Genomic DNA, 144179 nt, shown 5'->3' with positions numbered 1-144179 from the left:
ATTCTTTCCTCTGTATCCAGCACCCTCTACAGAGCTAAGAGTACTTCTCAGAGAGATGCCATGTTTATAAGCAGTTGTATTTTTTCTTAGATGCTTAGCAAGATTGAAACACTCACAAACTCTCTGCAAGCAAAAGCAAACTTCAAAGGGACAGCTGTAAAATCTTATCAGATCTTAAGCCAAACAGCCAAGCAATAAAAGCTTAGAATGTCAAAGTCAAAACATCCATCTGTAGCTTACAGAGAGTCACAAAGAAATGTTAGAAGGATAATCCATCCATTTGAAAAGGTTTTGCTTAGAATCAATCCATGTAAATAGCATTTAAAAAGTAAGATAACCACTGTCCAGAACCATTACAAAAATCAAATTCACCACTAAGTTCTTCTATTCTTTGATTTAAATTAGTTTTTAGATTTTATAGGCAGTCCGTTTTTTTAAAACAATAAGTTTTTCACCAGCTAGAAACACTTTCTCTTCCACATCGTTCCATTCCTGGATTGTATATAAAGGGACTGGGATGTCTGAAATACTCCAACTCCACTGAGTAAACAAACTACTGCTGACTTATGAAGGGTCTGGGCATGTGTGTGTGTGTGTGTGTGTGTGTGTTTCCCTTTTTTGTTTGAAGGGAAGCAGTTTTGATGGAGAAATATTAGGAATAAGAAAGAAGGAGACATTGACAGATTCCATTTTACAGTAAACGAGCACTGTGAAAATCACCAGCAATAGTATAAGTGGCCTGATTCTAGCATTTCACCATCTGTAAAAAAAAAATGGGATGATAATATTCAAATGCTAAAGCCTAACTGCTATAGATTTAGGACAGCAGTTGGTGGTCATGGAGGAGGAGATGTTGGCCAGGAATGGATAGCCAGGAATCCCTGAAAGTAATTGTATTACATTCTAAAGGAGTAGTTGAGTTGCAGGAAAAGATGACAGCACCTTTTATATCCTATATACCAGAGATGGGTTGCTGCCAGTTCGGCCCAGATCAGCTGAACTGGTGGTAGCGGTGGCAAGAGGCTCTGCCCACCTGCTCAGACACTTCTGTGCATGTGCAGGAGCGCACCCGAACCAGTAGTAAAGATATTGGCAACCCACCTCTACTATATACATTTAATATAAAGAAAGTGAAAGTCTTACATTAATGAAAAGTTTTTTATATCAGTCCTAAACTTTGAAAGAACAAGCATGCAGTCTGAAATTTTCCTGGAGTGTATATCAGCTGGGATAATACTTCTTATAGTGCTCGTGGTAGCTTGGAAGCTTGGAATGTTTTGTGGTCAGCTGTGGTTTAATGTAGAAAGTCATCCCACCACTTGGATATACGGTATATATACTTTTTCATTTTGCTTTTGATCCAAGAAATGTACTGTATAGTGAGTTAATTGCTATTATGAATATTTATTGCATGAAATGTGAGAGGGGGAGCTTTATATCAACCATCTCTTAATTCTCAAAATATATGCATCAACCAGTGAAAAAAGATTTAACTTTTGAAAGGATGAAATTCTCTACTGATCACTGAAGGACAGGGTTGGAAATATCATTGACCATGGCTCCCTTATAGAATCGAACAGAACAGAGTTTGGATCAGTGACATGCGGTGAGCTTCATGGCCAGTGAGGCAAGCGTGAAAGCCCCCCGAAGCCCTGGCGCCGCGTCTGCCATAGAGCGGAACCCTCACCGGCCATGAAGGTCACCGCACATCACTTGGCAGTTCAAACTCTGCTCTGCAGCCCAAGCTTTCTCCTCCCAGCAACTTGGCCTGTTGGACACAGTGGTGGCGGGGGAGGAATGGGCTGGGTGGGCTGGCTGGCTGGGGAGGGGGGAGCCCTTTAAAGCCCTGCTGCTGCGTCTTCCCAGCAAGACTTCCTTTCGGCTCGCGGTTTCCCTTGCATGCCTTAACCAAAGCTTGGCGCCCTGCCTTGGCTTTCACGCTCTCCCTCTCTCAGCTATGCAGCAGCGTCGGCGGCAGCTCTCGGCCTATGGCAGCAGTGTCGCGCAGGCTGTGGAAGGAGAAGGAGGAGGAGGGAACCAAGAGAGGCGTTTAATGGGCGTGCGCCCCACACCAGGACCGTCATTGCGCCTCAAGCCGCGTTACTTCCTGCAAAGCCCTTCAGGCAACCCGACAGCTCCGCCTGACGCCCAAAGGGCTTTGCAGGAAGAAACCCGAAGGGCAAGTAGGCGGGGTGGCGCTGGACACGCCCAGAATGCCTTAGTTCGACTGGAGTCATTGGAGGCATGAGTCGTGCTTGTGGTAGCTCCTCCCTGAAGGGAGTGGAGCTCCGAGTGATGCCATCTTGGACCAGCGGGCATAACAACACAGGTAGGCCGGGCCGTGGAGGCACAAGACCAAGAGAAGAGTCAGGTTGCCGGTAGGCGGCGGCTGGGTGACTGAGGCTTTGGAAACCAGGGGGAGGTAGCGGAATGGTTTGAGATGAAGTTGGGGACGATGGCCAGCAGGTGGTGTCCAGGTAGGTGAGGCCTGACTGGGGGAAGGCCTGAATGTTTGAATCCATGAACGCGAACTCGGGTTGAGAAATAGGTTGGTCAGGTAGATGGCCTGCAACGTCAGGATAGGAGAGGCCTGCGTGGGGAAAGACCTCGAACTGGGAGCCAGCGGCCGAAGGCCTGGATGATTCATTGACAGACTGGAGGGCAGTGGTGTCCTGGGCCCCTGGATCAGTGGAAGTGCTGGTATCGAGGGGAGATGCCTCCTTAACTGATCCACGTGGCACCTCCCCTCAGATCCATTGGCCAGGCCAACCCTATAAGAACAGGGACTGGTTATGGACAGAATAGAGGCGGCCACCCATTTAGCGTCCCCTGAGAAAGAGCGTGCCCAAACCAAATCCCCCCTAAAGGAGCATGGGGGAGCCCCCAGGTTGCATGGCTGCTCCCCTGAATAGAGCGGATGAAGCCTATCCAAGGGGGTTCACAAGCGCCAACCCATCAGCAGCTCCTTGGGGCTTTTGTTCATCATTGGGCAGGGGGTGGAATGTTGGCTTAGTAAGTAAGCCACCACCCTCGCCAGCCAATTGCCCCATTCCACCCGGCCAAGGGCCTCCTTGGGCGAGCGGACGGCGCGCTCCACTCAGCCATTGCAGGCCAGATGATAGGGGGCAGTGGGCGCGTGCTGGATGCCTTGCAAGGCCAGGTATTCCTGGAACAAAGCGGACGCGAATTGGGGCCCATTGTCGGACACCACGATGTCCAGTAAGCTGTGGGTCGCGAACAATCTGCACAAGGCCCTGATGGTACTCTCAGCCATGGTGGGGGCCATGAGGACCAGCTCCACCCAGTGAGAGTACGCATTCACTACGATCAGGAACACCTGGCCATGGAAAGGTCCAGCAAAGTCAACGTGTAGGCAAGACCATGGTCCTCTTGGAGCCTCCCACTCACAAGAAGGCACCGCCAGGGGCGCTGGCTAGGAAAGCTGACAAGGGGAACAGCAGCCCACCCAGGCCGCGATCTCAGCATCAGATGTAGCGGCTCACACTCTAGCCGACCCCGTCTTGTCCCAGGTATGCTCCTGGGTTCTCCAGGGCTGGCCTCTTGGGAATTGGGGCTACCAGACATAGCTGCGCGCCAACACCTTCATGCACGCTATGCCTGGGTGATCCCTATGGAGCTGAGAGAGGACCTAAGGGTGCAGAGAAGGGGGAATAACCACCCTGTTGCCCCAAATAAGGCAACCGCTATGGATGGCCAATTCCATCTGGCAGACCTTAAAGGGCCTGAAGGCATCGGACACCTTCCCAAGAGGCCAGCCCCGGAGAACCCAGGAGCATACCTGGGACAAGACGGGGTCGGCACATCTGAGGTGGTGAGAGGGAGATCCAGGGAAGTAATGGACAGGGCAGAGAGAGATGGCACTGGGGAGTGGTCGGTTTCAGGCAGGGGGCAGCGGCTAAGGGCATCAGCATGCCCCAGCTGCTTGCCAGGACGGTACCACAGCATGTAAGAATATGCTGCCAGGAACTCCATCCAACGGGTCATCCTTGGGGAAAGGATGGAGGGGTGGCGTGTCGCCAGCCAGAAGGCCAAGGAGAGGCTTGTGGTCCGTGACAAGAGTAAAATGCCGGCCATAGATGTAATCATGGAATTTCTTAATCCTGGACACTGCAGCCAGAGCCTCCTTGTTGATCTGGCTGTAGTTGCGCTCCGTTGAGGAGAGTGTACGGGAATAGAAAGCCATGGGGGCCTCCAAGCCATTCGGGAGGACATGGCTCAGGACCGCCCCCAGACCGTAGGGGGAGGCGTCACACGCCACATCAGCGGCAGCTTATCACTATCCTGGACTAAGACTGCCGCTGATGTAAGCATGTCATTGACAGCCGCGAACGCATGCGCTTCACGGCTGCCCCAGCACCAGGCCACGGATCGGTCAAGCTCTAGCGGAGGCAAACATCACCGGATCGCAGCAGCTGAGGAAAAAACTGCACTTCTCCTCAGGCGGCAGGTTGTGGTTTTTTGAGGTGATTAAGTAGCACTCAAAGCGCTCCAGGAACCCGGCCCACAACTCGCCGGAGGTTCCAAATGGAGCGAATGGAGGCAGGGCAGCCATCTCGAGTTCGTGAGGTGTGAGACGAAGTGGGAGGGAGAAGAAAAGCTTGACGGAAGCTTCGCGGACTTCACGGCCTCGCAGCTGACGATCTTCTCACTCGTCCTAGGTCACCTATCAGTGGAATTGCCATGATCCCACCTTCGTCGCCAGTTTAGAGGATCGGCGGAAGGACAAGGCAGGAGCCAGGACTGAGAACGAAGAACTCTTTATTTCACAGTCAGAACTATTTACAGGCGATTCCCCACCTTCCCTGCTTGACAGCTATTTATATGGAGCTGTCAAGCAAGGAAAGCCAATAAGCGCACCCCTAGTGGCCCACACTTAGCCAAGCCACACCGTAGCTAATCAGGGCTTGGCTTGGCTAGTTGCTAGCCGCTAGGTCATAAGTCTAGGACTTTCTGAATCCCTAACAAATGGTAAAGTAGAGTTGAGGTTCAGCTTGTTTGAAATGGACTTACAGTACCTCAGAAAGAACAAGTGTTCTGAATAGGGGTTCTCCTTGATATTCAGCTGTAACTGGATTCATAGTATTAGCTTCCTGAGCTGATCAGAATTAGCAGAATTATCTTACCTTAATTAAGGATAATTTGATTACCATATACTTTAGTTACAGCCCATCTTGATTGTTGAAAAATGCTGCAGTGAATTTACCTTTGGCTCAGTTTTTACTGGCAGAGGGTTGCAGGACGTCGACTTGGCCATGCCCACCCAGGCCACGCCCACCCTGGCCACATCCGGGAGCTCCCTGAGATCGAAGACAACCCTAATGTGGTCCTCAATGAAATCAAGTTTGACACCCGTGTCTAGAAGAATGGTGTGCTAGGAACAGCTACTGTGCAGAACCCGCCAAATCCCAGACAGAGTGCATCGTATTTGTAAAGGTTGTAAAAGTTCATTTTTGAAATATTTATAAGAACCTTTAATCCATTTCATCTAGGGATATTTTCTGATGTAATCTTTTTATTGCTTCAGAAACTCCCCTTAATGTTATAGGTCCAATGATAATGTTTCGGTTCCTCTGCAAATTTTGTTCCTTAGGTATCCAATTATTTTCTCCATGGAGAAATTACTTGCTTTATACAAGCTGGACTAATATATGTGAAATAGGTTTTTTGCATGGTCACACTATCAATTAATACAGTCAGTCAGTCAGTAAGTCAGTCTGTCTCTGTCTCTCCCTCTCTCTCGTAGTTTCTAAAATAATTTATTTCTAAAATAATTTATGTGCCAACTATTTCTCTGATTTTTACAGATTCATAGTTTTTGCTTTACCTAACTCATTTTATTTTTATTTCTATTTCTTTTATTGACACTTAACTGTCATTGTTAAAACTTAATTTTTGAGAAATCATTTTTAAAAATTCTTTTTCTCTTTATCTCAGCCATAATGGCGTCTTTTTTGTCTTGCCTCTTCTTTGTGAGTTGAATATTGAAATGCAATTATGTACAAATGATCAACATGTAATTGCTAAAATGTATAAACTCTGTTGAAATTTGAAACAGAAAAAAGTGAAAGTCAGCTGTAAATGTTGGTTATAATATGCTGATGGAACAACGGGAATATATCTGGATGAAAGGATGGAAATTTACATTATGTTATAAACTTAAAGAGAATTTTTACTTCCTATACTAGGAGACAGAAACTGCCACATGAAGTGCACGTGAGGTTTAGTAAACGATCTCTGAGAGAAGAAATTTACCAGAAGGCACGTGACCAGAACACCATATACGCGGGGGAGATGGTGACAATATTAAAACAGATACCAAGAAGAGTGAGGGAAAGGAGGCAGAAATATCAGGACCTAACAACACAACTGAGGAAATTTCAGGTGATGTATAGGTGGCTTTTCCTAGAAGGGTTGTCCTTCCTCTGGCAAGGCCAGAGGTTTCGGATTGAATCATTGCAAGATGCACAAGACTTTATGGAAAGTCAGTTGAAGAGGGGAACTCAGAATAACGATGGAGAATTGGATAACAAGAACCGAGAAGAGGAGTGAAAGAATAGTGTCCCGGGAGACGAAAAAGGGGGAAATGAGAATCAAAATAGAGATGAGAGGCCGCAGATGAGGCAGACAACAAAATCCAAAGCCTTACACAAATAAACATGGCGGATGAACTCCGCTTAATTTCTTTAAACATAAATGGTTTGAATTCACTAAGAAAGAGAAATAAAATATTGAATGCTTTACGGGAAAAGAATTGTGATCTGACATGCCTGCAAGAAGTACGTATAGTGAATCACCAGCAAAATGTGTTGTATTACCCCCGGCTGGGTATAATGCATACAAGTTTAGCAGATGAAAAGAAAAGAGGCATTGTGCTGTATGTTAAAGATCATATCGATTCTAAATTGGTGTATACTGATGGGGAGGGGAGACTTTTAATGGTTGAATTGAAATTTGGTCGATATAAAATTCTGCTGGTGGTCATATATGCACCAAACGACAATCAAAGTACCTTTTTTAGAAAGTTGCATCAAAAAATAGCAGTTAGGTTATGACCACATATGTGTGGTGGGTGATTATAACGCTGTGGCAGATAGGACAATGGACTATAACCCAGGAAACATCCAAAAGGGGGGGAAATTAAGAGAAAGGAGGAGAGCTCTCCCCAAAACTTTTGAAGACATGGGGGAGGAACATGAATTAAAGGATGTATGGCGTGAACTCCACCCACAGAAACAACAATTTACTTTCTTTTCACATAGACATCAATCCTGTTCTAGGATCGACATGGCTTGGTTGTCATCAGAAATTGGGGACGTGATTAAGGAAGCAGCAATCGAGGTTAATACCTGGGCCAATCATAATCCACTCTTATTGGTGTAGAAAGGAGTAAGGCAGGGGAGGAAGAGAAGGTGGATGATGAATACAGAGATAGTGAAAGAACAAGAATTTCAACAAATGTTTAAAAGGGAAATGAGTTTTTTTTTTTTTTTTGAAGAAAATAGGAAGGGAGTAACCCCACAAATACTTTGGGATACGGCCAAGGCTTATATGAGAGGCCTAGCTATTAAATATACAATAGGCACACAGTGGAAAAAATTAGAAGAGAGGGCAAAATGGGTAGCCAAATTGGAGGTGGTGGAAAAAGCCTTGCAACAGGACCCACTAGATGATAAGAAAAAAGAAGAAATGGCTAGAATTAAGCACGGGATATCTCTTCTAGACCAGAAGGATGTTGCTCGGAAACTTAGGGGGATTAAGCAAAACTTTTTTGAGCATGCTAACAAACCAGGTCGTTGGCTCTCTTATAAACTTTGGAAAGAAAGAGAGAGCAGACGTATAGCTCAACTGCAGAATAGTAAAGGGGAATTAGTAGAAACCAAGGGGGAGAAACAGGAAATTATTCAAGGTTTTTTTTTCAGCAACTATATAGTAGAGAAGAAACCTCTGAGGACCAAATTAAGGAATTTTTAGATAATGCAAACCTACCCAAGATCTCAAATGAAGCAAAAGGGGTACTAAACCAAAAGATAACAATAGATGAATTAGAAAAGGCAGTCAAAAAAATGGAAAACAACAAAACTCCTGGCATGGATGGTTTGCCAGTTGAAATCTATAAAACTTTTTTGGAAATCTTAGGACAAGAGATGATAGTAATATTTAATGCTGTCTTGACGAATTCTATCGCACCAAAATCGTGGGCTGAGGCCTATATAACCCTTTTGCCTAAAGCTGGAGCTGACTGTACCCAAATTAAAAACTATAGGCCCATTTCACTTTTGAATGTGGATTATAAAATCTTTGCAGCTATACTGGCGGATAGACTTAAATTCTTCCTTAGTAAATTTATACACCCTGATCAGAACGGCTTCCTGCCATCAAGGCATTTGAAAGATAATGTTAGAATTATTTTGGATGCCTTAGAATATTATGAAGCCCGGCCAGATAAACAAGTGGCCTTTATGTTTCTCGACGCACAAAAGGCTTTTGATGGGGTAAATTGGAAGTTTATGTTGTCACAATTAGAAAATATGAAGTTTGGAGAAAACTTCTTAAATGCAGTTTGGGCAATTTATTAACGACAAACTGCGACACTATTGGTAAATGGAGAAGAGGCGGGTGATATTGAGATTGGTAAAGGCACAAGACAAGGATGCCCATTATCCCCCCTACTGTTTATCTTTACATTAAATAAAATATAATACTTGAGAATTTGGCTCATGGAGAGTTGTTCCTCTATCAAAGTAGATAACTATATGAAATTACTACAACAGGTATCTAAGGACATGACTAATTGGAGTGGTAAACAACTATCTTTGATGGGCAGGATTGCGACATGTACTACCGAAATTTTTGTTTTTGTTTCAAACGGCACCAACTAAATTGGACAATTTTTTTTAAATCCTTGGAGACAATAGTGGCTAGATTTATATGGCAGGGCAAGAAAGCACAAATCAAAGCCCAAATGTTACAAAAACGTAAAGAACTGGGAGGCTTCGGAGTACCCAACTGGAAAGCATATTATAATGCAGCAATTATGACATGGGTGAAGGATTGGGTGATGTTGAGTAGTATATTGGCTATAGAGGGACACGACCTCCCCCAGGGATGGCACACCTCCCTCTGGCAAGAAAAGAGATACCCCCCATAGGTACTTCATGGGACATTATATTCAGAAGATTTTGATGGGGGTGTGGGAAAAGATGAGGAAAAAATACTATCTTAGGGTTCTGTGCTGGTTGGCACTGTTAGAGGTCTTCCCATTGAAAAGGTTTTTATTTTCCATTTTTTCATTTTCATACACTCACATATATACTGTGCATAGCCGGGGCCATACAACATTAAACAATAATCACAGCAATTCCTCTTGTCAACAATACCCAAAAAAATAGAAACCCAATATACCTCTTCTACTCTCCATACACCTCTTTCTTCCACCCCCTCCAACTTTCTATCTTCCCTCCATCATTCCCCTCTACCCTACTTCCCCTCCCCCTTTACCACTCCTCTCTCCCGATCCACTCCCTCCTGTTAGAGGTCTTAACGCATCCCAGTGTATTTAATTGGACAAGAAACGTAACATATAAAGACATTATGACAGAAGATGGCAACATGAAAACAAAGATGGAATTAGAGCAGCAGGGCAGGAATCTGGAATGGTGGGAATATTTACAGATTAGAAATAGGCTTAAAAGTGATAAGGTACGGTTTGGGATCTACCCAAACCCTCAGGGGATAGATAAGATTTTGTTTGGTGGAGATAAGAAAATGTTATCGAATATTTATCAGTTTTTGACCTGTCAAGATGCTAAAGAAGAGATGGATAAAAGCCTTCTAATAACATGGGAGAGAAGCTTTGGTTATGAGATTGAAATGGGCAAATGGTGGGATCTATGGAGTAAGACTATTAAACTTACAATATCTACAGCATTTAAAGAAAACATATACAAGATGGCTTATAGATGGCACCTCCCCCCAACGAGGTTAGCCAAAATGTTTCCTGGGTTATCTCCACTGTGTTGGAAATGTGGAAGAAGGGATGGCACATTCTACCATATTTGGTGGTCTTGTACTGAGGCCACGAAATACTGGAGAAGGATTCAAAAATGGCTAAAAGAGATTACTGGGGCAAGCATGGAATGGAAACCCGAGAACTTTTTACTAAGCATAAAACCAGAAAACATGAGTAAGTCTATATGGTATTTGAGCCTACATATAATTGTGGCTGCAAAAATAACTTATGCACAATTTTGGAAATCTACTACCATACCGCCGGAAGATGCCATAATTAAAAAGATCTATGAATGTGCAGAAATGGACAGAATGACGGGTTGGCTGAGGGACAAAGGAGAAACAGAACATTATTTTAGCTGGAACCTATGATATATGTGGGCGACAAGGAGAACAGCAGGGACTTAAAACGGGGAAAGTTAAATAGCAGTTGTTAATAATGGGAACTAAAAGTGAACATGGGTATTGTAATAGATCCCTGAACTTTGTAACGAGAAGATGCTGCTTAGAGACTAAACAATGAGGAAGGAAAAAAAAGTTGGGCTGTGAATGACTGTTACCGCGGGGGGGGGGGGGTATGTTTAAAACTGTATTCGTATTTATCCTTAAAAAATGTTTAACCAATAAAGACTATTTTTAAAAAAAGAGAGAATTTTTACAAGATGATGTACTACATATTACTAGAGATGTTATCTAGAATGTATAAAGGCTCTTCAAATACAGTTGGAAACATGAGCAACAAGAAGGTAAATTTTATGTTTGGCAGATCTGTAAAAAAAAACTAGAAAATGGTGGCTTTAAATACATACACCGATTCAGAAGATTTTAAAGACTAATGCACAATTGAGACCACCAGAGGTCTTTCTTTTGGGGCAAGCAGACAAATACTGTAGTTGTAAAAAAATACTTTTCATGGAGTTTTGTTTTTGTACGTGATAACCGCAGTGACATTTGTATATGCACAAAAATAAACCCTGCCACACACCGTAAGTCCTATACACTTCAGTACAAATAAAGTATTATTTTTTAAATAGTACCTTTAGCACTCACTAAAAGCAAAAGATGCAAAGTGCTTCTATAATTCCCACCCAACAATATACTGTGTTTTTCTAATTAGGGAAAACTTAACACTCAAAATGTTAGGGTTTAAATTATTCCATAAAAACATCAATATCAAATTCAACACTGACACACAGTGGCTCTGTCTGTTTATCCTCCCTCCCTCTCTGTCTCTCGCTGAATTACAGCACAGACATATGCCATACATGCAAGTATGCACATACATATAGTACATAACAAGCCATGAATAAATGAATTCTTTTTGTTAATCAAACTGCTGGAACTTTGTATGGATATGCCTAAGTATTTTTAAAGCATACGTACTTTGTTTAACAGACAACAATCATTATCCAAATTTATTAGAAACAAAACCCCAAGGAATAGGCTGGAATTTCTTATGTCTAGAGGACTAGTTATGTCCTCTGTTCAGCCTGAGGATATATATTTCCCAATAAGTGTGAATAAGATTGCAATCTAGTATTTATTAGACATACTGGTCTTCCTTGCTTGCTGAGAGTGAATAATATTATAACAGTAAACATCTTCATGATCTTTCAGATCAGGGATGTTAACAGGAAACAGTCATGCAAATAAACAGATAAGGTCAAGTGAAATAGTTAAATGCCTATCAAAATCATTTAATATTCTGAACTGGAACTGTGGAAGATCAGCGAGGAGTTAGTGATGTGAGCCTTTAAACCTTTGTATATACAATAAATTTCTGTTCAAAATTGATTATTTAACCAGCTGAAACAATGTCTGCATTTCTCCACATATGCATTGAAAAGAAGTTATTTGTGAGCTTTATGGATTGCATCATTGTTATTCTTAATCTTTTCCTTTCCCCTGTATTCCTTGGTAATGAGTACACCATTAATTTAACACCTGCCAATTTTTTTTAAAAAAAGAACTATTTTATATTTTTGATAGCATTTAATTTATATTGTTGTAAGCGTAGCTTGGAAGTTTGGGTACTTGATGTTTTATATCTCATTATGAAATTCCCGGAATTCTTAATATGACTTTAAAACAATTGCTTTCAGGAAGAAGTTGTAGACTTGGTTATTAGCCTAAGTCACAGCTATGTCATATGCAGCATTCTCTATTAAGAGACAGTACTGGATAGTCTAGATAGCATGCCACGCGGGCAACTAATACCCAATTTTACTCAAAGCATGCCCAATGATTTCAAGCTATTCCGTGCAAGCTAAAACTGCTAATAGAGAGACCACATTTTCAACAAAAGCCACATTTAAGGACAAGTACAAAAGCCTGGAAAACTCTTGTAGATTAAAAGGCCAGCATGTAAAAGGTATGTAAAAGCCAGTAGAAAAACAATTTATTTTCCTTTCTTTATTTTCTTGTACATAAGGAATACAACTGAATACAATTGAAAAGTCCATTCATTCACCGGTTTCTCATTGGTATTTCCAAGGATCATGAAGGAAGGTTGATTTAAGACAAGCTGATTGCAGTTAATGGTAATAAGCTTTCTAAATAAAAACAAATGGAAGATAATGCAAATGGATAACAATAAGAGGTAAACAGAGATAACTTTCAAAGAGAATTGATAATAAGGCATATGCCTGAGTATTTGTTGGATGCTTACATGGGAATAAATCACACTGACTTAAAAGAAGCTTATTTCTAAGGAGACGTACATAAGATAATATAGTAATACTGAACTTTCTCGATTCTGTCCAATGCTTATTGACATTTCAAAATACATATTAGCCATATAGAATTTAAATAAATAAAAAATCTCAAATGGTGGCCTGAACCACATCTAAGCCTACTTTGCTCATTTATTGAAGTGTCTCCAATAGATTTGTCCCTTTTTATTGCAACTCTTCTGTATCTTATCTTCCTATGTATGGTTTGGTGCTTCAGGGACACAACTTCAAATATACTCTTCAATGTGTGAATAGAATAGAATCTTGGGAAACTCGAACCATACAGCTGTCTTCCAGTTGCGTTACATACTGATGACCTTGACATAGATACAGTCTAAGGACATCCTGAACACAGAACTTTCATTTAGCAGGGTTTTCTGTTGGCACTACTACAGCTGTCATTGCGGTTGTTGAGTAATGAGTATTAGAGGCAGGGCATCAATGTTAACTATGTTAGTTAGTGCTCTTAAAACCCTATTTCTCAGGAAGTACTACTGCAACTGCTTATTTCTACCACTAATGGCTGATTATACTCTTTGTCGCTTTTCTGTGGTGCTGACAACACAAGCTGATTCTAAGAAGCTGGAAGGACTGCCAATTGGATGATCCAAGAGCAACAATATGGGGTTTTACTTCTTCTTGTGCTTCTTGGTTAATTGCCCTCTTTCAAAATGCAGGCTCACGCTGTTGTCTGTGCCATTTTCCTTTGGGCGGTTCTCCTGAGAAAACTGCTGGACTGCCTGCTGAATTGCCGTATGCACAATCAATTTGCTGGCATTCTGCAGTTTTGTTTCTTCCTGTCCTGTTCCAGATTTATCCCCTGTCAGAAAAAAACCCAAGATTACTTCAACTGGAAATTATATATAAATATATCAATATCTATTACTTGAAGTTATCAGTGAGGGCTGAGTGCCACTCTAAAGTCTTCATTGGTTGCAAACTCATAGACATAGTCATTGATTATTGGTCCAGCTGTCTGCCAAGAATAATGCTTTCCTTCTCATGCCTGCAGTTTGTGATCTTTTTATCTGGAAATGCAATTACATGTCTTGGTTATGGCTAGTACTGGATTTTCTTAGCCCATCATCACTGGCAGGCTATAGAGCTTTTATTAGAGTACCCTAGACTAGTGTTGCTCAAACAGTTGGACTAGTGGTTAAGGCACCAGACTAGAAAGCACAAGACCATAAGTTCAAGTCCCTCAGCCATGAAAGCCATCTGGGTGACCTTGGGCCAGTCAGTCTCTCTCAGCCCAACTCAGCTCATAAGATTGTTGTTGTGGATAAAATAGGAGGAGAAAAGTGTATTGGATATGTTCACAGTCTTGAGTTATTTGTTAAATAATAAGAGCAGGAAATAATAAATAAATCCTTGCTGGCTTGGAAATTCTGGAGTCCACATATTTTAGTTTTCAAGGTTGAGAAACATCCAACTTTAAAATAGATGCCCTTCACCTTCCCTTGTCTTTCAGAAGAAGTCTGTTTTCAGATTTGAGCTGCACATTCTGTCATCCTAGTTTCCTTGAACTGGAAGTGGGTCTCTATATTTTCCTCTTTTACTTTATATTGAGAGGACCAAGACAGAAAGGAACCATTGTAGTGCAATGGTGGGATGTAGTGTGGAGATTTTACAGTATCCTTCCCTGCCATGCCCACCAAGCCACGCCTGCCAACATTGTGATGTGGCTCTCGTAGTACAAGTCCTGGCCCACTGCAAGAAAACATATATTAAATATGGACTCCTATACCCTTAACAGTAATACTATAAGACTTATTATATATGCAGAAAAATAATAAATGTTACCAGAATGTGTGGGTTTTTTTCTCCCCTTGGTTCCAGAAAAGCTAAAGATTTTTTTTAAAAAACTGCTTTCTTTCTTTCGAAAGACAGATGATCAACATGTATTGATTAAAAAAAATCATTTTGCTAACTTAACTTCAATATAAATAATTAAATATTCTTTCTGGAAACATTAACAAAAAAGGTTGATTTAGTCTGTGTATTCTTACAAGTAACAGTGTATTTGCAAATATACCTAAAACAAAATACTGACATTATCAATATTCCAAGTTTTGTGGTCTTCTCAGGACATATCCATTTAAACATAGATCAATTTTATTTGCTTCGCACATCAATATCATTCTGCTGTTTCAGGAACATGATCTGCCTTTGTTGCCTCAAAGCTAATCAAAAATTCTCTTGGCTGTCTTTAAATTGGCTGTCCTGAGACAAGCATGCTCCGGGCAGTTCTAATTATACAGACTTGCCTGAGTTTCTAAAGAGTTTTGGTCTCCTTTTTCTTCATTTTTTTTTTCAGAAAAACCTAGGAAGGCTATAATCCTAGAGAAAAGTCACACACGATTGGGGAAGCATTATGGACCAATGAGACACCAAAGAAAAATGTTATACATCGTTTCTTTGGGCACTTATAAATTGAAAATGAAGTTTTCAAATGCTATAGTATAAGAACATATGAAAAAGGATCTTTGATTTGTGCCATAATTATTCAATTTTTAACACTCTTTGTGTTGTCTGGTGGTTCACAGCATGTCTTACCAGCCAGCTCACTATTCACTCTCTACACCAATCCAACTTTAAAATAGATGCCCTTCACCTTCCCTTGTCTTTCAGGAGAAGTCTGTTTTCAGATTTGAGCTGCACATTTTTTCATCCTCGTTTCCTTGAACTGGAAGTGGGCCTCTATATTTTCCTCTTTTACTTTATATTGAGAGGACCAAGACAGAAAGGAACCATTGTAGTGCAATGGTGGGATGTAGTATGGAGATTTTACAGTATCCTTCCTGCCATGCCCACCACGCCACGCCTGCCAAGCCACGCCACGCCACACCCACAGAACCAGTAGTAAAAAAAATTGAATCCCACTACTGACCTCCCCCCTCCAAAATCAGATTTTCTCAATATGGGTTATATTTAAAATATTGTTTTGGGGTAATTAGGTTTGATAAGAGAACTGCTCTGGAAAAAATGTTTGTATCAATGTCCAGTCCTAAATATCAGATCATTGAGTGCTCAAAGGCTACCATTGTTGCCAATTCATTAATCAGTTGAGCCTTCTAATCTAGATGGCTTCTAGAAACTGTCAATCGATGCTATGACATCATCAGATAGGACGGGCTGTATCCTTTAAGACCACTTTCCCCCCAAGTTTGGGGATGTAGGGGAGGAATGAAAGGCCATGAGAAACATTGCTCTCGCTTCTATCCTAAAACAACTCAGTCCTCAGAATAAGCCATAAAGACTTCCTACCAAAATTTACCATTGGTTCATTACATTTTGACAGTGAATCTGGAAGTGGGGTGAAGTTGGGCTGCTGGATCACCTAAAGGCAGTCCCCAAAGATACCCAAGGACAAAATATTCAAATGAGTCTTTGAATATTCAAATGGTTCAAATGGGAAATTGTAAAATACAATTGAAATAGGGTAATTAACAAGCAAATTCAAAATACAAAGTGCAAGTCTTTTCATAAGAATTTGATTGGCATATTTCCATGCTGACTCAGGTTCTCAATTACTTTAGTCTCTCTGAGACAATAAATAATGGAGAACAATATGAAAAAAGGTAATCAAACAGGAGTTACATGAGGTTGAAAAAATGATGCAACCCTAAAAGACTATAAGAAAGAAAGAAGCTTTTGAAGAGCCTGAAGACTCATATCTTTTCTTAAGCAGGATTTCATGGGAACAGTAGTAAGTTCAAAGAAATAGAAAGGTGGCAGTGATAAAGTTGGAAGGAAAAAAGAGTAACCATAGCTCAAGTACTTTTATTGCATAAAGCTTTTTTGAACATAAAATCCTGTCAAAAGTATATTTTTGGACAGTGATATGAAATACCCATGAAATAAGAGATGCTAAATTGTTGTGCTACTAAAACATCAGAACACGGTTACATTTTCTTAGCATTTAGTATTTAGCACTTAAACTTATACACCACTTCATAGTGCTTTACAGCCCTGTCTAAGAAGTTTATAGAGTCAGCATATTTCACCCAACCATCTGGATCCTCATTTTACTGACTTTAGAAGTATGAGAGTTTGAATCAACCTTGAGCCGATCAGGATCGAACTCTGAGCAGTGGGCAGTTAGCCTGCAATTCACACTGGACTCCAGGGGAAGGTTACTGCAAAATCGCCATTCCCTCCTGATCAGCTCGGACTCGGGAGGCAGAGAATAGATTGGGTTGAGGCCAGTCAGAGGTGGTATTTACCAGTTCTCCGAACTACTCAAAATTTCCGCTACCGGTTCTCCAGAACTGGTCAGAACCTTCTGAATACCACTTCTGGGGGAGGTATATACATTTCTCAAGTAACAGATTGATATAGACCCTTGCAAAATAAACCAAAATGTTTTTGACAGATTTACTGTATGTTTTTCTATTTTGATTCTCCATTTCTAAATGCTTAAAAAAGGAAGATTGAGGAAATGGATTTACTGTTATAGATACTGTAATTGTGTGCAAAGGCTCTGCAAAGAAAGTTATATCGAGTTTTAGTACAATTAACAACTAAGTGTACAGAAAGGGCTGTGATGATTCATTTAAATGGGATTCTTTTATTAGCAATATTGATTGCTTATGATCTGCAAAGGATTTTATACTATTTAGAGTACTCATTGAATTACATTGCTTCTACAGGTTTTATTCCTTGCTATTGTTATTCTTTGACTAAAGATAAACTTGTACAATGAATTGGACAGATGCTTCTAATAATTCACACATAGGTGTCCACTACAAATCAGAGTGATGAAAAAATAATTGATTGAAACATCATAACACAAGACCTGGCTGTTTGTTCTTACGTCCTGATATCAGATCCAAGTGTGTATGCTAAGAGGCTTGTGTTGTGATGTTATGACATGTTTCACCACATGCTTTGCCTTGCTCCTGAACAGATGCTTGTGAACTTTACTAATTGCTCTAAACATTTCTATGTCTTGATCTGTCTGTTATGAATTCCCATTAGAGCTCATACTTTTTTTTTCTGGCCAAATTGATGTATTGGTTTTTCTATCAACAACAAAAAAAACCATACAAAGTGATTTTTTAAAAAAAAGATCTAATGTATGTGTTTTTATCTTTGTGTTTTCCCCCCTTTCTGACATTATTTTAGAAGCAACAGAATGAAAAAACTAGATTTGTCTATTTGTGATAATGAAGTGAACACCCACAAGATCATTCCATTTCTTGTGTAAACTGAAATTGACATGCTTGCTAAATCATAATTGGTGCTCATAAAAGAGTTCATCCCCACACATTTTGTACGGACATTTGTATTTGATTTTGTCACCAAGTACCAAAGGGAAATGAGTACCTGTAATTCAGCTCACTAATACAGCTAATATTACAAACACAGGTAATATTGTGATTGAAAAATGTGATATAATTTTATTCATTTTATCCAGTTTTACATTCCATTAATTCAAATGAGGTTGAACATTGTTTAAATAATTCTTGTCTGTCTGTGTGATCCCCATACCAAGTTTTATGATGCTGGCTAATATTCATAGCTGATGTCTAGTTTCAGGGAGCATCATTTCTATTCATTAAGTAATTCTGAAATGATGTTGAAATAAAACAAAATGCATGTTTAAAGATCTTTCTGCTAAGACAACCTGAACAAGAATGATTACATTAAAGAAATATTTTACAATAGCTTGAGAGTATGAAAGTGAAAACCCTGCTTACTAAGGCAGTTGGAAAAAGCACATTAATTATCAAGGGGTCATTGTTTGTTCCCTTTATAGTGGTTATAATCTCTTGCTGCAGTTTTCTAATCTCATGTGTTTGCCTTAATAAGCCAGTTGTGAACAATGATGTGAACCATCTGCTCTGCTAGATAGAAGGTAAGAAAAAATGGAATTACTCAAGATTACTACAGAAAATAAACAATTCCTCTGATAAAATAAACTTTCCCATAACAATCGGGTCTACTATGTGCCACTTTGGAATTCATCACTTTAAAAACTGGATGGGGTTCAGTTGGAATTCAACTCACTTGAAAGTAAATTCTATGGACTTTTATAATATTCCATTATTCCATTATCACATTTTAGCCTGCGACTAAAAAGCTGTTTGATTATTTTCATCTAATTTCCATGTATTTTGGTGTGCTGAAAACAAATAAAATATTGAAAAAACTCCTAGACGTCTGATTTGCTACAACATGCAAAACTGTCTTCAAATTTATCAAAAAAATTTAATTTTTGGTATTTTTTTATATTATGGGTTTTTAACCAAATTTAAAGTCCAAATTACTATTAATTAATTCACATAAGTGCATTTAAGATATAAAATGCCAAAAAAACCTTAAAGGGTTTGTCTGAGTTATGTAAAAAAATATAGCATTGTAAATCTGATGGGCTGCAATATATACATAAGCTAAGCAAGTTTTAAGTCTGTGCTTCTAATGGTAGAAGGGGTTAATCTTTCCTGAAGAATCCAGTGGGAGGAAGACACAGGGTAGATAGCAGCATCTCCGGTCAGTGAAGGGGGCATGGCCAGCACTGTGACGTCTTGTGTACAGACACAGAGCTGCTCTCTCCTGCATGCTACACTTGTGCACGAATCATCATCAGGTTCTTGGTTCTAAGCCGTTCACACTTTTCATCGCAATTCATGTTAGCTCGTCATTCTTCGACCATTATGTTATGGCTCCACAAAAGTGTATTAATTTGCCAGACAGTTTCTGTTTCATCTGTGGTGAATATACAGTATTGAAGCAACAGCAGAATATTAAGACTTTGTGAAAAAAGTATACGTTGCATACTTTAGACTAAAAATTGGAGATCAAGATAAAGTTTGGGCACCTCATAAAGTGTGCAAACGGTGTGTTGAGGACCTCCGAAACTGGCTCAAGAGTAAGAAAAAATCTTTCCATTATGGGATTCCTATAGTATGGTGAGAGCAAAAGAACCATAGTGATGACTGTTACTTTAGTTCATGCAATGTGAAAGGGTTTAATTCCAAATGGAAGCATTCCATTTCATACCCCAATCTTCACTCAGCAATTCATCCCATCCCCCATGGCACAGATATACCAGTACCCAAGCCCCCTGCTACCTTGGAAGAGATACCTAGCTCCGATGAAGGTGAAGTCATACCTGAACCAGATGACGGATCAAGTTCTGACTTTGAAGACGATACAAGACCAAAATTGTTTTCTCAGGAGGAGATGAATGATTTGGTAAAAGAATTGAATCTTCCCAAAGATGCCACTGAGTTATTCGGATCAAGGCTGAAAAGCAGGAATTTATTGTTGCCAGGAGTGTCATCTTCATGGTTCAGACATCGTGAAAAGGAGTTCGTTCCTTACTTCGTCCAGGAAGACAAGTTGGGTTATTGCATCGATGTCGAAGGTCTGATGGGTCAATTTAAAATCCAATATGATTCAGAGCAATGCTGTCTTTTTATATATTCTTCAAAAAGAAGTCTCAAAGCAGTTTTACTCCACAACGATTTTTACGCTTCCATACTTGTAGGTCATTCCGTACACTTGAAGGAAACCTACGAGAACTTGGAATTGGTTCTTCGTAAACTTAAATATGAAGATCATGGTTGGCAAGTGTGTGGGGACTTGAAGGTCTTGTGCATGCTGCTCGGGCAACAAGCTGGGTATACCAAATACCCTTGTTTTCTGTGTCTATGGGACAGTCAAGATTGACAAAATCACTGGACCAAGAAGAGTTGGCAGCTGAGGGTGCTAACAGTCGGTGAAAAAAATGACCTCTGAGAAACTTTGGTACCTTCCCCTAAAGTTCTTCTATCACCTCTCCACATAAAATTGGGATTGATGAAGCAATTCGTAAAATCACTTCCAAGAGATGGAGAATGCTTCAAATACTTAGTCACCAAGTTTCCATGCCTGTCGGAGGCAAAATTAAAGGAAGGTGTGTTCATCGGACCAGACGTTAGAAGGCTTATAGTTGATCAAGAGTTTGTCAATACCATGATGGATACTCAAAAAGAAGAGTGGATTGCATTTAAAGAAGCCGTACAGAATTTTTTATAGGCAATAACAAAGATCCTCACTACAAAAAGATCATTGGAAGAATGCTGAAAGCATTTCAAGCTTTAGGTTGCTTGATGAGTTTGAAAGTGCATTTCCTCCAGTCCCACCTTGACTACTTTCCTGAAAATTTGGGAGCTGTGAGTGAGGAATAAGGTGAACGATTCCACCAAGACATTAAAGAGATGGAAAGGAGATACCAGGGAAAATGGAGCATTACAATGATGGCAGACTACTGTTGGATGCTTCAGAGAGACATTCCAGATGCTACTCACAAGCATAAATGCACCAAGAGGAGCCTCACAAGGAAGAAGAATCGAGTTTAGTGTGTGTAGGTGAGCTCATTTCAGTTCAAAAAAGGATTTTCATGAAAATATTGTAATAAAACTTTAATTTAATTTAAATTGACCTCTCAGCGGTTTTCGATACCATCGACCATGGTATCCTTCTGCGACGTCTGGAGGAGGTGGGAGTGGGAGGCACCGTTCTATGGTGGTTCTCCTCCTACCTCTCCGGTAGGTCGCAGTCGGTGTTGGTCATGGGACAGAGGTTGACCCCAATTGTGGGGTGCCGCAGAGTTCGGTCCTATCCCCCCTCCTATTTAACATCTACATGAAACCGCTGGGTGAGATCATACGACGGCATGGGATAAAGTACCATCAATACGCAGATGATACGCAATTGTATCTATCTGCCCCGTGCCAGCTCAGTGTAGTGGCGGACGTGATGTGCCGATATCTGGACGCTGTCAGGATCTGGATGGGGGTAAACAAACTCGTGCTCAATCCCGACAAGACCGAGTGGCTGTGGATGCTGCCTCCGAAGGACAGTTCAGACAGTCCATCCTTGATCCTGGGGGTGTGTGAAAATTTACACCCCTCAGAGAGGGCCCGCAATTTGGGGGGTCCTCCTGGATTCACAGCTGACACTGGAATACCACTTGTCGGCTGTGACCAGGGGGGCCTTTGCCCAGGTTCGCCTGGTGCATCAATTGCGACCCTACTTGGATAGGGGCGCACTTCAGTCACTCACGCTCTTGTCACCTCAAGTCTGGATTATTGCAATGCGCTCTACATGGGGCTACCCCTGAAAAGCGTTTGGAGACTACAGCTAGTCCAGAATGCAGCAGCGCGAGCGATATTGGGTGTACCGACATACACCCATATTACACCTATCCTCTGCGAGCTGCACTGGCTGCCAATTGGTCTCCGAACGCAATTCAAGATGTTGGTCATTACTTTTAAAGCCCTACATGGCTCAGGACCAGCATATTTGCAAGACCGCCTACTGCCACATACTCCCCAATGGCCGATAAGATCCCACAGGGTGGGCCTCCTTAGGATGCCGTCAGCCGGACAGTGTCGGCTGGTGGGGCCTCGGAGGAGAGCCTTCTCTGTGGCTGTTCTGACCCTGTGGAATCAGCTACCCCCAGAGGTCCGGACCTCACCCACCCTCATGGCCTTCAGAAAACCTGTTAAGACCAGGCTGTTCCGGCAAAAAATAGCCTGGGGCTGTTGACCTTATCATGTAGGGTCCAGCCCCAATCAGAACGTATGCGTGTTGAAGAATTTTTAAATTTTTTATTTTTATTTTTATTTTGTTTGTTTTCTTTGTTCTGTGTAAGCCACCCAGAGTCCTCTGGGCAGCCTATAAATCTAATAAATTAAATTAAATTAAATTTTATAAGTCTATTTTCATTTATTTTGAGGTATTGCCTTATTTAACATAGTTACCTAAATTGTCAGGAAACGTGATGTCCTATGACAAAATGGAGGCCATTTTCAGATTCAGCGCACTAAAAAATATAAAGATTACGTGGAATAACCAAAACAAAGCAAAGCTCTCGAAAAAATTTTTTTTGCAGACCTGTGTTATTTAATCACATCCTTATTATATAATGGTTACAGTGGTGGGTCCCGGCATCCACCACATGAACGTGTGCAGTGTGTGCGCACATGCTTGCAGTGCACACATGCATCTTTACCTCCTGTGACACTCCGCGATGCCTCCGTGACACCTCCACAATGCTCCAGCTGCTCGGTGGAGTGTCACGCAGGCGCCGTATGCTCCATGTACATGTGCGGAAGCTCCGAAGAGCTCAAATACCAGTAAGAAGCGTGGGTGGGTGGGTGGGCCCTCCGGAGCACCATACCGGAATGGTACCCAGTGCTCCTGGCTTGCACCGGTACGCCCGTACTGGGGCATACCGGTCGTAATCCACCACTGAATGGTTATCACCTAAACTACAATAGAATCTTCCCTAATTGTTTCACTATGTTTTTACTTATCATTTAAAATGTTAGTTGAGAATTCTTGCTCCAAGGGTTTAATTTTCTAACGAGAACTGACATACAGAGAACACATAAGTGGAACATAGCAATAGTTTTGTATAACTAAGTTTCAAACTGTTACAAAGAATGGACAAGATCAGTAGCAACAGAAAGCTGGCTAAATTCTGTGATAGAATGAGACATTGTTGGGAGCAAGAGGAGAAAAAAAATGGCTGAGAGTTGAAATTTATTATATCCAAACTTCCTTCCTTTTAAACAGTATTAGAATGGGTGTGTAAATGGTTCCCTAGCATTTCAGGGATAAATCATAATAGAGCATCGTGCAGTACTAATAATGAATTATCAGCATTTGGCTGGATTTTAATTGTTGATTTTTCAGTCAGAATACCACATTTCCAGCAGAATCTGATATCATGTACCACTGAAACACAAATTTATGTCTCTTTCTTGACATTAAAATAGTTAGCATGTGTACGAAGAAATATTACTTAATCAACTTTTATTGCATTTCTGGATAAAAGATCACAGACAGCATGCATGAGAAAGATATTTCATTGAAAGACTCTAGCAAGTTAAGGGACCGAATTCATAGGAGCTCTTATGCAAATATTATATTTGAGGTTTTGCACAACCATAAGCTCAGATATTCAAAATGTATTTAAAACTGCACTTCTAACAGATATTCCAAAGCAATCTTTGAATCAAACTTCTTATCTGCTGTCAAAATGCTATTGAATCTAGAAGGTATAATTTTTTTTCTCTATTTGAAGAATTAGTGGAACCATATCCATCTTCTATGAACCTGAGCCAATTCCCAATAATATTATTTATAATTATTTATATAATGCTGTTCATCAAATACTTCATAATAGCATATATGTTAATAATGTAGTAAGGAATCTGACAATCCAAGAGAAAGAAACTAAGTTTGTAAACTTTTGATAACTTATCTAGACAACAGCTTCACTAAACTCAGAAGGTATTTCTAGCAAGCCAAGTACAGAATTGTGTTGCAGGTTTATCATCATATGCAAACTTATTTGAAACATGCTGATTTAAGTCAGACTCATGGCTTGGTAAACATGTGGGAGCCGATTTTTAATTTAAAATAACCTTTTTTTTCTTATCCTATTTGGAGTTTACCTTATTGTTACTACTCCTGAGGCTAATGAGCTCACTTCAGAATTAGCAGTTCAAGGAGTCAAGAAGGAGTCTGGTAACACCTTTTCCAACGAATGACTTTTATTAAAAGGTATAAGCTGCAGCTCACAAAAGCTAATCTCTTTTAATAACATTTGTTAATTGAAAAAGGTGCTACCAGATTCTTGATTTTTTTGCAGCATAAACTAACACAGCTCTCCTCCTATAATTATTCAAAGACTAAGTATAGAAAGAGAGAACAATATAGATTTTTTGTGTTTCCATTTAAAAGTGACTATTAAATCCAATTAATTGTAGTCCTAGGGAAGAGCAGGAGCAGGATTGCAGCCTAAAATATTTGCTTAAGGATGTTGCTGTAAATAAAGGTTTATCCTCTTCTAATATGATTTAGAAAATGTTCAGACAGAAAAAGGGGCTTATGTCTAGACAGCATGACCCTTTTCTGCAGAAATATGACCTTATAACTGCACATACATTAAATGAAAATGAGGGTAATGGATACTCTGTTGCTTAGTGTATCAAACAAAATACAAGGGCAGGGAGAGAGAGAGAGACCAAATTAATTGCTGTAAATTAGTATTTCCCATTTTTCAACCTTTTCCTCATTTTACATTCCATCAATCCAGGTATTGCTCTGTATTTCATCAGAATCAAAGCAAATTCAGTTCTAGATGTAGTTTGCAGTGTTTCTTTCCCCAAAACCAAAAGCCTGCATTTTTGGTAGAATAAGATTACAGCCAGCATTTTGGTTCTTACAGAAAATGAAATATGGCCCATCTACAACAATCAGAGAGAGGGGGGAGAAAAAAGATTGAATACTTTACCTGGAGCAAACACCATGGTTCCTTCCTGCCAAGAGAACAGTGTAATAAGACACCACAAAGTCGTGTGTCAGAAGCAGGAAGTGAGCAGAAGGGCAAAGCAAACAAGCAAATTATAAGGGCGAGTTTTGCAGTGACACCCAGGAGTGGTAGCACCTTGGACAGCTACACGCGCAGAACAACGCTGCCAGCCCTGAAATGCTTCCCTGCCAGTTACCTCCAAAATGCACCGCTCTCGTAAAGGGGACGGGGGGGGGGGGAGGAAAGAGCTCACGGATCAGCACATATCCCATGTTTTCGCTCACTGCATAAACAGCTAGGCTGAATTCCGCAGCAACAGCAGGAACTGGAAAAGAGGAAAGGTAATAGCAGACGCTCTCAGCAGGAGAATTAAAGTAATTGTTCCTAATTATCTCTCGTCATCTTCTGCACCAGATGCAGCCAAGGTGAAATGAACAGGGTGGTTCTTCAAGGCTAAGTTAAAAGCTTCTTGTAAACTGGCTGTTCTGAGGCATTGCGACATCTTATTGTTCAGTGCTTCCTCATAAATTAATCTACACCCCCCCCCCAAAGCAATTAATAACCTAGAAGTTTTGCCAGGAGTTCTTGAAATTTCTGTATACTTTGATGCTGCTTTCTTCTCTAACGTTTGCAGTTTTATTACCCGGAATTACTTTAACTGCAGCTACAGGGGAGAAAAAAAAGGGGGGTATGAAAAGCGTGGCTCTGGATATCTTTTATTAACAATCTTTGTTAGTAAATTGTGAAGCCTTTCATTGATTATCAGAAATAGGTGGGGTGGAGGATTTTTTTTTAAAAAAATCTTAGGTTATTGCTTGGTTAACCAAAAATGCCAGTTTCAGTTGTTTGAAAACAGAAACCTGCCTCTTTAAAATCAAAATCATTCCTACCAATAATTATTTTAAAAAAACCATTCTTATTGTTAATAACAGCCCTTCGGTGTCATTTTAAACAGATATTTACTTTTGCAAGTCCTTTTTTACTTTGTCGAAGTGCTAAGTTGAGCAGATCATGCCGTGTGAGCATAGTTCTGTCATTAACAGAACTATGGTAACACGGCATGATCTGCTCAACTTAGCACTTTTCATTTAGTCAGGAGACTAAATGAAAAGGCTTAAAAGCGTTCTTAATTCACTCACTAAAATCAATTGGGTATATGAAGAGAAACACAGAAAATAAACAAAGTTGAGTTGCATGTTTGGTTGCTTGATATGTAAGTTATATTACAGTTTATGTCTCTTGCCATCTATTCCCCAAAATTCACTTCTTTAAAAGCCCAAATCACAAAAATATTAGGATTTAGAGCAAGGGTGTTAAACTCACCCGTTTCCGGAGGAAAGTCACGATATGTCACATGATGCTGCCCTGACAATGCAAGTTTGATACCCCTGATTTAGAGGATTAAGATATCCCACAATAGCAAATTCCCACTAATCTTAAAGCACATTAAAGGGACCTTACATTCTTAATAAAATATATACAATATTTCTAACTTTTGTTAGTGAGCATAAGTAATCTAGTCATTTCTAAATGTTTTAAATTTCAACAGCCTACCAGCTACCCCAGCTACTATCAAGAGATAGAGGAAGTTTACTTGAAACTATCTGAAGACACATTCAGCTCCTTTGGAAACTGCTTAAGTGCACAAGAAATGTGCAAATAAATTATTCTCCATATTCCTGCATATTTGGTGTGATATAGGAAAAGGATAGTTAAATAAATATGCCCATGTATTTTGCATGTATACTGTACTGAATTCTGTGCTATTTGTTTGCTATCATAAACATAGAAAAACACTGTCATTACATTTCTACTTAACCACTTTTGTAGAGAACCAAACTTATGGCATCTCAGTCTATTTTATGCAAACATTTACATAGAAATATGTGATTTTGAAATACATTTTTTTTGCTGCAAAATTATTTTTATGGATCCAGTTCTTCTTTTCAGCCCTGGTATTTCTCCAGCTTCTCATACTGCTTCTCCCTAAAGTTGCTATCACTTGGCAGCATTCTATGTCTATTACCACTGCTGTCTCTATTCCTTGTCTATTACTATTTATATTATGATTTAATGCTGTATCACATTATCACCAAAAAAAACCTTCTCGATTGGAAATTATTTCTGAATGATTAAAAATGATTAATAATGTTCATTTTAAATAAAAATTGGTGGATTTGCATATTTTCCTCTCAATCCATCTTCCTCTCAAGATAAATGCTTTTGATAATGTAAATTGGCAATTTATGATAATGCAACTGCAAATGATGGATTTTGGGAAGGGATTCATAAATATGGTTAAAACTATTTACAAAGAACAACAGGCAAGTGATGGTAAATGGTGATATGACAGAAAAAGTGGCCATTGGAAAAGGGACCAGACAAGGGTGCCCGCTATCTCCACTAATATTCAAATTGACACTAGAAGTTTTGAACAAAAAGATAAAGCAAGATAAAGATAAGGAATGAAAGTTAAAAAGGAAGAATATAAATTGCAAGCATTTGCAGATGACTTGGTATTTATTATTGAAGATCCAATAGAAACTGGTGCAAAACTACTAGAACAAATAGAAGAGTATTGAAGAGTGGTAGGATTGAAAATTGATAAAGATAAAACAAAATTTTTAGTGAAAAATATAACAGAAAAACTAAGATATTCAAATAGTAAAAAAAGTGAAATATTTGGGAATAGTTGACTTTGAGATGTGTAACTATTAAGGAAGATATTATAAACTAAGAAATCAAATTGAAATGGATATAGAGAAATGGAAAAACTTATGGCTATCACTAATGGGAAGAATAGCGGTAATGAATATATTACCAAGAATATTATTTTTATTCCAAACAATACCGATAAAACTGAAAAAAAAGTACTTTGAAAAATTTAATAAAATAATAGGAAAATGTGTTTGGCAAGGAAAGAAAATGAGAATTAATATAAGAATGCTACAAGATTCTAGGATTAGAGGTGGATTTGGTGTACCGAACTGGAAATTATACTATCAAGCAGCAGCTCTAATGTGGATAAAAGAAAGGATATTACTAAGAAATGCAAGGTTACTATCCTTGGAAGGACATGATATGCAACCGGATTGGCACCTATTTTTGTGGTATGGAAAAAATAGAATACATGGTTATTTTCAGAGACACTATGTAAGAAATGGTCTTTAAACTAGTTTTTTGCTTGCAATCAATTGTCATAGCTCATTGTGATTAGGAAAAAAACTTGTATTTAGAACAATGACTTCTGTTATGCAATATGTGGTTGTTCATGAACCAAAATAAATTATACTTGCAGATCTGACAATAGAAACACAAACTTTCCTATGTGCTGGAAAAATCCTATTAACAGTTACTTAGAAACAAGCAGAGTTAAATTTAGTGAGACTTTCTTCAAAGTAAATATGAATAGGCGATTCCCAGGATCAAAGTTTCCTGTTTTTGTGAACTAATCCTCACGTCAGTTCAAAAATTCTTCTGTGGGGAGTTCAATTCACACGAAAGGAGAACAGCGCTCTTCCTGTGTTCTTCCTTTTCCTGCAGTTGCCTTTGCTTCTTGAAAAATTTCATGGAAAGTTGAGTATGTTTCTGAAGTAACAGAAGAGATCCAGAGAGCTGCAAAACAAATTGATTGCCTCTTTCCATTTCTACAGTGCAGAGCATCTCATTACCCAGTGCTATCTGCTTGCAAAATGATCTAGCCCATTATAGATCCACCCCATTAAGTTTCAACATTTTGCTTATCTATGCAAGTTGCATACTAACATTCCAGCACAGAATGTTCTAATTCCAAAATTGGCTGTTCCAAAGCTAGAATGACCACCCAAGAACATTTTGCAGTCATAGTTATCTACTTAAAATAGTGAACCTTCAACTTGCCCACATACTTCTATTTTGCAAAATAGAATATTTGAGAAATTAGATATACTTAATTATTGTAAGAGTTATTATTATTTTTACTAATGTGCACTGTGCACATAGTTCTCATATCCCTTTAGGTCAGAACTTAAAGAGGCTAGCATTTTTTTAAAAAAAATCAAAATATTGTAAAACAAAGATTATTTGCATGTAGTAAAATTAATAGGCATTATTACAAAATACATTCAAAACAGAAAATGAAGTGATGTTCTTGGAAAATGTACAGGCACACAGTTTTTATATATTCTAAAATATTCAAGTTTTATTTACAAGATACATTTCAAACTTTTGGCATTTTAAATATAACTTTAAGTTGCCTATTCAATGAATATTTCACAATGACATTGTAACAAAGACCATAGCAATATGCAACATTATTGTTTAAAATGTTAGCTTCATATAGAAATGTAAGAGATGTTTGACTCATATTAATTTATAAATACTTATCTGACCCCTGTCAGAACATATCCGTGTTCAACTTCATTTGTATTAATACATCTAAAACAATTATGTATAAATATGTGGAGAAATGTTTTTCAAGATTTGTAAATGATCACATTTCCTTTTGCTTCATAGAAAACCCATTCTAGTTTGTTACAAATAAAACCTGTAACTGAAATAATTACTTTGATTTTATTTTAAATTAGACTAGTAAATTAATTTCAGATTGGTAGGCTAAGTGAAATTTTCTAAAAATTTCAGCTAACCATTTTCTTCTATGGAAAAGCTCCCATCATCTTCTATTAATTCCTTGGATAAATACTTCGAGATAACTTCATTCACTGAAAGATAATCAAAAACGAATATGAATCTGTCCCCAAAAGCTAGCTGTAATTTTGTGAAGATAAGCAGGATAATTGCTTATGAAGCACAGGCATTAAGCTGCAAGTTCAAGCATACTCATTAGTAAGCTGCATGGTTTAGGTCAGTAAGGCTTACTTTCATATAAGATACTTTCGAATTAAATATAAATCCCAAAACCACACAATTGATTGAATCGTCTTATGTTGAAATTCTGTAACATTATGGTGGGAGTAATTATGTTGAATTCTGTGGGACATCTGAGTAAACACATACAGGACTGAACTATGTTCACTAATGGGATACAAAGTTTTCGAGCAACAAATACAATAGAAAAAAAGTACATTCAATTGTCTAATTCTAAATTCTTCCACTCAAATGTGATAACTATATTGTTCTGTTTTTCCAAACTAAAATCCATTATTCCAATTTTTCCAAGTTTCATGGAAAAGTCACTAAAGGCCTGAGATGCCAACATTTGACACTATGCTATTTAAAGTTTATTTGGGGCTCAGGACTCCACTTCCATACCGAAAAAGATACCATACAATCAAAGCTGGAATCTTTGATTTCTCTTGGAACAATGCCCAGAATTCAAACCTACGTTTAACTTTTCTGACTCACCGAACTATCAGGAACATTAGAATTAATTCTTATCTAGTGTTCAAGAACAGCAAAAATAAGTCCTAACAATTTATTCATTAATTGGAAGCGACTGAAATGAATTTACTTTCAATTTATTTTCAGGGTCATGTTAGCTTCTTCTTTATATCTTTTTCTTACACTTACTGCCTTAACTCCATTGTGCTATCTGCACTAGAATATGAACCCTTGATAATTATGCTGCCTCAATAGTGACAATTTTAATTCTTGCTAAATATCCCCAAATCCTGGGGTATTATAATCTTATTAGCAAGGATTTGTACTTGAATTCTACATTTCTCCCAATTGTCCTTTTTGTTTATAATACAGGGGGAAAAATCTTAAGTATTATTAAAGGAAACTGCAGACAATTCAGCTAGCAATCTTTTCTTTGTCAGGGCAGAGAAAGCAAAAAGCCACTATCAGATAGATAGGTATCAAACAAGTCTTAGTAGATTTGCTAAACCTAAAAGCTGCCAAGGAAGAGTCAGAATGGTTGCAGAGTATGAATCTTAAGAGGAAATCCTTCCAATTTAGTCAAGATGTCCCAGTGGGTTGCGCCCGATGTTAAAGCAATATTCCTGAAAACTTTTGTCCATGGTTCATAACAAATATACACTTCCTCCATGCCTTCAAATAAAAAGGCATGTATGCTTGCAATGAGCAAATTCAATAAGTATAATGAAGCTTAATGTGAAATATGTGTTAATAAGACTGCAAAGTACAGTGATCAGAAAAGATAAGAAAAACATCAGGATGTTTTGTAGTCGTCGTTTAATTAGAGATGGGCAGTGGTTTAAGAGTCATTTCCTTCATAAGGAGAACTTCAAGAGGCAACCAGATGGTGCAATGACACTGGAAGAGGCATCAATTTTTATTATTTGTTGTGTTTTTTAAAAATAAAATTTATAATAAGAAGATGCCTAAATTTCATGGTGTTATTTCAGGCCTGATATCTCCTATTTCTATTTCTGTGGGAGAGGAGGAATAAAAAAATTCACGCTACTTAAAACGTTGGCCATTTTGCATCTAAAACATATCAGTTAATGAAAAGCTCCATGCAGCTTCACTGCCACCCATTTATGGGAGGAAACCCACTATAGTTTCTACTGCTCATGCACCTTTTATCAATAGTGACAGTAGATTAAACTGGAGAGAAACAACAACAAAATAAAATATGAAATCTAATTACATTTCATTACTTTTGATTAGAATATTGGAAATTAATAGTCACCTCCTACAAATTAATTCTTGTACTCAGTAAAATTCATAATTTCCCATTTTTTTAAAAAATACCTGTTATAGTAGACATAATTTATCAAACTGTTTGCTAACAGCACAATTTGTAGGCCAATAAATCAACACATTTTGAATTAATCTAATCTTGTTTTACTCACATGGTACTACTTTTTGCTGAAATCCATGAGACTCAGCTACGTAGCACTTGCAGTGCAACGAATCTCTAACAAGTATTTATTTTTGACTTGGCAACTTATCCTATAATTTCCCACCATTGCTGACAATCTCTAATTTAGGATCTTCTTAAATCATAAAACAACATATTTAGGTGCCAAGCAACTGGATTAAATGAAACAAATGTAGCTTAAATCCAAATACTTAAGACTTAATTTCACTGAGCATCGGAGTGTAACATCTTCCATTCCACATGCAGAGTTTATTCCAATGGGGCAAAGCATGCATTGAAACCCAGCACTTTAAAGAGAGGAATAAAACACAGCTAGTCTGACTTCTAAAAAATTTATATCCAACTGGACGGATACCTTGATTAAGGTCTTATCCATGCTTGATATGAGAGGTTTTTTTGCTGCAAACTGCAACTATATTTCTACTTTCTAAATCACGCTAAAATACTCAGTAGTGAATTTTTCAGTCCGAACATTTTTCAGCATTTGGCCACTCCTCTTTTTAGCTACAAGCTATAGTTTCAAGTTGCTGTTCTGCCTCAGCAGCCATGGCAGCTGCCTGTAACTGTTCAGTTTCACTTTGGAGGGCACTGGCTGTGGTTACTTGCTTCCTTTCACTGTGCATATTGTTCTCATGTCTCTTTAAATCAGATGCTTTGGCAAATGCTTTAGTACAAGAGCTGCAGACAAAAGGTTTCTCCCCTCTATGTCTTCTTTCATGATCTTTCAGGTGGGACTTATGCTTAAAAGCTTTGTCACACATGTGACATGCAAATGGTCTTTCATTACTGTGAACCCTCTCGTGCTTTTTTAGGTCTGGTGCACGAATAAAAGACTTTCCACATACTTCACAACTATATGGCTTGTAGCCTGTATGGATCTTTAGATGCTCTTTCAAGTGGGCTTGAGTAGTGAAGCCTTTAGTGCACATTTCACAAACAAAGGGCCTATCTGCAGTATGGAGTTTTTCATGTTTTCTCAATCGTGCTTCATCAGAAAATGTTTTGCCACATGCTGGACATGCGATTTGTTCCCTGTGACCATAAAGCAAATACTCAAATTTCATGTCTCCAGCTGCTGTTGTCCATGCTGGTGTCTGTTCATCTTTAACTTCACTTATGCCATCATTAAATGCTAAAGCCTGAGGAGTTTGTGATCCCAATTCTTTCGTTTCAGCAGACTCTATAGACTCTACTTCTTGACCATAGCAGTTCACTTTTCGAACCTCTTCACTCCCCAGCTCCTTCAGAATTGCTTCCTGAACTCTCAAAGTAGCAGTTGGCGATTTACCATCCTCTTGACTAGGAGGAGTTCCTTCCATTGTCATATCCGATGGGCTATCATCGTGATCGCCAATTTCTTCAACCTCATCATCTTGGTTATCATTAGACTCCCCAATCGGTCTATTAATTTTAAGACAATACTTATTCTTTGACTGTGAATTGTCTTCTGGACTTGATACGTCCCGTTTTTGAGAACAAAGTTTATCCAAAAATCTAATACCAAGAATCTGACCAGATGACATCATTAAATTGACGTCTTCTTTCTTAACTGAAATCTTGGCTGTGTACATATAATTGAGCACTTCCTCAAATATATCAGATCGAAGGAAATCTATTTCAATTACAGATGAGCTGTCAACTTCCAGTTTTTTGAAAAGTTTTTTAAAATAGGTACTACAAGCAGCTAGAACACACCTGTGTGCCCTGAATTTTACATCTTCTACAACAATAGCTATGTCACAAAATTCTCCTTCCAATCGTTGCTCATTTAATGTTTTCAGAAACACAGTTTTGTGATCGTCGTCATTATATTTAATGGTTTCAGACATACTGATGAAAAACTCCTAGAAAAAACAAATGTATTTAAGTTACTTTAATAAAAATAAGATATTGTAAAAAAAAGTTTCACATTTGAATGTATATTAAGCTGATGAATATTTTAAAGTAAATGAACAACCTTCAAATGCAAAATTGATTACTTATTATTGTATACATTTCATGAGAAAAAGTGTTATATTTTTCACTAATGAACTACAGCTCTTATAAATAATATAAATATAATAGCCTTTGACTGGAATTTTCTTTTACCTGCCGGAATATATTATTCCTTCTTTTATCTGAGCTAAAGCAAAAAAAACCAAAACAAAAACAACATGTATTTGAAAAAGAACTAATACAGAGAGACAAGCTGTATTTCAACCAGGAGATAAAGCAGAAAACATTAAATAAAGGGGAAAGCATATAAACAAGACTAAGATTCTTCCTTTTCTCTCAGAGTTATTTATAGTAACTAGAGAATAAAATAGTTTACTGAGACAAAAAATGGAAATTGAAACAAAGAAATATACCATGAACAAGGAAAGATCTTTCCTTAGTATCTGAGCAATGTTTTGGAAGCAGAATGTTATCCTGGACTCCCTGCACCTGAAAAAGAAAACAATACGAAATCTATGAAAAAAAATTCACTCTCATAACAATCCTGTGAGTTATGTTAGATCACTAGGTCAAGGTCACATAACAAACTTATGACTGGCAAGACTGGGCAATTTTCCAAACTTAAGGTATCCCAAATGGTGGAAATGCTCATACCAAATTCTTTGTACCATTGACACTGTACAAAAGCATTTTAACTGTAAAAAGAGTAAGTTTTATTCTTCAGAACGATATACCTGAGGCCTAGAAGTTTTGGGTTTTTACAACAACAAAATAATGGGCAATTACATACATTGACCTACCCAGGAAAAGAACAAAGGTGTAGCAAGAGAGGGAACTTGAAGGACTTGCAACTTTTGTTGCTGGTTATGGTCCTCATGATTGTTTTCTGAATGGAACCTCTCCAGATTTCTTGTGGCTTCCCTAAATTTAATACCATCTTTTAGTGATTCCTAGTGGTTCATTTAGTAGACGTGACAAACTGGCACAAAATACAACAGAAATTATCTTATGTCGAGTCAATATTCTTTCTCTTAATGTACAACACTTTTATCCTAATTTAATTGATAGCCACCTAACAGAATTGATATTTTGCAGTTAGGAAATAAAAAATTAATGATAGTACTTTTACTAAAGCTGTGGTCTTAGATTCTATTTTTGTTTCACAATTTCAAAGCAAGTTATTTATTTCTCTGTGTTATTTCTACTCATGTCATTAACACAGGGTCATCCTGGACAGGAATTTTCCTTAATAAATACTTTGCATGTCTTTTCATTATATTTTCCTCAAAAATGCAAAATAAACAGCTCCCTTACTGCTCTAGGTGATGTTATCCACAGCAAAAGTAGCATTTTAGTCTGTTGTGGAGAACTGACAGCAATTGGGAATACCTTTTGAATTAAAATAAATAAATAAGTGCATTTGCTTACTACCAGTTAGGCACAGGTGCTTGCAATCATGTACACATTTGTCTAAAGCAAGAAACTGATCAACTGTCTGATATCACAAATGGACTGAAAATTACTCTGTTTTTCAACATTTTTTTTACCAAAGACTTTTCTTCTCTGAATTTAACTGCCTCCAAAGCTTTTTTTCCTTTACAAGTTTAGGATTGGCCTATTCATATTAGTACAATAGTTAACCAATAGCCAGGTCTATAAAAATCATAAAGTAGGATCCTGGTTATTGACAGAAAGTTGTTTGTTGGCACCTTTCATATTCACATTTTTGCTCTTTTCCACATACTGCAGAATTTCTACCATCTAAAACTATTGATCCTAGCTTATCTGATTATCCAATTACCATTATTCTAAATTAGGATTTGTAAATCAAGAACCACCCCTGGTTCACATATGCAAATTTCTTATTCAGACATCCAGTACAAAACATTGTTTGCATTGACAAGAAGTGACTAGAATTCATGTGGAGACATGCAATTTACCCTATAAATAAATCTGGACTATAATAGTGGATTAGTTCAATTAGTTCAATGCTGTATTTTTTTTTGGGGGGGGGATCAGTTCTCTGATTTCACTTTTGCTTGGATCAGTAAAAAAAAAGCTCCAGAATATGCAAAATAACTGATGAACATAGAAGGACATACAATGTTGTTTTTTTCTTTACTGGACTGTTGAGTCAGATAATTTTTCATGCCTTTAAGTGCATACAAAAAGGATTCTATGCTCACAGAGATTCATCATGAGAGATAAAATCTTGATTGGGCCTCTAATCTCTCAAGCATTATGAATACTGTACAATATACAGAGCTCTTTCTCATGCATTCTGAATGCCTAGACAAAATGTTACCACTGAGTATCCTGGAAACATGCATAAAATTTTCTCAAGTGATCTTTCAATTTTAGGGGATATATGAACTCCACCATCCTTTACTAACTTTTTGATAAATCTCTAAGGGGGTTTCCTCAATTATTTTCTAAGATATCTTTCCTGATAGCAAACTCACCAAGATAACAGATAATCCAGAGATATATTTTTTTTAAATGTGAAGCTAAAGGAACTAAACCAAGAATAAAACAATTCTATGCATATTTATTTAAATCAAAAGCAAGTCGGTAGGTTCAGTGAAGCTTACTGTAAGGTAAAATTGGAATACCGATTCAAAAGCGAATCCCAAAACATTACCTTCTCAGCACACATTAAATATTCAACTTTATGTTCAACTCCTGAAATTTGCTAATGAGCTTTCGGAAGTACGTATCGAACCTACCGATATAAATAACAGTGCTATGTTTTTAAGAAGCTTTTTCTTGTAACGAATGGTACAGGCACCAATAAAAAGAACAAAATCCTTTAACATTTAAATGTTCTGAAGCATTAAAAGTCTGTTTATTGGGGAGATCAAAATGACTACCAGGAAAACGACGCCGATTTCCAAGCTAGTCCCCCCGTACTGAGTTAAACGTAGAAAAAGAGCATGCGATTCTAACGTGCACGTTTTGTAGGCAAAAAAGAAGAAAAAAATAGTATTGGCGGCTCCGTGCGAGTAACCATGTAAGAAACGTGCACGGTGCATACTCGGTGCATGCGTGCTAGTGCCCGTGCAGGCCTCACGACTGTGCCCCGCTGAGACGGGGCTGCAGCTAAGCGAAGTGCACAGATCCCCTCACGCGCGACTCCCCCATCCTTCCCTTCCCTTCACCAAGGAGGCGGAGCCCAGGCCAAAGACCCGCGCGCGCGGGAGCGAAGCAAACAGCCTTCCGTTCCAACCCCTTCCCTCGCCCCCCACCCTCAGCCGCTAAATCTCGCGGCAGAGCTCGCGCCCTCGCTCGCGCTCCCCAGCATTAACGAATGGGCGGGGCTGCCGGACTCTAGTATAAGCTGTTCATTTACCCCGGAGCGAGTTTTCGCCTGCTGCCGCGCTGCACGGGACTGCGCCATCTCCGGCATCTTCTTGCCTCCGGTAAAGGAGACGGGGGCGGTTCCAGTAACGCGAGGCAGCCTTTGCAGGCCGGCAGACTCAACGGCGCGCGCAGGAAGAGCCAGCGAAGGGACGGCGCGAGGCGGAACCTCTCCAGTGCACCTCCCCGCCTCCCTCCGGTTCTGCTGCTGCTGCTGCTGCTCCTGCAGCAGTCGAGCCTCGAGTGCGCGCGCAGATGCTCGTCGAAACTTACCTGCCCGTGCTGCGCTTCGCGCGGAGATTCTGGGGAGGGGAGAGGGGAGAGGTTGGGGTTACGGTGGCGGGAGTGCTTGATCCAAGCAAAGATTTGGGGATTTTTGGGGGGGAAATGTAGGGGGGAATGGCGCGCGTCTCCAGCCGTTACCGCCGCTTCCTGCACGAGCATTGGATGGCCCGCGCGCGCACGCGCGAGGCGCGCCGGAGGCGGGAACGTGCATGCGCGATGCGAGCAGGGCGCGCCCCCCGCGGGGAAAGGGCGGGCATTGCGGGGATCTTTTAAACAGGCGAAGCAGTTCGGCGGCGGGTGTTTTTGAAGGGGGAGGAGGAAAGGCGCGCCTGCATTGCTCTGCCGCTCTTCCCGGGCTCGCGCGCCCTCGTCGCTTCTGGCTCTTGCCGCTGTGGTCGGGGCCGCGCGAGATGGAAGCGGCCGACAGGGCTATGGATTCCGGATTAGCCGCTTTGGTTCTGCTGCGGCGACGGCGGAAGAAAGCAAGCTTCCCCTTGGCTCGTCTTTCCACGCATTGAGCTATTTGCCGAGAAATAATTTGTCTCTACGTACGCCTATGCCAGTACATATATCAGCTACACTTTACCAACAATAAAAACAATGATAAATGACAGCTTCAACCTTCCTTCAAAAGCTGCGTTTCATGCCATTGCTTATTTAAAGGACCGGAAAAATCCGTTTCCACGCTGAGAAAATAATAATCGTAAATTCTGAGACTGAAATCCTGACTGTCCTGCCCATGATATCCCACCCCACTTCCCCGTAGCAACTGAGCCCCTGTCCCGGTTCTCGGCCAAAGATGGGGCCTACGCTGAGGAGACAGCGCTAGAAAAGAGGCTTTCTGGTGAAAAGAGCCCTGATCCGACAACAGGTTTGCTTGCTGACGACTAACTTTTGCTATCCTGGGTTCTGGCTCTCAGTGCCATACTGAATCATAAACCGATCCTGGGGAAAAGATGGTTGTTTTTTTTTCTGATTAAAGGAAAGAAAGCGAGGGACCGGATCCCTTCTCAAAAAGCATTGTCACTGCTGCCCTGGCTGATAGACGTTTGAGGTCTTTGTACATTACTTTTTAAACATTTCTTTGCTGTACTTGTATTTACAATTGTTTATATGTATTGGTTATTATAGCCATGGTTTGGTCAAACAGTTTACATGAAATCATTTTGGAAAAATGATCATTAACAGGTTAACAGAGTTGGAAGAACCTTGCAGGTAGTCCAAACCCCTGCCCAAACGGGACACTACATCTGCTTCTACCAAGGATCAAACTCACAACCTCCTGATTGTGAGCCAAAAGCTCCACCTCTAAGTCACAGCATCCTAGGGATGATTGTAAATAAATAAAGATAATGAATTGACAAATGAAGATGAATATATTTGTCCCAAGATAATGTTGCTGCATCCAATCTGGGCCAGTTTTCGGGACCAGAAGTTTTGTCTTCAAAGCTTTTGGACTTGTGCTGGAGCCCATCTTCAGGGAATTTCTCTCTAGCAGAGTGTGTGCTGTTTTCTATGTGGTATTTATAGTGCCTGTTGTACAGTGGCTTTTTAGATATTGATTGGGTTGGGTTGATGGCTGGCTTTTAAGTCATTAGCTGTTGTTTGCTTGTGCTGCTGGGCCCTTCCCTTCTAAGTAATAGGGTGGTGGCAAATCAGCACTCCTGGTGACTGAACAGGGGCCTGTTTCCCAGACTTCAATAATTTCCCTGGCTGTTTTTGTACCTGCTTGTCCAACAATCTTAATAGCTGCAAAATTGAATGTGTGTCCTTGTTCATTGCAGGGTGAAGCTACTAGTGAGTTCAGGTATTCTCGTCTGACTGCTCACTTCTGTTTTTGCAATCTGATGGTTAGCTTCCTCTCCGTCTGCCCTACATAGTCATAAGGGGAATCCATGCACAGAATTCAGTAGATTACATTGGAGTTATCTCCCACCTCCAAGTTCTACAGCTACCAAAATCTTTTTGGTGTATGGCAGTGTATGCTGTGTGGTTGGTCTTGTACCTTGTTTCTTCCTTTCTCCCTACCGTGTTGTGCAGTGAATAATGAATTGATAAAAGAAGTTTGGTTTATCGGGTACATTTATGTTAAACTAAAATAAATGTGTTTAGTTTGTAGTTCAATATGTCATGCAAAATCTGTTTAGAAAGTCGTGCAAAAGTAATTCTATGAAGCTGTCCTTAATTAATTCTATGAAGCAAATACATAAAATTGGTAACAGTTGACTGAAATCTTATCAATCATGGGCTTATTTTCCTGCAACAGTGTTTCCCTTGCACAAAAGGAAAATAAAGTAATATATGAAAGCAGGTGTGGTATAGTGATTAAGGCCTCAGACTAAAACTGGGAGGACTGTTCCAATCCCTCATAGACACAAAGCCAGTGGGATGACCATGGATTAATCACTTTCCTTCAATCCAGGGAAAGAGGCAATGGCAAACCACTTCTGAAAATTATTGCCCCAAAAACTGCAGGACTTCTACGGGCAGTCTCCCATAATCAAATACGATGGAACTGGGGTGGGTGGGGGGGTGGGGAGAGTAAGATATAGTGCCTAAAATAAGGTTAGGCTCTTAGGTGTGATATCTTAAGTAAAATTTCTAAACCTAAAATGAAAAGAAAGAATTTGAGAGTCACAGAGTTGAAAGACTCCCTTGTACATATCAATTTAAATATTCTTCCCATATGGCTGTCCAGCTTTCTCTTCATTGTATTTGGACAGGATGTAATACACCTATTCCTGGAAAATTTAGTTAATTCATACGCAGTAGATATTTACATTTTTAACATGGCTGAGCTGTAGTCCTACTCCTTCAAGCAGCATTGTATGGTACTGAACAAATGAATGCAAAAAATAATGTCATCTTTATTCATTCTTACCTATCTGCATTATTACCCTTCCGCATTTCTCCTGTGCTGTAGCATATATTATATATTTTTCCCTTTAAACATATTTCCTCTTTGTTGTTTTTAGAATCCTTTGTTGAATTTTAGTTTTCATGACACCATCTCTCCAAATCTAGATAATCTCGTATTCTTCCTTGGTGAACTATTCCATTTTTCATCTCATTCATATGTTGAGAGTGTTTCACTTCAGAATTTCGTGTAGCCAGATTGGGTCCTGCTATATACCATTTTATGCCATTGTATTTTTAGTATCTCATTTTAAATTAAATCCTAGTCACTTTGAATTTCTCTTCCCATTAGCTACCATGGGCATGGCATCATAGTTATCACTACTTTAAATGAAGTCCAAAGTTCAAAGTGAAGTCCAATGACACTCAGTTTTGGATTCCCTTAGTATCAAGAAATCCAGCTGTATATATTCAATTTCCTCCATAGATCTGTTTTGTGTTTTGTCTAGTATCCTTATTGGTTAAAATCAAATTAAGGGTAGCTTAATTTGTAAACTATTGAAAATTCTCAACAAGAAAGGGCAGGAAGTTTATTTAAAATTTCTGATCATTACTAAGTCGTATATCTTTGACATATTTGTAGTTTGCTTTTGAAAAACATTCACATATTTTTTATCAATAGCAGATGTTAGTAGTAATATTACTGTTATTTTAACCCAGATGCTTTCAAAAGCATTCTTTGAATTTCTTCACTGATCTGAATATTGCAATCTACATTCCCTCTATTGTGTAGCTTACATCCTATTAGTATTAGATTCTTGTCACCACAACTGTGACTACAGTAATTTACACTCTAAGATTATCATAATAAAAGTTACTTTATTAGTTTTTACCAATATGATCCAGATATTGGGGCTATAACTGTATCAACTACATGAGTTATCTCTGATTACTGATGGTTTTGACAGGAATTCTAGCCCTACCAGCAATACTGTTTCATACGATTTTCAGAATACATGACCCTACAGGGTTTTTCATTTTAATATAGCTATATTCTCTCAGAGAGAAAAAAGCTAATATGAATTCCCAGGGAACACAATTAGGAGAGACTGTTGACCTGCTAGAAAATATAAATCCTCCCATTTCCTACCATTCAGTCAGAACTGAAGAAGCTTCTTGAATGTCTTCAAAGAAAAAAGTCCGGTTGCCTTTTGAAAACATCTTCCTGTATTACCTGTGATTACTTCCTGTAATCACAAATGCCTAAACACCATCTCTACAGCTGCTGCTGACTTTTCCACTGAGTTTGGTTGTGGGAAACTGGCAAGAAATTGCCTCACCTAACAACTGTGGATTTGTTAATGACAGCAAGCAACACTGCAGTAATTGCAGTCATTAAACATTGGGAGTTGTGCCTTATGACTGCATTGCTTAATGACAGAAATATCAGTCTCAATGCTGTCAAAATTTGAGGATTATCTGTACATGAGACAAACTGGTCCAGAAATGGATGGGAAAAACCTATTATTTCAGGATTATGTTTACTGTTAGATCACTGCACTGATATACTACTTTTCTGTATACAGGCATACATGGATGATATTGTATTGATGACCAAGAACAAAAATTCTGTTTATCCTGTCTGATCCACAAGAGTGGACGTGTTGAGAATCTTAACATCCTGTCAGAGGCCTGCTTGGCTGGGGCAAGGCCATAGTAATAGCTTCTATACTTCAGAGTTCTCTGGCCTCATACATTTCATTCAGGCATTCAAGATCCTCTCTCTTCCTTCCCCACCTGACCAAATAATATTTTAACCCAGGATTATAAACCACATCAATTGGAAGCAACAACCCAGTATTTTGTCCATCAGCAGAGACAAAATCAAATAAAGATGTCCAACAAACCACATTAACTAGAGACTTTTCTGTCTCCCAGGCTTAGTGCATGCCTCGTCCCATTGTCTTAATGGCTTCCAAATGATTTATCCAAGCATATCTCCATTGTTCCCTACAGTACACCTGAATTGAGCATGTTCCAGATTCACTTTTAATCTTATACCACTGGTATTCCCAACATTGCCTCATCTTCCAGGCTCTTCAGAGAAGAAATATGTACCTGTGACCAGTAATTTTCTTGCTACCTTGAATTGCTTTCTGTTGCAGGAGTCTAACCAGGTAACAGACAGAACAAACTATCAGATCATTGGGAACTCAAATGTTTTCCAGAAACCCTGCAGATCTCTTAGAAGCTTGGGGTAACCTTCACAATGATTCTGGGTAACAAATATTTTTACTTTTTAAGTCAACCCTAACCCTTCATATTCAGACCACCAAGCAACTGTTGTAAGATACACACTGAGAGCAGAATGCCCAGAAAATTGCCAGCACTTGTGATGCTTTTGTCTTGCCTCTTTCAAGCCCTCTTTTCAGGCAGCACAGCAATGTTGGCTATACAAGCTGTGTGGTGAAACAGCTGAGGGTGTTTATGCAGGAGAAAGAAGGTCAGGTGTTTGTGTGCAGAGGAGGCTAAAGTAGTATTCAAGAAATGGGAGTAACTGGAGAAGAGGGAGAAGTCACAGTAGTGCTTGTGTGCTGTCTAGGGACCTGTGCTGTTGTCTGTTTTGTCTTGAGCTCACCAAATTGGGAATAGTTAAGAGATGGCTATCTACATATAAGCCTGAGATTCCTTGAGATGCATCCACAATTGTTATGCAGTCTGTGGACTTGGTGGTTTTTCTTATCTCAGTCTCTAAAGCATGGCAGTTGTTTGAAGGGCAGCTGGGGGGAAAAATAAAGGAGGCCAGAGAGATATTGTGTTCCTTGAAGGTTTTTTTTTTGCCACTATTGTCCAGAGTGCCTTCCAGCAAAAAAAAAAACAAAAAACCCCAAACCTTTCAGATGTATAATATGCAATTATACATGAGATTTACGCAATGAAATCTTGTCCATAGGTTGCTGGGTCTCCACTACTATGTGTTCTTACATATAAAGCAGTTCTATCAATTTCCCTTTTAACTATGGCATTGCAATCTTTATCTTAATAAAGCAGAACTGAAGTTGATAATTTTTCTGAAATTAAGAATCCTCTATAAATATACTTCTGTGTGTCTTCAAACAAGGTTGATCTTGTTTTAGTTACTTTGTATGGTGTGGACTATATAGCAACAAAAAACAGACAAAATACAATTGTTGCAAACAGACAATAATTTTTTATTCCCCCCCCCCCCCGAATTTGCAACCCCTTCAACAGAAAGCAAATTCACCAACTCTGAATTACCATCATGCATTTTGTTCTTTTTCTAGTAAAGAATACCATTGTTTTTAAAATCAGTTAATTTGCTTTTTCTAGCATTCTTACTGTGTTAATCCATTTGGAGGAAAATGTTTCATAGCAGTTGTATACATTTTAAATGTTTATGTTCATTACAGCATATTTCTTAATCATGTGGTTAGAATTGTAGTATTTCAGTAATTTGTTGCAACACTTAACAGTCATAATACTGTTTCTTGTCTTGCAAAATGACTAATGTAGTTATAGCTTTATTATACAAACCATGATATCTAGTTTCACGAGACACCAATCTTGGATATACAGTACTTTTTGCTAGTATATTTTAGCACTTTGCTATTCCAGTCACTTCAAGGTAGCCATTTTCCAGCATATTTTAAATTCAATGCAGCTTGTTATATGAGTTGAGTGTTCCAAGTACAACACAGATTTCAGGATTTTGTTCTGAATATGAAACATCCTTGCCTGTTTGAGCGGCATCAATCAATCTTCCTTGTTTCAGCTTAGCCAGAGTGCATGTGCACTTCACATCTCTTGTAACACTGCTACTTATATAATCAAAAAGAACACCTGACCTTTTCTTTCTTTAACTTGCCTTCAAACATACCCTTAGGGCCAGGTAAAAAATATCAGGAAAGAAGAAATTGATCCTACAGAAACTAAGCTGGAGTATTCAGAAAGCCAAGAGTTTTATTATTATTTTTTAAGAAAATGAAATTTTAAGAATTAAACAGTTTAGTTAGTAAATTGAATATTAAGATTATTGAACTGTTCCCTACAATCTATTGGTTGACCAAACTACAAATTTTATTTATACAAATGGGAAAGACCTTTTGTGTTTTAAAATTGTTTAAAACTTTTAGTGCTTGGGCCTATTTTTGCAAGCTCTAGTAACATACAACATGAACTACCAGTATTTTTGAGGCCCTGAAGAGAGAAACAAGAGACTGCAGCTGTTTCCAAGTTCCTTGAAATGTTTAAAGGGTTTTTCTTCTTTGAATGAAAGGACTATTTCAACACTCAAACCTTCAGATAGAGCTGCTACATTCCAAACTGAAACACAGTGGACTAGGATAAAAATGATTTAAGAGATTAGTTTTTTTTATTTTTCATTATAGAAAGATGATTGCGCTGCAAAGAACGAATGTCATGCACAAATATGAAGCTCAAAGCAAGAAAAAAAAATGATTGGATGAGCATCGAGCCCAATTATAATAGTAAGTCGGATAGGATAACTTCTGGTGTGTTAGAGGAATATTTAAGGATTTATAGCAATAATTTTAATAAACCACAAGCATTTGCTGGTTTACTTGCAAGTAGACTGCAACCTTAATTTATCTTTCTTTGACTAAATGGACTTTGGACACAATAGAGTATTGATCTATGATATATGAAATAGACACAACTCCAATACAAACTCTTTAATTTACATAACATCCAAATGACTTATCCTTTGATTCAGAGGCTTTTGGGAATAGATACCCTCAAATCTAAAATGGGTTTTTCTTGTGAATTATTTTAAGTAGAATTTAATCCTCTGTAAAATGTTTACAATTATATCTTATATATAGTTTTCTTTTTCTGTGTAAGATTGAGATTGTCTTGGCAACGTTTCAGCAAGGTCGCCATCTTCAGGCTGGTTTCGGGCTTAAAGTGTGATCGGAGCTGCCATCTTTCTATAAATTTTGGTGTGGGGGGTGGTGGAATTCTGGCTTTGTTTCAGTAAGTGGAATGATTGGTTGTGTGGTTGTATCATGATTGGTAGATTGGTGCTGGCTGTGTATCTATTGTTGTTTTGTGTTGCAGCCTGGGTGGGTAAGGCTCGTTTGTTGACTAGGTCTGGTTTCCTGATGTCTGGTAGGCGGGAGGTATCGTCACGTTTATTCATATTGTGGGGGTGTTTCTCTATTTCGATAGCTTCCATAATTATTTTCTTGTTGAAGTGTTCTGTTTTGGAGATTAACCTGGTTCCTTCAAAATTAATTTCATGTCCTGTAGCTTTAAGGTGCTGGAAAAGGGAGTACGTTTTTTCTCTTTTTCTTATTGTGTTCTTGTGTTCTGCGATGCATGCATTTATTCTCCTGTTCATTTGTCCTATATATGTTGCAGGGCAGATTTTGCATGGTATTTCATAGACTCCTTGGTTTTCTAGCTGGATTTTGTCTTTCATAAGATGTTGGCTATTTTTTGGTCAGTGTTAAAGGCGGTCTTGATATTGTGTTTGTGGAGAATTTTGCTGATTTTATCTGTGGTGCCTTTGATGTAAGGGAGGAGAGCGATACCGTTGTCCTGTTCTGTGTCTTGGCTTTTGGGGGGATTCTCCCTTTGGATTAGGTTGGTAATTGTTTTTCTTTGGAATCCGTTGGAGATTAATACATATTAATCTCCAAAACAGAACACTTCAACAAGAGAATAATTATGGACGCTATTGAAACAGAGATACAGCCCCACAACATGAATAAACATAACGATACCTCCCGCCTACCAGACATCTGGAAACCAGCCCTAGTCAACAAACAAGCCCCACCCACCACACAGGCTGCTACAACACGAAACAACAATAGTCACACAGCCAGGACCAATCTACCAATCATGATACAACCACACAACCAATCATTCCACTTACTGAAATAAAGCCAGAACTCTCCCCCCACCCCCCAAGATTTATAGAAAGATGGCAACTCCGATCACACTTTAAGACCCAAACCCAGCCTGAAGATGCATATATTGAAACTTTTTGGAGAATATGCTGAATAAACTAAGCATCTATTTTGTACTAATTTTAAAGATATGAGTAATCAATAAATTATGAAAAATAACTCTTAAAAGGTTTTAGCTTTAGCAGTAGCATTTAGACTTATATACCACAATGCTTTATAGCTCTATTGGGGAAGTTTACAATGTCAGCATTTTGCTCCCAATAATCGGAGTCCTCATTTTACCAACTTTGGAAGGCTGAGTCCACCTTGAGCCATCTGTCAGGATCGAACTGCAGGCTGTGCGCAGTGATTGTCTGCAATATTACATTCTAACCACTGCGCCACTAGGGCTCTTTAAAAATAAATTATCACATTTAACCAAATCAAAAGTTATTTGAAGATCAGTAAATACAAATAAAGTATTTCCCATATATTAAGTATCATGAACATGGCCAAAACCACTAGCATGTCAAATAGAAGCATATTTTGACTTGGCAAGCTATGCCAATTTTCTGAATGGTAAAACATCCACAATTTGTTATAATAGCCTGACCTTTTTTAAACCTGATTATTACAACATTGCACCTATAGTGGTTACTTTTAAGGCTGAAGCTAAAGTAAGAACCTGAATGGTTCTCTGAGGGGACATATTCTTCCACTATCAAGGCTAGGAAGAGAATGGCCTCATTTCCATTTATAAAAACGGGGAGAGGAAAAAAGGGCCTCTGGAGAAGGCCCTTTTCTTAAACTGGAGAAAATGGATGCTATAATTATGGTTGGTTTTTGTGTTCTGCAATGGACTAATCTTTTGAATTACATGGCTTTGATCGTACTTACAATAAAGCAACTTTGTCAGAATTGAAAGCTTCTACAATAAGAATACAATGTGAGTAAAAGTTTATGATGTATTGCTGTGTATAGAGTAAAATATTTAGCCACAAATTAATTCTTACTGTCATTTGGTTTATAATTATATAATATGTGGTAGGCACTGAACATATAAACTGGACATGTGGCTCTATACCTGCAAAAGACCCTATATGTTTTCTCTATAAATTGTCTTTTTTATTTCAAAATACTTATTCTATTCTATCCCTTTCTTTGAAGAAATGCTTCTATTCTAGCCTTTGTTCAAAGTTCCTGCACTTGAGCTGTGTGTATACTGTTATTATTGACAAAAATAACATTTTAGGTACTCTATTATTTCAAAGCCTATTAAATGAAGTTTATTACATCTTCTCTTCAGTGAAAGATATCATGCTTGAATTGTGAATGAGCAACTAAATTCAAACATCAAAGGCACAATACTTCAGCATTTCACTGATTGATCACAAAACACATATTGAATTCTTGCAATATAGCATTTAGAGCATTTTGGCTAGATTTAGAATATAAAATACAAAACTATTTTTTAAAGCTAATGCTCAAAAATATTTAGTTGATCATGTTTCTCATTAAACTTACATGAAACACATTACATAGATATATAATACAGAAGAAATCAAATTGAAGTTCTATGTACAAAACTGAACAACAGAATTAGTTTTTACAATTTCTTTCATTTTTCCCTGATCTACTTTATCTACCTAAACCATATTGAAATTTTATGAAAGAACATCTCTTTAACATAATAAATGCCTTTGATATTATACAAATAGTAGCAACATTTAAATATAGCAAAAACATTTTGACACAGACCAGTACAAACTTAGGTGCATTTACCACTTTTATTTTACTATGCAGAAACATACATTCGCCATGTATTGTGATGAAACTGACAGCATAAAGAACATAGGATCCGTTTAGATTGATGTGATAATAAAAATGAAATAATGTTTTGTAAGTGTTCTGTATGGTTTAAGGCTTAACTCTGACCTAAGTAAGGAACACTGACTAGACTTGCAAAAGAAACATCTTTCTCTGAGAGTGGACAACTTGGTTTTGAAAAATCACATTTCAGAAGAACTTGAGATGCTAAAGAAAACATACAATTTCTTCAAAATAATCACAATGCAAATGTATAGATTGAGACTTTAGAAAAGTGACGGCAGGATTTCTAATTTTAACAATCCTAAAAATCATTAGCTATTAAGGGTTCCAAATCAGAGAAACAAAACATATTTTATAAGCATTTAAATAAGATTAGAGATTCACCATTGTTTATATAACAAGAATAATAACAAATTATAACAAGTATATGATTCAAATTATTTGTTGAATAAAGTATGTTATTGGCACATTTAATGTAATAAAACATATATATATAGTACCTGTACAGCTTCTAATATTGTAGTGTGATCTTGATTTTCCCTAAACAAAACTTTGCGCACCCCAAGAAACTGTGTTTAGACTTTCAATAATAGTAAAGGCATGAGCTGTTTTATGTGTAGCATAATACAATTGTTTTAACTGTTGATGAACGTGCCATTTAGATGTAAAGTTGATTTAGGAAAATAAAAATGCTGCTTTTTTGTAATTTGACGTTTCATGCAATTATTAGATTATTAAAGCTGATTCAAATTGCTGTAACTGGGGAATTTCTGCCAGTGTCCTTAATTAGCAATTAAAATCAAAATCTTCCATATTGAAAATTTCTCTGGAGAGATGCGTCAACTGGGTTAGAACCAAGACTCCATATAGGCTCTGATATTCCCATTGATGAAGTTCATAAGAAAGCTACTCTAATCCTGCAGTAGAAAGAGTATAGTTAAATTCCATCAATAATAAATCTAAATAAAAATAAATCTTGAATAATAAAGTAAAAAAAAGAAAATATTTCTATACAAAAGAACTCTAGGTTTCTTCAATGAGTCATAAAACTAGTAAGTTGAGGTCAAATCTCTATTTTCTGAAAATCTATACAATTATATTATTGTAATGAGAGCCTTTTGACTGCAAATCTATATTTATAAAAAATGTTTCAGATTAAATTCTTGGCATCCTTGCAGCAAACAGCCCATTTCACTTTCAATTTCAGTTTCAGCATGGGCTTCCCGATGATTAGCGGTTTCAGGCTGCAGGATTGCCATAGCCCATTGCTGCCTCCGCAAGCTCCATTTTTCCCGTTTGCTGCAAGGAGGTAAATTGCTGGGAGGCAGAGGCCAAAGGCTGGTGGCTGGGCAGGGCTACATTCGGTATATAAGATACACCCAAACTTTCACCCTCTTTTTTTGGGTGTGTGTGTGTGTGTGTCTTATACTCCGAAAAATACAATAAATAGAGTATTTGTAATTCCCAAATGTTCTTCTATAAATAATTCCTCCAAGACTTATCTTTCTTTGTTCCTTCTCTTATTTTCAACTTCCTCACATATTGCTAAAGCAACAGCAACTGATTTTTGAAAATGCTAATATTTAATGTAATAACACATAATTTATATGGACATAAGGAAAACATTTTTGAAATTAAGATTATACAAGCAGTTCAAACAAAATAAAAGCCATCTCTTCTTTTTTACACACAATTCAGCTTTTGTAGAGAGTACAAGTATCACTAAATCTTGCAATAGCAGGTTAGTATGCCAAACATATTCTAGCACATGCATATAGTAGCTGCATTTAACACTCCAATGCTAATTTAGCAAGAATTTGTCGGCATGCTTTTATTCAATCACAGCAGCAAAAAATTGCATGTTATTGTCTCCTTTTAAGAAACAATCATAAAAATTGCCAGAACTTATTAGGAAACGTAGAAAAATGAACAGTTTAAAAAAGGTTATTCACAAACAACTTTACAGTCAAAACTTAAAATACTGGTATTTCAGTTCAACATACTTGCAAGCTTTCTCAGGCAGAACAGTATTTTACAATTAGAGAAAAATGCTTTCTTTGCCCACAAACTTTCCATAAGCAATCTTCAGGACTATCAACTTACAGAGCTATTTCATGGAATATGCATAGCAACCAGCAAGCAGACACAAGCAAATGGGTTTCTCCTATTTCTCTAACTGGCATTAACATAAACAAAAAATGTTCTATTCCATAAAGTTAATCTAAATAGCCAAATCATTCTCTTTTTTTTTTGAACAAGAGAGAGTACAAAATGCCAGAAAGAATAAATAGAAACGATTAATGATGGGTTCAAGGAGAAGGAATGATCTTTGTCACATGCCAGTCTATGAGTGCCTGGAAAAAATCTATTCCTCTTACCTGTATCAATCCTCCCCATCTTCTGGTGTGATTTCTGTCTCTTTATGTACCACTACTTTGGTCACTGACATGTCAGGGTGCTGCTCTTTGGCCTCTTTAATTGCCTGAGCCAGCGCCTAGCATAAGGAAACCACAGAAGGGCAGAAAGGAAAAGGGGGTGGAACATGCATGATCAGTAGCAAGGTGAAGAGAGATTCATGATTAAATTTACAATTTCCAAATGAAGAAATGTGATTCAAAACAGACATTTTACATTTGAACTGAATTGTAATATATTTTAAAGACCTGCTGGCACTAAAACAGACTTTTAAGTTTACAGAAAATAGACTAATTTGGAGCTAATTTTATAAGCTTACACATCATACCTGATCATGGTCAATGTCTGCATCACCCGTTATCACAATTCGTTTTTCAATTCTTGTCTCTGAAATGCCTCCTTTCACTGTCTTAAAGGGGGAAAAAAAATAACTAAGGCCTCAAGATACGGTCAAAGGAAGTTTACTACTTTTCCCCCCTCTGGGAAATTAGAACGTTTTTGCCTCTATGTTCCATGCTTTCATTTTAAAGGCAGCTTGATGGTTGATATGCTGTTTAATTTTCAGAATACCAAATGCGAAAATACACGACATGCATGTGCAATAGGAACAAGTTTCTGATCTCAACGGTAAAAAAAACTCTCATAATATTAAATAGAAATTACATCAGAAACACTTTTTAGAATTTATTGGGTAGACTGATCACTGGACATTTAAAAAGTGATAGTAATTTATTTATACTGAAGATACAGTACTCTTCACATAGCTGGGCACAGGTGGCCATCTGCATATGATTTGGATCAGTGGTGGGTTTCTGCCAGTTAGCACCGGATTGGGAGAACCGGATGGTGAAATTTACCGATCCGGTGAGAGGAGGTTCCACTGGTGGACTTGGAAGTAAGTTCCGGAACGCCTAACCTGTCCGTCTCCCCGTGCTCAGAAAAGCGCTGTGTGTGGAGGTCCCTTACTGGCGGGCAGGCATCCTAGAACCTGCCTGCCAGCAAAGGACTTAAATGGAATTGCTTTTCTGAACATGGGGAGACACACAGTAGTTTGCGCCGTCCGTCTCCCCGTGCTCAGAAAAGCGCTGTGCATGGAGGTCTGTTACTGGCAGGCAGGCAGGCATCCTAGAATCTGTCTGCCAGCAAAGGACTTAAACGGAATCGCTTTTCTGGGCACGGGGAGACACACAGTAGTTTGTGCCGTCCATGTCCCCATGCTCAGAAAAGCACTGTCCGGGGAGGTCCCTTACCGGCGGGCAGGCGTCCTAGAATCTGCCTGCCAGTGCCACGCAAACTTTTCCGGTCCACTGCACCCGAGCTGGTGGAGCGCCCGCAACTGCCCACCCGTCGCCAGGGAGCCAGCCAATGCAGGTGAGCCACGTGGTTGCTCCGGTCGCACAGGCGCTCCACCTGCTCGGGTGCAGCCGGACCGGAGAAGTTTCTCTCTGAGAAATGTCTTCTCAGCGAAGCTGTGGCAGCCTGCCTGTCCCTTTCAGGTGGGTTCCCCGGGAGGGAGGAGGCCAGGAGGAGCATAAAGGGAGCTGTAGCTCCTTTGTGAATGGAGGGAGAGGAAAAAAGTTGGGATTCTCCCTGCTGCAGCCTTTAAATGGCAGAGAGAAGCCGAATTCCCCCCCCCCCCTTCACAGAAGAGTTGCTGCTCCCTTTATGTGGATGTGTGATATTTGGCAAGGACTGGGAAATCTCTCATGCAGTCTCTGAACAAGAAAAAATGTATTTGCATATTAATGGGGGAAACAGGTGGGCTAATTATAATCTTAAACTATTTTTGGCTTACTATACAGATAATTTAGTGCAAAGCTGTGCACAACAGTATTAGTTTTCTGTGGTTTTATCTTCCTTGATTGGTTTTGGGGAGAGCTATGGAAAGCTAAAACAAATGCTGTGTAACAAGGAAGCATGAAACATTCCTTTTGATTCATTAGAGAATTAAAACCAAACATTATTTCAAAGGAGAGAAGTTTCATATCATGCAACTTTCATCAAAACTGTTTCACATGCCCTTAAATCTTGGAGGGTGGGTGGGAGACAATAGTGAACATCTAGGAAGTAGGGTAGTAGTGGCAAATATCTTAGAATAATACTTTGATGCAACTATTATAAGTTGTTCAGTAATAATTTAACTAAAAGAATTGTGCATACTATATATAAATTGTTACTTCTTAGCAGGAAGTCCAATATTTCTTTCTTTGGATTTTCCCATTTGGCTGAGTTTTTCAGTACTCCAACATACTATTCTTTTTTATTGGGGATATATTTATGAATTTATTTTTTTAAGCAACAGGCCAGAACCTGTTCATATTAATAAGTAGGAAATCTGTTGGACATCAAACTTATTTTAAAAGTATCATTATGTAGAACTCTTTTTAGTAGTCTGGATTATGGAAGAATTGCAGGAAAATATTAGATAAGACAGAAATAAGCTAAAATAGGGGTGGTGGTGGTGGTGAATCAACTTCTTGTTTCTTGCCCATGTTTTGTTACAAACTACTCTAATTGCTGCCTGTTTTTTTAGCAATAATGATTACGTTGAATATGATATTAATATATAAAGCATGTGATATGGTTCCAGGATCAGAGCTAGTCTATATATGAATGGCCTGAAGGTGTGTTAACATTCAAGGAAGCTAAAGGTGCAATCTAGGAAAGGCAGTTCTTGGCCCTCTTGGAAAATAGACCACCTGTGAACTATATGCAAAACCACCTTGATTGCCATATAGAAGAAATTATGAAATAGGCTTGTTATAAATCATTTGGTGGGATTTCAAAGCATTGGAAAGTTGTGGGAGTACTTTGAAACATCTGCTTCATTGACCAGATCTGGAGGAGTGCTCAGAGCCCTGTAAAATAACTTGCCTAGCTTTAGTACAAATGCTAGGACTGCATGGTACTTTGGATTCTGTTCCAAACAAAGTACTGAAGAGAATACAAGACTGTAAATATAGTATCCCACCCACAACTCTTTAAAGTAGATATTTCATGAATCCAGAAAAAAGGTGCTGCTGCTTTAAAAAGTACCAAGTAGATGCTCTGGGGTTTACATTCCTATATATTCAAAAACAGTGCATAGCCCTAACAAACATTATTATTTAATGAATTTAAGTTGTTATCACTGCTTTGAAGTTAAATTCAGGTGTATAGATGACTCTTTTCTGTATAATTTATACCTCTATCTTGAATGGGAATGCTGACATCACCTTGGCCACTCCCACCCGGTCACATGGCCGGCAAGCCAGTCCCACCTGGTCACATGCTGGCAAGCCACTCCCTCAAAGCAGGCCACACCAACAGACTAGGTTCCAAAAATGTTTGAAACCCACCACTGATTTGGATATATGCTCCAGGAAATTCTGTAAGGGTTTAATGTTCTCAACATTGTTAAGGGAGTTAAAACTTAAAAGATGTCAATGTGGTGTTGACTATTATTCCTAAAATTTGGAATTGGTTTATAAAGAACTTCGGATCAGTTTTTAATTTATTCTTTATGTGCTACATTTTAAAGCATTAAAATACGTTTAAAAAAGAAAAAGACTAAGCCATAAAAAGCATACTTAGCTATGGCTTCTATTTAATGATCAACAAATAAATGATTACTTCAGTTGTTTCACTCAGATATTTATATATTTAACAATAATCCTATGCCTATATTATAACAAATTTCTGATACACCTACTTTGGTGATATGTGTAGTAGTTGTAGTACTAGTAGTTTCAGAAGTAATAGTCTGTGCACTCATCAGAACTCCTGGTTCAGAGTCAGCACTAGAATCCACCTAAGAAAAAATAATATGAAATGATAAATGCATTCAATATTGGAGTTATTTGTGTAAAGTTAGCAAACATTTTATTATTATTATTATACAATTGTATCACAGCGGCCAGTTGTTTCGCCGGATTTGGCATTGGTTACTAGTCGGGCCCCACCCAGGGGCCTAGGACGTCGTAACGTATTTTTGTAATATGCGTGCAGATCCAAGCAGTGCGGCTTTTTGCATTTGACTGATGGTGATTTTGTCAATTTTTAACTGTTTTAAATGTAATTCCAGTGCTTTTGGTATAGCACCCAGTGTGCCAATTACCACTGGAATTATCACTGCTGGTTTGTGCCATAGTCGTTGAATTTCGATTTTTAAGTCCTGGTATCTTGTGATTTTTTCATGTTCCTTCTCGGCGACCCTGCTATCACCTGGTATTGCGATGTCTATGATTGTGACCTTATTTTTCTCAACCAGTGTGATGTCGGGTGTATTATGCGCCAGTATTTTGTCGGTTTGTATACGGAAATCCCACAAGATCTTGACCATCTGATTTTCTGTGACTTTTTCAGGCTGATGTTCCCACCAGTTTGTTGCTGTTTTAATATTATAATTTTTGCACAAATTCCAATGGATCATTTGTGCTACTGAATTGTGCCGCAATTTATAATCAGTCTGCGCGATTTTTTTTACAGCAGCTGAGTATGTGATCAACAGTTTCATCAGCTTCTTTGCAAAGTCTGCATTTGGCATCATCAGAGGATTTTTCGATTTTGGCCTTGATGGCATTTGTGCGGATAGCTTGTTCTTGCGCAGCCAGGATTAGTGACTCTGTTTCTTTCGTTAATGTACCTGTTGTTAATCATAACCAAGTTTGTTCACTGTCCACTTTATCTTTTATTTTTTTCAGAAATTGGCCATGCAGTGCTTTGTTCTGCCAACTCTCCATTCTTGATTTTATCACATCTTTTCTGTATTCTTGTTTCGTCTGTTGGGCCTTCAGCAGATTTTTGTTCTTTACTTCGATTAATAGATGTTCTTGACTTTCTTTTAAATAATCAGCCAGTGCATGTTTTTCTTCTTCAACTGTTTGCTTCACTTGTAATAATCCTCTGCCACCTGATTTTCGGGGCAGATATAGTCTATCAGTATCACCACGTGGATGTAAACTGTAGTGCATTGTCATTAGTTTCCTGGTTTTTCGGTCCAAAAGGTCCAAATCAGCTTGTGTCCAGTTAACTATACCAGCTGTGTATCTTATAACTGGTATTGCCCAGGTATTTATGGCCTTGATTGTATTTCCACCATTCAGTTTAGATTTCAAAATTTTCCTAACTCTGTTGGTGTACTCTCACCTGACAATAGTTTTTACTTCTCCATGCTTGATGTTATCCAACTGCAGAATGCCTAAGTATTTGTAGGCTTCATTTTCTTTGCATTTAATTAATTGGCCATTGGGTATTTCAATTCCCTCACATGCAGTGATTTTGCCCTTTTTTATGGATACAGTGGCGCATTTTTCCATGCCAAACTGCATTGAAATATCGGTGCTGAATACTCGGACTGTGTTTGTCAATGATTGGATTTCTATTTCTGACTTTCCGTAGAGTTTCAAATCATCCATATATAGTAAATGCGAAATTTTTTCAGCTTCTTTGGCTGTTTGGTAGCCTAATTTCATTTTTTTAAAAATTACTGATAGTGGGATCATTGCGATGATGAAGAGAAGAGGTGAAAGTGAATCACCCTGGAAAATTCCTCGCTTGATATTAACCATTCCGTAGATCTCATTCCCTACTGCCAACTCAGTTCTCCATTGTTTCATCGCCTTTTCAGTAAAGGATGTAATATTTTTGCTAAGCCAGTTGTTTCTAAGCATTTTATGATCCAACTATGTGGCAGTGAGTCAAATGCCTTTTTGTAATCAATCCAGACCATATTCAAGTTCGTTTTTCTGTTCTTACAATTTTCTTACAATTTATTATTATTATTATTATTATTATTATTCTATTATTATTTTAGTACCTTACCTCAGAGGATTCATATGTAATAGTTTTTGTTTCAGTATGGACAACAGGTGCTTCTTTCATAGAAATTTCCGATTTCTCTCCACCCAGAGAAGCACTGTCAAAACTGACTGCCTCAGTCTTCACAATGGGTGACTGTTCCAATGAAATGTAAACGTAGGACACATTAAAATTGTTTGATTTTCTAGTATTCCAGAGTAAAATGTAAATGAATGCTCTTGCATAAAAAGAAATGTCTTAAACTTACACCTAAACAGAATTTTTATCATGATTTATATTAAATTGAGAACATATTTAAATAGCATATATCTTTTTTCATTTAAAGCTTAAATTTATTTTGTTGTAATCCAAATTTACATAAGCTTATTTTTCTTTAAATAGTTAAAACAGGGTTGAAAAGATTGCATATATGACAGTTTACAATTAGAATATTCTAATAAATGAGTTGGGAAGTGTTTTCACATTTGAAATTAGATAATTTCACAGGTAGTAATTTTTCCATGAAATATTACACTTCACTCTTCGCTCTAATAAAATATGTTCTAGTATCAGCATTAAGCTGTATTACTTAATCCAAAATGTTTCTTAAAGAGTGCATATGATGCTAAAAATAAATCAAAAGAAAATAATAAATGTAAAAACCATTGCAACAAGCATCAAAACATCATGCATGTAAAGAAGCATTGTGTAGTTTCCTTTATTTTTTAAAATTTTTTAAAACATTCAACATAATCTTCAAAGAGTCCCAGAAGTTAAAGGGGAAAAGCAAACTTTATTTTAAACATCTGCATGTATACCAGTTGGGCCAGATGGAAGAAAATGAAGCAGCAGATATCACTATGAAAGAGAATTTCTGCATCCTGCCTTGGATGCATATGCCTTCCAGATGAACTATGTGCTATTTTACATTAACTTAGTGTGTGTTCACACACCAAGGGAAGTCCTGACTATACTCGCAACTACAATTATTCAGGCTGCTAGCCATAACCATATAGTAACCATGTTGCCTCATTTAAATCTCATACTAAACCAAATAGTGACAATTAATGAAAAGGACAAGTTGAGCTTGCAAGCCATACAAGTGAAGAACAAACACGTGTGAAGCTGCCTTAAGAAACAAACTGCTCACAATAACAATGTTAGATGCATTGCATAACTTCCTTAAAGAAGTAAATGGTAGTTTATCTTTTTGTTCAGAATCAGCAAATTAAACATGTTTAATTACCTCAAAAAGAGGTTTGCTTTCTTGTGTATTCAAAATATGGGCTGATTTACTCTGTTCCTCTTGTAGATCATGAGAAATAGTAGCAGTTTCTTCCTGCTGGGTTGCAGCTTTTTCCTCTTTAGCCCCCTCAGTGAGAGCAGAGCCCTCTTTCCCTTTAATGCTAGAAGCCACATGAGATATTGTCTGTGCTGTAGCATCCAGCTGAAGGCCAGCCAATTTAGCAGCATCCTCACTTGCATGCAAACTCATTACATGTTTCTCCTTGACTATTAAAGTTTCCTGCACAACCTTCTTGATGGTTTCCTGCTGTTGCTCCTCTGCTTTCTTTTCCTCCTCAGTTTTTGTTTCTGTTCGCTGCAGGAAAAGCAAGTTAATATTAAAAAGCTAATGTGTAAAATCTACAATTAAAAACCATCAAACTTGATCAAGGGTTTGTTTTGCATGCTTTTACTTTGTGTGCAGGTGATCCAAGTGCTCAGAAATTCCATGTGATTTCTGTTATAAGGACTAGGGTTCTGAGGAGACCTCAGTTTGAAGGGCAAAATGTGATTTGGATTTACACATGGCATGCTTGGACTACCTATTAAAATATAAAATGCTTCAGAAGTAACTTAAACCAAATTAGATCATGCTGTAGCATGATCATGTGATTAGAAAAAAGATGCAAATGCCTTAAGATGTATTTGACATGTACATTCACATTCTTGCATGTTCCAAATTATATTCTGCCCTTTAAATCTGGATATCTGCATATCATTAATAAATATGAAGTCCAATTTTATCTTTCATTCACTTACATTCTATCTCAAGAATAGCAAATTTAACTACTACCTCCCATTTCTGAATTTCTTCAAGTTTAAATGTACAGTTTTAGGAAGGGAAAGTATCCAGCATGTGCATTAATGTTTTCCATGAAGATCCTAAAAATGTGCAAAATAATGAAGGAAAACTAAGTGTTGCCATAAATAATACTATGACCCATCAAGAGATAATAACTAAAATCTAAAGATGAATCAGATGGCCACCTGTGCCCAGCTATGTGAAGTAGCTGTAGCCCCTCCTATGAACTCAGTTGGTTTTCTTGCAGATTCTATTAAAGTGAAGATACCAGAACCATCCAAAGTTTTTTCATCGGAGAGTTGTTTTGTCTAAACAGACAGAGAAATATATAGTCATAGGCATATGGACACAGAAAGAGAAACAGACACACACAAAGTTTATGTTAATTGACACAAATAAAGACAAAGGAGAGGAGGAAATGTGGCAGGCTTACAAAGAGAAAATAATGGAAAATAAATTAGCACAAGTCTGTACTGAATATATAAGCAGTAATACAAACAAGCAAGTGGTTAGCACTAGGATTCTGCTGGTCTTGTAAAGCATTATTTTCTCTTCAAAAACAAGCAATAGCGGCATACTACATTTCAGTAAGACTGATCTTTAGTTTAAATGCCTAATGTCAGCTTTGTATTGTGTTAATTGACTTAAATCATGAAGAAATAATAAAAAAGCTGGGTTGGCTGTTGTTAAAATAAAGCCAAGCAGCAAAAAGGACTAAGAGGCAGGGTAGTGCAGAATATTGTCTTAAAAAGTCATGCTTTGTTAAACTGGGTCAAAGTTGTATGTTACCACTACTCTTGATGCTGATGACTCAGTGACATAGTGAGCAGTAGCAATGGTAAAAGGTGGCTGTCTGCCATGTTTCCTTTCAGGTTTAGTTTTCCAACCAAGTTGCTCACTCTCCAGCGATTTTTCAGCTTTGGCTGTCTGTACACTTCCCAGCGTATCGGGCAACTGCAAATCTTGATCTGCCTTCAGTGTTTTTTTCCCATTTTCTTCTTCTGGACTTTGGAGTCGGGAGTCTGCTTCTTTAATAGGTGTCAAGGACTCAGAGACCCTCCTTTTGGCATCAGATAATCTTCTGGTGTTCTCATCAGTTACTGGTTCTAGAATTTCATATTCTGCTACTACAGGAATGATTTTCACAGATTCTGGCATTGCCATATCTGTGTTTTGAAATGGTGGCATTTTTTCTCCTTCTTTTATTTTAGTGGTCATGGTTACAATTTTCCCAGAAACAGTATCATAGGATTTTCCTAAAGTATACATTTTCTGCTTATTGTCATCTTTTGAGAGCAATTCACCTTCCAAGTCCTCAAAGCTCTGTATGTCAGTGATACTGTGTTTTAAAAGCTCAGGTGGGATGTCACCAGTTTTACTGCTCACAGTCATTAATTTGTATGTCACAATGGTTTTCGATTCACCATCAACTACCTCAATCGGTACTTTGTCTACAATAACCCAATCCTCAGTGCCCTACATTTGAAATATAAAAGCTCAATTAGAACAACTAAGAGGTTACTTCTATGTCAGGAAACTAAAATATTACACCTTTTAGGTGATTACAATAGCTATCTTATTAACATCCACATTTCTAAGGTCTTTTCACAAGCCAGAAGGCAAGATAAATATTTCAACTTGTGACAACTAAGTTTAATAAATAATACAGCAAGGGGCACCATATTAATATTTTACACATTTTCAAAAAATGCTAGCTAAGGGGTGAAAATCATTTAGTTTTTAATTTTATTCAATACAAAACACTGTTGTTTTAAGTGCAAAATAGAGCTGTTTGGAGAAATGAAACACTCCTCAAACATCTGAAAATGTAATTTAATACTCCAAACCCGGTTCTGAGAAGTTATGTGCCTGAAACAATTTAAAATATTTTGGAGGGGAATAAAATAAATGGAAGTGAATCATTCTGCTTATTAAACTATTTTGTACTCTCTAAAATACTGCAAATGTTACAGAGCAGTCTTTAATTCTTCACTACATAATGCATTTTATAACTTTATATAAATAATCAATACATTATACTCTGAATATTCAACTGCAAGTATATGCTGAACCATCAATTTCATATACTTCCAAGAATATATTTAATAGTGCTCCTGAATAACAGTCCATAACGTTACTAATCAAAATTCCTGGTGCAGCTTGTCACTTTCCTCAACATTTAGTTAAGAAAAAGAGATGAAAAGCAGATGATCAGACAGAATTACAAGTGAAAGACAGTAACACTGGGATCCCTTCTAATATTTCAGATTTGTAAATACTTTAGCTTTTCTAAAAGCACCTCAAAATTCTACTATTTGTATAATCATATACCTTGTAGAGGTAATGGTGAATTCTTTTTCTAGCTCATTTTAGTTCATTCTAGCTCAGTACCTCCTCATTTAAAAATGATTTAAGCTTATAGGGTAAGATCACCTTACAACTGTTATTCTCCTTTTTCCCTGAATGCACATATAGAAATACAGTAGACAATATTGGAAATGTTTGTGAGCATTTCCAGTCAGCATAGTATTTCCATTCACGCAAGAAATGCATCTTCTGAATTCTATCAAGCTATACAGGAGTAGGTGAAGTACATTCATCTGCAGTATCCTACCCTACTTCTATATAAACATATTTATGTACAGACTTGATTCTTGCTGCCATTTCTGAAGATTCTGCCTGCACAATGAAAATTGTATACATAAGAATGAAGAAGTTCAAGCAATATTTTGATAAGCATGCTTCTTTACTGTAAACACATGTGGAAAATATATTTGCTGTAATAGTAGAAGCAGATCTGATTTTTTATGAATGCTACAATGAAATGAATTCTAAAGGCAGTTAACATTGCTTATTATTTTCACTGAGATGTTTCAACATGTATATATGCAGATGTCCAGAGAATGAGATTCTCAGCTCTGAAAACCTAAAATGCAAAGAAATCTGAAAACAAATCTAAATCAGAAACCTTTGTGATATATTAACCGAGCCTTTAAAAATGCACTGCGAAAAGAAATGTGGTGTATTTGTCAAATTATCACTTTTAAGATGTAGCATCTTTCAGTAAAAAAAATACAAACTTTCTTTTTACCTGAGAATCAAGAAAGGCAGTGCTTTCCTTCTGTAAAAATATACGTTTTTCAGATTTTTCTTTATATTCTTTGGTCTACAGGACAAGATATCTATCATTAAAATCCATGAGAAGGTTGTTGGGAGTACAGATTCTTGAAAAACAGGCAGATATTCACTCACCTCGTCAGGCACAAGTGGTTCAATCATAGGGGCTTCTTCATGTCTTGCAGCAAGCCGGACTGGGGATGTTGAAAGTCTCTTTTCCCACTCATTAGTCCCTGAGATATCTGTAGTGGTTTCTAAGAATGTCCGCTTCAGCTCACTTATATTAGTCTGGTGTTTTATCAGATCTTCCTGGGTTTTATCTAGTTCCTGGTTTTGGAAAGGGGAGCGCAGCATTTTTTTAAAATTTGAATTAACACAACAGAAAAAGAAATAAATTTTCAAAGTTAATCAGCAAAAAAGCCTTGATGAGATTAGGTCTCACAGCACTAACACAACACTCTTGGCAAACTGGTGTTTTAAGGAGAGGTGTACAGAAATTCTTAGGACACTTCACACATAACAATGTGGCAAGAGCATTTGCCACTAGGTAGGATTCTTGTTAGAGGTTGCCAGCCAATCCAAACTCCCTGCCAACTGACCCTAGGTTAATATGCCTTCATGAGCACCTGTGCTTTGTACATTGCTCTGTAGGTGGAAAACATTTACTGGGCATACTTTAATATGCAATGTGTAAAGTAGTCCTCATTCATGTGAGCATCAAATACTTTTAGGGGAGTCATAGTTTGCACACATTCCAGAAAGAGACTTTGAAAAAAATCTATATACGTATGCAACAGAGTTCTATAAAACAGTATAACAGAAAATCCTAATCTTAACATCTGATTTATTAGCAAGTAAAAATGCACATATCATGCATGATATACAAATTCACACCTTAACCACTATATTTAAAACACACATAGAATACATGCACTAATATATACCCATACCAACCTCTAACATAAGATTACTATGTTTGATATACACATTTTCACCCTGTATGCGCTTAATCAGACTATTCTGAAAAAACTGAAAAAGAAAGGGAAATGTAAGGGCCACAATATTCAAAGAATGAAAAAATGCTGTTCTAAGCAATGTTTGTAAATATTGTGGGAATATGAATAAAGACAAGCAGTTTAGCCATACATACAACAACATACACACAAAAAGCAAGGAATTGTTTCACTTGCCTGTGCTTTGAGATCACCATCTTCCTCCTGATCTGACTGTTTAGGTAGGGAAAAAAGAAAATATTATTTTACTAATAAAAATCATTTAGTGACTATAATAATCATCATGAAGTTTTTAAACAGTTCATACTCATCAAATGAACAACATATATAATATATATGGAAACATCTCCTGGATAAACTACACCCAGATGCATTTGTTTTAAAAACTATCTCAAAATGTTTTGGGAGTCGCCAGAATGTATATTATATAAACAGATAACTGAAATTAATGGAAAACTTTTTCATATAGAAAACTATTTATGCACTGTCATAGGACGTACCTCTCCATAGGGCCTGGTTACTTGAGGGAGGGCCTGCTTTGCATAGCAATTCAATTCAATCCTACAGTGCTTTCATTATTAAGGGCTATCAACTCTGCTAACATTCAGAATATCTAAAGTACATGAAACATTCTTTGACAACAAATTCAGAGCAATAATACACACCTCTGTGGCAGTGGTTTCACCATCTGCTGCAGTGTCAGTCCTTTCACTGTCAGTCTGTGTTATATAACCAGGTTCCAAGAAGAAAGCAAGAATAAGAAATAAACCCAATTTGTAATTAAACAAAATCATAGGTTAAATTGTCAAATTTACATTCTCGCGAGTTGCATTTTAAGCATTTTTCAGACAAATGATAATTTAAAAGACGCATAATCCAAAACAATAGATCAGACAGCATTAAGATCAAGGCATACTGTACAAAGAGTGGCTTTTGTGTTACACAGAATCATTAAATTGTGATCTTGAAGGAACACAAGGATCACCTAGTACAATACTCTGTAATGTGCAGGAACACCAATTAAGCCATCCTCGAGATTAGTTAGCCAAACAAAAGTTAATCAGAATAAGAAGATATTTTTCTTTATTTTTTTTCCTAAAGAGAGCCACTGACTTTAAAAAGGAACAAAATGTGAAAATTGCACTTCCCTATAATTTTGGGGATGGTACAGTTCTGTACAGTTCTTTTAATGAGAGTTCTGTACAGTTCTTTTAATACATTATAAAATATTGTTCTATAATTTGTTCATTTAGAGAAAGAAAATCTATAAACACATCTATTGTAGCAATCCCTTGACTTTATTCCCTTATTTGCACATTTTTCCCTCTCACATGGTTTTAAGGCTGTCTGCATTAGCAAAATTTTAACAAACACACAAACAGAACGAATTTAGCTGTATCTTGAACAGAATTAACATTTCTCAACATTGAAATACGATCTGGCTGCAAAAAAATCCTTTGTTATGTAAATCTATATTTTCTATCAGTGTTTAGAAAACATAGCAATGTATTTTAAGTAACATTTAGAAAGTACAAATGATCAAAGTAAACAAAGCACAGCATTATCCATCCAGCATTGATACATACTAATATGTATCATGAATACTTTAATTTTATTAATACGATCTCAAAATGAACAACAGATATTTTTCAAAAAATACTTTAAAATAAATGTATAAAACATTGAATGGGGTTATTATGAAAAAAAGTCAAGCTATACAATGATCCAAAGGATTGAAATATGTTTTAAAATAATCATTTAAGACACAGTGGTTATTTTATATAAGTAGATAAATAAATAACATGCAGTCCAAATGTTTTGGACTACAACTACACAATCCCTTGCCATGCTGTTTGGGACATAAAGGAATCGAAAGCCTACACAATTGGACAGTGTCAGGTCGCCTAATTCTACAGTTGTTCAGAATCTCTTCATGGGCAAATGATGTAATATATTAAACATGCAATTGGATTAATTCATGTTTTGGGGTTGCAGTAACGATAACTAAGTTGATGGAACAGTTTACCTACAGGTAGTCTTCACTTAATCACTATTCATTCAGTGATTGTTCAAACTTAAAATGTTACTGAACAAATGAAAGTTATGACTGGTCCTCAAAGTTACAGCTGTTGCAGCACCCCCACAATCATGTGTTGAAAAGTTGGGCATTTGTGATTGCTATGTGAAATTCAACCCGTTCCACCCACCTATCTGTCATTTTTGTTGCCCTGTACTCTGCCATCTTGCTGACCTTCACTATCTTCTTCCTCCCACTGCTGACAAGACACCCCTGGCCAAGGTAGCCCTTCACTCTTATGTGTGGCATCCATGAACAGTAGCATTGTTAGGTTAATTCTCTCGTTATTTCAATGCAGGAAAAAGAAGTATCACACTCATTATGTTTACAGGAAGTTCTAGGTTGCTGTTACATGACTGAAATTTGTTACATTTTTGGCTGGCTTCTAGAAAAAAACACTTCCAACTCTTTTGTGCCCATGTGGCTTGTCATTGGCACCATAGGTTCTTACTACAACATTTGTCAATTTTTTTTTTGCAACACCATTTCTGCCACTACTCTGCAAATTCAGTTTCTGCCCATTCAGATAAATATTTTCTTTACTTTTCAAATGAACTGTGTTAACTGGGATCTATTCAGCCTTTCCCCAGAAGATGAGATGCACTGAATCATGTCTTTGTAATATATAAGCTAACAATGGTGCCAGTGTGTTCTAGCACACTTATACAGAAGGGTGATCTGGCTGTGTCTACCCTGATCATAATGCCATGTATATTCCAACTATCTATATCTGTTACTTTTGTCACTCCTCTGCCAACCCTATGATAGTGCTGATTTCTTCTTCATCTTTTTAGTATCTCCTGTTTCAGTAACATTCTTATGTAGTGTTGAATCCTTCCAAATTTGAAAAGATAACCTAGTCTATCAAGAGCAATTAATTCCCAAAGGATCACTGCTTTCTTATCAATTTCTTCAGCTGTTTTATCATTTCTAAAGTTGTCCATGCATTAAAGTGCTTTTAAATCTTCATACAGTTTAAATGGCAACCATCGGTATACTAGCTTTTGTTATATAAAAGATGATGGCTGGAATCTACACTTTTGTTGCTTTGCTGCTGAAACAGGCCTGTTTCCATTGAAATTCACTTTGTTCATTTCAGAAATTATTTGATTTGTACAAGCAAGTAGATTGAATTTAGTTTGATTACTACATCTGTTTAGTGATGTGCTCAGCCAGATGTTTTTGTGTCACCCTAAGATTCCCACTACATTTGTGCAACACTAGTCTATCCCAAAATATACCTGGGAAATGCTTTCTTTCAGCCATGGAAGGAATCATTTCTATACAGAAACCCAGTTTCGTCTTGCAACAAGGCTTTATATCATTCCTCATCTTTACTCAAGATCTCGTTGTAGTATTAATGTGTCCTAGAAAGTTATGTTTTTGGATCTTGTTTTCTTATGTTATTGAAGATATGCTACAACTCATAGGACAATATTCCATTTTACAGGCAATCTCAGGATTTCCATCCAGCATTACCCCACTGAACTGACACTGTAATTCCTACTAGCCTATCATTTTTACGAGAAGGCTGGCTTGTACAACAAGCTGCGTAGGAACTCTTCTCTTAGGTCTTTATAGTTTTTCTATGTTTGCTTGAATGAAAGTGTTTCATACTTTATAAAATTAAGTGAGCTCTGGCTTTCTTTGCAGATAAAATTGAATCATTTTGCTATACCCTTCTCCTTTAGTATTGAAAAAGCAACCTTCTAATATTTTTTTACCCATTGTGTTCAAGATACCAATTTACCATTATCCAGGCTATTGGTTATTGCCAAAATATATTCCACAACACATCAGTATTTGGGTATTCAAATGCATAAGGATACATTTTGGGGAACACCTGCACACATTACATGTTTTTCTTAGCAGAAGTATGAGCCTCACATCAAAGTAAGTCTCCTAGTTACCCATACATAGTGAATCAGTGGTGGGTTTCAAATTTTTTTAGAATCTCTTCTATAGGTGTGGCCTGCTTTGTGGGAGTGACTTGCTGGCCATGTGACCAGGTGGGAGTGGCTTGCCAGCCATGTGACTGGGTGGGCATGGCCAACTTGTAAAATGTAGTGAAACTCACTTAACAATGCTCTTGCTTAGCAACCAAAATGTTGGCTCAGAAACTCTGGCATTTGAAGCACGCAAGTCTTAAAGCTGTCAAGTTACAAGACCTTTACACCCCTAACCCTTTAGAAAAAGGTGGTGTTCAAACTTGACAGCTTTAAGACTTGTGGACTTCAACTCCCAGAATTCCTCCTCTCGCTCTTCATCTTGATGATGTGCGGACGGGCGGCGGGAGGGAGCTGGAACCGGTTCTAAACGGCACTGTAGATTTGTGGAACCTCTTCTATAAAAGAGGTTAGAACTGGCGGGAACCCACCTCTGTAGTGAATACACAAAAGAACAGGTTGCTTACCCATAATTATGGATTTTCAAAAGTTTATGAGTGCACTCCTATAAACCTCTTCCATTCCCCTAGCAAAAGTTTGTCCTGATACGGTACCTTAAGTGCCATGCTGTTCTTTATGGAACCAAGAAGAGACCAGAAGTTGTATCCAGAAGCTTAGCAACATATGGCTCACTTCCCCAAACATACTCCTTGGCTACAGAGTTCCTAGTAGTGTGTTTGTGCTGGCAAATCATTCATATGTATAAATATAGAAATATAACCAGAATTATTATCAGCCTATTCCCTTTTTTGTCACACTACTTTGGGTTGGACTACACCTATATTCACGTGTTTGACAAGAGAAATACTACATCACCAACACCAGTTCTTGCATTATTTGCTTTGTTAAAGATTAGGATAGCACTGAGACAGGAGGAGTGCAGAAACATTAGCAGCTTCAAAGTACATTCTGGGATGCAAGGGGGGGGGGCATTACCAGTTTACCATTTATATCTTTTTAAATTTTAATTTATGAAATTTTATGATCGGCCAAGTCCAGAATGATTTCCTAACCAATTATTTGTAAACAAACTAAGCTCCCTTTTCAATGGAAGCCATTTTATGAGATGACCTATGAAATCTCAAATCCAAATGTGCTTATTGACATGAAATGTTACGTTACTTTACAGTTTTTAAAAGTTGTTTTAAACAAAATTTGCACTGATATATTTAGTATGGTGATACTTATAACCAACAGTGTGAATGTTGGACTACAACTCCCTTAATTCCTATTAAAAGGAAGATGCAATCAAATGTATCTACAGCATAAAGAATGAAGACAACAGTTTCAAAGAAATAATACAAAAGTATGTCACCACAATTTCACTAAAATAACTAAATCAATGTATTAAATTTTGGGCACACATACCATAAATTATTGTATAAAATAAAAATTAATGTTAAAACTAATCTGGTGCAGTTATTTGGGAGTAAGTTCTGTTAAATAGAGATATATTGTAGTCAGCAATTAATTTGTTACAGTAACAATTAAAGAATTTCTTCTATCCAAAATAATACCTGCCTGTTAATTAGTATGGCAGTTGACCATTTAACTTTAAGGTTACTGTACAGATCCTAAATAAATTGTAAGGAACGTATGGTATAACTATGCAGTTTATCCTGATCTCTTTTTCTTTATGTGCCATCACATCACTATGACCCTGCTTTTCCTGTCTTGTCTTTTCACCAACTATAACTCTAGATGCAACTCTCAAATTGCATCTAGAATTATAGTTGTTGCTAGCTAAAATTCTAGATTGCTCAAGCATCCTCTTTTACCATTTTTACATCAGAGAACATTTTCAAATCCAAAACTTATTATTTATTATTTATATGTATTACTTAGAATGGAGTTCCTTCTGCTCTTGCAGAGAATTTTACTGCACAATGCTGTATGTATCTATTCAGAAGTAAACCCTATTCAATTCAATGGGCTGTACTCTCAAGCAAATGGGTTGAAGACATGGAGGTAATGCAGAACTCTAAAGTGAGATTTTAAGCAGCTTTAAGGGACTTTCCCCCCAAGAAAATAATTACTAGATCATTGACCAACTTGAAATCTGTTGGAACGACTGCTGAAATTTAAAAGCAGACATTTTTCCTAGCTTATTATATTCATAACTGCTGTGTTTTGTTTTGCTGATGTAATGCAGACATGCCAAGATTCAAAAGAAAATATCATGCAATATGTCCAAACAAGAGAAACACCCTGGATTAGGCACAAATCGGTGTAATCTAGCAGACAACTGCTAGTCCTGGTCTAATCACAAGCTTGGTTCATATATAATAACATGATTTGGTGTTACAATATTGATACCTTTCGGTCCAGGATTGCCAATTGGTTTGTTGATCTGAAACTTGTGTTTTGGCATACACAGAGCCCTGTATTGGCAAATATTAAAGCACATTATAATTTCTATACAAACAAAATAATAAATTGAATTGGAATGAATAAAGTTTAAAGCAAACACAACACTAATTGTTCCAAATCATGATTTGACACTACATTTGAACCAAGCCAAACTAAAGCAAACAAACTAGAAAACTCGTCCTATTCCATCCAAGCTACATTTTATTTAGAATAAATCTTATTGATTTCATTTCACTTATTGGCAAGCAAGTTTGTTTTGTAATGAATTATAAATTATTCTTTAAAATTATTATTTAGGTTGATTGGTAATTCTAATTAAACAATTTACAAAATGCAAATGTTTCTATTCAAAAACTTGTCATTTACTTAAAAGATGCTAATAAAGTATTTGCATCTTATTCATTTGACACTTATTCACTGAATGGTACAACTCAGTTTTCAAATTTTATGTTACAGAAGAACAAATTAGTTTGGATGTAAGAAACAGTATTTTGTCTTAACTAGGCTTCATTAATCCTATAAAAGATTTATCACTAGACTAGAGTACCGTATTTTTCGGAGTATAAGACGCACCAAGGTTTCGAAGGGGCAAATTTTTAAAAAAAGTAGGTAGTTAGACAGAGGGATAGAGAGGGAGAGAAAGAGAGAGAAGTACAGCAGGTAGGTAAGGAGAGAGTGAGTAGTTAGGTAAGTAGGTAGGTAGATAAAAGGGATAGAGAGAGAGAGAAAAATACAGTAGGTAGGTAGGGAGAGAGAGAGTGTGTGTAGGTAGGTAGATAGAGGGATAAAGAAAGAGAAATAGAGAAATACAGTAGATAGGTAGGGAGGGAGAGAGAGTAGGTAGGTAGGTAGATGTTTCCAGGTGTATTTATCCATGTGCTGGAGAAGGAAATCGCTGACAATCTGCAGCACCCAAGACTTTGTTTCTTCTGGCACAGCACTTAATCAATGTAATTCTCATCAATCAGTTAAAGAGCTTTCAAAAATAAAAAAAAGTTTTTGCACTCTGCAAACTTCCCAAAAATGGCCCATTTTTTTCGCAAAAACGGGCCCAGTTTTTTTTTTTTAAAAAAAGAGGCATAAATAGCCGGGGGGGGGGGGTGGTGGAGGTGTCAAAAATGAGCAAAAAATGGCCCATTTTTTGCAAGAATGGACCCGTTTTTTGTCAAAAAAATTGCATGGATAGCTTTATGGAGGCTTATAAAGTGCTGCTGGGGTGTGTGTGTGCAAAAAAACAGCCCATTTTTTGCTCATTTCTGCCCTCCCCAGCCCCCAGGAGCTCTCTGAAAGCCTCCATAAGGATATGCATGGCCATTTTGGTGAATGTGGCGGGGCTTTGGGAGGCAAAAAATGCTGTATTCAGTGTATAAGACGCACTCAGATTTTCAGTCTCTTTTTTGAGGAAAGTCTTATAGTCTGAAAAATACGGTACTTCTTTGTTAAACCTGGTGAACCATGTTCTTCACTTTGATTATAATTCTTATTAAAATGCTCTAAGCAAATAAATAATTCAAGAAATAAGGAAAGTACAGTTGTGCTCTACTCTTCTGCCTGCATCTATGCAGCTTTGTTAGCTGAAGTAAATGTTGGACACAATTTCCTGGTTATTCTTCAATAGATGGAATTATTCAAAGAAATTCAGATTGGATCTATGATATATTCATTTTCAGGACACAACTTTTTTGATATTAAATCCCTTTTAAGGATAAAAGATAATTTAGAACTTCATTTTCCTATTTAGCTATAGTGTTATAAATTTCGAGCTGGATGCAAGTTCATATAAAAACTATTTACTTGCAAGGAGCAATAAATAAGCAGAATGCTTTCTCGTTTTACAGCTGAAAACCCACAACTCAAATACAACAGTGTATTCCAAATTATTTGAAACTTTCATTACCTGGAGGCAATTTGTAAAAGTTATCATCTTATACACTTTGTGTTGTGCCTAACCCTGGGCTCCAGCTACACTCTCAACACAACAAAAAATTTTAAAAAAATCTGAACATATCAGCACAGGCAAAAATGAGGTTCTGAAAGGACTACTGGTGCAGCATTCTAATACTGTTTAGGACTGAAACAATGAACACAAAAAAGTGTGTTCTGTGTCGAGGTACACACCTCTTCGTCTGAACTGTCACTCAGGTCATTTTCAAGTGAAGCAGTCAAGGAGGCCGCCTTGGGCTCCAGGTAGCAGAGGCACATAGCCAAGGGAAAGGAGAGAGTGAGAGCATAGGGTACAGAGAAAGAAGCAGAAAGCAAAAAGAAAAAGATGAAAAGGAAACAAGGCACAAGGGAAGGTGAGCGAATGGGAAGGAAATGCTGCACACTTTGTGGCAGGATGTTTGTTTCAGACAGATTTGGAAAGGATAAGTAGCCATCGTCATCCAGGAGAGAAGGGAATGATTCTGGAAGTTGCAAGGAGAAGGAAAATAATGTTCCACCTTTTCTGGCCTTTTGCTTATAATTAAATGCCATATCATGTTCAATAGAATAAGCTCTTCCTTTTCTGCTCAAGTTCAAATCTGTCTCATCGTGCTTTTGACTGGTGTTTTTTAATGATTCACCATCTAATATTTTTTTATTATTCTCCTTACACCTCCTCCTATGGAGTTCTGTTGAAGATGCAAAGGGACCAGTTGGTGAGGATGGCAAGGGGGTTAATGAATCAATGCCAGGCAAAAGTGGCTGATGAAAGAAAAGATAGCAAGTGCAAGAGCAAAAGGACAAAAAGAAAATTATAATTGGTTAATTTCTTCTGTATATAAAAGTTAATTGCATAAAGTTAAAAGAACAAGTTTAATTGAATTAATTATACCAATTTCCATGCTGTATTCTACGAGGGCAGCCAGATGCAAAGTCAACTTATCTGTTGAAATACATTATTAATTATCTTATTTTAAAAAGTTCAACATACACATTTAATTGCTGCATTAAGTTTCCAAACTAGAAATTCTCGAATTGAAAGGCTTAAAATCACCCTTCAAAGGAAGGAAACTATATAGACTATATGCTTCTTTTTGGTATTAACACGTACACCATTCCTTTTTAGCTCATTGTACCTTCCCATTTGGCATTCCAAAGATACAATGTGGCATTTCAAAAAAAAAAAAAAGAGCAGGAATGCTACAGTCGGTCATTCTCTGAATCCACAACTGTAAATCTGTGGTTCACCACTCATTCTGCCATCATTTTCCCAATTTGATCACCACTGTAAATGGATAAGGAAACGGAAGAGGACAATGATACGAACAAGTGAAATGGAAAGTAATACTTCACCATGTCAAGTTTATTTTCCAAAAAAGGATTTCTTTCTTTGTGACATTCTGAGTCTTTAACCAGAAATTCCTGTAATTCCCTACGTGTTTTGAATATAAAGCTTTGTGTTACAAATTTCTATAAGATTTTGAACACAGAAGTGTGTCTATAGTAATACAATATATTGCCATAATGAAAACAAAAGCGACTCCATTCTCTATTACAAATTTAATTAAGACCTCTTACTAAAATCAAACCACTAATTAAACAAAAAGTTAGCAAAAATTATTTAGGATTTTCAAAATAAAAAACTAAGGAGGAAATCTTCTTCCACGGCCTATTGACAATCACCCATGTTTACTGTTACAGAATGTTGAATATTAGAGAAAAATGAATAAATGAAGGTTAAGAATGAATTGTAGTGTCCTTGATAGCTAACTCAAAAAAAGGACTTAGATTGCAAAAAATTTCTTTGGTTCTAAACAAGACCTACCTGAAAAATAAGAAGCTATGCCTTATAAAAATGAATTTACATCAAAGTATATCTTATTGCAATAGATCTGCTTCCAGATAAGACTGTATAGTAAATAATACAGGATGTTTTCTTTTACCTGAATGCCAGAATTTTCTTACTAATAGGCTGTATTCATCGGTGTCTGAATCTCTCAAATTATGCTTAAATTCAGACACATACAATATCTGACATAAAAATTGTTAATGAAAGATAATATTCACTGGTAGCATAATAATCACTGTTAGCAGTAGAACAGGAATTCTACATAAACGTAGCAATTTGTACTTGCTCCTTGAATACTGACAATTATTTTAATTCCTAATTTATTTTTCTGAAACAGCAGCTGGATATTAAAGAACAAATATTTTCAAAATTTCCATCCATGGGGAATGCTTTTGGTCTACTGAATAAGGCACCAGGCTGAAAACCAGGAGATCAGGAGTTCTACTCCCATCTTAAGAAAGCCAGTTGGGTGATCTTGGAATGGTCATTCTCATCCCAGCCATCCCAGTCCACATGGTTGATACTGTGGGGAAAATAGGAGGAGGAAGGTGTATTGGATAAGTATGCTGCCTTAAGTCATTTGTTTAAAATAATTATGAAGGAATATAAATAAATAAATAAACAAAAGTTAAAAAGAAATCTTATGCATTATAGAGAATTTCAAGAGGCCTTCTCAACCAGGACTATCAATGCTGACCATAAAATCTAGCTGATTAATTAACAATAGCAAATATTTTCTGTCTCTTTGTTGCTGTATCATTTAGATTTATTCTTCCTGGATTGTCTTTGATTTATCAAGGTTACTAACCATGTCATAAATTATATTTGTTGACTAATTTATAAATGGAATTCCAAGTTTGGGTTAGCAATTTAAAAATTCTAAATGACTTGGGACTTTTAGAAAAATGGACATTTTTTTAAATTTTTTTGATAAAAACCCAACAGTCTTTTAGGGTAAGTTGCTCCATTTGACTACAAAGCACTGATCTAAGAAATATGTACAAACATGTGTCTCAGTAAAATACTGTCTATAACAACACCCTTTCCCAAGAAATTATGTTTATCTTGTTCATATGTATATTCCACAAAGTAGAAATTTCAGCAAATGCTTTACTGTATTAGCATTACCCACTGCCAGATTTTTGCTGCTTCAAGTACTGTGAACATTTATAATGATGGATTATTATTGTTAATGGTTTTATATTTTGCAAATTGTGAGAGCAATTCCTTTGCGGAAGACAAAAGTTAGAAACTAAATATTTAAATATTTAAGTAATCCTACACATCCAATTCTCCAGAAAAAGTGTTATGGGAGGTTAGATATAAATTGATCAAACAGATTTTCAGATAAGTTGCAATTGATCTTCTAATTAAAAATCCCTAACACCTATCAATAGAACAAAAACAAATGAATAGTATAAAGAAATAATGCTCATTGACTACAACGCATGTAGTATTTCTGAAGAAATTTAAGCTGTGCATCCTGTTACAGAGGAACTGATGATTGTTGGCTCTCCAGATGTTGCAATTATAGTATACTTCACTATTGATTATGTTGGCTAGGTCTTCTAAGAGTTGACTCAACAATATTTGGAAGATAAACATTGTCTATGCTGTTGTAATGGACATTCTGGACACCAGTTTCAGAAGAACAGAAACTGAAACTAGTGAGCAGTGTGGGCCTTGTCCAAAATTTATATATGTTTTGATACAGTGACACTTGAAGATATCTGCAGTTATATAAAACCAATCGTAGACTGGGTCCTAAAATGGAAGATATAAATCCCTATTTATATAGGAAAATATTTACTTCCCAGTTTCTTTAGCGGTCCACTAAAGCGCGCCCGATTAAAGCGTGTACCTGACATCATCAGCAGCGCGACAAATACGACCGCGGAGAAAAAAGGGCGCTTTAAAAAGCGCTTTTAAAGCAAGCCGATTCACATAAAGGTAAGGGTTAGGTTTAGAGTTAGGTTAAGGGTTAGGGTTAGGTTTAGGGTTAGGTTAAGGGTTAGCGTTAGGTTTAGCGTTAGGTTTAGGGTTAGGGTTAGGTTTGGGGGGGTTAGGTTTAGATTTACGCGTTAATTTTAAGTTTACCGCTCACAGCATGCTGCTTTTGTTGTGCTGTGATGACGTCACGTACGCACTTTCGTTGAGCGCGCTTTAGTCTACCGTGGTTTTGTGGTGGAACCGTTTCTTACTACTTATCTTCGTATATTTTTCTCTAAACCTCTTTTCTCGTATTATTCAATCTGTTAATAATATAGGCATAATTACTACATTGTGGTATCTATTTATTGCAAAAGGTGAATATCTTAAGCACTTTTATTTAAAGTTCTATATTCCAGCACAATGCTAGTAATAATTTTTTTTAAAAAAACCAAATGATTTTTTCAAATCATGGTTGACAAAAAAAATTGGATAAACATTTGAAGAAAAATGTAATCCCTAGAATATGCCATATTTCCTGCATATTATCACTTAGTGAACTTTAATTGCAAAAAAAAAAAAATTAAAGGAGCAATCAATTGGACATGAAAAGTATTGTTATGGCAAGACAGTTCTTGCAATGTAGATTACAACTATAAATGTGACTCTTCATTTTTCACCAATAATCCAGTGTTTCTTATTTTGGCAATTTTAAGTTATCTGGACTTTGACCCCAGAATTCCCCAACAATACATCTTGAAGTTGCTAAGGTTGAGAAACACTGCTATAATTGAATGACAAATGCAACACTGAATAAATTTTTCTGCTTATTTTAATATTTTCCTGTATTGAGAGATGAAAAGTCCTTTTAGCAACTGAATATGTTTTTAAAGTGTGAATTCATACATTTTGGGATGATATTGCAACATGAGCCTATCTACTATCTAATAACCAAAGTAATACCTGTAATAATGTATACCTATCCAGCAGTCTATCCCACCTAGGCACTTGAATTTAACTTCTTCAATTCTCAGCTTTTACCTATGATGATTGGGAATTGTTGCAATTCCAGTTTGGAAGGATAACATTTTGTGGGGAAATCTGTCTGTGTCAACATCGCAGTCACAAAAGATGCCTATTTCAAGCACTGTAGAGAGAGTGTATTCCAACTATATCTGGGGTATGCTGCAAAACTACTGGAAAACAATGGTTGTGAGAGAAATATATAACAAGCAGGATTATGGAAAAGTAAATCTGTGTATCTTTATAAAAGCATGTTGAAACACAGTGGGTACCTAAATGCCTTGAATTCTTGGACTCAAATGTCTACACTGAGTGGATTCACATCCCAAACCTTGATAAACCTTGATTTTATTGTACTAAGTGATAAAGGTATATTGACTCCTATATATGTGTCTATAAAATATGTGACATACTATATAAGGATCTGGGACTAAAGCTAGTTTTTCTAGCCATAGCTGTTCATTCTGTACAATATTATCTGACTGTCTACCCATAGGCAACTTTTTTGATAATAGGAGACCTGTAATTAACATGATCTGGATTTAAAACTAATTTCACATGAATTATGACAATAACGTAGAAACAGAATGTCAAAACGTACAATGATATGCTCTCTAGTTTAATTTATACTAGAAATACTGATTCTAAGATCAGGAAAAAAGGAAGTTAGCATTCTTATAATGACAAATTATTCAAAGGCAATTCAAAAAGTCAAATAAAATGCAGTAATCCATGAAAAGAGTTATTTACATTGTAGAATATGTAGCACATTCAAAAGTGAAATATGTTCTCTATATAAAACTAAATTGCCACTGTTCATCTTAAAATTGTCAGAAAAAAAGCTACTGTACAGCATCACAAATTATTTATTACTAAATACTGGTGATTTGCCACTACTTTCTTATGCTTTCTGTCACCAAAACTGTGTGGCATTTCTAATACTGCTTAGTTGATAGAATTAAAGTAAAAACAGAAAACTATACCTTAGTATCGTGCCGTATCGCTGAAACTGGAGTGCCTTCCTCTTCTTTCTTTTTTAGCTCTTCGTCATCTTTCTCTTCTTCTGCTTTCTTCTCTGGGGTTACGGTAGTTATCAAGTTTGTTTGAGAGATGCCCTTTGTTGTAGCGTACTGGCCAGTACCAACCTCTGCAGCAGACATAGAATCCTTCATGTACATTTCATGGTTTTCATTCACTGATGCTAAAAGCAAATGCAATGTGAAGAGGTTTAAATCTTAAACAGATGATTCATTAGGCTAAGTAAAACTACATTATGGATTAATTATTTAATTCTGTGCATGCTTACCCCAAATGTAAATCTCATTAAATTGAATGGGATTTATGCCCAGGCAAGTGAGCACAGGCTTGCAGCATTAAGCAGTCTGCCAGTGAAATGTAGTCTAAAACATGCAGAAACATAAATACTAAACACCTATATAAAACAAGAAAATTAATATGCATGTATGTGTATGTATATGCATATACAGATATTGTATTAAAATTTGATATATATTCACATGCATGCAGATACTTTTAAACCCAGAATCTTCTTTTCTAAAGTTTGTCCTAGGATAGTTTGAAAATAATGAAATTATCTGAGCACACTGCACTACACTTATTTGAAGAACCTAAGTGATAATACAGACGATTAATATATACTGCTTGAAAGTAATTTCTTAAAAAGTAATTAGCAACCAGAGGCAATTAATCAGAGTTATCTCAAAATGCAAGATACTAATGAGCTTGACATATAGATCCAAAGAAGTATCACTAATACACTGGAAAGAAAAAAAAGTTTTTGAAGAGTAGTTTAAAAAGTAATTTACAGAAAGGGGAAAAATATGGCCATTTCACCAACACTTTATTATACCAACTTGAATCACACTAAAATATACAAGGCATATATTAGGGCTGTACAAAACAAAGAGATGTTTTACAATAGGCAGGAGCAATTATAAAACAGGACCTCTGTATATGCTGCCAAATCTTGCAAAATAGTTCTTCCAAATGCTTTGCACACATAAATGCAACAGCATTATTTTCTAATAATATACAAGTAGTCTTCAATTTACAACCACAATTGGGATAAGAATGGCCAATTGGCTAAGCAAGATGGTTCAGTGAAACATACTCAATATTATGACCTTTTCTGCTGCAATTGTTAAGTGCATCACTGCAGTTGTTAATTGATTCATATAGTCATTAAGTGAATCTTGCCTCCCCATTGCCTGCTTATCAAAAGCTGGCTGGGAAGGCAGAAAATGAGGACCGGTTGAACTAGAGATGTTACAACCACCATAAACAGTTGCCAAGCACCTGAATTTTGATTGTTTGTAAAAAGTTCCCGCCACCATTTTTAATTACTTGATCTATGAGAGGGCAACCTTCCTACGTTTTTCTTTGACCATGAGGGCTTCTGCCTCTTCTGATTGTTTCCTCAGCAGCATCTCTTCCACTCATTCCCTAAGGTCATCCACAGATTCCATTTCAATAGCAGCAATTCCATCTACTCCCTAGAGCCCAACTTGACAAGCAGACCATAACACCTGAATAACTGCAAAGCAGCATTTCTGATAGTGGCATGTATCTCCTCTATGACAATAGACAGGATCTATTCATGTTATCACAGACAAATCATTTTCCCTCATTTTTAGACGGGCAAATTCTGTGAAGCCATCTAGAGCTGGAGAAATATATAAAATGGACTACCTAGATATCTAATATGCCTAGATGGATTTTCTGCTTCATTTGTCAGCTGTACTAGATGATTGATATTATTGCTCAAACTGCCCTTTATTTCCAGCCTACCTAAACTGAAGGGTTTATATCAGAGTTTATGAGAATTTTTTAAAAAAATAACAGGTTCTGTGGCTGGAAAAAGTTTGGAATCCCTTCCACTAGAACACGCGGAGCCATTTGTTAGGGCACGTGAGAAGCTACCCTGTCAGCTGGACAGTGCGCATGCGCGCTAGCTAGCTATCTTCGACCTTCTTTTGAGGCTGTTTTTCGCACTCTGGAGGCTTCAGGTTGTTTTCCTGAAGGCTCCGGAGAGCAAAAACCAGCACTCTGAGCAAACCGGCCCTACAGAGCCTTCAGGGAAGCTCCTGAGGCCTCCGGAGAGCGTCCAGGGAGGGGGTGTCAGGAAGGGTGTTTTCGCCCTCCCCGGGCTCCTGTGTGTGTATGTGTCACATGCATAGCATTATGGGTATGGTACGCCCACTCATGACCCCCCTGCACTCCCACCGCTTTTGGCACGGGAGCCAAAAAAGGTTCGCCATCACTGCACTAGAACATATCTGACAGATGGCCATCCAGCTTCTATTTCAACTCTTCTAGGAAAGTGTCTATGGAGATTCTCAGTCATCCAGGTTATGGTTGTCCCAAAGGTGTTTTTTCCCCCAAAAGGCAACTGGATTTTGTCCTTCCTTGAAGACATTCTGCTTCTCATTCAAGAAACTTCTTGAGTTCTGGCGAAGTTTCTTTGATGAGACACAAAACGTCTTCAAGGAAAAACAAAGTCCAGTTGCCTTTTGGGAAAAAAAGCACCTTTGGTTTTTCTAAGAAAAGAAAACCCAGCACATCCTTTGGCAACCTGTCTTATTAACTGACAGATCATATTCCTGCTGACATCTAGCCTGGGCTTCCTTCCTTGTGATTTTAACCTGGTTCCCCCTTCTGAGAATAAATCTATTCCCTCTTCTATGTGACAACCTTCAGAGACACAACTACCATAATTTTCCTTCCTTTAAATATACAGATCCTTTAACCATTTATTCCTCAGAGAGCTTGGATTAAGAGTTCTTATTTTATATAATTTATCTTCATCATTTTTAAAGAAATAAAGTATGCATGCATATGATGAAAATTAGCTCTCTATCATTATGCAAGACTTCTGCTCATACGAGAATGACTTTTCCATTCCTTCTTAATCTTCCAGGATGCCTCCTGAATTTTCCAAAACAGATTTATAAGATTTGGGCAAAATAAGCTGCAATGGACAGGTAGAATTCAATCTGTCATCAGAAGGATGACGTTGGAAATAATTTCAATACTTCAACTGAGATTTTCTTTTCTGGCCTATGAAACAGGTACAACTGGCTTTATTACATACAAATCAGTTAGGACTTATATGGAATAAAAAAAACTTTAAAAATCGGTATTAAGAGATGAAAGCTAGCACAAAATACTCTTTGCACAGTATTTTGTATTATATAATAAAGTGGAAGCATAATGAATCTGCATATGGAAAAACAAAAATGAACATAAATGAATATTTTTTTTACATTTACAAGTAGTAAGCTTAATGAATTCAAAGTATTATCAATCAGTACTTTTGTTCAATAAATCCAACTTTGATTATACATTAAGTCATTTGGAGTTCATTGGAAGAAAATCAGATAAAACAATGGAGCTGGAAAAAGCCCCTTAGACCAATGACCTGCAACTTGTGTTCTGAGTAACAGTCTTTCCCAATTCATAGGTGGGGACCTGCAGCAGGATCACATAGCAATAAATGAAGAGCTGCTGAAGAGTGCAAATTCATTCCCAGCAAGTTTATCAGTTTGATGCAAAATTATGTGGAATTCCAAGGAAAGTTACAGTTCCAGAACCATTAAGGAAGCCCTTATGTCATTTTTTTGGTCTTTTTAACACAACACATCTGCCTTTCAAAGGAAGAATACTCATGCCTGGAAGGGACATGGTTTCTAAGCAAAGCTTTGACTCTCAGTCTGCAACAGAGTGGAAGAGAGAACTGAAATTGCAAGAATGGGGAAAGGATTTTCTAACCATCAGGCTGGAAGGGAAAAAAAGGAGATGAGAGACAACTGTTATCTTGGTGCAGGCTATACGCCAAAAGTAACTTCTAACCTGCTAATGTTTTGCAAAATGCAGCATTTTAACATAAGTGGGAAAGAAATAACACACCTTTCTTTCAGTGAATAAGAGTGGGTACTTCAAAATAAAATTCAGATTTCAGGAATTATGCCAAAACAAACAAGTTCATCCTTTCCTTTTAATACATGGCCTCCAGGTGCAGGGCAGAATGGCCTTGACTCTTGGAGAAAGGAAAATTTATTGGACAAAAGGTCCAATCAAATAATCCATGTGTTAGGTTCCAAGTAATAACTGGAACCCTGACATATGGATTATTTGATTGGACCTTTTGTTGCTAATTTCCAAAGTTGTAAGTTCTATCATTGTTTTATTACAATGGCTGAACTTTAATTATTAATATGGTGTATATATTTCTGGCTCAACCACATTTTTATTCATAGTAAATGGAGTCACATAAATTCAATTTTAGGAGATCATTTACTTGCAGTTGGAAATCCCATATAGTACAAAAACCCAAATTACTACGTTTAGTAATAAAAAAGAGATGTAATGAGTCATTCAGATGACTCAATATTTTCAGGATGATGTCTGTTCAGTTTCTTCTAAACCCTTTAGCTCTCTTGGCTAAATACGGTAGCTGCTCTTTATTGTCATCAGGGAAAGTATATGTACTGTATACCAATTTGTAACAGATCTTGAATAATAATTTGGATAGTATGTAATAAACAATAGTACCAGATTTTTCCCCTTTGGTCATTTGTATGAATGTATGATAACTAGCTTATTATCTTGGCCAAAAATATTTTTGAAATGCAAAGAATAAGAACAGATAAACTGATCATTTTTGATTTTCCGTGACTTGTCCTTTTTCACATGTAGTTTTATATTGCCTTTGATGTTTTTCATAAAATCCACATGAAAATCTGCACCAATTGAACTCTTTCTTTTAACATACATTTGTAGGCATATTTACCTAATCTGTATCAATTATTTTCTCTAATGTAATGCCTTTTTGATATTATTCATTCACATATGGTGATTTATAGAAGAAATGTATATAGCGTAGGGCTGAACTGTGGAGTCCTTAGGTGCTTTTGGAGCATGATTGTTTGCTTGCAGATGTTTCATTACCCAACTAGGTAACATCATCAGTGCTAGTGAATATGATATTTGTCTCTATTTATATACAGATAGTTCTCAACTTACAATCACAATTTGGTCGCGCTGACCGATGATCTCTGGCGGGCCAGGGATAGAGGACATTCCTCTATCCTGGTGCTTCTTGACCTCTCAGCGGCCTTCGATACCATCGACTATGGTATCCTTCTGCGACAACTGGGGGAGGTGGGAGTGGGAGGCACCGTTTTACTGTGGTTCTCCTCTTACCTCTCAGACAGGTCGCAGTCAGTGTTGGTTGGAGGACAGAGGTCGACTCCTAGGCCCCCCCTATTTAACATCTACATGAAGCTGCTGGGGGAGATCATTCGCCGGCACGGGATTAAATACCACCAATATGCGGACGATACCCAGTTGTATCTGTCTGCCCTGTGCCAACTCAGCGAAGCGGTGGAAGTGATGTGCCAGTGCCTGGAGGCTGTTAGGGTCTGGATGGGAGTAAACAAGCTGGCACTCAATCCAGACAAGACCGAGTGGCTATTGATGTTGCCCCCCAAGGATAGTCCTGATATTCCATCTCTTAGCCTGGGGGGTGAAATTTTACACCCCTCAGAGAGGGTCCGCAACTTGGGTGTCCTCCTGGATTCGCAGCTGACATTAGAACACCATCTGTCGGCTGTAACCAGGGGGGCCTTTGCCCAGGTTCGCCTGGTGCACCAGTTGCGGCCCTTCCTGGACCGGGAGGCACTTTGAATGGTCACTCATGCCCTCGTCACCTCAAGGCTTGACTACTGCAATGCACTCTACATGGGGCTGCCCCTGAAGAGTGTTCGGAGACTACAGTTGGTGCAGAATGCAGCCGCGCGAGCGATATCGGGTGTACCTAGATACACCCATGTTACACCTATCCTCCGTGAGCTGCACTGGCTTCCTATCGGTCTCCAGACGCGCTTCAAGGTGCTGGTTATTACCTTTAAAGCCCTACATGGCCTAGGACCTTGTTATCTGCAAGACCACCTCCTGCCACACACCTCCCAACGGCCGATAAGATTTTACAGGCTGGGCCTCCTCCGGGTGCCGTCGACCGGACAATGCCGGCTGGCGACCCCTCGGGGGAGGGCCTTCTCTGCAGCTGCTCCGGCCCTGTGGAACGATCTGCCCGCAGAGATCCGGACCCTTCCCACCCTCTCGGCCTTCCAAAAAGACACTAAAACCTGGCTGTTCCGGCAGGCCTGGGGCTGTTGACCCTTGAATGAGGTCCAGCCCCCATCTAGGTTTGAGTGCATGGTGTGTTGTTTTTAAATCTGTTTTTGTTTCCCCCTATATTTTATTTTATTTTACTCTTGTATTTGTAAGCCGCCCGGAGTCCTACGGGATTGGGCGGCATATAAATTTATTAAATTACTAATTATATTTTCTTATTTTGTTCCCTTCTTTTGAATAGCATGTAAATGTGGTTTATCTATATGTATCTATCAATGGCTGAATGCCAAACTTTCAGTAATACCTTAGGGTTTTGGATTTTGTAGTCATCTGAATAATGCAAACTTCACCGACACTGGCAGGGCAAACTACTGTATATAAACATGGAGCAAACCTGATGATGTTACCTAGTCGGGCAATGAAATGTCAGCAAGCAAATATCTAAGCTCAAAGAGCACCAATGACTCCACAGAGTGATTTATTTTTGTGAATACTGGAACTATATCATAAAGTTGGGAAAAACACAAATAACCATAGCATGACTAGATTCAGTTTCCTTATTGTGTCAGTCATTATAAGCTGAGTGCATTTACCATCCTAGCAATGATAGCTATAGTGCCCTAAAAAAAAGCGCAGAAAGGGTAAAAATTCAGTAGCAGGAAGAACAGCTAAAGAAATAAATGTGGAACACTGAAGTTTTAGTCTTCCACAGCTTATGAACTGCCACATGAATAAGCCAGAAGAAAGCAAAAGGGAAGTTTAATGGGCATATCATAATAAATGACATTTCATGCACATACTTACATGTGTAATCCAAAGAAGCTCAGGGGACATGAGATTACAAGAAACTTGAATCTGTCCTCTAATGCAATGTTTTATTTAAAAAAGAAAATGAGACAAAGCTCCAAGTAAGGATTATTAAGAATATCTTACCCCCGTCTAGGCTGCGAGACATTGTGTAGCGTTTACTTGAGGAACGTTCAAAGTAAGGTGCAGGGCGATCAATCAGTGCACTCGCTCTTCTAGTCTGGGCTTGTGTCCTTCCACTGTAGCGAAACTTAGAACCTAGTGTGAGGAATTTTTTTGGAGGAGCTTCTGGTAGCAAGAGTCTAGAATATATCACACATGAAACATTACAAATGACTAGTTTTCTAAACTGAAATAAAAGATTGTGTTTTTAAAACTATTTTTAAATAGTTTTAAAATTCTTGAAGGGATGTGATATTTAGTATCACTTTAAGCCATATTAAAAATGCAGTGCATAGCAAAAACTGTTGTCAATTAGCAATTATAAAATGGTGCATGAAATATTTCAAGCTTTAATGTGCTTGTAAGATGGAGTTATTCCTTTAATGAACACAGCAATATTTGCAAAGAGAATAAGTGAGGTTTTTTAAAACTACAATGTTATATTCTAATCAGTCTGGATTTGTTCCAGATATATAAGAAACATCATCAGACATATTCTGAGTGTAAAGGTAAAAAGGTAAAGGAGTCCCTGCGTATTTTTACTCTCCTAGTCATTGCTGACTATAGAGGGCAGTGTTCATCTCCATTTCAAGACCAGAATAATAATATTCTGAGGGTACTGATAAGGTTGTTTTTTTGTTTTGTTTTAAATGGACTGGCAGTCACAAGCTGTAAATAGTATTATCATGCCACTTGTTTAACATGGACTCTAGAGTGAATTATATCTTCTTACAGCCTAGCTAGCTATTCCCAAATGGTCTGCATAAATATATACTTTTGTTGATACCAACATAAACTAATGGTCTATAAGAGATCATGAAATAATAAATAATGAGCTGAACATCTGAGATAAATGTTGGGGTTAAAAATAAGGTCTATTTTCTCCACTCTTGATTCACTATTATTTCAACAAAATACAAAAACTATTAAAGAATTCACTCAGTGCAGAATTAATAATTTGTGTAGCTAGCTGTAAATTTATATAGTAATAAAGCTCTCTTTCCTGTAACCTTTAACTGGGTAAAACAGTGGACCTGTTTGAACAAAGATATCTCCAATGGGCTAACTTACAGAATGAGTCCAAAATCTGTGGGATCCAGATTAAGGGATTAATTAAGGCTTCCTTAAACTAACCCTCCTGCATCAATATATTATGGCTGCTGGACTCACTGGCAAATAACCCTCCTGGAGGCTTTTACTAATTAGGAAGGGCAAGAATCTAATGAATAAGAAGCTGCACTAACAGAACCACAATCCCGTCCACTTCAACAGAGTCAAACTGCTCCTAGGTAACTGGGTACATCCCCTCTCCCTGGGCGAGGAACCTGCTCCACGCTTGGATTCCAAGTGATTTTATCCATCAGGTGCTTGACAAATTCTCCCACATGGTCCTGTAAATGTTCTTATGAGCCCTCCCTTCCCTAGGGAGGGACTGGATGACTTTAAACAGAGTTATTGGGCGGCACTTTGCAGACACAATAAGAGCAAAGAAAGACTTGCATTACCGCCACGAGATAGGCGTTAATGATCTGTAATCGGACAGATTTGTTTGTTTTCCTCCAGTGATTTTCTAGCAGTCTCTTGGCCCTTTTCAACACCCTCAATTCCTCCACGAATCACAGGGAGCATTGGGAGTGATGGGCACAGACATGCTACTGTCCAGGATTCTGGCCACCTTCTGGTTCCAGGCTGTAGTCAGAATTCCACAGGACCACGCAGCTCCTGGGTCATGCTCTAGCTTCCTCGACTAGTCACTGAAGATGAAACATTCCAATAGGTTTGGCCTCCTTGTGGAGGAGGGCAGCACTGGAAAATCTCAAGGACAGCAGGCCATGGTCTGACCATGACAGAGGAGATAATGATAAAGTCTCCACAAGATGACATTGTCACTGCTGTTACAAAAAGATCATGGTGTACATACTTTCCCAGGTCAGGCAACGGATGACTTGGGATAGGTCCATGGCCTTCAAACCTATGAATTTGTTATCATATGCTTTTTACTGGAAAGATTGTTTGATCTCTTCAATAGAAGAATGGCTCACTAAGTTGTAAGAGTATGCTTTAATGCCTAGAATAAATCTGCATCTGAGGTACCAATTGGTTCAAACCGGGAAGCATTCCTGGTGTGTAACTTGATACATGGATTTGTAGCACATCCAACATGTAAAGTTTTATGTATGTATGTATGTATGTATGTATGTATGTATGTGTATATATATGTATGTCAAAAACAGGACAGATGTTTACTAACATGGCTTTCAACTATAGTTTTGAGAATTTACTAACATTTTGTGAAGAATATGTCTGGTGTGTATTATATTTTTAAGTGTGCAGCAGTGATCAGAGATCAAGAAGAATGTTATATCAGTATAAATTGACATATAAATTTATTCTTATTACACTGTGACAAACTTTGAAGTAATCCATTAAAAAGGACTGTGTACCTGAAAAATGTATGATGTTCAACACATACTTTCCATAGACGTTTTGCAGCACGATGATTTGGTAATTTAAATCCGATTGTACTTTCAAATTGCTCAAACTAGGAAAGAAAAAAAAAATCAAGGTTCACAGACATCAACATATTTTGTTTTAACCTTAATTAAATAAAGTAACTTTACTGTATGGTTCTTCCTTTTACTTTTAACAATCTTAATCTTTACATCAATCAAATACTGTAGGTTTTGATTTCTCTTCATTTCTTTTTAGTCCTATTACACAAAATTTTCCAAGGCTTTAACATGCCTCTTTTGTAAATCCTGTAAGAAAAAAGTGTTTAGGTAATTTTCTTGATTTACCATGTGGTTCCTTTTCAAATTTTAAAACAGCAGCCAATGTCTTTTGTAAATTCAATGAAACGTCATTTCCCAAGTCATTGACCTGGTCTATCAGTTGTAAATCTATTTTGGATATCATCTCTATCTTATAAAATAAAATTTGCTCTATATCTTTCATTTGTTCAATAACAATTTAACCTGGCTTCTGTTTAGAAATTGCTTCCAGATTTATTTATTAAATAAATAAATGCCAACATAAGCTGTCTCTTTAAAGGAAGTTAGAGGTTTAGCTTTCTACTATACAATAGATTCATATGGGTGTTCTCCCTATCCTCCATTATAACAACCCGTGATGGAGAAGTGATTTCCATTGGGAGAAACAAGGATTTATTGCTAGTATCTGTAGTTAGGGTAGCAATATGGGTTGTAAGCACTGCACTGCCATAGTAAACTAAAATAATAACAACATTTAAATTAACAGCAGACAAACTGACAACAGATAAGTAAATATAGTGTGTTGGATACTATATTATAAATCTTTGTTTTTGCAGAAAACAGAAAGGAATTACAGCAATAGTACACAGGAAAAGAAAGAAGCTGAAAAGTTATGTTTCAAAATATTTCAAGGCTGAAACTATTTGCCTAATATATAATAAATTACACTGCATTAATTTCTAAAGTAAAATTCATTACCTAGACATATGTAAAGTAAAATTAAATACATAGATATATGAAACAGGACAAAGCTCTAATATAGTGTTTTGTTTAAAATGAATGGTTCCCGTCCCCACCCACTTTTATATGTAATATTTGAGTATTTTTTATAGTGAGTAAAATATCAAAACTAGAAAAAGTGTTTTCTCCCTCCAGGCTGAAAAAAAATTAAATTGAATTGGGGATTCCCTTAATATAAATTATGATAAAGATTAATGAGTAAACAGAAGCAAATATTATTCCCCACAGCAAGGAAAAAATAGAGATGGTCAAATTGATTCTTTTATCTAAAGAAGAGAATATATCTAACCTTGTTTCTGTGTAGAAATTTCTTCCAGATTTTGTGTTTGCAATGAAAAAAAATGAAACCTTGATTTTGTTTTTGCTAATTAGATAATTGTAATCAACAACAATTCTGTAATTGTTGTTACAGAAATGGCTAATATATACTGTTGTGTACAACTAAATAGTTGAGGTTGTAATGTTATCTTGTACAGTGCTAAAGACAGTTGGAAGCCGGTGCCTTTTTCTTTCCTTTTCCCTCTTCCTTTATATATTTTTTTCCTTTTTCCTCCCCCTCCTAGTTTTCTATTACTTTTTTCAAATTATTATTTAGTATTTTGATAAACTAATAAAATGTGAAACAAGGGAAACATGAAACATGACAAGCAATTTCATTCAATTTTACTTACTTCTCCTGGTCGTATTTTGATGTAGAAGTTATTCCTCTTATATGAAATTTTGAGAACCTTAGGCCAAGCAAATCTGTTTATTCTGAGTCTGTCTCGATAAATCAAGAGACCACTTGCACAAACACCTAACATGATTTCAACTCCTTCAGAATCCTGAAAAAAGATTGGACATTTTAAAAAAATTTAACATCAATTCCAAGGGTCATTTATCAATTATGATATTTCATTTTCATATTTTTTTCATAATTTTAAGAAAGCATATAAAATTATCTCTACAAGCATACAGTGTTATAAAAACACAATTTACTAAAATGTTATACAATTCTTGCTATTTATGTTCATCAGCTAGGTAGAATAAAGTGAGAGTGTGTAAATTAAATATCACATTCTTAATTTAGCGTTTAGTCAAAACATATAGAAAATTCCCAGAGGAAACAAAGTTTTTCTATGTTTAATGAAGAAATCACAATTTGTTTATATAGTGAATAATATGTATTCTTCTTAGGAGACAAAAGCTAATTATTAAATGTAGTAACAAATATTTAAATTATATAAAAGTAATTGTTGAAGTTATTTGTTTTCCTGCTTCCTCTCAACTGCTACTTCCTTTTGGTTATTGGCTAATAAACTACTGTATACTTGGAAGTGAGGGGACAAAAATTGTTATTTTAATATCCCTGCAAAAGAAAACCAAATTTCAATATAGTTCTTATGTTTAATTATGTCTTTAGGCTTATCATGCATGCCTCAATGATCCCACTTTTGATGTTCATACATTGTTTAGAAAGAAGTAATTATATTACTTTCAAAATTCTTTTGACAACTGAAGTGGTCAATTTTTTTGTTGGAAAGTTATTTGCCCAAAAATGCTTCTGTAACTTATTTGTTAAAGATAAATTAACAGGAGGTGAAAGTTAAGATTGTTTTTCACTCTAAATTTATGCATTTGCCTGCAAATTGTCTATAACCTTTGGAAATCTATTATGCACCTGGATCATTTAAAAAAATATTTTATTCAGAATGATACTGGAACAGTAATACGATCCAAAACTTTTTAACTTCTTATTCAATTATAAATTGACAAAAAATAGCCAGTTTGGTCTAGTAGTTAAGGCAGCAGGCTAGAACCCAAAGACGTTCTAATCCTGATTTAGGCAGGAAGGTTGGCTGTGATGATCTAGATTGTTGGGGGCAATATGCTGACTCTGTAAACCACTTAAAGAGTGTTGTAAAGCACCAAGGAGGAGTATAAAAAGGTACAAAAGACAAAGCTCCATAACAGTACTTTAAAGTGCAAACTACAATATAGATGTTTAGGTAGAGGTTAATATTGGTGGAAAAATAAAAGGGGAAGAAGTGTTACTAAAACTTGTTTTTATGATTTTTAACTTATTATTTATTAGTAATTATTGTTTTTCTTTGTTTATGGTATCATTATTCTTGTTTGAGTTCTGTTTAAATAATCTGTCAAACCGCATGTAAGACTCATTATGCAAACAGCCAGCTCCCTGAAGAAATTAGTAATGCTGAAAAGGTAGAAGGAAAGAGAAGATAACTAAAAGCAAGGTAAATGGACACAATTACAGTGGTAATAAGTAGACCAGTAGCAAACACTAAGGGCCAAACAGGAACACCTTAGAGAAAACCTATCTATGATTGCTAAGAACTAACTGAATTATTAGACTGCTGAATACAATATGTACCTTGGCATGATGTAGATCTACTCCATACATAGACAGTTTTTTGGCATTTTCCAGAAAGTGCATCTCTGCTTCTGCAGGTGTCATTCCCCTAATGTTAATCAATATGGGGAAAAAAACCACATAAGAACAAGTGAAAGTGAAGTTGTTTCATGTGAAAAAAATATTTTCTTCAAAATGTAGGTTCTCCATGCATGCCTGTGCATATGCCAAATTCCATGAGTTGGCACTTTTGCTAAAGCTATGTAATTTGTTGTATCAAAGACATTTGATTTAAGTGGAGGTATTAAGGCAGACTATTTTAGCTTTTAAAGCTAAGGCACCTGAATGACTAGAGTCAAGACAACTTGCATAGCAAAGCAGACCAGGACATTCCATAGGCCCATTATTTATAAACATAGTTTCTCTCTGCATGTCTCACCTATGGCTTTTATGAAGCTCTATTACTTTATCTTCCAGTTCTTTAGTATGATTTGGTGCAAAGCGGAATTCACTGACATAGTCACTCCCATATTCATCAGGATCATAGTCTCCAAGCTCTGACTGAACTGTATAGGAGCCTAATAGTGCAAGTGTGACAAAAGAACATGGCAATCGTCCAGACACAATGTCATCTCGCAGCTGCAAGCAGAGATAATACCTGCAACAAATTTATATTTTAAAAAGCATATTAACATTTCTCTACTTAAGCAGAAGCATTAAAATTTTATACTAGTTCATAAGCAAATACACAATTTATATAAAACACATTGCTACTTTCAACAGTAGACATAAAAAGGAGCAAGAAGAAATACTGGGGATGGACAGACAGACGGATGGAAGCACTTCATACTCCATGAATACATAGACACAATCTGGAAACTAAAATAATTGCTCTATATTCAAAAATATGCAGAATTGCTGAAATGCTGTTTGCAGAAACAGTTTTATTTGTTATACGAGGCACAGCAATATCTAGTAAGCGACAATTTCTATTTTTTTAGTTATTATTAACTAAATGAATAATTGTTTGCAAACGATTTAATCTATTAATGTCAACATTAGTCTATTCTGAATTTGTTCCATTGAATCTTTTATGAGAATTTTTGCAGTAAAGGGTTCTCCATTAGAAAAGCACAGATAATGAAAGACAGATGGAGTTAAGGCACCAGGCTAGAAGCTAGGAGAATGTGAGTTCTAGTCCAGCCTTATGCATGAAACTCAGTTTGGTGACCTTGGGCTAATCTCTCTAAATCCAACTCAGGCTGGACTATTAGATATGTTTGTTGCCTTGAGTTATGTATAAAAGTAATAAAAATGTGATATAAATAAATAAAATAATGAAACTTACCACAAGCTCTTTACCATACCTTCCAATAATTCCCCATGTAAAGGGTTAAAAACAAGCAAGATTTCCACGTACATACACTTGGAAACACTCATTGCCAAGAAATCTGGGAATTGTGTTTTTTAAAATATATATGGGATTAGGAAGAAATCTATACTTCAAAATTTTTATTGGGGTAATCAAGCCTCAAAAACTGAGATGTGCGATTCCTGGATTCTGCAATAAGGATAAATTTGAGTGACTCTGATAAGCCCCCAGAAGTGAGAGTAAATTTCAACCTCATCCAAGAGTGAATGTTAAAGGAAGTAACAACATCCTAATAAGTATGACAGCTTTTCCATTACTTACCAGCTCAATAACAGAATAACAGAGTCGAAGTTATATATTCTAACCACCTGCTCAGGCAGATAACCTTATACCTCAATGATTTAAATCAGCTGACCTTATGGCAACAATTTGTTATTAAGCAAATTGTGGTCATAATGATTTTTTAGAAATAATTTCTGCTCAGTTATAATGCATAAACTACCTTGTAATATCTTCAGAAAGTTGGGCAGGATCTGGAGGGTAGAATTTAACATTGAACGAGAAATGCCAAGCACCACCTAAAATAAAACAAAATATTAATGGGATTCTGTGTCTTTGCACTCTCTATAAATATTTACTGAGGTTGATAGTGTTTTTACTTTCAACACTGATGCTTGTTTCTCCTGTTCCTTCTTTAAAATTATCAGAGCCATTTCCATGATATTTCTGAGTTTTATTCCGCAGCCATTAACATTTTAAGTTTCCATAAAACGATGTAGGCAATAGTTAAATAATGAAATAAATATGGAAATAACCACATGGATAATTAGGCATTCAATAGAGCTTCAAAATATGCTTCCATAACCCAGTGAAATACACAACTATATATATAAAACTCATCCATCAGCACTTTTATGAGTGCTACTTTTAACATAAATGAAATTGTAAAGAAAAAGAGGGGACATTATTGGACATGCTTATTGATAGGGTAAGAATAATTTGTATAGCATAAGTGGTTTGAATGTTTACATTTCATGTAATGCTTTTTAAGTTTCAATTTCTAAACCATTTCCTACTTTTTTCTTGTTATTTGTGATCTAATGACTTCCAAGGTTAACATAGTAAAGTATGTGAAATGTCCCTTGAGGGCAGTCCAAAAGCTTCAAATGATATGGCTGGAATCCAGTGATATTTTATAGAGCTCTTTTCTACCTTGAAAGCCCTCAATAGTATAAAATCAGAACTTCATAAATAATGTTAGCCTATATGAAGTAAATTATGAGCTTTTAAAGATTTCTCCTCTGACTCATTAATTTATTTGTTCACATGCATACACAAGGTACTGCAAGATACAAAGATTGAGCCAAATGGTCACAATGTCTATAATATGGAATAGTCACTAAGTGATTATTTAGTTCCTTCGCTGCATTTTAAAAAACAATAGCTATTTTATTCCAGCAAGATTGCAAAAGTAAAATTTTGAACAAAAGTTAGATTGCAGTAAGCATTACTGAAATGCCCGAAACTGGATTCTTAAAACCAAGTATCTTGTACTTTAAAAGCACTGGTTGTTTTTGGACGTTGACCTAGATGGTTTATGTATTCTTGGGCATGGTCTTGAAAGGGTAGTTTGAATGGCAACACACATTGTTTTACCAATTACAAAATACAGCATGTCAGCTTTGTTTTGTTTAAGGCTGCTGTATGAGCTCTGAATTTTATCTGGAAAGCACTGCTCTGACAGCATCAATCAGGAGGTCTTTTAATCACATTTTAATACTTTCCTTGTTTGCTGCACTTTAGTTTAACTGCACATGCAGTGATGGATATAGATGTTGAAAGTAAGTCAGGTTCTATTATTAAAGCCTTGTATCACAGGTTCCTTTAGCTATATACAAATGCAGTGGGCTCCCAAACCCCCAGAAGGCCCACACTAGCCTCCTTGGCCTCTAGGCAACCCACACACAAGCAGACCCAATGGGTAGTAGTCCCAGTTCCTTTCCACACTCTTACCAGGTCTACCACTGCTCCTAGTATTAGTAGTAGACTATTCCTGCTCTCAGGTTCAGGCTGCTTCGAATTATCTATTTTCAGAGTCACAGAAATTATCTCCTTCCCATAATATGACAGAAGCCATTCCACAACAACACCCACCATAGCCAGCTGATTTCTGTTTTGCTTTTATAGCTGCTGGGCAACCAGGCTGACTAGGGACAGGTCCTAAAGGGGAAGAGCACCATCAGCCGAGGTGCTAGCCAATTTTCAGACAGCCTGCTCTCTTATACCTTGGTATGCTTCAAGGAACAGGCCTTATGGAAATTCTGAAAGTGTAACATATATTACTTTTGTTCTACAAAGTTTCCATCCTTTAAATCAGGCCTATACCCTATTCTGCCCACCAAGCAATCTTATGTAGCTTGTCAGCGTTTTTTTTAAAATCAATAAACTCATAAAGTTTTAATACATCTGCAAAAGGTGTTAAGGGTTGCATAGAAGGAGCCTCTGTAGCCTCTGTCATGCCAAAAAAATAATTACTTTGTTTCTCACAGAAGACTTTTCTTTATAGAAATCTTAACATTTTAAAAGCATCTCTAGTTTCATCATGCAATAAATAAGCCTGTATGAAAACAGAAACTTTATTTTAATTTCCGATAGATAATGCTTACTGCAAAATGCACTTGTTTATGCATATTGCACCAATGAAGACAGATCAAGATGGCTAATATTTACTCCATGGAAGCCTCAAAAGTTGAATTCTACCTGAAGATAACTAACTTACTGAGATAAACACCGATGCTTGTATCTGTACAGTATTCAAACATAGAAAACGCTATTACCTCTTTCACTTGATCACCTAGATATTATTCTGTTTAAAATTCTTTTACATTCATAAATACAATATTAAACCACAAGTATTAATGGCATGGTAGCTCTATATTTAAAGTCCCCTGTTTAATCTTGATAGATTATCTTCACAAATAACAATGTTTAGATGGAAAGTACAAGAAAAGTACAAGAAAAAGCTGAAGAAATATAGAAGTCTCTTTAGTGGTACCTTTCTGGTGATAATTTTTTAATTGGATTCTAGATGATAACTTTAAATGACCAATGGACTTCAAAGAAAATTGGTTTTAAAATTGAGAACCAAGTTAAATATCTGGGCATTCCTCAGACTAGATGAATTGTATATTGCTTCAGAATAACTATGTTAAGTTATGGAATGGTAATAGAAAGGATGCTGGGATGACCAGAACTCCAAGGACTAGTCATAAACGCTATTTGTTCATCCCCATTTTAACTTCACTGAACAAATGTCTGTAGATCAAAAACCACCTATATAACTGCTAATTTGTTAAAATTTCCTTTGCATGATACTGAAAGAATAATCACATCTTTGGCATTTTTTTTAAAAAGTTTCCAAATAAACAAGCACAAAGGTAGGGTTAAATCACATATTAAGTGCATATACTGTAAAGATATATCATCAACATTGTGTTTCTATACCACTACATATAACTTTGTGTCTACACACGTTCCTACATATAGCACCATAAGTGTTATGCTATTTTTTTTTGCAACAAAAGTAAATTTTACAGCACCTTCAAAATTGTGTTATTTATATTGCACAGGTGGTCTTCAATTAATGAGGACAACTGGGTCTGACAGCTTGTCAAAACATGTTTATTAAATGAAACATCACACGATTGTGCTGAACTTACATTATTTCTGCTGCTGTCATTAAGCAAATCATCCATAGTCATTAAGTGCAACAGACTGCGATCTGTGATTTACTGCAAGCTTCTTCATAGCCTTTCCTTGTCAGAAGCTGTCTATGAAGCTCACACCATAAAGACACTGTGACAGTCACAAATTTGAGGACCAGTAAAACTATTTTTTCAATGCTATGGTAAGTTTGAATGGTTGCTAAACAGGGAAACTGTATAATTTTACAGAAATGGGACGTGATTCATAAAACCTAGCATAATAATCTCTCTAGAACTTAATATAGTATAGAGGTTTTGGTACAGTAGTTCTTTTCTTAACTACCACCGTCATATATGCACAATACTGTACTAATCTTGAATAGTGGGTATTAAGGCTAATAATATCTCATCTTAAATATATTCAAATATTTTATGCAAAGTTTTAAAATATTTTATTTTAAATATATTCAAATATTTTATGCAAAGTTAAAAATATTCTTAGTTATCTAAATAGCACATGGCTTGGTTATTTGTGATACCTATTGTTTTCCATAGTATCTGCTCAGCCAGTTTGATTCTGTGTAGTTTGTGCAGTTCAGGCTCCTTCAATTAAATACTGTCATCTACTGGAACCCTGGAAATACTTCTCTGTAACAGTGTCTGCCTTCTGAAATGAGGTTCCCCTCACCGATCCAAAATAGTTTCCCCTCTGCTGTTGTTTCAAAGAGTTGTAGCAACCAGACTTTTCTCCCAGGACTTTGGAAATGAGACCGGTCATTGCTCTTGTGATCTTTTATCTTTAATTTCAGCATTTTATTGATTGAGTTGTTGAGAGTTGGGTAGCATACATCATCACCATCACCGTTATTACTGAATTATTATTAAATGGTATTTTTAAAACTGTAGAATCTACCTCTGATAAATGACTGACCAAAACTTACTTCGGATCTGCTTTTTAATTTCCTTAGCTGGATCCAACCAATTCTGAAAAGAAAGATTTTAAATATTTAAATTAGGTGTGCACACACTTTGATAAATCATGTTAAGTAACAAGTACAGTATTAAAATTGAATTAATATGAAACTCTTTACAAACTGAGTGAGTGTGGAGCAGGTAAGCCTAGTTAAATGTTTCAATTGAATGGTAAAATCCTGAAGTGCTTAATTACTTTGGTCAAACCACTTTATGGTTTTAACAAAGAACAAGTATAAGAGCTGATATGTCTCCAATTCATATCATAAGACTAAACAAGTTCCAATTTTCTTAATTCCAGCTTCTTAGCTATAATCTAGATATAGTGATTAATCTTGCAATAATGTTTCATTTTATACTTTAGTATTCAAATTATTTTTATAACTACTACAAACCAAGTCGATGGATATACTTATATGCCAGTAATAAAAATGCACTGTAACATCTGAAAATAGCAGAATAGAGGAGAAAGAACTGGAGAAAATAACAAAATATAAAATACCTATAAATAAAAGTAGAATGATTGTGGCAAAAGAAGAGAAAGGTAATACTAATAGTAATAGGTGCCTTGAGTGCAATTCCAAAACATCTGGAACACCACTTGAACACCACTGGCATTGGCAAAATCACCAGCAGTCAATTGCAAAAGGCAGCTTTATTTGGAACAGTTTACATCCTATGACAATCAGAAAACAATATCTGCGTATCCCAGGTCCTGAAAGATTTGATAGATGGATAAACATATCAAATCCATTCTAAACATGGGGCTGACAGCACAGCCAATCCAGTTCGGACTTTCTGAGCTTAACTACTATAATAAAAGCAGTTGTATGTTCAATCAAATATAGCTTGCAAGTAATTTGGGCATCTGTAAATGTATTTCAGATATTTTTTCTTTCTTACGCTCCATCATAAATATTTCAATAATGAATGTTAGGACCAATTTAAAAGAATTATCAAAGTAATGGAAATTTTGAGGAGGGGGAATTAAAAAAAAGATGAATGAGATGTTACATTAATATTGTATTAATCAGTAACTGTCTTTTTAACTTTTTAACTTTTTAAAAATTTTCACCTATCTTCAAGAACATACAATAGGACACTAAACGTGTGTTTTCCTTAAGTCTCAAAAATATCAAAACCAGATGTAATAATTGCTTTGAATATTTTAGAGAGTATTACTTAAATTGTTATAGGAGTTTTAATTATTCTTAAGCAAAGCACTGGTCTCATTCTATAGCTGCTTATTCTTGAATTAAATATATTTGACCCCATGCCATCTCATGATTTCCTGCAATAAATGATTAATTTTACCTTCTGGTTTTCCATATCTCTGTAAGTGAGTCCAAAATAATCTTTTTCCAAGAGGTTCAGGTGCTCACATACTTTGTCAAAAAGAATCTGGCCCTTTGACCGCTTCTAGAATCAGGGGAAAAATTCAGAATAAGTTTCAAGCTATCATATCCTTGAACACCCTACACTTTAAAAAATGTTCTATAAAATGTAGAACTCATTAAGCAATATTAGGCTTAATATATTTTTATTTATTCCAGGGACCACATTTATTTTTCCTTTGGTGGGGCGTATATTTATAATATAAATAGCTTATTCTAGTTATCCCAATTCAAGATGCTGATACACTGCAACAATATTATGAAAATATCTTTATCTTTTCATTTCATTTCTGAAAATGCAATTTAAGTAATATTATGTGTTTACATCTTAAAACTAAAGTTAGTTTTTAAGTTAAATGTTACATGAAATCATGCTGCTTTACACTTTAATAGCAATATATATTCTTCACAGAGAAATACAATTATGTCCTATATTGCTGGTACACAATATTAACCTTCCCAATTGTCTGCATCCTCCAATATTTACTCTAATCTTTCTAAGAATCTAATTCAGTAGGCAGAAATTAAAATTATTTTCAAGAACTTACAGTAAGTATGCGAATACAATATAATGTAATAATTAAACAAGAATATGTTTATATAGTTTCCACAGCAAATTTTCCACTCTTAATTTACTTGACTTTGAATAAGATCTATTAAGTAAATATCCGGTTACTGACAACAAATAGGTATATCACTCCTTTTTACAATGTATTGTAAAAAAGAGGCAGCAGCTACTCTAAAGCCTCTTTTAATTTTTAACTAGCTCTTCTGTTTTTACTTCATCTCATTTTGTTTTCATCTTTTAGTTTTCTTCTGCTGGAAATCTCCCTTTTTATTATTTTTAATGCAGACTGATATTTTTATCATCTCTTCAATTTGTCCAGATGCTGCAAAGCTTACCTAACAAAGGAATGAGGATTTAAAAAACAAAAATAGCAGTACCATAGCAATAGCATTTTAGGCTTATATATACCCGCATGTAGTGGTTTACAGCACTCTCTGAGCAGTTTACAATGTAGAAGGATTATTTGTGCTTTGCTCCCAACATCCTGAGTCCTCATTTTACACACCTCATCAGAGGTGTGCAACCTTGAGTCAACCTTGAGCCCCATCGGGATCAAACTTCATGCTGTGGCCAGAGTCAGCCTGCAATACTGTACTTTAATTACAGTGCCACCAGTATTACTGACTTCACAACAAGAAAATGCCTACTGATGGCAAAACCACATTATCAAGCTTCTGACTGCAGTTAACAACAAATTGGACACTCTAAAAGAGATTTTTATTAAGCTTAACCACAGGCATCCACTGTGGTCCGTTTTCGGCCTCCCTGGCCTCCTGCAGCACTCTGCCAGCCAAAAAAAGGCCGTGTGGGGTTGATAAAGTGCTGTAGGAGGCCATCCAGGCAGAAAATGGGGCAGCACACTGGGGCCCTGCACCCTGTTTTGTCAGCAGGGTGCTGCAGGAGGCATCCATTCCGTCTCTCACCACCGGCCAGTGAATGAGAACCACAATGCTGATTCGGTCCAGTTTGACACCCCTGATCTAGAGAATAATATGGCCAATCATCTAGACAATAATAATAGCAATATAGCAATAGCAGTAGACTTATATACCGCTTCATAGGCCTTTCAGGCCTCTCTAAGCGGTTTACAGAGAGTCAGCATATTGCCCCCAACAATCTGGGTCCTCATTTTACCCACCTCGGAAGGATGGAAGGCTGAGTCAACCCTGAGCCGGTGAGATTTGAACCGCTGACCTGCTGATCTAGCAGTAGCCTGCAGTGCTGCATTTAACCACTGCGCCACCTTGGCTCTAAATAAGGCATTTCTTTGTTAGAGGGTTTCCTGCACCCCAGGTATTGAAAATGATTCCACCCCATCCCTAAAGATATTGCCTTAATCCTTTTACTATGTCCAGAAGCCTCAGAATACTTCAGATCTTTACTTCTGTCTTTTAAAGTTTATTTCTGGAACCTCTGTCCATTTTTATTGTGGGTTTAATTGGGCAAAGGAAAGTCTCTATTTGGAAGTATCAGTTTTGTTCCAAGATTCCTGGAAATTATGATAATGGTCTCTGGGCACCAAGGAAAAGCTGCGCCAATCAAAATGTGGTTGAGGCACACAGAATCAGATCCACCCAGTCCCCTGCTGTTTTGGATACAAAAAGGGCATTCTCTCCTGGTTGGGCTCAAAAATACTGTCAGCTGGAAAGTTAACAATTTGCCGGGGCCCGATGCTGCAAGCCCAGATTTATGAACAGGGTTTCACAGCAGAAACCCATGGAGCATGGCCTCTGAAGGCCAAAAGAGATACCAAGATATCAATCACTACAACCTGTACCCTACCATAAGGCCTTGGCTGGTGCCAGACCCTAAATCCAGCTGCACACATTTCCAGAGAGGAATTCCTCCTCTGGTGTCAGCCATTTTCTCCCTCAGTCATTTCTATACTGTGAAAAGGCAGTGGCTGATTTGCAAAAGGTTGAATGGCTCTCATCCAGAGAGATTCTAAATGAATCCTTCTCTCATTGAAACATCCCCATATTGCCAGCATGTCCAAAATGAAGCCTGTTAAGTTTGTCAGTAGATCATGTTCAAAAAGAGAATACCTCAGTCATGTTTGAGTTTCATCACCCAATCCTGCATGCCAGTAGTGTTAGCAAGAAAAACCAGCAATTTGTTGGGCCCGTGTGTCCACCCAAATACATTCTGAGCCGGAAAGGTGAAGTAGGAAAAGTACTGTTTATGTGCATAAATACTTGACCACTCAGCCTCCTCTTTCAGGCAATAACTTTTTAATGTTTTACTTGAAACAACAATAAGCAGAATTCATTCATTGGTTACAGCAATTTGATGCATTGCTAATATTTTGGTACCTGCCCAATGACTTCCATGTAACTACTTCTGTACCATCCCTTAATAAGCTTAGCATGATCCTGTTAATGCATATCTAAATATTCATCATTTTAATGAACCTTTGGCTTGAAAAGGTCAAGCAAGATCCTCTTGACTTATTGTTATCTGTTTAACTGCTTACTTTTTGCTCCCTATCTAAAAAATGTGGGAACTGGAGACAGAAAGTCTCTGATCTGCTGATATCAGTAGTCTAGAAGAGGAAAGAATATGAAGGGATAGCATCAAAATAGGGAAGGGAAGTGATAATACTGCTTTATACTGCACTAAATACTGTGGTCCAGTTCTAGTCACAATCTAAATAAATGCTGATGCAACTCTGTTTTAGTTTAACGAAAATAAGAATGAGGGAAGACATAATAACAGTGTTCTAAGACATGAAGGGCTGCCACAGAGAAGAGGGTGTTAATTTATTTTCCCCAGCACCTGAGGGTAGGACAAGAAGCAATGGGAGGAAGTTTGTCATGGCGAGATCCAGCCTAGAAATTAAGGAGGAGTTTCTTGACATTGAAAAATGTTAAGAAGTGGAACAGCTTGGCTCTCTGAGTTGTTGAGGCTCCATTCTGGAGCTTTCCATTTGTCCAAGATGTTATGAGGGCAAAGGGTTGGGCTAGAAGACCTCGAAGGTCCCTATGATTCAATGATTTAGATTGTCTCCTAGAATTACTTACAACTCTTATGAAAATGCTGATAAATGAACTGTTAAAGGCCAAAGCCATAATAGTCATGAAACATAAGGTAGCAGACTCAGGTGTAAGAGCTGGAGGCATCAAACTAGCTCAAGGCAAAAGTTCCCAAGTTGGGAGAAAAGAACCCAATTTAGGCAAGCTTCCTATTCTAATACCCCAAAGATGTTTTAGTTGTCTCTTGAGTAAATTTCCTTAAGTACCTATATCCCATAAGTTCACCCATGAAAAATGCAATCTCTAAATAAAGAACAAACCACCACAGACAGAATGTAATATTTTCCACAACATCTGTCCCTTATGTGCTCTAAAGTGAGCAAGACTATACATTTATTGGTGTGGGATTTTTCTGAAATTTAAGACTTGGAATTTATTTGTTGACATATAATGATTGTTGATTGCTGTACTGTGGGTTATTTTTTAATTGTAGTTTTATGGTATACTTATAATCCTTTTTGTTAAGTTCTCACTAAAAAAAAGCAACTTTCTTGCTGATCCTGTCTAAAACAACTTTGTCTCATGGCTTTTTCTCTGTTTGGATGGGCATTGATTATCCCATACCCTGAAACAAGGGACGTGGTGGCTCAATGGCTAAGATGCTGAGCTTGTCGATCAGAAAGATCAGCAGTTTGGCGGTTCGAATCCCTAGTGTCACGTAACAGAGTGATCTCCCGTTACTTGCCCCAGCTTCTGCCAACCTAGCAGTTTAAAAGCATGTAAAAATGCAAGTAGAAAAATAGGGACGACCTTTGGTGATAAGGTAAAAGTTCCGTGCGCCTTCAGCATTTAGTCATGCTGGCCACATGACAGAGCTGGCTCTTGCTTTAAAATGGAGATGAGCACCACCCCCTAGAGTGGGAATGACTAGCACATATGTGCGAGGGGAACCTTTATCTTACCCTGAAACAAGGTAATATTGAAGCCCACTAGGTCCCACGGGAAGCTTGTTTGCTGTCGGACTTATTCACAGAAAACCCTGGTTTTCAGTAATCACTTCAAGTGACAACAGAGAAGAGACATATTGTTAGACCTTAATGTGACAATTGAGGCATCATATCACTAAATGATCCTCCATTTTCCTAGCAGTCTATATTACACTATTCCTGCAGCCTCTTTCTAACACTAGAATATTTTTCTCTCTTCAACCATTTGAGTTTCCTTTCAGTACATAAGCTTTATGTAAGTGGGTACAAATAACAGCATATTTTATTACCTCACTCTCTGTCATTATACAACAATTGTTACCTTTTAAAAGTTGATGGCTTGTTGCTTAGTGAATATATTTCTTCTTATCACCGCAACTAGCATTTTTAATAAATGCTCTTTCCCATACTTTACAAAAATAAAACTGATCTGAATTTTAATTTTTATTATAACTAACAATTTAGTTTAGATATTTTTTCATGCTCATATCTCTCTCAACATTCTGAAAAATATGCTGACTCATTCCTGAATCATTAAGTTCCCTTGGAAAACCACACAAATTTTCAATAAATCTAAAGGAACAGTATTACAGAAATGTTTGAGAGACTGCAGAAACTTGCAGTAGTTTTGCAATTCATAATTTCATTTAAAGCCTATGATTTAAATTCAATTCAAAAGTCTATATTAATAATTCTTAATTGGGAGGGACAGGTCTTTAAGCTCTTGTGGAAGGTCAGGAGGATTGAAGCCAACCTCACTTTGGGGTGGGGGGCAAAATGTTCCAAAGGCCAGGCACAACAGCAGAAATGGCTCTTTTCCAGTAGAGATGGCGGGAAGGGCTACAGCTGGGTTTGTCAAAGCCTGATTGGTCCAAAGACTGAGGGAAAATTCTTTAAGTATCCTCCTTTCCCCATTGGCTCCTAGTTTCCTCTCAGTCTTTGGTCCAAGCACTGGCTTTCGCTCCAATCGAGGAAATTGTGCTGTTATTCTAAATTGGTCAAAATTGATTATTTTGATTGATTGGCTTTTCCAAATTGTTGTGCTACTGGCCACAGAGACCATATTTATTGTCTCATGAGTAGGTAGGAGACCACTCTGGCATTTCTCTTCTACCTCTGGGCCTTGAGGAGTTCTGTCTGGTCCCTGGGTGTGTGGGGGTGACAGACTCCATCGGAGCAGCAAAGGTGAATGACTGCAGGCACTTCAATGTGTACGGCAGCTGGAAAATCGCGCCGCAACCCCAACAGTCGCACCACGGCTCCAACAGCTGGGGGCGATAATAGACTCAGTTGAGGGACTGGTTCAGCTTTCCTCAGAATGCCTCGTCAATCTCCAGTTGCTGGCACGCCAAGTTCGCGCAAATTGGTCAGCTTCCATCCTGACCTTGGCCCACTTGCTGGCCAAGATGGTGTCATGCATAGGGATAGTGCCCTGGGCCCGTCTTCAGTCCCGGCCACTGCAGTAGGTGCTCATTCCCTATCACCGACAACGCATGAGCAACTCCTTAAGGACCATCTCCCTGTCACTGGTACAACTATCCCTGTGGTGGTGGCTGTCTCCGACCCTATGGTGCTGGTTGAAATTCTGGGAGCTGGATCGAGTTATGATCACAACGGACACAAGCTTATATGGTTGGCCGGCCCTGATGAACTCCAAGCTGGAGGAGGGTCATTGGACAATCTCAGACCTGCGCCACAACATCAACTGGCTGGAGCTGAAGACAGCTCGCCTGGCCCTCCTTCACTTTAAGGACTCAATTGTCGATTGACATGTGCTCCTCCTGACAGACAATGTAGCCACAAAGGCCCACATAAACCGTCAGGGGGACACACATTCCAAGTGCCCATGACTGGAGGCCCTGAAATTCGGCTCCTGGACAGAGAAGCACCTTACATCAATAACATCAGAGCACATCTCGGGCACAGCCAACCATCAGGCCGACAGGCTGAGCCACGCAACAGTCAACCATGGCGAGTGGCAGCCGCTACCTGAGCTGTTCTGAAGAATCTGCCATCGTTTCAGCACAATGCTGGGGCGCTTTTTCACGACCCCAGCAAACACACAACTGCTGCAGTTCTTCTCCCGCTTTTCGGCCTGGAGCGCAGAAGGGACAGATGCCCTCAGGAGCAGATGGCCGTGATGCCTACTTTATGCTTTCCCCCCTCTCCCACTAATCCCCGGGACCCTGAGGAAAATAGTGGTAGAAAGGGCACACATCATCCTGCTAGTGTCATATTGGCCCAGATGGCCTTGGTTTGTGGACCTTGTCCAACTGACCATATCTCCCCCATGGAGGATTCCGCAGCAGGACATTGCCCTGTGCTAGGGGGTCCTAATCCATCTGGAGCCCCAGTGGCTCCACATGACCGCCTGGCACTTGAAGGATGCAAACCTGTCAGCCAAGGTCATAACAACTATTGAAGCTTCCAGGCGCCCATCAACCACACAAATTTACAATTCCACACGGTCGTCGGTCGTCAAATGGTGCAAGAGGTTCGATATTTCTCCAGCCAAGGCTTCGGTTGCCCAAGTTCTCGAATTTTTACAGAAGGTTTTGGAGGAGGGCCTGTCCCATAGTACCTTTGCCGCCAAGTAGCGGTCCTGTCCTCGGTCCTTGCTGGAGATAACTATGCAAGAGCCGAGTTGGCGCAGTGGTTAGGGTGCAGTACTACAGGCCACTTCAGCTGACTGTTATCTGCAGTTCAGCGGTTCTAATCTCACCGGCTCAAGGTTGACTCAGCCTTCCATCCTTCCGAGGTGGGTGAAATGAGGACCCAGACTGTGGGGGCGATATGCTGACTCTGTAAACCGCTTAGAGAGGGCTGAAAGCCCTATGAAGCGGTATATAAGTCTAACTGCTATTGCTATTGCTATTTCCCTCTATCTCAGCTTCCCCTAGTCAAGAGATTCCTAAAGGGAGCAGCTAACCTCCAACCGCCCCCGGTTCATCGGTTCCCCACATGGGATCTACCCTTAATCCTCAGGGCCCTGACAGGGACTCCATTCAAACCATTAAGAATGGTACACTTGAGATTTCTATCCCTAAAGGTAGCGTTCCTTATCGCCATGACATCTGCTAGGCGGATATCCGAACTGGGAGCTCTGTCATCCAAAGATGACCTCTGCCAATTCCATCAGGATAGGGTGGTTCTTCGTCTGGACCTTCCTCCCGAAGGTCAATTCCCCTTTCCATAGAGCACAGGAGGTCATTCTCCCTAATTTTTGCTCAGATCCCTCTCATGAGAGGGAACACCTTTGGCATCAGCTAGATGTCTGCCGCGCGCTGCACGTTTATCTAAGGCGCACATCGCCCTTTAGTCACTCTGAGGCTCTTTTCATTTCCTTTCAATCCGGTTCTCTGGGGGCCAGGGTCTCCTCTGCCACAATTGGCAGGTGGTTAAGGCAGGCCAATATAGCTGCCTATGAAGCCTCAGGTCAATCTCCTCCTTTGGGGATCATGGCCCACTCCACACGGAGCACCGCCACTATAGCAGCGTGGGCCACCAGAGCCCCATTCGAGGATTTTTGTCGGGCAGCCACCTGGTCATCCTCAACTTCTTTTATCCGGCACTATCGTCTGGATATTTTTGCATTGGCGGAGGCATCCTTTGGATGCAGGGTTCTCCAGCAGGTGACGGCCGCCCCTTCCCCAGGGTCTTAATTTCCCTTCCTGGGACCTAACGTGGGTACATCCCAGCTGTAACCCCTCCCGTCATCTCTACTGGAAAAAGAACGTTGGTCCTTACCTGAACGTGTCTTTTCAGTAGAGTGGCGGGAGGGGCTACATCCCTCCCTACTTCAGCAATATGTAGCTAGTCAGGAGGGGTGGAGGGCGGTCGAGTGGTCTGTTTTTCTGTTGTATCTTACAGTGCTCGTCATTCGACCTTGAGGAAACTGGGAACCAACGGGGAAGGGCGGATACTCAAAGAAATTTCCCTCAGTCTTTGGACCAATCAGGCTTTGACAAACCCAGCTACAGCCCCTCCCGCCATATCTACTGGAAAGACCCATTCACGTAAAGACTAACATTCTTTCTCCTGGACTCTGGCTGATGAGGCCCTCAGCATGCCTCTTCTGTCAGCATGTCTGGGGCAGGCCAATCCCAGGGGGATGAGATGGTCCCTCAAGTAGCTTACTATAGCTTACTATAGAAAATTACAGGGCAGAGAGGAACATAATAAAATGTAAATGCCTATTGCACAATAGTAATTTACACGAAACTGGATAGTAATTTAAAAAATGAGAAAGGAGTTATGCAAATAGATATTCTTAAATAAATCTGCATAGAAATGATGCAAAACTGAATACTTTCTCCTTTGGATTGCAACAGTTATATCACCTGTATACAATATTTCATCTTCATTTCTCTCTATCAAGAGCAGCTATACTGTAGTAAGAAATGCATAGCATACAGTAGTAGCTTAAGAAGTTGCTTATTATTCGCCATATTCTTTGTGATGGGAATTATTTATTGTGTCATGCTATGATAAGCTTAGCTCTTAAAAATAGGTCACTGCAGTCACCTAAAAATTAGGTGACTGCAGTGCAAAACAAGCAGTTAAGTGGAACAATCATTAAGAAATGCAACAATTTGTTGTAACAAACTGAAAAAGCCAGTAGTAAGCTAAGCAAACAGCCAAACAAATATTCAATAAAGGGATACCAATTCTTATTAAAGCTGTGATTGTGATAAGACTGACTTTGAAATCAGCTCAAATTAGAACTCTTGTTCTAAGCATTCTAATTTTCACTGAGTAGTCTCAGTGAAAATAATAGCTATTAATATGCCTTTAGTAGGAAAAGCAATTGATCACTATGCAGGTTATTAGCTTGCTAATAAGTCAAATAAATTCAAGTGTTGGAATTGAATTGACATTCTGTTCCTAGAAGTCATCATTTCAATCCTGAGGGCAATTATTACAATCCCTAAATCAGTATTTGTCTCCTGGGTCTCAACCTCCCATATTACAAACCACTGCCTCTCTATCTTTAATGTGATCTAGTTCTGTGATAGCTTTCACTCATTTCCAATGAGTTTCTAAATCTGTTTTCCAGGCAGTCTTTTATTCTTGTAGCATATAGGGGGGAAAAAATGTAGAAAGCAGTTGATAGAGCACTCTACATGTGTTTATAGGAAGAAGCAGAGGATAAGCGAGATGGGAAACAGAATTACATGCTCTTTTAAAAGGTGAGAATTAATTGAAATGAATAATTTCTAACGTGCATATTCAGTTCATTCTCCAAAATGATTTAATGAGACTAGCAACAATAATTGAACACCAATCCCAGCCTCTATGCATACACATTCAACCTGGAAAGTACTTTGAAAAAGCTATGTTTAATATTCAGAACATCAAATGACAAATAACCATCTATTCCAGCAAAAGTGCTTCTGGGTGTACTGATAATGTTTGTATGTTAATTGCCTTTTTAAGATCACAGCAGTCCATTTAAATACACTTCTAAAAAGTCAAACAGAAACTACTTTTTTAAAAATGCTCTAAAGAACCTGACAGGGTAACTCTTAAAAATACAGAAAACACAATCCAATATTTATTTTGTGTATGTGTGTGTATTTTTAAAATCTTATAATGCAATTAAAAGGCTACAAACAATTTCAAAGCAAATATGGAGGTAACAGTGGTCTAATGATCCAGGTGACCAAAAAAGATTAATTGATGGATGGATGGAAAGCAGGCAGGCAGGGAAGTGATAAAGAACGATTTAACTACCAAACAATTATCTTACATGCTAATAAAATAATGCTTAACGTTTGGCAAGCCACATTTCAACTACGTATGGAATGGCAAAGTCAAGTATATAAACAGGCTCTTACGAGTCAGAAGATCACACTGTTGAAATCTACTGTTTAATGGAAAAAGTAAGCAGTTCCACAAATATTTTGATTCCTGCTTTATTGATTATTTGAAGGTTATTGACTCGTTGTAGACCATTGGTGTAGTGGTTAAGGCATCAGAATAGAAATTGCATATAGGGGGGAAAAAGTTCTAGACTTGCCATAGGCATGAAATCAACTGGTGTCTTTGGGCAGTTATTCACTCAGCTGTAGGCAAACCACATATGAAATCTTGCTAAAAGAACTGCAGGGATTCGTTGAATGAATCACCAAGAGCCAACAGTGACTCAAAGAAACATAAACAAAAGAATCATCCTTAAAAACATGAATGTACCATGCCATCTTATTAGCCTATAGAAGAATACGTTTCATTGCCAAAAATCAACAGATGGAACAGAATACAGCACAGATAAATGGTTCAAAACTGAAAAATAGAGTATTAAGATGGTAAATGGTCTTCTTATTTATTTAGCTTATATGCAGCATATATAATGAGGGTTAGCAGAAATAAAAATTGGAATTAAACTTGTTGGGAGAAATAGGAACTTAAGATATGCTTTTAAAGCTGGAAGAAAGGAAGATTAAGAAATTTTTTGCCAGGAGTGAAACCGCTGCTCAATATTTTTTTAAAAAAACACACCATAAGATTTATATTAATATGGATAATAATATAATGCAAATAGATGGAAAAGACATTGCAGTAGCAATTCATTGGCTCAAAAATGAAGGCATAATGACTCTAACCATGAAATAAACATCTACCACTTATGACAAAAATGACAATAGCTGTAAAATAGACAAAACATTAAGTGCAGAGATGTCACCTTGACAACACAAGTATGTATTGTCAAGGCCATAGTTTCCCAAGTTGTAACATATAGCAGAAGTGTACCATGAAAAAGACTGAACAAAGAAAAACTGATACGGCAGAAAATTGTTGCAAACAGATTATTCATTACCAGATGAAATAAAACTGTTTACTGGAAGCACTGATAATGAATCAACAAAAAAAAGGCCGATAGGAAACAAGATGATTAGATAACTATCACTGATGACTTAAGCAGGAGTTGGTAAGAATTCAAAGATGTTACTGACAGAAAATTGTGACAAATGCCTACTCATCATGATGCAGATATGAACTACAATGACAAATCTATAATAGTTGCTGGATGTAACAGCTACTTTATTTAAAGTGGAAAAAATTAGAATCCCCAGCTCAATCCAATATGAAATATTTTTAAATTTGGCATCCTGAGATAGACAGGTAATCCCAAACATATTAAGGAAGAAACTGTGGATTACTGTTCCAGTAAACAGGCAAGATAACAGAAGTTAAACACTTTCCTTTTTAATATAAACCTCTAAATTGCAGTAAGGTCTCCTCTTTTCTTCCATAAAGGAAGAGGCCTATGTTGCCTACAGTATTGACAAGTGTTCTAGTATTATATTTTTTTAAGAATGCGTTCAGCTTCAGATGTAATAAAATGATGCAGATTTGGTACATTGTGCCATTTCTTTTATATATGTGGAGTTCCTTCAGACTGAGATCCATCAAAATTACTTCCAGGATGAATAGTGGCAGCAAATTTAACAGGAAATGCAGAATTTAAGATCCAGCTATCTGTTAGCACAAAAACAATGACTTGACTTATTTTCTTGAGAAATGTTTTCTGGTAGTACAGGATCAGTGCTTAAAGACAATCTAGAATGGACAGATCAACACAGCCACCCACATAAAAGTGTATAACACTGAAAGTATAATGTCAGATATTTGTGTTCCTTGTTTTCATTGGACAGCTCCCTGCTATTTTGATCATCTCAAATAATATTCTGCTGGACAGCTCCTTAACTTCTGCGACCACAAATTGAGCCACTTGGTGGAAATTGGGCATAGCAACCAGGACAACACAGTAGAACGTTGGTTATAAATTTGGAAGTCTTATGACATTATCATACTATTCTTGGCCTTGGTCTCCATTGATTTTTTTTTTTAAGTAATCCTATTACCTTGTGACAACAAATGCTCTAAATCAAGTATGCATTGATTGTTCCAATCAAGGGCCAATTAATTTAACTAATGGTTCTTACAAGAATTTATTTATTGAAGAATATAATTTCTAGGATATCTTATTTCATAAGCTAAGGAATTCTGAACAGTAATTTTGCTTACAAATAAAATACTCCAGTTCTTTGATCAATTTATTGCCGTTCCATCTCGGACAAGCCTCTTGAAAGGGAATATCCTATTCAAATCTATAGCTAATAGTCCAAATATAGAGTACAAAACAAACTATTGTCAGACATTATTATGTATTTTTTTTAAAAAACTTTATGACTGAGTGAAGCCCATTATACTGCAGCCTTCAATAAGACACAGCTAATGAATACTAATGAGGTGCTATTGTTACCTTTTATTTATAAAGGTATATAAAGGTATATAAAGGAATATAAATGTTATATTTCTAAGTGAAAATCTAAACTACCAAATTATGTAATTACATAAGACTTTATGAAAGAGAATATTTCTCCTTTCTACTCTTGTTTCCACTTTTTTTACGTTTACCCGATTAATCAAGAACCATATTTTTCAGACTATAAGACGCACTCCTCCCCTTCCTTTAGAGGAGATGCACTCCTCCCCTTCCTTTAGAGGAGGAAAACAAAAAAATCTGCCTCTGCCTCCACCTGTGCGCCACTGCCGCAGCCTATTTGCAGCAAACCCCACCCTAGAACAGTTTATCAATCCCCCCTCTCCCCATCGTAATATTCTTTCTATAAGACACAGGACATTTCCACCCACTTTGGGGAGGAATGCGTTTATAGTTTGAAAAATATTGTTATTTAGAGAGGCTCTCTCTCTCTCTCTCTCTCCCTCCCTCCCTCCCTCCCTCCCTCCCTCCCTATCTATCTATCTATCTATCTATCTATCTATCTATCTATCTATCTATCTATCTATCTATCTATCTATCTATCTATCTATCTATATATATATATTATATATATATATATATATATATATTTAAAGGAAATTTCAGTGAAATCACACATCAATTGTATACATCTATCTCACCTAATTTAACATTATGTGCATAAACCTATCTATAGAAGTTCCACTTTTTACATTTTTACCTCTACTTCACAGCCATATTCGGAACCATCCAGAAGGATTACTTTGCACTGCATATTTTTTGGTTTTTTCACAATCTTTAAAGGAGAGGGGGAGAGTTTGCTTGAGGATGATTTTTGGGAGAGTTTGTCGTCTTCAAATTGCTGATATTCCAGCTGCTTTGCCACGGCAGCAGCTACTTCACGTTCTTTGTTGGTGGCCTAGAAACAGGAAAATTAAATTCAAGTTTCAGAATAAAAATGGGCAATCAGAGCAGGCTTTCAGAATCATGTAGCATAACCAGGCATTCCTTTGTAGAAGTCTATTCAGAACCCATTTTAAAATAAGCATATAAATTATATTGGAAAAGAGATAAATCACTTATTTCAGTAATTTGTGAAGCTTTTTGGGTTAATAAAACTGCTACTCTGCTGTTGTGTAGCTTTTTTTAAAAGAGGAAAGTGCTGAAGGAAATTGCAATAGAGTAGGTAGTTTAAAAAGAAAGTCAAATAACCTGAATAGAAAAAGATCCAACACTGCAATGATTGTTAAACATGTTCCTTTTTCTGAAATCCCAGATATTGTAATAGTCCCAAAATACGCTACCATACCAAGCAATTGCTTTTCAGTACCAGCAGTATTTTTTTAATAATGACTTTATATATAGATGGTTTTTCTACCACTAGGTAACAAACTTATTTAAAAGTAGAGGAACTACAGAAATAATTCAGTTAAAACTTTATAAGTTAATTTGTTTTTAATGATAGGAGAATAAATACCTATTTTGGTCTGAAATGACTTCAAACTAGGCCTGCAACCTACACTACTGACTTTCATCACTAATTGTTTCTACAAATGCCTCAGTCATTGTAACATGCTTCCAAGAATTATATTCCTCTGTTAAAATATATTAAAAATAAATAAGAAAACTATTTTTCTATTCTGGAAAACATTTAGGTCAAGCATAAATACCAACTTCATTCATGAGAAAGTAATGGATAGATACTAACTTTTACAAATAGCTAAGCAAGAGGGAAAAAAAGTTCTATAATTTTTTGGGTTACACTACCACAGATTTATCTTACATTTATATCTACTGTGCATCAAAAAGAACAACACCAGAAAGAACAAATCAAGAACTGTTAGAGCAGATACCAAAACTATCCAAGACTTTTTTTATACAGTAAAATATTTTCACATGAAGTTCATCTTCCTACAGAGGCCTGACAATCTTGTTCATGAAGTTTACCCACAACAAAGTTATCACAGAAAGACAACACATTCATTATATATTCATGTTCTTCCAATGATACTGGACCCTTTTTGAAAGATTTGGATGTAATCTGAAGATCTGGCCAAAGGATTAAGAATATCAAACAAACATTTCCTGATTAAAATAATTTGAAGCAACAATGGAAATGTTTATGTCTTGGTGACAATTCCTTCCGTAAATTTTGTGTTCTTAATCCAGAACAATTTTACATATTTTAGCTATACATTTGAACATTTAAAGGCTGTTTTTAACATATCAACTATTAACATTGCAGACAGTAGGATACCAATTGCTGAAAATAAGTGTGTGTGTAGAGAATGTGTGTGTTCAGCAATTAGCATCCTATTGTCTGTGCATGCATGCACACGCACACACACAAAACACACAGTGTATATGCTGGCCTACATTCAACATGAAATGTAGCATGAATGATGTCCCTTTCAAGCAAAAAGACCTTTACTTTCCTCATTCCTGAAACTCTGCATAGGCTCTGCAGGGCACTATGGGAACCCAGATGTGTGAATTTACAGGCCCTCCAAGTAGAATGAAACAGTTGGATATGCCAACATATTTATTCAGCTCATGGAAAGTTTTCATTGCACATTCTTTAGTAAAAAAAACATTTATAAGCAATCCTTTGAATTTAGATGTATATCCTGTCCTTTATTCAGAAGCTCAACGCAGTATATACAGCACATCTCCTGTGAAATGTTTTTGCTGACAGTTTCTGATACTGACACTAGTCACTGTAGTAAACTTCCATGACTGAGGAACTAAGACCTAACCTTAGTCTCATTGGCATTTGTGTTACATCATAAAAAAATAAATTCATACTAATTTCAGCAAATACTTTACTTTAGTCACTCCAGTAAAATGGAATAAAAGATACAAGTAAAATCTAACAGCAAATCTAAATATGTTATATATTGGAGATCCTCTCCTTTTCATAACAGCAATGAACCGAAAAGAGCAATTTTGGAGAACAGACAAACTGGACTCATTACCCCCCAATATGTGTCTGAAATAAATTTAAAACTTTTAACATAATTTGGTTCATTTCTACAACATGCTTTATTGTAATTATATACTTTTAATAAAATAGCCTTAAAAGAAAAAAAAACCCACTGAGCCTGTTTTGTTATAGTTTTCTAGAATCCATTTTGATTTCTGTGAGTGACAATGTGCTACCTCTCTCCCTGCAAAATACTCTCCAAATGAGCTCGAATATCATTTCTATAAAACTGTCATGGAAGGCTACTCCAGCTCAAAACGATGCTGCTGTAATATTTATTATTTATAACAGTTGTTACTATAATAATCCTTATCTCTAACACATTAGGTTAGAGGAAAGACGATTCCCTAAATAACTTGCCTGTTCCTTTTTTACCGGAGTGCTATGGGCTGCAACACTGGAAAACTGTTCTAATGCATTCTGGTGCTCTTCCTTCGCTTGCTGTGACTGCTGTTCTTGGGTTGCTTTTTCTTGTTCACCAGATGTTTCTTTCTGCTCTTGATCCTGATCTTTGGATTCAGAGTCTGAACCAGATTCTGTAGTCATGGTTGATTACCCTACAATAAAAAGGAAGAATTGTGAGATTCAGAATTGCAACAATTGAAAAAGCATATAAGAAAGGTTGATTTACAAAATATGTATATATATTTATACAATATTGTTACAAATATTGCATGCATAATTCACCAAACTAGGATCACTTGCAAGTAAGGAGAAGTGACTCCGTTCCATCTAGTCCTATGTCAACTCTACCCTCCCTTCACATGGAGTCAATCCGAGCAAGAGCAAGGTAATTTATTTTGAATGCAGGATGCTCCTAACTCCAGTTACTGAAAGTACTGACTAGAAATTAATTTTCTAGGGCCTCAATGCTTGTTCAGAATTGCAAAATACGATTTAAAAAAACCCAATAAGATAAACAATAATTCTTCATGATTATCTTTTGACATCTCAGAAAAATCAAATGTCTGGTTCTGCAAAGTATTCCTGCTGTTGGAGAATATATCTCAGACATTTGCCTGAAGAGGGAAATGAGTGAATTGGATAGAGAATCTTCAAATTCTTTTTATTCAGATGTGAGATATGCAGGGAAGTTGTGCTGGCATTAATTTTAAGGCTAGTTCAACAGTCTAAACTAGCCAGGATTTTCCTTTTATACAAGGAGTCATACTAAGGATTGCAAATACAGTCTTGCTTCAGACCTCCTGTCTGAATAAGTGTAGTCTGGAGACAGGCAGGGCAATGCTAAAGCACGCCTTGAGTCTTCAGCTTTCTGTGGCACTCAGCTGTTACACACCCAAGTTTACGGAGCTTTTAGATTAGGCAGGATGCAGTACAAGTTGTAGTACTGGCATGACATGTATGAATCGGAAAATATTTAACTCCAATGAACAACCGTGAGAAAGTGCAGGGTATGCACTTAGGCAAAAGACTAAGTAATAGAACAAGCGCAACAGGATGGGTTGAAATTTGCATAGCTAAATTAAGAGCAAGAGGAAAAAGAGAAATGTGCCATGTGCTGTTAGCCAGCTGCCTGCCATGGACTCTTTGAATACCCAAAGGCCAGTCAGAATTTAGAGAAGGACACATGTGGGTGATAACACTAGAGGCAATGGAATATTTGAGAGGAAGGCTCAGAAGCTGAGGTTCCTTCTGAACGTGCATAATGCATATTGCTAGCTTGACTAAGCAGAACACTTATTGGACTTCTGGAGAAAGAAGAGGACAGCAAGACAATTTCTACACAAAACACCTTTACCAGTGGCTATAATTGTAAATATCCATCATAGGAAAGATGTGAGGGTTGTTTCTATCATGGTGGACCTCAATAATAAGACTACTGGGGCAAGATACTAAAGGTGTCAAAGCAGCTGAAAGACCTATCACACAAGGTTGTTACTGTGGAGAAAAATAAGAGGGAGTCCTAAAAATTCTACTTAATGCTTCTAAACAAGAGTACAATCCAAAACATTTCGTATAAAATCAATACATCATATTTTGTATCAAAGTCTATTCAGAAACAAACAGTAAATAGCTGTGGTTGTGGAAAACATCTGAAGAACTGTTTCAAGACACTTCCTCCTCAATATTATAGTCATCTGAGTCATCTGGGATGCTTGGCATAGCTGCTATGAGCCAAGGTGGCGCAGTGGTTAAATGCAGCACTGCAGGCTACTGCTAGATCAGCAGGTCAGCGGTTCAAATCTCACTGGCTCAGGGTTGACTCAGCCTTCCATCCTTCCGAGGTGGGTAAAATGAGGACCCAGATTGTTGGGGGCAATATGCTGACTCTCTGTAAACCGCTTAGAGAGGCCTGAAAGGCCTATGAAGCGGTATATAAGTCTACTGCTATTGCTTTGAAGACTCTCCCACATAGTCCGTGCCTAAGTTTACATGGACATGGAAAAGTTTAATAAGTAGTTACTGTGCATGTGCTTGTGGAAATACTATAATCTAGAAAAGTTTTCAAAGTAACGGTGAAAGCTGACTCAACACTTTGAAAGGATAATTGATGAAGTGCAGTTGGACAGGAGTGTACAAAACAATTAGAACAGCAGTTCTTCTGTGCTAGAACATTTTGAAAGTAATGATTAGAATTAATGTATTTTTTTTTGGCCAGGGTGCCTTCCCAGAAGGAAATTGAAAAGGATCTGTAAGAGACCTAAGATACAAAGCGATCTACTAATCTTTTTCCTTATGTTCCTTTCAATGAAAATATCTTTGCCTCCAGGGGAAATGATTGTTACACTGAATTCAATGAACGCTGGGGCAAAGATTTCTACATACGGACAGCAAAAATTATTTACATGACAGCTGAAAAGAATTTAGATTTTTCTAGATTTCTTTGCTGCTGCCTAGTGGCTATCCAGATGTTTTCCAATCCAGGTGGCCTGGACCTCATAGTTTCCATCACCAAAACACCTAGAATTGTTTTGATGAGAGCAGTAAACATTAAACTTTCAAATTTTGTTTTACTGAACTGCAGTTAAGTTGAAACAACTGGATGCCATTTGGGGCTCGCAGTATTTTATTTCAAGCTCTAAACCAACCAGCCAACCAACGGAATGCTCCTTTTTGTGCACAACCTTTCCTTGGAAAACTTTGCATATCTTTGCATATCATAGTTAAAAATCATTTGGTCTTTTCAACTTTACCATGAACACATGAATTCATCTATAGATGTTTCTGGGTAACACAGAAATGTAAATAATGAAATGCGCACAGACAACAGCATTGACAACAGACTGCCTAACACTGCAATATATTCTTTCTTACATCACGATATTAACATGCACAATAATAAAACCACATTTAAAAATTATTTTAGGCAATTAATTTTGGCAAACAAATGCAAAGGATATGTTTCAGCAGTTAATAAAAACACAGAAAAATTAAAACTATTCTTCAAAGCTGAAAGGTCATAAATATTTCATTTGGCATATTTTGGCTACTGCAACTGACAGGATGAGGTCAAACTGCAGACACATTTCTTGCAAACATTACAGCAGAGTTTGATATAAGACGGAAATCTGTATCTGCTTTTATTTGGTCTGTATTTTATTTTTCCTTTTAATTATAAGTTGTCCAAGTCCTTATTTTCTTCCTAGCCAAGAACAAATTAACCACTTATTTTCTATCTCTTCTCCATTTATCTTTTAAATCCATCACTATATCTCAATTTACCATTTCCACAAGCATCAAAGTTCTTCAGGAATATGGCAACCTGTGCCCTATTATTTCACATTGCCTTCGTTCCTTTTATAACACAGACAGAAAGTTAGAGATCAAAGTAGAACTATTAAATCAGTACATCAACCCACGTACCAGGGTATGAACATATTAATTATAAAAATTAAAAATATAGAATTTGGATGGTCTTCTGAACGGACGTTATTCCTTAATTTCTGAAGGGCAATTCATAAATCAGGCAAATGGATTCCCTAACTGAAAAACATTAATTCCTCATCTGTCCCCATAGAGCACACACCTGTTAAGATATCTATGCAAATAGATGGTGCATAGTAACATTATGCACAATGCCAATACAGAGATTGAATTCATAGACATAAGGAAAATGGTATGTAACAAAAGTATCCGTTTGCTAAAGGAAAAGCTGACTACATTTTCCAGCATTTTTGTTCTTATTTTACTACAGCATTTGGGAGATTCCAAATTTTATAGCCCATATAATGTAACAGCTCAATACAGTGTAATGTAATACACAACACAGTATGTTGCTTTATTCTGGTTGAATAGTATAGATATCAGTAATTCCTTTTTTTAAAAATTAAGTTTTGTGGGGTTTTTTGAGAGAAAAAAGTAATGTGTAATATAAAATTCTATTTTAACGTACCAAATGCCATTGTCAGCATGTTGTTAAAATTAGAAGTCACCAAGAGACATTTTACCAAATAACAATTAAATAGCATGCACGAGAATGACATTTTTGCTTTTATATGACCAACTACCGCACATACAACTGAAACAGTGTATTTTATATTTTGTACTAGATTTGATAATATATTGCATAAGTCCGCCTTTTGATAGCACTACGAAACTACTCCCATCTTTTGTGGATTTCAAAAGCTCTTAAGACATAATGAGACCTCAGATGCAGAATTGTTAGGTCTATAATTTATTAATATGATAAGAGTAAACCCATGTTCATTAGAAAACACTATATACTAAGAGCTACACAATCCAGTGGCTTCTACTACAAATAAGTACATTAATAAGGATTACTCAGACACTTCTGGTAATATGCATGCATAGACATTAATAATTTAGTCAAGACGCAAAATATATTTTCAACATGAGAAAAAGCAATAACTTGAAAAATTAATATCAGTGTTGTCTCTGTAAATAAATGCATATACTGTAAATAAATGCATATAAAATAAAAATATAACAGCCATACGCATGAGCAGAGCCTCTAACACCATACTGGGTTTATTCTACAGTTTCACTTTCTACTGTTATTACTGCCTCTTAATGAAAAAGAGAGTACAACAGTGTTTTCTTTGTTTTTCCTTTTCTGCTTGCAAGCTTAAGTTATGCTGGTTATATACTGCTACAATATTCTCTAGAACAATAGAACTACAGATAATAGTGAGGACATTCATGCTAAAAAGTTTACTGAGCCGATGTTACATATAAGCAGGATGACTACCACTAGCATTTTATTATATAATCTAAAGTTTTACTGATATTGAGAGTATGAGAAAATATTCTTACCACACCAAGTATTTCAGTAAATTATTACAAAATAAATATATTATGGAGTAGAAAAAGTTCTAATGAATACATCCAAAGTTTGAAATTCAGATATTAGACAATGTCAAAATTCTAATTTAAAATATCATTCTTGATTAACTAGCACTAAATCATTCATTTGTTGCATACTTTTTAAAGTACTATACTGTATATAGTGGCCTAAATTGGTTTTCCTGTGAGCTGCTTGGAGACTCCATTCACGGGTTACAACTTCTTCCTATCAGCCCAGAGACTGAGTTTGAATTGTTTGGACACACCTCCTTGGCTTGACTTGATCCAGTTCTTAACTCAATCTAAGCCCAAAGAGACACATCTTCTATTCACTCTCTAGGTTAATAGACAGATTTTTGGGGAAAAATCCACCCTGAAGTGTTCAACAACCAGGAGCACAACTGCAACATCAGACAACTCATAAGGACTCCCGAAAACATCATCAGAGCTTCTAAATGGTCGCCACATAGCTGGCGGCCATTCTGCAGTAAGGCTTGGTCAGGCAACCATCCTCACCGCTCACAGAAGGCTGTCGAGCTAATTGATTTGCTTCCCCAGCTGCGCCGCTCACAATTTGAGTGCAAGCAGTGGCTTCGCTTAATTACCGGCATAACAAGGCAGAAGGGATTCTTTCAGGTTCCTGATATGCCGGAACATCTTCCCACTGTTTGAGAGTGTTTTCCTTGCGGAGCTTCAACATTGCTGCCGCAGCAAGGCAAAAAGACTTCCTTCAGAGCTCTGATTTATGAGGCATCTTGGACAGTCATTTTTGAGGGGCAAAGATACCTTCTTAATTCAGTATGGAACGCCTGAGATTTTTACCATAATATCTTGAAGGCCGGACACCCCGCCCCACCTGGACCTAGAGAAAGGGAACAAGGACAAGATAGACAGCAAACTACACAATTATCAACAAAGATGGATCATCGTTCTCTCTCAGAAGCAAAAGGAGTCAAGGAACAAAGACAAACCCATGTGATTACCAGACGAATGGACCAACAATTAAAAAAGCAACAATTACAACAAACACCTGTTACCGGTCAAGATGCTACAGTTACCAGCTTAGAAGCAGTGGGAGGAGCCAGACCAAAGGTTAAATTCCAGGATGTTTAGATGGCTCTAAAAAAGCTTTAGGGAGCCAAAGATGACAACTAAGTTTCTAACATGGAACGTCAATGGATTAAACTCTCCACAGAAAAGAAAGAAAATATATCACTATCTTAAACAGTTCAAGAATGATATAATTTGTTTGCAAGAAACTCACATTAGATCAACTGATCAAAAATATCTGATTAATACAAGATTTGGACATTTTATAGCTTCTGCTACAGAGAAGAAAAATGGTATAGTTATATACTTAAGGAAGGATATGAAAACTGAATTAATCGAAGCAGATCCCCACGGAAGATACATTGCAATAGACTTGGTATTAGAAGGGAAAAGGACATTGCTACTGGGAATATATGCTCCCAATCAACAATAAGATGGATTTTATAGAAAGCTTCATGCCAAATTAGTATAGTGGGATTATAGGTCCTGCATACTATTGGGTGACTGGAACGGTGTTATGGACACTAAGAAAGATAAGAAGCCTTCTCGCCCAAATACTCAAATGCGAGCGAAACTACCCAAGTCCTTTTTTGATATGATGGATGATTTCGAACTGAGAGATATTTGGCGAGAAAGAAATGCTATTACATAGCCGATATCCTATTGTATTAAGTAGTAATTACATCAGTTCCTCTTGTCATCAACACCCAGAAAGATAAAAACCCATTATTAGCTCTTCTGGTCTCCATACACCTCTTTCTTCTACCTCTTTCCTACCTCCTTTCTTCCCTCCATCATCCTTTTCTACTCTACTTCCCCTTCCTTTCTCCTTCTCCTCTCTCTTCATTCCACTCCTCCTTATCCTCCTCATCTTCCCCCCTTACCCTCTCTCCTAGCCCTCTCTTCCTATCTTTCTTCTCTCCTCTGCTTCCCACTCTTCCTCTTATTGGTGTATTTCAGCTTCTGAGCAAATTCCATTCTATGTTGATGGTATTTATGCTTCCATATCAATATACTTAACATATCTTAGTTTTAAAGAAAAAATAAGAGAAGACAGTATACATGTGCAATCATATTACATTAAAATCTAACACCCGTCGTCAAGCCTAATATTCATTCCTCCCTCCCACCCCCGGCCTTCCCTCCCCCGATTTCCCAGAACCCATACACGGTATAAATCTTTAACAAAAACAGTCTAAAATATATTGGAAAAAAGAATATAAAATTGATAATATCTTTACATTCAACTTAGCTCCTCCTTGCTAGGCTAACTTTAAACAATTTATATCATTCCTGATCTTAATCATAAGCTATCTGGAATTTCTTAGTCCCATATTTATTTTGTACATAATCGATCCATTTTTTCAAGTCTCGTTTATATCTCTCGTTTGAGTGGTCCTTAAGTTATGCAGATATTTTAGCCATCTCATCTAAATTTGTGACTTTCAATGTCCATTCTTGAATTGTAGGCAAATCTTCCTTCTTCCAATATTGCGCCACCAACAATCTAGCTGCAGTTATTAAGTGCAAAATCAAATTAATCTCTACAGCTGTACAATCAGTAATTATACCTAACAAAAATAACGGAGGGGTAAACTTTATCCTTTTTTTAAGAACATTTTGCATAATCCACCATATTTTTATGCAAAATGCCTTAACCTTTTTGCAAGTCCACCATATATGAAAATATGTAGTGTCGAGAGAATCACATCTCCAGCATTTGGGTTGTAAGTTCGGATACATAAAAGCCAACTTTTTAGGATCTAAATGCCATCTATAAAACATCTTATAAAAGTTTTCTCTCAAGTTTTGGGCCTGTGTAAATTTTACATTTCTTACCCAGATCCTTTCCCATGTATCCAACATTATTGGTTCTTCAATATTTTGAGCCTACTTTATCATACAGTCTTTAACTAATTCTGTTTCAGAATCCATCTGTATTAATACATTGTATAGTCTCTTTATATGCATTAAGCTTTGATCTCTTGTTTGTTTAAATAAATTATCCTCGACTTGCATAAAACCAATTTTTTGATCTGTTTTCCACCTGGCCTGTCTGTCCATACGTTGAATGCGCTGTAATGTGAGGAGGAACTGGTCTGGCCTGTTGTTCGTAAGTCATCTTGATACTCACCCTCAGCCAGCGTCCTATGGTGGAAGACGTGACCTTCTTGCCCATGGATGCGGGTTGAAAGGACACTAAGAACGCTTCTGATTTGTGAAATGGAGCAGTCCGTTTCATATGAATACGCACCGCCCGGTGAACATCCAGCTTATGCCACACGATCTGTCTCTGATGTCTGGAACCCGGGCAAAAGTCCGGGAGTATCACCTCCTGCACTCTATGAAAAACAGTGTTGATCTTTGGCACAAAGGCAGGGTCCAGTCTAATGATGACTGTTGGAGTGAACGATGCAAAGGTCGCCTCTAACCGAGAGGGCGGCCAACTCCAATATCCTGCATGCTGAGGTGATGGCAATGAGAAAGGCTGTCTTTAGAGTCAGGTGGCGCAGGCTAACAGTCTGAAGTGGCTCGAAGGGAGCAGCGGAGAGCGACTGAAGAACGATAGACAACTCCCAGGTTGGGTATCTGTGGACTGTGGGCGGATAGAGGTTGGTAGTCCCTTTGAGGAAACTACGAACCTGCGGATGTCTGGAAAGTGGTAACTGAGAGTCTGTGGACAGGATGGTGCTCAGGGTGGCCATTTGCCGCCTGAGAGTGTTAGCCTGACAGCCCGGAGCTCTAGCCAATTTATGTTGTGGGCGAACTCCGCCTGCAACCATCTGCCCTGGACCACCTGAGTCTGTAGGTGAGCGCCCCAACCAAAGAGGCTGGCGTCTGTTGTTATGACCAGGTGCTCTGGTTTCCTGAAGTAGCAGCCCTTCAAAAGGGCGTCCATCTGTGACTACCTGAGAGAGCAGAGTACCTTCGGAGGGAGGCGAACCATCCTTCTGGAGCTGCTGGCCTTGCATCTCTGGAGCGGGAGCAAGAACCACTGGAGCTCTCGCGCATGCAGTCATGCCCACAGAACCACCGAAATACACCACACCAGTTTCCCCAGCAACTGGGAGAGGGAGACGACCGACGCTGACCCGATGGAGCGGATGGTCTCACCAGAGATCTGATGCTGTCCACTCTCTGCTGCGTAAGGAAGACTTTGCAGTCCCAGGAGTCGATCACCATGCCGAGATGTTGAATTCTGCAGGTCGGGGTCAGATGGCTCTTGGTGAGGTTGACCGAGAATCCGTGGTGCTGCAGGACAGCAATGGCGGCTAATAGTTTGGTAAAAGTTCGCGGGGCCGACAAAAGCCCGAAGGGGAGGGCTCTGTATTGGAAGTGGTGATTGGCGAACTGGAACCTCAGGAACTTGCGATGTGCCGGATGGATCGGAACATGCAGGTACACCTCCTTCAGGTCGATCGAGGTGAGAAGATCACCCTGCCTGACACAGCCCAGAATGGTCTGAAGGGACTGCATCTTGAAGCGCTTGTACGCCAGATGTTTGTTGAGTTTCTTGAGGTCCAGTATCGCCCTCCCCCCTCCCTGATGACTTGGGGACCAGGAACAGGATAGAATAGAACCCTTCGCCCTCCTGGCCCCTGGGAACCTCCTCTATGGCCGCTATCTGTAACAGGTGATCTATCTCCACCCTCATGAGCTGGAGCTTGTGGCCGGATCTGGGGATGGGACAACAAACAATGGTCCTCGGGGGAAAGGACAGGAACTCCAGGGTCAACCCATGATGGACTGTATTCAGAATCCAAGTGTCCGTTGTGGTCTCCTCCCATTGTGCGGCATAAAGTTGGAGTCGGCCGCCTATGGGAGGAGGATCTGCTGGTTTAGGCAGGCTGCGCGGCAACTTTAGGAGGCCAGAAAAGCGTGCCAAAACGCGATTCCAAGATGGCGGCCATTGCGTGCGCATGCACCTGGAGCAACACCGGGGCTTTGCCTAATGCTCCTTGCGACGGGGATTCTATCCTACCTGACCCCTCGCCCTTGCTAGCAGCCGCTAAGCGAGACCCCGGTGTGCGAAGCTGCAAGAGAGGTTGCAGGCCAGCAGCGCTCCAGGGAGCCTGCCCGCGAGATCTGGACTTGAGGTAAATTAAAAACGGAGCCAAATTAAAAAGAAAATACAACTAACAACTCTAGCTAAAGGAAAACACTCAAAATAAAAGTTTTAAAAAGGAACTACACTGAACTAGCATAGGAATAAGGGTCCAGCTTGCTGCACAAGGCCTGGAACCCCAAGGAAAACATCCTGTAGGGCGACTGAGTTTTTTGAAACTGAGCCTCTGAGGCAAGCAAGAGGCGGAGCTACAATAATCTTAAACTCAGTCCTTGGGCAGCAAGCTGAAGTTAACCCGTGCTTGGACACTCTAAGCAGCGCCTAGGAGAAAACGGCATTTTTAGAACAAAGCAGTTGCCATAAAGGTATGTTCCTTTTTTGTTCAAATTCAAGAACCCACTGATAATTTTTCCCCCTGAATGTAAAGTTCTTGAAAGGTTTTCTGCTGGTGCTATGAAATGCACCAAAAATAACAATAACACTAAAATACAGAAGTATAAGTACACTTTCTTTTGATCTTTGTTGACAAGCAGAGGAAAATCACTTTGTATTAAAATCAGTTGGTAAAATCAGCCTTTGGTATTACTTATTTAAGGGGAAGCCTTTTCTACTGTATCATTATTATGTACTATGTTAATCTTTTGCAAAAATACAAAAAACAAATGAAGCCATTTGCTTGCTTTGCAGTCAGAATTCAAGAGTCTACCCTAAGTTCACTAATCAGATATAAAATAATCAAAATGAGGAATCCATATCAGACATTATTTCAAAGGGAGAGCTGAGTCAGGACATTGCATACACTTAGCAAACTGTAAATCCATGTTTCTTTATAGAAGGGGCCCCAAATTAATTAAATCAAACCCTTTCATATTATTTTAACAGTGTCTCAGCCTTTTAAAGCAGAGCACAGATACAGCATACCATCTCAGACTATATACTGTAACCTGCCATCAAGAGAAGAAACAGCTTTTTGGTCCTTAAATCCTGTCCTGTTTAGGTACCTTCAGAAGTACCATTTCCTTCTAAAAATTCCAACCACATTCTAAAATTAGAACAATTGCAAACACAGTTTCTACAATGACACAATTATTTTCTTGGTTAACACACAATTATCATTTTTGTTATTCGGCACATTTGTTTCTATCTTATTATATTATTGAAAAACACAGAACTTTAAAAAATGTTGATGGAAGAAGATAGTTTTTCTTTATACTCACTGAACAAGTGCAATCAAGGGCAAAGCTGAGGAAGAGAACTACACTTCTAATAGTAACTGCATTGCAATCAGAAGTCAGATATTTTTAAAGTTGTAGATCTTGGCAAATACGTTTCTAATATGGTACTCTTTTTCCTTGGGCAATGGTATGAGAGAAGTACCAACCGTATTTCAGATTATAAACTGATTTGCAAATTGATTGTAATATACTGCACAAATATTTTTATAGCAAAGAACTAAAGCCGAAAGAATCCTGTAACACCTAAAAACTCACATATTCACAATGAGATTAGCTTGGATGGATTAGAGTCCATCAACCTGTGGCCCCAACTCTGTGGAACACTCTACCACAAGGGTGGGATCTATGCTCACCTTTTTGGCCTACTGGAAGGGGAGTAAAGTTTGGCTCTGCCCCATAGATTGGGGCCCCGAGGGGAGTGCTAATCACTAAAGGTGGTTGACAAGGTAAGAAGACTTCATCTCTGTGCTGTCCATCTCCTGGCTCTGGATTTTTTTCCCCATAGTTTTAAATTGCATATTTTTGTATTTTTTAATTTACATAGTTTAAACATTTTAATTACTTTTTAGTTATCTTTTTATGATATATAAGGCATACAGAATTGCCCTATTAGAGAAATGGGTGGCATATAAATTTAATAAATGAACCTGTGAAAGAAATTTACTCTGAATGAATTCAAGTGAGGAGTAGATTGAGGTCAGAGAGAAGCCAAATGGAAGAAGTGTAACATGTGAAAATGAAATTCAACCTTACCGCTTACAGTCTACATTTAAATGCTGCTTACTTAAAGAAAAAAACCCCATTATTGATAATAGCCCATAGTTAATTTTCAAGTTCTTAAGCATTTACTTCAGTAACACATTTCTCATTTTTAGTGATTGCATCTTAAGCATTGATTATATCTTAAGAATCATAACATATTTTAAAGGAGGTAATTAAAATTTAGCTACAGTAATTTACTGTAGCTAAAACACTACTGTAAGTTGTCTGGAGATTATCCCACAGGAGCTTGGCAAATACCTAAGCATTCCTTCTGGTTGAAATGCAAAATGATATACATCAGAGTATGGTGGAATATAAATTGTGTAATTTCTTCCTCAAGAAAATTTGCACCTCTTCCTAGTTTTCCATCTAAGTATTCATAAGGCCTAGCTCGTTTTAGCTGGTGGGACTGAAGCCAGCTACTTGCTGCCACCTACTGAAGCACAATGCAAATAAATGAAATTATTCCAGAGATGTGCATAAAATAATGCAATATATAGGAGTTATATTTTGCACGTTAGTGTGCTATCTTAAGTAAAAAGGTAAGTCATTTCTGTTATAAACAAATATATTCATATTTTTGATCTATTCTATACAAATTTAACATCTGGCATTCGAAAGTGTTTGAAGCACACATGTTATACATTACACTTTACTGCCAACATAAACTGCTTCTTGGGACCTATGGCAAATATCTGTCATTAATTCACCCTTTCAACTAATTTCCCTTAATCCCAGCAGGGTTTCCCAACTCTATTATTAAACTTTGCAGCTGGTGCCAGATTGAATCAGAAAGAATAATTTGTTTAATATTCTCTTCGTGAGTCCATAGGTGATTCTAAAAAACTTTTCAAGTATCAATGGTTTAGTATTTCTGTTATAGCCAATTAACGTTATACATAAATGTTATCCCATTCCGAATCTATACAGTATATGTTGATTTACTTATATTCTGACAGTATAGGCTCCCAGACAACCTTTTAGAAATATTTTTTGTTTCATATGTAAGATTACTCATATAGGCGGAGCTGAAAAACTTCAATGGATAAATGAAACTATTTAAGAAGAGTTCCTGCACACACAAATAATCCCTTCATTTCCAATAGAATATAATAGAATTATATTGTAGCTATTCAAATTAAGAACACTCAATGAACTGATGAGTATCCAATGTCGCATGAGTCATAACTTGAGAAGCATGTAAATGTTTTAATCTTTTCAAGTGAAGGAAGGCTTGGAATTGGTCATACAATGTAGGACAGTGCAGTTGCAAAGGATTTTAAGGATCTTATATAATGTGACGAAAACCAATTAAACCATCCTCGATAGATAGCTCTTTATACAGGAAAATTGTTCAACCGATGTATATCTATCAGCAGACCCTTATATATTTCTGGTAACAAATTACAAAAACTAACGATAGTTAAATGATGAAAAAAAAAAAGATCTGTGATAAGAAGTACTACATATCCAAAAGGAATTAAAAATGAATGTGGTAGAAACCTCCCGACTTAAAAAGAATGAGCACATCCATAAAATTACTAGGGCAGAAATAGAAGGCCCAAATAATAATTAGATATATATTGTCTCCTGCTTGAAATTTTTATCTTCACACATTACAAATAGTCACAAACAATTACGTCAACAAACTTGTACAAAATATCTTTGAAAAACTCTCCAACTTATTACTTTTGGAAGGTAAGGCATCTCAATTTTGGAAAGCAATTTTTTTTTGCAAAAATGGAGGTGTTTTTGCTGAAGCCTGCAAAGTGCTTCTGGGGGCCAGGTAGGACAAAAACTTTCTTTTCTTACTTACCTCTTCGAAATCTTGGTGCGTCTTATACACTAGTGGATCTTATAGTCCGAAATCTATGGTATACTGTGAGTTGGAAGACACATCTGGCAAATGTTTCCCAACTTTAGATAATTAATCCAGAATAGAAGTCCAAATTGATAATGCAAACAGCAAGAAATGAAATGACTTCAATAAATGTGTAGGAATATTTAGCAATTTTGCTTAATACAATTTCATCTTATATGTATATTAATGAGAATATTCCAACTTGACAATATTGTATTAAGAGCTATTTATACAAAAATCATACGCTATATGCATGTGCACACCTGTGCCTTAATAAAATTAAGCAAAAGCAGAACTGTTTCTATTGTTTGGCAGTGACGTTTCTAAAAAAAAATAAGACAATGGGGAAGATAACAATTTTTTCACATAAGAGATAATTAAAGAGAAAATGAAAGTAAAACAGAAGCTGAAAACAAGGGTGGGCAACATTTCCATACTAACACAACTGCTTCTGATGTAGGAGCCTTTAAGCAAATCCCTCAAATTAAAATGCTGTTAATTTAAAGCAGTATACAAATGATTGTTATGCAATTTTACAGACATATATATATACTTTGTTGCTAGAAGTTGAGGAACAGATAGCATATAAAGTTAATAAATACATTTTTAACTTGTGAGCCCTTTTTAAAATAAGTAGCTGATCCTTCAACAAAGAATTACCATATTTTTCCAAGTACCTTTTCCCCCTCAAAATGAGGCTGAAAACCTGGATGCATCTTATTCACTGAATACAGCATTTTTTGCCTCCCGAAACCCCACCCCTTCACCAAAATATCCATGCATAGCCTTTAGGAGGCTTCCAGAATGCTCTTGGGGGTTGGGGAGGGCAGAAATGAGTGAAAACAGGCCATTTTTGGCTCATTTTTGGCCCCCGCACCGCACAGGAGCACTCTACAAGCCTCCTAAATGCTATTTATGCCCTTTTAGGGGGAAAAATGGGCCTGTTTTCACAAAAAGATTCGTACCCTCACCACCGTCCAGACCTTCCGCACAGCCCTCAAGATCTGGCTATCTCGTCAGGCCTGGGGATAAGACCCTAATCTTGCCCCACCCGAATGCTGAATGAATGTTGTGTTTTATTGTTTTATTTTATTATATTCCACATTTTCTTTTTGTGTTTTGTCTTGCACTCCCTTCCTACAAATTGTAAGCCGCCCTGAGTCCCCTCAGGGAAAAGGGCGGCCTATAAATGTCAAAAAAAAAAAAAAAAAAAACCCGGCCCATTTTTGGGTGGTCTGCAAAGTGCAAAAACGTGTTTTTTTTAAATGCCTCTTTAAAATCTTGGCACGTCTTATACTCCGAAAAATATGGTATGTGAAAGGAGTTACTCTAAAATTTCAAAACCAAGTTTTCTTCAACATGGAAATTCCCACATAATTTTCATCCTCATCCTGCCATCACATGATACTTCCATTTCCTTATATAATTGCTTAATTGTTTCCCCCATCACAAATTCATGGGATCCATGCCAACTGAAGAAAATTTTTTATACAATCTAGAATCAGTATAATCATTATAAGGGATTTAGACTACATAAGTGCAAGTAGTGTATTACTGTTGTGATTTTCAAGATCAGGTTCTATGGGATTATATAAACTAATTTAGCTAATGCAGGTAGTCGTTGACTTATGACCAAAATTGCACCCAAAATTTCTGTTGTTAAGCGAGTTTTGCCCCATTTTATGACTTTTCTTGTCCCAGCTGTTAAATGAATGATTAGCAAATAATAAGTTAATAACCCGGTTGTTGAGTGAATCTGGTTTCCCATTGACTTTGCTTGTTAGCTCACCTGACCTTGGGACGCAGCAATGGTCGTAAGTGTGAACCAGTTGCCAAACATCTGAATTTAGATCACACGATCACAGGGATGCAAAGGTTGTAACAAGGAAAATGATCACTTTTTCCAGTACCGTTGTAACTTTGAACGGTCACTAAATGAACTGTTGTAAGTTGAGGACTACCAGTACACAAACTGCAAAACAGAAATGAAATCTTAACACTGTTTTAGAAATATTTTTGGCAAAGGCTAAGAATGGTCATCTGACTTTTACACTAATTTAATGATACATGTAATGACACATTTTATTATATGCTTCCCAGCCAAACTGCCCCAAACAGTGCCTTGAAAGAAATCAGCACTGGTCCTTTGACTTGCATTTTTCTAATCCTTGCTCAGAAAAGAGAAAAATCTTGAAAATAGGGCCCGCATAAGAAGATGCATGACAGCAGGGTGAAGAAGACCCAGAAAAATGACTTGATACTAATGAACAGAGAAAACTAAACCAACGAAGTGGAAGTAGTATGAGCATTAACAGAAAGTGACCAAGTAATGCTTGAATGCTTGATTAGAAAGAGACTAGAAGGATGGGGGGGGGGGGGGGCAGAGAATTCCCCAAGAAAGGCACTATAGCAAATTACCTCGGTATCATACTAAGATGCACAGTAATGACAGAAAGCTCTAAGTAAATCAAAGGCAATTTTACTTTTAAGCCAAATATAAATGAATAAATATTGTGAATTTAAGGATAGTCATAATGCTTTATGCTTTGTTCATAAAGATTATGCACAAAAATTGCAATTAAATATGATCCTTCACAGAAACTTATTGTGTAATTTTATATAAAAAGCAAAATACAGGGAGAAAAAATATTTATATTTTTATGTTTTGCTTTCTTCCTATTTTTCCCCATTGTATTTTTTTTTCATTTTCTGTCTGTCTGAATAAGAGTTAATTTTATTCATTTTTTAAAAATAGCGTAACAGAACTATAAAAATGAAAGAGGCTGTTTAGGTTATCAAATCAAACACATTCTTTTATGTAGAAATCCCAGTTAAAACATTCACAAAAGAGGACCATTCAGCCTCTACTTGAAAGGTAAATGATGCTATGTGGATTTATGATTACCAATCAGCAAAGACACCTCACACACACACACTAAATATAATAATAATAAAAACTTGGTCCCTCCAAGTCCTGAGCCTCAATAAGACAAGAAACCTCCTTCAAATCTGCCTACCACCTATCTCCCGGCCCCAGGCATATTTTCCCTTTTGGTAACCCTGTATTCTGCCTTGCAGCAAGCATTCATTCACCCAGCTGCCTTCTCTTCCAATTCCTACACCAACCTTTCACCTTCTGCTGTCTCCTTTTTTGAACCAGCTTTTCTGGTAAATCTTTCCTACTAACCCCCCACCCTCTTTCCAAAGTCTTCAGAAAGCTGTGCTGTCTTTGTACAGCTTTATGAAGCATGGCAGGGTGCAGGATGACCAAACTGGCAGCGATGGTGTGAATGTAGGTGGAAGCGGGGAGTTGGAAGCAGTCCCTTACCTTATTGAGGCTTCGGGCTGAAAAGGACCAAGTAGTAACCCCCAATTTTCCATTAACAACTGCAACAGGGAATACTGGGATTGCCGTCAAAAATTGGTGTTGCCATGTTGACATCTCATTTTATAACCACATTAACTTACACTGGCAATCCCGTTTCCAATTGTGATCACGAGTCAAGGACTATCTATACCAGAAGTTTTGTTTCGATTTTGCAAATTAACAACCAGCTTACCCAGTCTTAAATACTGTATTAAAGAGTCTCCTACTCTTGATCTCAGTGGAAGTATGCAAGATGATGGGTGCATCCATACATTCAATGGGAGAATGTTACATTTTTGGAAATGTGGATGTTTCAGATGACTAAAGATTCTGCCACAGGGTCAGTGCAGAAGTTAAACAGACCAAACACATTCCTGCCTCACCCCTCTGTGTGTGCGTGCGTGTGTGTACAGTATGTATTTTCTGAGAGAAATTTTGCGGATTTTATCTTCCTTAATAGGACTAATCTGCATTTCCAGCTTGCCACAGAATGAGGACAAGCTACCTATCATTTCAGGAGCAGAAATGACCGACTGTTGTCTTTAGCTCATAGCTAGGCTACTGAGAAGTTCACCTCTGCCCAAGCTGTTTTGCTCCCCATCAACAGTACTGTTTCTACTCTGCTGATGTAAGCAAAGTAATTCTGCTGCACTTACTTCCATCTTACTCAAATGCTTTCACTCCAATTCTGAGAGCTACACCTCCCCCCCCCCCCCCCTGCTCTTTGATGGGCCTTTCATACAGTATTGAGCTGCCTGCAATGAAAATCTGTACCCTTTTCCTCTCGTAATTCAGTACTGGAAGAGTTACTTCACCCTCCCTTCCCCCAACTAACTCTCAAAATATATGCTCACAGAATGGAAAGTCAACTGTCATAGAGGAAAAGGAGAAGAGGGAAGTAAAACAGGGAAATCCACTAATCAGAAGTTTTCTGACCAGAACTCCTGGGCAGTTCTGTGGTCAAAAAGAAGGAAAGACTGAAATTGTTTAAAAAAGGAATGATTAACCTATTTTCATTCATAGCTGATTTATATACAGAGACAAACAGTTGAACATTGCAGTGTAGAAAAGTTCTTAAATAGGTATCAGTTGTGCATCAGGAAAAGAAAATCTCAATGGAATGTCATATTTTGAGGGTTTTTTCCCCCCTCAGTTATTTCTGAATACAGTCAGACAACTTGAACTAAGAAACTGACATATAAGGCTGGTTTCCACTTATTTATTGAATAAATTATTCAATTTATTAATATATTTCTCCATTGAACAATTAACTACAAGAATGTGATCTGTAGTTGAATTCCTCCATTAAATCCACTTGTTCATTCCAATTGCGTCATTTAGTTCCATTCCATCTTGGAGCTCTTGGGTCTCATGCTTAGCATACAATTTGGTTACTACCCACAAAAAGCTATAAAATCAATAATTAGCAAGATCTGTTATTTTTTCTGTATATTGGGTCTACTATAGCAATCCCCGTCAAGTCATCTGAGTTATGTCACAATCAGTTAACGATAGTGAATAGAGTTGCTAATAGAAGCCCCCACGCCCATGTTCATTTGTGTAGAACAAAATCACTACTGAAGGCTTTCTTCACCTTTGGAGATTCATCAATTTAATCATTACTGCCCAGAAAAATGATGGCCAGCTAGTCAATACATCGATATCTGGGGCATCTCTATTTAACTCAATATCAGGATACGCATATAGAGCAAAACGAAGTAAAGCAAAATAAAGAGAACCAAAGCAAAACAAAACAAATTGTCCTTGCCAGAATTGCTAAAGTTTATCGTGTCACTTCCTGGAATTGAAGTGCAACACATATAAAGGGCTTCATGTGGAAAGAAGTTAATGAAAAGCAATGGCATAGTCCAGTGTTTCTCAACCTCAGCAACTTTCAGATGTGAAGACTTCACTTCATGTAGCCAGCATGCTTACTGGTGAATCTGGCAGATGAAGTCTAAATGTATTAAAGCTGCTGGTGTTGAGAAATACTTGTCCAGTAAAAGAGCATAACTCCAGCATTATTTTTAGAGCAAGAAAGATACAGTTATCTGTTGTAGCAGTATTGTTTGTATGTTGTGGCCCTAACTCTTTGAAGTGACAACTTGAAGCTTTTTATTTTTATTACCATTTGTTATTGTTAGGTCAAATTCAAAAGATGCAATGACAGATGAAACCAAGCCAACTTTCTGTGCAGAAATAACTTGCCTTCTTATCTGAATTTGTGTCACTCAAAGAAAACAAACCAAGTGTGAGAATGGTCATAAGTCAGTTTTTCAATGCCATTTTAAGTTCCATTGGTTGTTAAAAAAATCATTGTAAGTTGAGGACTACTTATAAGTGTGAAATAGAACAAATGTTCCATTTTTAAATTTTAATGTAAAGCTGAGACTGAGCCATACTTCCATTAGAGAACATACAGAGCATTTATAATGTATTGTATTTTTGGACAACAGAGTTTAAATTTTAGTTAGGTGTTCTTTCTTGGATTTCTAATTTTTTTACAATTCAAGCAAAACAAAATTTAAACAGATAAATAAACTGCAACCTCTCTTATCCAATATTTTATTTAAGGCCTTGTTCTGACTATTTACTAATCAATTGCATATGTTCTAATCAGTGTTTGGAAAGGTTAACTGGAAATCAACTTGATTTAATTTTTAAGCAATATTTTGGTACTTCTGTCTCAATATGCTGCTGCATTCAAATAAAGCCTTTGGCTTAGGAGCACAGAGGAAGACATCAGGAAGAAAACAAAAACAACCACTATTTGTCTGTGAAAAATAAGTAACTTGTCTGAAAAGTCTACAACAGGAAAACCACTACAACAGAACTGAAGGATGCTATATTTTCCATGCATCTTCCCCCCCCCTCCAATCTCAACTACAAACATATTTCATTTCATCTATCAGTAACAATCTTTTATACAGTGTGTTCCAAAGTACAAAAACCGATTGTTAGATATAAATCATATTCCTCCAACTGTCATACCAATTGTTTGATATAAATCACACAGTCACTTAGGGATCATTATCCGATAACTCTTGCTTTTTTTCTCCAGCTTAGAAAAAAAAATCAAAACTTAAACTTTACACAGGTATTAAGGTCTTTTACAATAATTGCTTAAGCTTTACATGAAGTAGATATATGTTCTGACCTAGGATTCCCCAAAAAACACGAGGCAGAGTCCTGGTCACAACAAAACCCCTTTTATTAAACAAACGTTAATTCCTCACATTCACATTCAGCAAAGACCTGGCAAGCAGTCTTTCAAAGGAATATTTATGACTACAGACCTTACCTATCTTGGAAATAGTTTTCAAATGAGGTGCTGTGCAAGGAAAGACTGGGCACAGAATCTCTGAGATTCACGGACAGATCTTTACACTCCTGAAATGAATCTAACGACCGAACGAATTATTTCCTGCTCCTCTTTTATTTCCTATGGGAGGGCCAATGACTTTCCTCCCGTCTACCCTGATTTCTGAGTTATTATTTTCTTCTGGCAGCTCTGCACATGCACACACCGGGAGCAGGCTCCAACTGTTCCCCTGTCTCACTACTGTCTTGCTCCAGAGGCACCTGATCAATGCCAGATGGCCTCTGCCATCTCTGCCTCTGACGCAGAGCCCCCATCTGAGCCTTCCCCAGGCTCCAGGACTGGCCCATGCTCCTCCCCAACCTCCTCACTGTCTGACTGGTGGGCCACAACAATATATAGCAATTTATTGTACAATGTGGCCCTAAGCAGATTTAACTGAAAATGAACCTCATAGTATACTGTAGATAAGAGTTCCTATACCCAGGAGAAGTATAATCTTTGTTTCATTTTTAATTGTGATTGGCTGAAGCAAGAAACTCAAATACACATTTAACATTGCCAAAGAAATGAACATACTGTATATGTGCAGAATATTCAGGTGTGTATCTTCCTATGTCTTCCCAATAATCCATCTCTTCCTACCCATAGTTGCTGCTGCCATTTCTCTTTGCCTTCATCCCCTCTACCTGTCCATGAGCCATCAGCAAGAACAGCAAGTAAAGTGTTGGTTAGTTATTGCACATTAGTTTTCCCCCGTCATTAACTGTTACTCAAAGTAGACCAGCAAATAAGCAACAGAAGTGACAACCCGAAGCAGACCAAAAGCCTCTATTTGACAGCGGCTCAAGACAGGCTAAGAAGTACATGTGACAATGGCTCAAGAACAGGACAAAAGTACCTGTGACAGTGGCTCAAAACCAGGACAAAGTATTCCCATTTGTCCAAGAACTGACAAGTAATGCAGCCTCCTTATTACAGTCCTATTCATGATTTCAGCAAAGTTGAACCTTAGAGTTGGCTTTTGCATTTTTTAGAGTTCAGAATACAGAAGAAAGGGGCTACAGGAGTTGGTCATGGGGAAGGATAATTGAGGATCAAGTGACTTAATATCGTATGTTAGCGGAAGCCTTTCCAGTTACTTTAATCCTCAGTGTAGAAACAAGTCAACTTGTGGAACAACTGTAAAATAGTGATTAAGGGATAAAATTGGTTCAAATCTGCCCTCAATTACAGAGTTACATGGATGCATTTAGGCAAATTACTATCCTTTAGTTGTTTTCTCTAGTTGGAATAAAAAGACAGATGCAAGGCAGAAGAAATTCATCATCGTCACCACCACCACCAATCCCAATTATAAAAGCTCTTACAATCAAGACATAAAACATCTTGGAAGGAAATAGTTATTGACTTACAAACACTCATTTTACAATTATTTCATGTTGTGACAGCCATGGAATGTGTGTTTTGTGGCCCATGAAGCATTCCTGACCATGGTAAGTGGTGATACAATGCCCCCAGGATCACATGACCATATCCTGAACACAGCAGCTTTATGACTCATTGCAGCACTCTGCAGCACATGACAATTCACTTAATGACCGCAGTGTTTGTTTAAGGATCTCAGTGAAAAAGTCAGAAAAGTGTTTCTGATCATGTGGGTATCTCAATTTATGACCAGATTTCCGATCTCAATTATAGTCACAAATCAAAGATTATGTATAAGACTGTTTAATTATCTAAATTAACTTAACAGATATGATCAAAAGCAGTGATTCCCAAATGGTTGTCTATAAAAATCTACTACCTGGTTTGTCCCAGATTCCCTGTAGTCACTAGCCAAAGTTTACTCACCAAATCATCCTACCTCATTTTCATACTCCTGCTGCCTCTCCACATTCATGGCCAGTTATCTAATGAGACCAGACCCATCCCAAATCAGCTTCTGAGTGTTCAAAGCAAACCAGCTATACAAGCCAGAAATGATCACTGGTAGTGAGTTAATCCATCTGCTTGCTGCCTACTACAAAAAAACTGGTTCTTTGATATATGCAAGTGATAAAACAGTGATGTGAATACTAACATTTTAAAAAATGACAACAGTGAACAAGTTACCAACTGCCAGTCTAAACTGTGATCTCACACAAACAAACCCAAAAGGAAAGTGTGATTTAGAAATTATAAAGATGAGAATTTAAACATGAGACTTCCCTGAACCCACTCTTAGAATTCATATTTGTTTTACTGAGTAACATCTTAACCAACAAGTTCTGACAAGATTTATTGTTATTATTGCAATGGGTACATTAAAAATCAAGTGGTTAATATTTAATTTTGGGGGGGAAATGCACTAAATGCATTTTGTTCGCCTCTGAACATACAGTCTTAGGCTCTTTAAGACTAAAATGTTGCAAGGTAATCTTTCATTGGATAGCTCTTACATTTTCCAAACATTCATCTGAGAAAAGATTATTATAGAAAAGACAACATACAGTATTTGGCTATGATAGTTCACATGTAATTTATAGTGGGCAGTTAAAATATTTGACCAAATTTATATAAGCAGCAAGGTTCTAGATCCATTTCATACCTTTAATTGAGCTGTCATCACAAAAGGGAATGATGCTTTGAAGATAAAATTTAACTAATTTGATGCTATATTTTGATTAGTAGTCTCAATTTATCTAAAAGTTTAGTGTTCACAATGACCTGATTTGTTGATTCAGACCAATGTTGTACTGTGCACTTAAATGATAAAGCAACAAATCTATTTATATGGAGTAACACTGAAGATTCATTCAGATATAGTAAATCTATCTCAAATTATTTATTTTTAGCTGCTTCTTACCCTTCCTGGCAAGTTGCTCCTCCAATATCATTATGGCAACTACTGCTAATGGCAAAGCTTAGAACAATAAGCCTGCAGGACAGCCCTTGCCAGGGACATATGGGTGAACCATATGATGTCTTCTTGCAGCCTACTTTTTCTCCTTCTACCATATGTCAAAAGTACTAAGAAGCAAGACTTTGTCAATTACATGTCTGCTGAGGTCATTTTCAGGTTATCAGGAGTTAACACTTGATAATAAATCTATGTAATCAGATGTGCTTTTAAAATTATAAAATTGTGGCATCAAGATTAAAACTTTTTACTTCAGATGAAGAAATAAAAAATTGAGTTATCCTGACAAATAGAAAGAGGGCACATCCAATTTTCCAAATTACTGTATTGTCAGTTATTTTTTCAAGCATGAACAAAAATAGTTAGTTGCAAAAAAATCTTAAAATAACTAGAATGTTTTAAATGTTCTGGAAAATAAAAATAGGAAGCCTAAAGTTTAAAGAAAAACAAATGACAACAGCCTATTATGATATTTAATTTATGCTACATTTTTTTTCCTTTCAGATACGGTTCTTGATGTTTTCTCAGCTTGCGTACTTTTGATGAAAGCAATTCATCAATATTTCTGCAGTACTAACACAATCTAGTGGGCTAAGGATGACATGTTTAACACAGATGGAAAATAGTATTTGCACAGTTGTACTTGTAATGTTTATTTCAACTTGTGTCAGAGTTTAAAGGCTTGGGAAAATATTTTGAAATACTGACAAATGTACAATCACATGGCATCTTGTTTCACAAGTTCACAAGTAACAGTTTTCAAAATTTGTTTCCTTGGACATGAACCGGGTTGAGGAATTGTTTCAACCTGCCTCATTAGATCTGGCAGAGAAGGAAGGTACCATGAGCTAGGGACCTACATGTGCCTCCTCTGATGGGAAAATCCACCATATAGAACAGGGGTGTCAACTCAATTTCATTGAGGGCACATCAGGGTTATGTTTGACCACAGGGGGCCGAGTGGGTGTGGCTGGGTTGGCTATGGCCAGCTCGATGTCCTGCCCTCTGCCAGAGAAAGCGGGAGGGCTGTGCGTGGCCCTTTCAAGCTGTTTTCGCTGACAGAGGCACTGCGGGCCAGTCCCTCAGTGTTTCCAGGGCAGCCCCACGGGTCAGTTCTAACTACCGCATGGGCTGGATCTAGCCCACAGGCCTTGAGTTTGACACCCTTGATATAGAACATCCTTCACCCCAAAATTAGATTAGCTCTATAAATTTTTTATATTCAAAGACCTTCAAGACCTGGTTATATTATCAGGCCTGGGACTTGATAGCTCCATTGTTGAGATGCCATTCTTATCGTCCCTTCATCTAGGATTGTATCTTTGATTTTATGATATTTATTGATATGGATTTTTATACTTTATAACTGTTATAACTTTTACAATTGTTATTTTATCTGATGGTTGTGTACTGCTCAGAGTAACTTTAAGGGGGGGTAGGGGGATATAAATCTGATAGACAGACAAATGACAGTCTTCAGAGTCCATATATAAAATATTATTGAGGCTAAAGTTTATTTGATTGGATTAGACTTGTTAAACTTGCATGGTGAATTCTACAGTGTAACAAATGATTGACATTCTCTGTTGAGTGAACTCATAATTACTTCCATACTACTTTAATACTTTTAATGCTATAAAATAGCCATATACTTATTTGATCCCAAGTTATGAATCATATAATCTTGTTCTGTGTACTTTGTACCAGCAATAATTAATCTCAAACTCTATCTTCCCTTGCTTTTTTACAAGAATGCTCAAATTAAGATATATTGAGGAATAATGTTTTTAATTTATTTTAGTAAATATTCACATATTTTAAAAATAAGCATTTCTAGGTTATCACAGAAAAATATATTTACCTAAGAATAAACCCAACTGAGCATGTGGGTTCATTCTTCTGAGTAGGCACGCACAAGGTGCACTAACATTGGCACAAATATATTGTCAAATTAGTTTAGATAATATTATTGGAGACAATTATTGGAAAAATAAATTCGGAATAGCACAGCATCTATTTTCTGTCATTTTATTTCTAAACATATGCAGACATGAAAAGACAACTGTAATCTGATTTAATGGATTTATTATGATAGCCCAGATAGTCTCACAGCCCCACCCTAATTTTCTTGAGCCAAAGTGATGTCATGTCCAAAGCAGCATTAAGACTTCATTGCTACAATTCCAGTGTTTTTTCTGTAGTCTCCACCCTTTCTTCATAGCATGACACTACAAAAATAAGAGGGCCATCAGTGAACTTTCTTAGGGCAGGCACAATGGAAGCAGTACATTCTATAAACTTTCACTTTCCATAATAAGGAGGTGCAATAATTCAGAAACAAATCCAGTCAAAGCAGTTTCAGTAAAAACAAAACAAACTATGACAAGATTATGGTTGTCCCTGAAATCACATACTGCTGTCTTTACTAGCAAAAGAATTAGACTAGCTTTACCAGGCTGACAATCATGCTATCTAAAGAAAGTCAAATTTATTTTAAAAAACAGCTATTGCAAGTTTATTTAAAAATAGTTTTCCTTTACATTGTGCTTTACCAATATGTTCTCTTGAAGTGCAATTTCCATTATCCTCATTCATCATAGTCATGTTAATAGGAGATAATAGGAATTATGGCTGAATTCCTCTAATCAGGTTAGGAAAGGAAATCATATTTCACATTAGATATTTTACTTCCACTCAACTCTAGATTATATTAAACAATTTTATTTAAAATAATTAAAGCTAACCTATTTATACTTATTTATCTAGGAGAAAGTGCATTGAATTAGATAGAGCTAAATATTTTTAAGGGAAATTCAATGGAAGATGTGGCTAGCAGTTAGCAAAATGTTAAGTATGTTAGGAACTTCTACACTAAGCCAAATACAAGATGACATAGAATAAAATCCCACTTTTCAATATTATGAAGGTACTAATCAAATGAGAAATTAAAAGCAAAACCCATGTTGACCTATTCCAACGCTCCTTTATAAATTGCACTAAGTCCAAATAGAATTTAAATACAAGCTTAAGTCTATATAAGTTAATTTACCTGTAACCATTCTTCACTTTTAGAACAATATTAACAATGTCAATGAAATCACTAAAAGGCTACAGTGAAATACCATTTTAATGTATTGCACAATTATCCTACATATTTAACTTGTATCATTTATCAACTGACTTACACTAGTTAATAAAACAAAAACAAATAAAAAAGTAATAAAAAGCTGCAAATGATAGTGTATTTTGCAATGAAATGTAGATGCAAAATGGCATGAATGAACACTATGCATAAACAAGTTTAAAATTCAAACTTTCTCAGAAATGTAAAATAGAATAATAATATGTTTAACAGAATTTTTTTTAAAAATCACACAAGAATGTAAAATACTAGCTTCATTACTTTATATGAAATGGACAACTACTTTCCATTTAGCATTTCTCTCAAAATATACAAAATTCATTGCGACTTTTGCAATCAAATACTCAGTGGTCATCAACCAGGTTTTTTTTAAGAAAGTTGCACTCTAAAACCAGAAAAGTAACACTTCCAAACAGCACCACGATTTAAACATAATACACCATATGTTGATTCTCAGCTTACAAGTTTGCCTGCTTCTTTGCTTCCCTCTAGTTTCCTCCCCCATCCTATACATCTGATTAATACCAGCTGTTTCCCTCGATCTTTCCATTCAAGCCCGCAGAAGTCTTCTTTCTCAACTTTAAACTCCACTCTGCAGCCGAAATACAAACAGCCACAAGGGCCTTGGGATTGGAAAGGCAAAAAGGAGGAGATAGCGCTTCCACTGCAGAGGTCCAGATCTACAATTTACTATATAACCACACCCACCGCATTGCAGAAGCCATGAGCGGGGGAGAGACGGGGTGGAAGGGGAGGGGGGCAGACTGGAGCCCACGGAGAGAGACAGAACACGATGCCACCAACCGAGTGTGCCCTCTCCTCAAAAAAGCCACGCCAGACGGGTGCAGCGAATCCTGCAAAAGAGCAGTCAAGTTGAAAGAAACCCAGGGACGTGAACAATTCTAAGTTAAACAAGCGCGGCGGAGTAAAAACCACATGGCATTTAAGGCGGGATGAAGCTACTTTTTCTTCTGCCACCAAAACTACTTCGCAGCATCGCCACAGAAGCTGAAGCATTTCTTCTTCTTTTAAAAAGTATCGACCCACCCACCAACCCCATTTATTTCCATTTCTTAGCGTTAAAAAGACCCTATCCAACTCACCGTCAATAATTAATAGAGATAATCAGGGACTATGCTTAACTGACAGCAGTTATCACAAGGGGAAACGCATGGCTGCCGCCAGAAATCAAAAAACGAGAGCGCAGACGGCCCAAAAGAACAATTAATAGGACATTGCTACCCTTGGAAAGGAAATTCCTGTAAGAATTAATAAAATAAAAACTCAGAAAGGAAAGCGAGGTTCTGCGCAGAACTCCAAAGGAGGCACCAAGACTCATCCGCGCATTTCTCTCATTTTACATACAGAACTCAATAGACTTAACTCAAGACACCCAAGCAAAGCGAAGACTTCCCTATGAGGAAAATCAGGCCACCGGGAGTCTTCACTACCGCCTGAACAAACCTAGCTCCGCACCATCAAGTAAATCACTGTTGAGGCTGCGGGTGTCCTATTGCCAGGGGAGTTCCCTTCAAAAAATCTGACGGGCTGGATGCACCCAGACTCGGTTTCGCGTTCGCCTGCAGTTTTTACTAAGTGACCCTTTCGCCAAATGTATAAACAAGAGAGACAAGCCGTTTGCACGAAGCGCGCCTGAGCAAAAGTCAACCCTGCCCCCAACTCCAGCTCCACACAGATTTCTTCCCAATTTCCCCTCGGCCGAGGAGCGCTATAAAAGAAATGACGACGCCAACATACCACCTTCCCCCTCCCCTTAATGATGCGACTCTATTCCTTCGGGATTCCACCGTCTCCAAAGGGAGCCGCTGCAGACCTTAACCTTAGTGCAAGGAAGAGGGGGGGGAGTCAACTTGCATGTGCGATCATTACAAACAAGACCATTTGTCGGGCCACTCTGACAAATACACCGCCACTTCCAGCCAATTCATGCTGCGGTTTGCCTCTGCATTTCCTCGCCGACCCGATGCAGACCGTGCCATTCCTCCAGGAGCCCTTCAGCATTTATCGCTCCCCTCCCCCGGTTCCCCTCACCCCCAAGCACCCTCTTTCTCAGCCCCAATCTTCAGGGCGCACCGAGACGATAAGTAAATCAGCAGAAAGAAGACGGGCGGGTCTAGCAAATAAAGCGTACTTCGCCATATAAATCAAGTCAGCCGTACCTAGTTTAGCCAAGTCATCCAATGAATTGGCCAGTTGGACCCAGGCCATAAATTCCTCTCGTTTGCGGGCTTGTGTGAATGTGCAGCGACTTCTACCCAAAGTATTTCCTCCCACCCCACCCCAGCTCGTAGACATGGGACGCAAACGTACATATCCACCCATCCCGTGTAATACCGGTGTTCTGCGGACCGATCCCGCTCGAAACCTTTCCCCGCGAACTGTTAACTTAAAAATGGCTCCTAGTATATACATCACTACGGATTTAAATCAAGGCAGCAGAGGAAGGCCTTAGAAGCTTCTGATCTTCCCCATTTCTCCAAATCTACTTTACATAAGAGATTTTCCCCAAACTGCGTGACAACCCCATGCAAAAGGCGAGATGGGAGGTCTGCGTACCTTATCAAAAAGCCGCAGCCGCAGAACCGGGACCCGGGGATCGAAGCCTGTTTCAGCGCGTCACAAGGACGTGCAGCAGCTGCAGCAGTCAGAGCCACGCGTCAGCAGCAGCAGCACAGCCGGGCTCTGCCCAGGACGAGCCCTCCGCAATTTTCAGCAAATCAGAAATGTGCAAGCGCTTGTAAGACCCCCCGACCGACCTAAGCGAGGTAGGAGCTACATCCGGCCAGTTTTTTTTAAAGTAGAAAATCAATTCTTTTACTTAGAACCGGATGCTGTACCATGAACACTTAATTATCAAAGACCGTCTCCCAGGCCTTATTATACATGGCATGCATTTGCAACACGGGGTTAGCCGCTTCTACTTTGTTTTGAAGGAAATGCAACCGGTTGAGTTAACGCCAACAGTTATTTGTCATCTCTTCATCAGAGACTGGAAAAGAAGGGTGGGGGAAGATGCGCCATCCAGAAGATTCCCAGGTTAATCTCTCCCAATTACTCTTTTATTCTACGCTTTGCCACTGCAGCAGATAAATATGGAAACAAGAAGGCAAGGGCAGCTTTTGACACCCTTCTTGCCCTCCTGGTCTGACCACCTAAGAAGACGGAACTGGACCATCTTATTGGCTAGAGAAAGAAAGGCTAGGCGGTCTCCTCTGCCTGCAGTTCTGGATAGTGCAGCACAGAATTAATAATGGAAGAACTACCTAATTTTGCCAACCACTGTAGCCTGGTGAGGGGAGATGGGGGATAAAGCAAACTACTTCAGTTCTTAACATCACCCACCAGGAGGGACAGAGAATGTAGGGAGAGTCAAAAATCCTTCTTCCATCTCTGCACCTCCCAGAGGGCGTAGTCCAGTAGTTCATTGCTTTCTTTTGTATAGTCCCTCTCTTCTGGATAATAAAAGCGTCTCGAAGTTGCAGAACAGATTGTTGATGAGGAGTCAGAGATACCACTACCAGTTGTCCAATCTTGTGCACCTTCAAAAGTAGTTGACAACTTTCATTTTCTGTCACACTAAAAATTACAAAATTAATAAAGAGGTGCATTTTTGTCAGAGATGGCAAACGAGAACCTGCGCAGCACAAAGAATATGATGTTTATGTTGGCTAGAAATCCATTAGTACAACAATACTTCTTCCTGTCAAAGCAGGTTATAGTGATTTCCCCAAGGTAGCTTCACATTACTGGTCTCAAATGGGAAAGACTGAGAACAAGATCTTAAGCCAAAGCTGAGCTAAAACGCCAAAATTTTAGACGTAGTTAGAGTTACATATGATTTTCCCTAGGCCAAACAAAAAGGAATCATAGTGGCTTTGTTTAGGTTATGTGAACAGTTGTACAGCAGTTACCAAATACTTTGCATTTTCCTAATAATTGCTTCTCATATCATTCCCCAATATTAATTCATAGAATTGATCAAATGTTTTAGTTCTACCAGCTTGGAATTTTTGTTTGGGTTACTATATGTAGATAAAATTTGCTTCTGTACTAAAGATTTACTCATATAGCCATTCTGCAATGCTTTCATCACTGGGAGGAAATTGTTTGGATATAAATTGTACTCCTTCCATAGCATGGCATTAGCATGGCTTCACAATGGACTTATATTGTGCTTATCCATATCTGGAGGGCAAAGAAGATTACCGTAGAATCAAAGAATCCTAGTGTTGGAAGAGTCCTAGAAAGTCTTATTATCCAATCCTCCTACCCATGGCAGGAGTCCTTATTCCATACTGGACAAATAGTTATCCAATCTTTTCTTTAAAACTTCCAGTGTGGAGCATCCACAACTTCGGGAAGCAAGCTGATCACTGTTTTCACTAGCAGAAATTTCTCCT

At 37.5% G+C, this 144179-nt stretch overlaps 2 protein-coding genes across 2 annotated transcripts; both read right to left on the bottom strand.

The window, feature by feature from the left end:
* Positions 1-29544: 29544 nt before the first annotated feature.
* ZBTB14 (zinc finger and BTB domain containing 14) lies at positions 29545-37098 on the bottom strand. The gene is made up of 3 exons (XM_032223236.1): positions 34600-37098; positions 34213-34288; positions 29545-33708 (listed from the first exon to the last, which is right to left on the bottom strand). The coding sequence occupies exons 1-3, from the start codon at positions 34734-34736 to the stop codon at positions 32365-32367; spliced, it is 1557 nt and encodes a 518-aa protein (XP_032079127.1). The 5' UTR covers positions 34737-37098; the 3' UTR covers positions 29545-32364.
* Positions 37099-47087: 9989 nt separating this feature from the next.
* Positions 47088-142441, bottom strand: EPB41L3 (erythrocyte membrane protein band 4.1 like 3). Its single transcript, XM_032223316.1, has 22 exons — positions 142336-142441; positions 113150-113346; positions 110528-110725; positions 96935-97039; positions 95590-95632; positions 91447-91522; positions 90012-90230; positions 89594-89681; positions 87891-88043; positions 86152-86249; positions 83672-83847; positions 76567-76784; positions 63132-63185; positions 62644-62679; positions 61589-61780; positions 61428-61502; positions 57497-57850; positions 56275-56406; positions 54164-54262; positions 50801-50881; positions 50436-50551; positions 47088-48974 (listed from the first exon to the last, which is right to left on the bottom strand). Exons 2-21 carry the CDS (start codon positions 113333-113335, stop codon positions 50441-50443), a joined length of 2694 nt encoding a protein of 897 aa, XP_032079207.1. The 5' UTR covers positions 113336-113346; positions 142336-142441; the 3' UTR covers positions 47088-48974; positions 50436-50440.
* Positions 142442-144179: the final 1738 nt, after the last annotated feature.

This window comes from Thamnophis elegans, chromosome 8, assembly GCF_009769535.1.
Source record: "Thamnophis elegans isolate rThaEle1 chromosome 8, rThaEle1.pri, whole genome shotgun sequence".
NCBI lineage: Eukaryota > Metazoa > Chordata > Lepidosauria > Squamata > Colubridae > Thamnophis > Thamnophis elegans.
Note: the sequence above shows the minus strand (reverse complement) of the source record. Positions and strands in the feature narration are given on the sequence as shown.

Coding starts and splice junctions, on each gene's coding strand:
- ZBTB14 (XM_032223236.1), bottom strand. CDS start 34,736: ATGGTATTAAATTTAGGGAAGCCACAAGAAATCTGGAGAGGTTCCATT. Junction 34,289..34,599: donor CACCTTTGTTCTTTTCCTGG/GTAGGTCAATGT, acceptor TTTCTTTTTCAG/GTGCAGGGAGTCCAGGATAA. Junction 33,709..34,212: donor AAGATCTTTCCTTGTTCATG/GTATATTTCTTT, acceptor TGTTTTTTCTAG/GAGTTTTTCATCAGTATGTC.
- EPB41L3 (XM_032223316.1), bottom strand. CDS start 113,335: ATGACTACAGAATCTGGTTCAGACTCTGAATCCAAAGATCAGGATCAA. Junction 91,523..95,589: donor AATTAAAAAGCAGATCCGAA/GTAAGTTTTGGT, acceptor GTTTTATTTTAG/GTGGTGCTTGGCATTTCTCG. Junction 89,682..90,011: donor GAGCTTCATAAAAGCCATAG/GTGAGACATGCA, acceptor GATTAACATTAG/GGGAATGACACCTGCAGAAG.